At 40.6% G+C, this 144,179-nt stretch overlaps 2 protein-coding genes across 3 annotated transcripts; one reads left to right on the top strand and one right to left on the bottom strand.

The window, feature by feature from the left end:
- Positions 1–44,737: 44,737 nt before the first annotated feature.
- On the bottom strand, positions 44,738–82,220 carry LOC126162778 (26S proteasome non-ATPase regulatory subunit 14). 2 transcript variants are annotated; one of them, XM_049919488.1, is made up of 6 exons: positions 82,040–82,220; positions 81,319–81,581; positions 80,954–81,170; positions 73,077–73,189; positions 66,636–66,836; positions 44,738–45,154 (listed from the first exon to the last, which is right to left on the bottom strand). In XM_049919488.1, exons 2-6 carry the CDS (start codon positions 81,559–81,561, stop codon positions 44,993–44,995), a joined length of 936 nt encoding a protein of 311 aa, XP_049775445.1. In that variant the 5' UTR covers positions 81,562–81,581; positions 82,040–82,220; the 3' UTR covers positions 44,738–44,992. The 2 variants fall into 2 exon arrangements, with proteins under 2 accessions (XP_049775445.1, XP_049775444.1); XM_049919487.1 differs by lacking the exon at positions 82,040–82,220 and adding an exon at positions 81,699–81,835.
- Positions 81,779–112,298, top strand: LOC126162779 (COX assembly mitochondrial protein homolog). Its single transcript, XM_049919489.1, has 3 exons — positions 81,779–81,906; positions 111,616–111,720; positions 111,831–112,298. Exons 1-3 carry the CDS (start codon positions 81,843–81,845, stop codon positions 112,040–112,042), a joined length of 381 nt encoding a protein of 126 aa, XP_049775446.1. The 5' UTR covers positions 81,779–81,842; the 3' UTR covers positions 112,043–112,298.
- The last annotated feature ends 31,881 nt before the right edge of the window (positions 112,299–144,179 follow it).

Here is a 144,179-nt window from a genome sequence, read left to right as displayed (position 1 = left end):
TCCATAACCACTGATGAGAGTCACCAATTCAAATCCACCCTATTTGCCCAACTATGGGAGCTGTGCAATGTTGACAACTTCCACTCCACTCCCTACCACCCACAGAGCAATGGCCTCATGGAGTGCTGGCACTGCAACCTTAAGGCAGCATTCATGTGCCAAGGCTGTTTCTGTTTGGAGGCACTACCATGGATCCTCCTGGAAATACATGCCGCACGCAATGAGGACCTGCAAGCATTGCTTGCTGACATTCTCTATGGTGAACTGCTCGTCCTTCCTGCTGTGCTCATCAATCACTCTCATCTCCCAAACAATGATGAGCTCTCCACTCTGGTTGATTGGGTACATGAACATATTTCACACTTTGGTACTCTTCCAGCGAAACTACGTTCAGTACCGCAAGTCTTCATTCACAAAGCACTTTTTGTCTGTGATTATGTTAACTCTCCAGCCCCCAAGGACCCTCACTAGGACCTCGATCATGGACAGCACACATCAGGCATACTACTAAACAGCAAACACTCTCAGTGAATAGGGTAAATCCAGCTTGGTTGTTAGTCAATGACCTACATCCACCTGTTTCTGCAGATTCGTAGACCATGGACAATGACATATCTCCTTCTTAATAAAATTATAAACAGCTGACCAGTTGCAATGGATATAGAAATTCTTTACCTAGGTTTTGACAAATATAAATTTGTCTTCTTCAGAAATTAACCTAAGGGCAATGAACATCATAGCTTACATTAGAAAAGTATGAAACTTATAAGCCAAGAATAAATCTTAAGGCAAATTAGAGAACTCTTGCATTACAGAAGTATGATAACGATGACTGGTACTTACAATTTTACATTAGTAAGGACTAATGTATCATCGCCGTTTATACAATTGTCGGCATAGATCCATGTGTCAAAAATAAAATATAGCCCTAGAATTAGGGTTTGTCATGTTAATATAAAATAGCTCATGGATCTTGCAGAGCTCACAACCAACTGAGTGTAATCGGCGAGCGTAGTCACCCTGAAAACAGGGCAGGTGGCGCTCGTGCCGAGAAACATGTGCCAAATGGCGTAAAAAAGCAACGTGTAAATTATCAGTATTAATAACGTCCTTAGGTAGAGTAACAATAAAAAAGGAAGGAAATTATCACTCCCGTTGTAACAGTATGGGAACATTGGTACAAATATTACATGTAATGTATTAGTGAAGCCCACAAACGGTATACATGTCAGAACTTTAAAATTGACAATAATGGCTCTTGTCAAAAAAGAATTACAAACACTGTTACATGATCCTGTTAATACACATTCACAGGAAAAACAAAATTTTAGAGCCAGGCAAAATCACATAAGGGCCGATGTAGTATCAAACATACATCGTGACAAAACCACCATTACATAAGGGGTAGTGAGCTTAAAGCACTGAAGGTGCATCATAGCTTCCTTAGGAAATAAACCACTAAGGTTACCAACATTAATGTTATACCGTAAACAGTACAGGTTTAAAGCCTTCGAAAAATTGTCTACAAGCAAGGTTCAACTGGTCGTTCACTATATTACCATTCTTGAGCTCAAGATGTTTGAAAATTTGTAACTCTTCCCCTCAGATCTAATCTACGCCCTTTGTCTTCTCTGTGTAGGATAACAGTATCTTCTAAATGTTTTGGCGTATGACTGGCTATCAGGAGGTATTCAGCAAAAGTAGAATTGTGTATATTCGCTCCTTTTTTACCTAGTAGGTGTTCTTTATATCTTGTTTATTACGTGAAACCATTGCTGTTGTGCAGCTATGTTTAAAATATATCTCCTTCTGATGACATCAACAATGACTCTCTGTGAGATACAATGCATGAAGTGTGCTATGATTTTGCCCCTCCACATGGCACCCTTCTATCTATTCCTTCACCTCCACCCAATACAGTGTTTTCCGTCAACATCACAGATATTAACCCTGTTGACCTCTTGATTGAGATTCGAAACAGCACTTTCTTCATTTTTGTCATCTCTTTACCAACACAACGTGATGCCTCAACTACTCACATGCAGCTATCGAACGCCTTCAAGCTCCTTCCAGACACCAAAAAGGACCATCACATACAGTTGCCAAACTCCTTCAAGCTCCTTCCAGACACCAAAAAGGACCATATAGTGGTCACAGTCTCGAGCAAGGGCATCCTATCTTCTGCTGTCCCTCTCTGTCCGCAGCTCATGGACCTTATTCCAGTTGACCAACCTCCACGCTCCCACACAGGATGTCACCTTTGACCACCTAGATGGCTTCAAGATTTTGCTGTGGATAGCATCTCCCTTTCGATTCTCATCTATAAAGTACAAGGAGAAAGCACAATTTACACAACAAATGTAAAAATCTGACAACAGGTCAGAAGGGTGTGCAGTACACTGCTACAAAGTTTATAATGCTCTCCCTCCACATATTAAATGTAAGTTTGATAACAAGTCTTTGTTTAGGGAGCCTCAGAGATAATTTCTTCTGGAAAGGTCATTTTACAGTTTGGATAAGTTTCTTAGACACCTTGAAAAAAAAAAATCTTCTGGAACTGTAATGTATATCTATGATTTAATGTAACGTAAGACTGAACAATTATGTGTTTATTTTTTTTATTTTTAACTTTGCCTAATTTAAGTGTAATGCAGACATGACCAAGTATTACTACTGTCTTTTTGTAGAAATTAGTTTAAAGACATGTGGTTGTTTGTGAAGAAAACGTGTTCATGTATGTCTTGAAATTGCATGCATCTTTCTCGTACAGCCCCCCCCCACCCCCCACCCCCCACCCAAAAAAAAAAAAAAAAAAAAAAAGTGAGTAAATAAATAAATACATAAAATCGTTTTGGCAATAGCATTGGTACTTGAGAAATTTAAAGAAACAAGACAACCTGACGGGTGGAAATTGATATAAATACACTTACACATTGTTGTAAGAATAACCTAACATGTATCAACATTCGGGCCCGAGAAGCTGGAGGTGGCAGTCATGTGTGCAAGAGGTGTGCTTGCTTGTGAGTATGAATAGTGTGTGTTTCTCTTTTGCTGATGAAGGTTGTGGCCAAAAGCTCTACATAAGTGTCATTAAATTGTGCCTGCCTGCAGCTTAATGTGTATTCTTTATGGTACGTAGCAATCTATCTTTTCCTACATTGTCAATTTTAAGACATGAAACTTCTAATGTGTCAAAATAACGATCATTTCCCATAGGTCAGTGAGACAGAGTGTCTGCTTTTGCATGCTGTGCTGTAGAGCAATAAAAATTTCATCCTGATAACTGGAAAGAAGTAGTGAACAAGTTGCAGTTTCTGTGCTGTACAATCAGGTATATCTTTTGCCGAATGAAAAAATACAGTCAGCAGGTTATGCTCATTCACAATAAAAAGATTTCTACTATTTGAATATTGATGAAATTTTGTGATATCATAAATTATGGCTAAAGCTTCCTTTTCCAGCTGACTGTAGTTGACTTGAGCTTTGTTCAACATATTAGTCACAAATGCCACGGCCTGTGCCACATTGTCAATCTTGAGAGATAAATCTGCCCCAGTTCCATGTGTTGATGCATCAGCTGCAAGCACTACTGCCTTTTACAGATCAGAAGGCAAAAGATGTTGACAACTAAGCAAGGCAAATTTTAATTTCTGTGAAGGTTGTTCACATTCTCTAATCCACTTCAGAGGAACATTTTTATTCTGAACGTGATGCAAAGGAGCCACAATTTACACTGCATTCAGGATGAATTTGATGTAGTATGTCAGTTTGTGAAGAAGAAATTGGAGTTCTCATACATTTGTAGGAGATGGTAATCTCTTTAAGGCCCCTAAATGCTTACTGGAGGGATGAGCACCATGGACATCAGTGACATGTCTGAAATATTTGATTTCAGTAATTACATTTGAGTCCTGTGGTACTTAAAACTTGAAAAAGAGAATTTAAATGTTGGAGATGCTGTTTCTGTGTTTGGCAGCAGACAATGATGTCATATAAATAATTTGAACAGGGCAGAACTTTTAGTTTCTCTTTTTGGGAGAGTGTTGAAGTTACGCAACAGCAGAGGTTCCTCCAAAGGTAAGATGCTGGTATTGATACAAGCTGACAAGTTTGTTAACCACCACAAAGTTTTTTGTTCCTCATTCGGGGGAAGCTGAAAATAAGCAGTAGCTAAATAAATTTTTGAAAAGAATCATCCATCTGCTAGGCGATGCATGAGCTCATCAGTGCATGGGCATGGGAGGAATAAATCACTGTTTGAGCATAAACTGTAGCTTTAAAGTCAGCACAAAGCCTGATTTTCTCATTAATTTTTCTTGGGGAGATGCCCATTGACTTGCAGAAATGTAATTCAAAAACTCCGATTTGTTCTAATCTGTTGAATTTAAAGGCAACTTTATCATGAACGGTGTGGGGTACCAGATGAGCATGGTAAAACTTAGGTTTTGCATTTTATTTGAGCTTAATGTGTTCATGAAAATTCTTCTTATGTCCCAGTATGTTGTCAAACAAATGTCCTTATTTTTCACACAACTAATGAATACTGGCTTGGGAAAGTTGCGTATCAATACCATGCACATTTGAAATGTACAAGGGTTGGAACTTTAATAGTGGCAACTATTTATTTACAGCTCGTACACAACAGATACATGTTTCAATGTTTTGTTTAGCTGTACATCTATTGGAGGACAGCTGGTTAGAATGAGGCAAGTTTTGCACTGTTTGATTTGCTGTGTCTTTATCCACAGTTCCTTTGTTGATTGCCAGGAGGAGTGGGTACAAATTCAGAATTAGAGATAATATTTCTTTCCATTTCCTCAAGTTGAGATTTTTGTTGAAATGAGTTTACTTTGTGTTTCTTTTCCAAGCACACTTCCTGTGTGTTTCCTGATTTATGGCATTCTGTGTGGTGGGAAAAGCAGTTTTGCAGCCATGTGTTACATCATATATCACAAAAGACTTCGGGATATTTGAACTAACTGAGGAGGTGGCTGAGCACGTTGCGTGGTGTTTATGCTATTGCCTGTGGCAGCAATTGTTGTGCACCATGAGAAACTGAGGCTGCCATTAGCTATCTGCAGTCAGCATTGCATCAACAGGCACATTAAAGTCAAATTCAGTGTAGTTTTGAACTTCCCGAGCTTCAATTACTTGAAGCACATAATTGAAACCAGGGTTGTAATGCTTTAGAATCTCAGTTTGTATTCTGTTATTACCAAAGTTTTGGACAGTGGCATCACAAAGCATTTCCTGTTGAAATGAGGCTCCACAAGAGCATTTAAGTCTGAAGTTCCTGGCCATTCCCTCAAATTCAGAATTGTTACCAATGGATGTCTGATGTGATGGTTGCTGAGGTGGCCAATAAATGACAATCAGACCTCTACAAAGATGTATACGTTAATAAGTTTATTTACAATGTGTACACTTGATAACTGATGGCACTGATGTGGTCATATGTAACTTCGGTGTGTTGTAAGACTTTTGTGCTACTGTGTTATATACAATGAGAGTATTGTTCTTGATAGTAACAAACAGTCTTGAATTTTGATACTGTCTGATAGTACACTGATATACAATGACATGTAGTAATTGTTTAGAAACATCATGCTACATTGATGTATTTTCCTCACTGCAGTCTTCATTATTAATGTTGATAATTCTCCAATTTCACTGAATTTGTGGGCAAAGTGCTGAGAGCACTGCTTAAAAAGACATTCTGGCCAATCTGAATGGCAAACAGTGAGTTCACATGAAATCATGTAATTATGGAGTGTATTCATGGTGCCATCCATTGGAAAACAGCGAGCAATGGTGGAGTGACTCGCACAGTGGCCCGGCAGTGGGAAGTTGAAATACGCCATCCCTGAAGTAGCTGTGCATGGCATGTGCCACGCTAGGTGCAGTTGACAAAAACGCTGCCAATACCACAGTTGTTTGCTGAACATAGGTACTGGCTAGCATGTCTGTGTCATCATTAATGCAGTGGTATCTATTGTATTCTGACTGCTGTAAAGCAAACTACTGCCCACTGATGATACAAGACTATTAGAGTCAATGTACCCAACAAACCGCAGTGAGTGCTAAAACATTAACGTAGTGCATATGAAAGAGAAGTTCTTTTGGAATCAATTTCTCTAACAACTTGTAATGTAGCAGGCCAGGGAACAATATAATGAAGTTACCGATGCCAAGACTGATGCATATTCTGATTCATAGGTTGTGTGTAAAACACACATTTTGTAAATGACTGTTAACATTACCATACTGGATTTCACTTGAATGTAAGTTTACAAGTATAGAGGAGAACCAGTCTGATCCTGGACCTTGGCTCAGCACCTGGGCTGGCAAGAAGAGTTGATCTCGTAAATGCATGGGAGCCACCTCTTCACTGCTGAGAAGGAGAGGATCTCTTGGAGATGTAAGCATCTGAAAACAGCAACCCCCCCCCCCCAGCTCTCCATGTCCAAGGTTTGCATGACCACCTCTTGGGCTTCAACAGCTGTCACCTCTACTTCAACAGCTGTCACCTCTACCATTACCATTCCTGTGGCCACCTCTGCCAGCCAGTTGCGTTTTTCTGGCCCGCCCACACCAGCTGCAGCCTCCACAGGAGGAATGCTGTGTTCGGAAGATTCATTGATGCTGATGGAATATCAATAGACTGTTGCATGTCATAAGTAGAGCACTGCAAGTGGTACCACACATCTTGCTAGTAACCAATCACCTATATCTATGCTGTCTGTAATGAACCTTCCCAGACAAGGAATACAAGTGTGATAATCCAGCATGAGCAGACTAACTGCAGTGTATTTTTCCCAAATAGCATTAACCGTAAAGTTCAACATTAATTCACGTAAGTGTATTTTTGTTAAAACATAACACAGATGTTATACTTTATAATTATTACTGGAAGGACTAACAACAAATACTAAAAGACTTACTTATATTTTCTGCCTTGCTTCCAGCTAGTTTGCAAGCTCATTTACAGCTCATTCTCCATAGGGGTGAGTTTGTTATTGTAATGACTGAAACACTTTTCTCAGTTTTATTTTTTGACATTTATTTTCTTCCAAACCAATTTTCAAAGCATAACATTTTGCAAAACTGAGCATAAGTTGTTGACATAAGATAATACTTGAACAAAAGAATGACATCTGAATCTCTACATGTTTACATATTGAGAATGATTACATTTTGAACCTGCAGCTGATGTACTATGCTCATATTTAGAATCATGTTTGGTGTCAGTAGCTTCTTTTTTAATTAATTAATTTATTTATTTATTCATCTGTGGAACAATAAATAATGTATGGATGTTGTCAGTTTACAACACATGAGCACACATTTACATTTACAATGAAACAGGTTTCTCATATTTTGTGTAGTTTTTAACTAGTCATACACATATTTATAATTACATAATATTTTGGTGATAATGTCATATGTTGCTAATACTCTACATCTATGTTAAATATTCTTTTACAGTATAACAACTTTTACTTACTAAAAAGGTTTTAAGCTTTTGTCTGAAAGTGAGGGGCTCATTTATTTCTTTAATTTCTTGTGGTAATTTGTTATACAGATTTATCCCATTATAAAATATACTTTTTTGCGTCGTTGCCTTGTTCTTTCTATCTAGATGGAGGTGGTGACAAGCCCTTGTTTCATGGTCATGTATTAGGCTGTTTGTGTTGTACATGTTGAGATTTTTCTTAATGAACATTATGTTCTGAAAGATATACTCACAAGAAACAGTTAGAATGTCTAGATTTCTAAATAATTCTAGACAGTGGGCCCTGTTGTTGCTGTTTGTTATTATCCTTATGGCTCTTTTTTGTACTTTGAACACAGTTTGTATGTTACTGGCACTTGTTCCCCAAAACATGATCCCATAGCTGAGAACTGAGTGTAGATATCTGTAATATGTTATTTTAAGACAGGTATTATTGCATACCGGTGCAAGGATTCTAAGAGCATATAGCATGCTGTGGATAATTTCTTTGCCAAAATGTTGACATGGTTTGTCCATTTCAGTTGGCTGTCTACATTCATCCCTAAGAATTTGGTACTTATTACACATTTTGATTCATTATTATTAACTTTTATTCTAGTTGCATTGTGTTTTTTGTTCAATTGGAAGTTAATATAGTTAGTTTTCTTTACATTTAGGGTTACTTTATTTTTTAATGACCAGTTGTGGACATCACTGAGAGCCTCGTTTGCTCTTTCTGACAGTTGTGTTGGATTTTCACCTGTTATTACTATGTTGCTGTCATCAGCAAAAAGTATTTTTTCTCCATGTCTGATACTTTGTGGGAAGTCGTTAATGTATACAAGAAACAATATTGGGCCTAATACACTTCCCTGTGGGACGCCTATATTCACATTTTCTGGCTCAGACAGGTGTTTTATAAGGGAATTGTTTGAAACTTGTGATATCTCAACTCGTTGAACTCTGTTTTCCAAGTCTGATTTGAACCACTTCTTTGTCACACCTCTTATTCCTATTTGCCCTAATTTATGAAGTAAGATTTTGTGGTCAACTGTATCAAAGGCCTTGGACAAGTCTAAAAAGATACCATTTGCATTTTCACCTTTGTCCAGTGCTTCTAAAATTACTTTAGTGAACTGTGCTATAACAGATTGTGTGCCTTTTCCGGGCCTAAAACCAAATTGGTCATTGGAAAGAAGATTATATTTATTCAGGTAATTTAGCAGTCTCTTTTTGAAGAGTATTTCTATTATTTTAGAAATGATAGACAGTATAGAGATCGGCCTGTAGTTCTCTACATTTTCCACATCTCCGTTTTTAAGGATAGGTATAACTTTTGCTTGTTTTAGGTACTCCGGGAAGTATCCAGATTCGAAAGATTCATTAATTATGTCTGTTAATGGGCCCTCTATCGAGTCTATACAATCTTTAATTATGCAGACTGGGATTTCATCAAGTCCTACTGAAGTTTTATTTTTTAGTTGGTGTACTACTAGTGCCACTTCCCTTTCTGTAGTTGGCAAGAGCACCATTGAGTTTGTTGGCTGGTTCTGAGTAGGTAAATCATACGTATCTGGAAATTTCTGCTGTAATTTTTTTGCAATACTACTGAAAAATGAGTTTACAAAATCAGCAAATTTTTTAGAGTTACCTACTGGTACATCTTTGTTTTTAATATGTGAATTGAGGTCCTTTTTCGCAGAGTTAGATGTTTCCTGTTTGACGATGTTCCAGGCTGCTTTGCTCTTGTTTTCAGCTTCAAGTAATATTTTGTTGTTTGAAAGTTTTTTTTGTGGCTAGCAACACCTTTCTGTATATTTTCCTGTACTTTTTGTAGAATTGCAGAACTTCTGGGTTAGATTGATTATTTTTTATGGAGTTGAGATATCTAAGAGTTTCTGAGGATTTTTTGATACCTGTAGTCACCCATTGATTTCTCTTTGTAGTTTTAATTTGATAAAGAGTTTTGGGAAACATCTCTTCAAATCTGAGTTTAAAAATTGACATGAACTTGATAAATTTCTGATTTGCATTGGTTTCTGCATAGACTTCTTGCAAAATACATTTTTTTAGTTACTTTGATTTTCTAAGTAGAAGATGGAAAAAGTGTATATTTATGAAAACTACTCATTTTGTATTATAAAAATATATTATTTGCTATGTAAACTAGTTTCAAATTTACAACATAAGGTTCTAGAATTCAAAACTTTCTTTCTTTAACAACTTTTTAAACAAAATGTTTTTAAACAAAACTTATTATTCCTTCATAAGTTGAGAACAGAATGACACTATTGAGGAATATCAAAATTAATGTAAATAACTTTTGTCAACGCAAAATTTTTGTGTAATCCCTATTTTGTTTACACTTTAATTTTATGATTTCTCTTTGCATAACATGTTTTCAATGAAACCAACTATTTTGTTACATTCAGGATACTGATGACTATATACTGAATAATAAGTTTCAGTCCAAAACAGTTTAAATAAAAGTTTTACAATTTTACAAATTTGTATATCACTCATTGTATATTTAATAGTGTGTGCAATAAAAAGCTAGAGTGTTGAATAAATATGTAGTTCTTTGTTTTTGGTTCTAAGTCACTCCTTTGATCCAGAATAAACAATGAGATTATGAACCTTTAATCATATATGTTATAAATATATGTTACACACAACAATAATTCAAAAGAAATAGTTCTATTAGTTACAACATACTACATAAAATAATTACTTCTGTGTGATCACCTGTATTTTGTCATACTTATAAGGGGCAGTCAAATGAAAATAAGACATGAAACTCCCTGGCAGATTAAAACTGTGTGCCGGACTGGGACTTGAACTCGGTACTTTCGCCTTTTGTGGGCAAGTGCTCTACTGACTGAGCTACCCAAGCACAACTCTCGACCTGACCTCACAGCTTTACTTCCACCAGTACCCCATCTCCTACCTTCCATTCTGGAAAACAAGACAGATGGAAATAGTAAGTAAATTTGTTTATTATTGCAAAAGTAATCACAATAACTTAAATACATTTATTCCACTGTGAGACGAGATGGTCAGTGCCTTCATGGAAAAACTTTGCAGTTGCCTGTGGAACTATCATTGTATCCAGGACGCATGTCTTCATCTGAAGCAAATCAACAGCCACAGATATCTTTCTTCTCAGCTCCAAAAATATGGAAATCTTATGGGGACAGATTGGGACTGTCAAGAGGATATGTAAGGGGTTCTCAGTGAAACTTCTGCATGTTACTCAAAACTCAGACCCACATGCTGACAAGGTTGTTCTGACTACATTACAGAAGTTTCTCTGAGAACCCCTTACACATACTCTATACAGTCCCAATCTGTCCCCATGTGACTTCCATATTTTGGAACCCTGAAGAAAGACATTCAAGGCTGCCAGTTTGCTTCAGACGAAGAGGTGCATGACTGGGTACACTCATGGTTCCATAAGCAACCGCAAACATTCTTCCATGAAGATATTGACTATCTTGTTTAACAGTGGGATAAATGTATTAATATTTATGGTGCTTTTTTCTTTTTGTTGTACCTGTCTGCAACTCAGTATCTCTACGGTATGGTGAGTAGCAGTCTGTCTTTTTGTAATATTGTCATTATTCCATCCTGGATTTTCCATTGTTTAAACAGTTTACTTAGTTTTTTTCCATCTGACTCATTTTCTATTGGTTGCCTCTTATACAGGGTCTCCCAAAAACATTGAAAAACTTTAGGGACAAGCTCTTTATACGGAAATAAGTAAAAAAGTCTAGTAAAGAAGGACTGTAAAATATCTTGAGAGGGATGGGCACTTGTTCATCTTTGATACTATGAAACAGATCTCTTCTACTACGAGATCTTTGCTTTCTGTATTTTGAGAGGAGGAAGTATTGGCCAAATTAAGAAAAAAATGCCTAGTAAACGCAGCATCTAAGGCATACTTTAAGAGCTATGAACACTTATTCATCTGTGCTAGTGTGAAACACACCTCTTCTGCCAAACAAGTGCTCATAACTCTTAACATATGCATTTTAGATCCTTTGTTTACTAGACTTTTTTTTCTGTTTTGATTCATACTACCTCCTCCCATTTTTTTCTTTTCTTCTTTTCTTTTTTTTTTTTTTTTTGGGGGGGGGGGGAGGGAGGGAGACGACACCCTGTATATAAGTTTGTATCACAGTATATAGCAAAAATGGAAAGGAAATACAGTATTAACCTGACTATAGCAGATCTTGAAAGTGACTACCACTCACCTCTTGGCACTTTTGGGCCCTGATCGGCAAGTTGCTGAAGGCAGGTCGAAGCTGAACAGCTGGAATTGCCGCAGTCTCATGCAAAATGTTCTGCTGCAGTTCTTGAAGACTATGAAGGTGGTTGTGATACACCTTACACTTGAGGGCTCCCCATGCAAAATAAATGCACACTCACAGAGCAGGTGAGCTGGATGGCCAGCTAGGACATGAACAGACTGACCTCTGCTAACAACTCTGTTAGGCATGAAGATTATGTAAATGTGCTCCAAGATTTGGCAGTTGTATGAACAGTTGCTCAATTCTGTTGGAAGTAATTGTAGGTCTTTTCCTCCTACATTAACATTGCCACAAATGGTGTAAAAATTTTGGCAATGTAATGCACCAAAGCTAGCCAGCATCTGATGAAATAGGATGGGACCAACAGTGAGGCGCACAAACACTGCACACCAAACCCCTACATTCTGACCATTTAATGATGTTTCATGGAAGTTATGTGGATTCTCTGCTGCTCAGAACCCGTAATTCTGTGAGTTGTCACAACTGCTCAGGTGAAACAATCTTTCATCAGACATAAAGAGCAGATCCACGCCCAAGCCATTTATTGTTATCTCAGTGAACAGTCACTCATAAAGCTGGAGCAGAGGTGCATGTGGAGGTCCAGGTGGAGTAATCGTCTGCATGATCAGTGAAATATGATGGTCTCTTGCTACAGGCATTGTGTTGATTTGGTAGGACTCTGAAGCATTTTCTGGCAAACTTCAGTGACATTTTCTGGTGTGTGGGGATGTTTTGGAACGTTTTTTGACTTGTTCAAAACAGATCCTGTCTGATACCACTTTCAGACTAAGCTTTGCATGGCACACTTTGCTGGAACTTTGACACCAGTAAACGTCTCAGCAAATAACTGCCCGCACCATTTCTACAACTTAGTTGTCACATAACCTTCTGCAACAAACACTGGCTGCTCCACTGTACTTCAGATTACCGCTTCTGACATGTCCCACACCCAGGAGGATCCCCTCTTTTGTGGGTCTATGGAATGAATAATTAATCTAATATAATCTAATCTTTGGACTTGTTTTGCCAGACATTGATGGGCATGCTTATTACTGTCCATTCTTGACCATGTAGTGTAATTTTGGTCATTCCTCTAGTGGAACTAATTCAGTACTTGATTATTGTGCATTTACTGGGGTCAATGAATATGGTCTGTCAGTATAATACTTCAGCTTTATGCTCAGTTCTTTCTCTAATATAATGTCTGAAACAGGGTTGCCAAATGTGTGTTCAATACACCTGGAAGGATTGGGATGACTTTTGACTTTTTACCTCTGTTTCAATAAGCTGTTATGCTGCCTTACATCTGTGTGATGCATTAAAAATGTGTTGACAATTTGCATTGATTTTTGCTGCCATGATTTCTGGCATAGTGCTTTTTTATTGTTATGTACATTTCCTTGTAAACTTTACTGTGATGTGACCTATGATAGCACAAGGGCACCAGGATTTTTATATTATTTAGCTGTGGAGTGTATCATTTGTGTAGGCTTTGAGGTTTAGAAGGGGGTTTCTGCTTGCAATGATTGTTGTAATATGCAGGATAGATTTCATCTAAGGTTCCCACTGGCACCTTTAAGAATTTAGCTGTTGATTCATTAGCTTTCACATTCTACAGGATGTGTTTACTCCAGTGTATTATATGTAGCACATTAGAACAACCCTGGTAGCTAGCCAGTGTTAAGTCAATGACTGAATATTTGTGAACAATTTGATCTAAAAATTACCAACACATTTTTCAAACATAAGGACATTCATAAATATACTTGGCAACAGAACACCAAAGAACTTCGTTCTATAATAGATTATATTATCACTAGGCAAACAAGTAGTTTCAAGGCAGTAGACGTCAGATCTTATAGAGGAGCCCAGTGTGGATCAGACCACTATCTAGTTAAAATGAAGTCTTTCTGGCCATGGAAGAATGCAAGGAGTGATACAAGTAACATAAATAAAACAAACCAGACTGAGAAAGATGAAAATTTACCTTTTAATATTGACAGCCTACAAGACGAAAGTATCAGAACACTCTTTGCGGCCAGGATGGAAAGGGAACTGGTTGAATCATTTGAAGGAAGTACAGAGGAAATATATGACTATATAAAAGCTAATGTGAAAATCATAGCAACAGAGGTGTTGGGTAAAAAAGATAGCAACCACAACCGTGCACCAGAGTGGTGGTCAGAGGAACTAGAGGTCCTCGTTAGAGAAAAACGAAATGTGTTCCTTCAGTGGTTGAATGATAAATCAGAAGAAACAAGGTCAATATACAAGAAAAAGAAGAATGAAGTGATGAAAAAAATAAGGATGGCAAAAAATGAAGCATGGGAAACAACATGTGCCAAGGTGAATAGCAAATTAGGATTTGGGAGAGCAAAAGAAGCATGGTCAGTATTGAAAGGGCTTCGACAGGACACAAAAAGCAAAACTAATCTCCAACTGATAACACAAAAGGAATGGGAGGAGTATTTCCAAAAATTATTAAATGAGGACAGAGAAGAATATCTAGAAGGAACAGGGGAAGATAAAGGTCATGAAGATGATGAGATCTATATTTTAGAAAGTGAAGTACTTCAGGCGTTGAGAACAGGAAAGAATGGTAAATCACCGGGACCAGGCAATATCAATATGGAGTGTCTGAAATATGGTGGTGACAAAATTGTGAAACTGATAACACAGCTCTTCAACAAAATGATACATGGAGATTCAATACCCAACGAGATGAAGCTAGGTTACATTAATACAATATTTAAGAAAGGGGATCGCAAAATTTGTTCAAACTGTCAAGGAATTTGTGTTACAAACGCATTAATGAGAATTTTTGAGAAAGTAATTAAAAACAAACTGGAAAAAAAATTTTAGAACCCAAGAAGAACAATGTGGATTCACGGCTGGGAGATCACGTGTAGACCATATTTTCACATTACGACAGATTTTGGAGAATCATAGGGAAAAATCAAAAAGTATAGGATTAATTTTCATAGATCTAGAAAAAGTGTATGATACTGTTCCAAGAAAATTACTTTGGAGAGCACTAATATGGCAAACATAAATCCTTCCTTGATTAAAATAATACAACAGATGTATAAAGATAACATTTGCCAAGTGAAAGTTGGTAATAAACTTTCACAGAAATTTAGAACAAGCAAAGCCCTTTTACAGGGCTGTCCCATGTCACCATCATTATTTAAAATCTATATAGATATTAGCCTTAGAACATGGTCTCGTAAATGTAATAGTATGGGATTAGAAATAAGAGATGGAGTTTACCTACATCATTTATTATTTGCTGATGATCAAGTAGTCGTAGCACAAGATGGGGAGGATGCTAACAATATGTGCAATGCACTAGCAGTAGCATACAAAACTTGGGGTTTGAAGATTAATTACCAAAAAACAGAATACTTGACTAATGATTCAGATGAGCTATACATTGAAGGAAAGAAAATCAAAAAGATAAACACTTTCTGTTATTTGGGATCCATTTTAAAAATCGAGGGAAAATCAGAGTCAGAAATCAATACAAGAATTAGTAGCGGACGGAGGGTCATTGGGATGCTTAACTCAGTCTTATGGAGCAGGAATGTAATGAGCAGAACTAAAAAATTAATATACAAATCCATATTAGAGAGTGTGGTTCTGTATGGAACGGAAACCTAGACAATTAACATGAAGCACATTAAAAAATTACAAGCTCTAGAAATGGACTTTTGGAGAAGATTGGCAAGAATCTCCAGGAAAGAAAAGATAAGGAACACCGAAGTAATAAGGAGAATGGAAATAAAAGAAAGAATATATGACATAATGGATAGGAAGAAATTACAGTGGTACGGGCATGTACGACGAATGGGGGAAGCCAGAATACCAAAATTGATACTGGAATGGGAACGGGAGGGGAGAAGAAGAAGAGGACGACCTGTGACCACCTGGCTCCAAAATGTACAGCACACAATGAGGAGAATGGGTGCAGAGGAAGAGGACACGCAAGATTGAAACACCTGGAAAAATATTTTGAGAGTATAGTTTAAGAACGTTTATTGTTTGTATTGTAATTTCCAAGTAAATTATTATGTTGGAGATAAGCCTCTGTAATGAGGAAAAGCTCAAAATAATAATAAATAATATTATAGAATCATGGTAATCCCTACAGTCCCTTATGAAGCAGAATATTGGATCCTGACAGAAAAATGAAGAAGTCAGGCACCAGAAATGAAGCTTCTGCACTTGACTTTGGGAAACATAAGAGCTAATTGCAGCCAAAATGAAGATATAAGACTCAGGAGAGTTGACTGGGAGACACTGAAGGATAGGTTCAATTTCTATTGAGAAAGAGTTACCTTCCTCCACTGACAATGGACCTCTTGCTCACAATGTGTGAGAAATGTGTCTTAAGTTTATTTGTTGTGTGTTTGTGACTGTAATGAATGTGTGTATAATGTGGTGTCATTTCTGTTTTGTATAATGATGATAGAATTAATCGATTCATTCATGACACATCATGTCCTGCATCCCCTATGATGAAGGAAACATCTCAGGGATGCAGAACAAGTCAAGTTGTACATTAACAGGAAGTAGCAGCATCCACTGAAGGCTATTTCTTTAAAATAAGCTAACAACAAATTCTGACCAGTGCTAATCTACCATCATGGGTTACTTTGTATATGTGTATTACTATAAAAACAGCTACAACACTTTATACAAAGCCACTGCTCCTCTTGTTATACTACCCAGCTACTGTTTTTAATTAATACTTCTAACAAAGTATGTCTGTAACTTCTGACAGCTAATACTATCAGCTGCCTCTATACTGGCAAAGTCAATATCTGTTTAATACAAAAATTAGTTATTTGGGAATTACATCTCCAATTCATAAATATTGTAATAGTTTCTGAAGGATGGCTAATTTTGCTTTGTTTTTGAATTTCTAGGGATTTTTCTGTTCCATGTCTGATGTTAACTTGTTATAGACTTTTGCACCACAGTATACAAGCTCTTTTTGGAATCCTAAATAGGAATGCATAAGCTATATGGAAATTATTTTTAGTTTTAGTATTGCAGTTGTGAATTGCATACTTCATCCTAAATTCACTCTTGTTAGTAAATACAAATACCATTATGAAGTATATGTACAGGTAGTTAAGTGTAAGAATCCTGAGATTCCTAAAACTGCTTCTGCAATGCGTTTGGTTACCTTCCTGTATGCTTCTGTAGGATATATACCTTTTTTAGCCTTAATTTGAGTGTTTCAGAAGATTATGCCACAGAACAGTACTGAGTGAAAGAATGCAAAGGATGATAACAATTCTGTTTGTAGGTTGCCACGATGAGATCTCTCACCTACACCGAGACTTCCTATGTAAGAAATGGAAAATTGAATCCCAGTCAGTCAGTAAGTAGAAGCTTGTAGGGAATGAAGACACCTACCACTGTGTGACACTGCCTTTCAGCCAAGAAATACTTTTTACATCATATTTTATGTTGCAAATGTTATACACTGAGGTGACAAAAGTCATGGAATACCTCGTAATATCATGTCCAACTTTCCTTTGTGCAGTATAGCGCAGCAACTCGACATGGCATGGACTTATCAAGTCATTGGAAGCCCCTACAGAAATGGTGACCCACACTGCCTCTGTAGTGGTCCATAATTGTCGAAGTGTTGCCAATGCAGCATTTTGTGTTCAAACTGCCTTGTGAATTATGTACCATAAATATTCAATGAGTGTCATGCCAGGGAATCTGGGTGACCAAATCATTCACTTGAATGGCCCAGAATGCTCTTCAAACCAATCATGAACTACTGTGATCCGTGACATGGGGCATTGTTGTCCATAAAAATTCTATTGTTGTTTGAGAAAATGAGGTCCATAAAATGGTTTCCTGAGTATAACCATTTCCAGTCAGTGGTCAGTTCAGTTGGATGAGAGGACCCAGTACTTTCCATGTAAACACAGCCCACAGTGTTATGGAGCCATAATTTGCTTGCACAATGCCTTATTGAGAACTTGGGTCCATAGTTTCATGGGGTCTGCGCCACACCCAAACCCTGTCATCAGCTCTTACCAAATGAAAACAGTACTTATTTGGGCAGGCTATGGCTTTCCAGTCACCCAGAGTCCAACCAATATGGTTGTGAGCCCAGGAAAGGGTGCTGCAGGTGATGTCATGCTGTTAGCAAAGGCACTCACGTCAGTCATCTACTGCCACAGCCCGTTAAAGCCATATTTTGCTGCACTGTCCTAATGGATGTATTTGTTGTATGTTCCACATTGATTTCTGTGGTTATTTCACACAGTATTCCTTGTCTGTTAGCACTGACAACTCTATGAAAATGCCGCTGTTCTCAGTCATTAACTGACGGCCATCAGCCACTTCTTTTGTCTGTGGTGAGAGATAATGCCTGAAATTTGTTATTATCAGCACACAATTGACACTGGGGATCTTGTAATATTGATTTCCCTAATGATTTCTGTAATGGAATGTCCCACACATCTAGCTCCAACTACCATTCTGCATTCAAAGTCTGTTAATTCCCATTGTGCAACCATAATTGTATTGGAAGCTTTTTCACGTGAATCACCTGAGTACAAATGACAGCTCTGCCAATACATTGCCTTTTTACACCTTGTGTATGTGACACTAGCACCATTTGTATATGTGCATAATTGCAACCCCATGACTTTTGTCACCTCAGTGTGTGTCCATGTATGTCCAGATTGTAACTTAATCCTTTGAAATGTACAAGGGTTGAACTTAAATAGTGGCAACTATTTATTTACAGCTTGTGCACAATAGATACATGTTTCAAAGTTTTAATGATCCTCAAAGTAGTCACCAACATTGTGTATAACCCATTGCCAGCAATGTGGAAGTCGTAGGATACTCTTAGCAGTGCCAGTTGCGTTGACAGTTCGAGTGGTGTGGTCTATTGCCCAACGAATTTGTAGCAGTTCTGAAGTGAATGCCATGAAGTGTTTCCTTCAGTTTAGAAATCGAGTTGAACTCACGAGGGCTTAAGTCAGGGGAGTGCAGTAGGTGGTATAGCATTTAGCAGCCCCATCAGTCAAACAAATCAGTAACAATCACTGTATGGGCTTGAGCATTGTCCTGCAAGATGATGGTCAGGTGCTGCAGAAAGTGTCATCACTTCTGTCTCTAATCTGCTCATAGGTTGTGTTCCAAAAATGAACAGCATAGAGACAGAAGCGATGACACTTTCTGCAGGACCTGACCATCATTTAGCAGGACAATGCTCAAGCATATACAGTGCAAGCTGTTACATATTTGTTTGACTGATGGGGCTGCTAAGTGCTGTACCACATACTGCTCTCCACTGACTTATGCCCTCGTGAGTTCAACTTGATTCCTAAACTGAAGGAAACACTTCACGGCATTCGCTTCAGTACTGCTACAAATTCATCGGGCAATAGACTGCGCCGCTCGAACTGTCAACACAACTGGCACTGCTAAGAGTATCCTACAACTTCTACATCACTGGCAACAGGTTATACACAAAGCTGGTGACTACTTTGAAGGTCAATAAAACTTTGAAACATGTATCTATTATGTACGAGCTATAAATAAATAGTTGCCACTATTAAAGTTCCAACCCTCATAAAATGGGTGTCTGATTTTGACGATTGAAGCTGAAACCAGTTTTATGTTTTCATGCTGTTAGTGTGGTGGGTTTATCGTTTACACAGTAAAAACTCAAAGACCTTAGCATATTTACTTTGAATTCTAATGACTATATGGATATCATCAAATATTGCCACTGTGAAGTTTTTATTATCAAAGAGCAGTTTTATCAGTCTCTCAAGAGATCCTATAAATTCTATAATCACATCTTCATTGTTACAAGGGGGATGACATAGAGACACAGAAGTTATTTTTACCTTTAGGAACAGTAATGCTGCAACGTCAAAGTTTGCATCTATAATTTCATAATGAATTTTTAGCTTTTCTTACCAAAGACAGGTGTATCACCATGTTTTAAATTTGTTCTGCAGTAACTGTTGCCAGTTCATAACCATTTGGTACACTTCATGATTATTCAACAATGGATACCAGCGTTCATTAACCAGAAGCACTCTACAGTTAAGGTTTTGTAGTCTACAAATTCATTAAAAAAATTAGTCAAAAATTTTCAAAATAGCATTCTATGCATCAACACACTTCTGGAGGTGGGGTTTCCAGGCCTGGAAGGCGTCCTCTGTGATGTCCTTTAGAGCCATTGTAACATGAGTCTGGATATTTTTGATCATGTCCCTGTGTTTCCCTTTTGGGTCTCCTTTTAAGCAAGGAAACAGAAAACAGCCTGGGGAAGCCAGGTCAGGACTGTAGGGAAGATAGGGAAGCAATGGAGAATGGGTCATGGCCGGAATTCTTGTTGACCACGAAGGTCCTGTGGCTTGGCACACATGATGCAGTTCACAACTCTCCTTTCCAGTCTTTTGAATATTTACCAGCAGAATGCTGCATTCACAGTGGTCTCAGTAGTTACAAACTCATGGTGGACAGTGCCTCTGATGTCAAAGAAGATAATGAACATGGTTTTGATCCTGTACTTCCTTATGAAATCTTTCTTAGGATGGAGCAATGTTTGGTGTACCACTCTGAACTATGCCTTTATGTATCCAGATCATACTCAAAAATCCATGATGTATCACTTGTAGTAACTGAATTTAAGGCATTCAGATAATTTTCCACGTTTCCAGGAGTTCTTGCCATTGCAGCATTATATGTCCTTTTTTCCATTGGTCAACTCTACTGAGACCAGTTAAGCACACACCCCTGAGACCAGTTAAGTGCACACCATTTTTGTGTTCGAATCTTTGGTTACAATGTGATAAATGGTTGTTTTCATTATACTTAGATTTTCCATTATCAACTGAAGGCTCAACTGTCAGCCAAAATTCAAATAAACATGCGCACTTGTCACATTTCCATCGATTCAGTAGGTTGATGGATATGCACTGCAGGGTTCATCAGTGTCCACCTCTTGGCCCTGCTTAAATGACTTCTGCCAGCTGAGTACTTGTGATCTTGGCAAAAAATCACTTCCAAAGCCAGCTGAATTAATGGAAACATTCTGATGGTGGACTGCTCAAGGTTAACACAGGATTCGATAATGTAATGTTGTGCCACAGGACAATCCATCACACCGAATTACATAACCTCAAATGGGGTTCACAGAAATGCTCATCCTGATTGACTGGCAGCTCAGAGGTGAAAGAGACTGTGCAAATTCTGAAGCTAACGCCCTGTCCACCTGTCCCAACAGGTTAGTATGCACTCTGGTGGGCCATTGTTGCAGGAAAAAAATTGTCACATTAACTGTGAAACCCACCTCCTATTAAAAAACAGTGCAAAAGAATACCACATTAGCTACACCAGCCACAATTTTACTGACTATTGGGACTCACAGACAAAGATTGTATAGTTCCAAAGCTGACATGTAAGACATTATGACTTTTCAGTATGTAGACAGCTGATAATGTTGTGTGTAAAATCATGCAAAACTTTTGTTTTAATCATTAAGTAAGAACAGCAGCTGAATAGTAGAAGGGAAGGGGGCAGTGGTTTTTTCCTTGCAAATAAGTTTTTTACTTCTTAATATGCATGAAAATATATAAAGAAAAATCCAGCCGAGAGAACTAATAAATTATGCAGCAGAATTGCTGGGCAGTGTGGTACACCCTTTTGGAATTTGTAGTTTCTTCCTCAAGGAAAAGAAAGGAAAAGGCTGAGGAAGGTTAAAAAGCTGGGGCCGGTGAATGAAACACCAGGATGAGAGGGACCAATCAGTTGTAAGGATTGGACAATGAAGCAGTGGTGAAGGGGGGGGGGGGGGGTGATGTCAGATAGAGCAGAAGTGCAACTGCAGAGTCTTGCATGCACACTAGCAGCAGCAGCAGCAGCAGTTTCTGTTTCTTTAGTTTAGTCTTAGCTCTCATGTGCCTTTGGGAAGAAGTGAATGCTATGTATGTACAGCATGTCCAAGAATAAATGGTCAATATTCAGGGGTAGGTAGGAACAATCATTTGAAGCAGAAACTTCATAAGGACATATGCCCTGTTCTCAATAGTGTCTTAGATAGAACACATTTAATGTATATTTTTATTTATTTTCTGTATTATTCAAGACATCACCATGTTTACACATGTACAACAGTTAGTAAACATTACAACATGCATTTTACAAAGCAGAAATAAAAAAACATGTATTTTCAACACATTCACCTTTAAGCTTTATCATAAATGTCATATTACAGCTGTTGTACAGTTCACAATAAATGTTTAAATAGCCCACTGTCAGCTTCAGTGCATTTGTGCACTCTTGGAAAAACATGTTTTGTTGCTTGTCTGAGAGCCTCTCCACATTCTGCAATGAGGGGTAGCAGAGTCCATGATTCAACCACGAAGTTAATCATATGTATTCATCTTTTGTTTGTACACCTCACACTTCATCCAAGCCTACAAACAAAAGTCTAATGGTGCAAAGTATGGCAATCTTGGTGGCAAATTAACTGTACTGCAATGCCCGTCTAGCAATTAGAGTTAGTGTGGTTGAGACATCTTCCCACACGTCTGGTAAAATGCAGAGGGGGCAAATCATGTTGGAAGTACACTGCAGTCCACGTAGCTCAAAGAACATCCTCAAAGAGTTCAGCAAACAAATTTTCCAAAACATGCAAGTAATTCTGTTCCATCATTCCATCCTTGAAAATGACTGGACCTATCAACATGTAGATTCCATGTGTCCTTCCTTAGAAACCATTTGGAATAGAGCAAATTCCATATGAAGCATTTTACTTCCTGTCATATCCCTGAATACTGACCGTTCCTCCTGAGACACCATGTATTTAATTGTGCTGACTAGTGTTCATTAATGTATTACAAATGTCTGCATATTTTTAATACTTTTGCATTGTGAGAGCTGACTTTCTAATGTAGCTTCACACCATCTGGTTAACTCAGTCTGAAGTGTTTTCATATTTCTCAAGTAGTTTGTTGTGTGAGCTTACTTTTACCATAGTGGGAACCAGTAGTAGGGAAGCAGCAGTACTTAGATTGATTCTAGCTAATGATCTTCATCTGCATTGCCTTCTACCAATCATTCTATTCTTCTGTAAATAATTCATGTTAGTATTTCACAGAAATAACTTAGTAAACAGTTTGTTTGGTGACACTGAAACTTGAGAGTACCTCTGTAGTTTGATATTGCGGTTAGTACATTCTTTTTTAAGTCTGAGGGTTCATCGCCTGTCTCTTGCAGCCTGTACACCAGGTGTAATAGTTTTGTAATGGTCAGTTCTTCTAAAGAGCTTAATAAATCTGAAGGAATTTCATGTATTCCCTTCCACGTCCTTTTACTCTTGTAACCACAGGTTCATTTCTGCAAAAGTTGTAAATAAACTTTTGCTTCCTGTATTTTATTCCTTCTACCTTCACACAAAGAGTGTATTCCAGTCAATGTTGTCAGAAGCTTTCTCTAAGTTTGCAAGTGCTGCAAACATTAGTTTGCCTTTATTCTGTCTGTCTTCTATGGTGAATCACAGCAACTGTATCACCTTGTATGTTGCTAAATTTCTTTGCAACCAAACTGATCTTTCCCAACTTGGCTCTGTTAGTATTTTGTAAACATGGCTTATTAATCTTTTTTTTTTTTTTTTGTGGCGCACAACTTCAATGGTCATTAGCGCCCTGACTACTCTAAAAATGCACCGCGAGGCACAAGTTGACAACAACAACTAAAAGGGAAAACACAATAAAAGACAGACAGACAGGCAGAGGATTAAAAAACATCATCAAATGTCCTTAGCGAGGTTTGTCAAATTGATAAAACAAAGAACACAATCAGCTGCTCGTGGGTCATCCGCTAAAATGGCATCGAAAGTATTAGGCAGGTTAAGATCGAGGCGCAGTGTGGTAAGATCTGGACAGGACATTAAAATGTGCCTAACCATCAGCAAGTGCCCACATGGGCAGAACGGCGCCGGCGCAGCCCAATTCTTAACCTTGCTAAAACGACCTCCTCCCGCCGAGAAGGGCGTAGGCTTATTAATCTGATGGCTCTGTGATATTCATGCCTGTCAGCAGCTACCTTGAATCTGTTACAGTCTTCTTGAAGCCTGAAGTTATGTAATCTGTCTCATATCTTACATACTAACAAAGAAATAAAATACACAATTAGATCATTAAAATTTCCCGATATACATAATACAGTAAGCTGTCTATTAGCTAATTAAAAAGTCTTTAGATAACATGTTCGAAGTTAGAGCTGCAGCACTGAATGATTAATTATCTCAGACAGTTTTGCAGCTAGCACGAGTAAGAAAAGTACTACATGTGTAATTCAAAATTGCACACCATATTTTCCATTTTAAGTTATTTTCTAAGGTGAATCAGAACACTACCTACAGTAGATTAAAGATATTTTGAGTAAGTACAATTGTTGTTGTGGTCTACAGTCCTGAGACTGGTTTGATGCAGCTCTCCATGCTACTCTATCCTGTGCAAGCTTCTTCGTCTCCCAGTACCTACTGCAACCTACATCCTTCTGAATCTGTTTAGTGTATTCATCTCTTGGTCTCCCTCTATGACTTTTACCCTCCACGCTGCCCTCCAATACTAAATTGGTGATCCCTTTATGCCTCAGAATATGCCCTACCAACTGATCCCTTCTTCTAGTCAACTTGTGCCATGAAGTTCTCTTCTCACCAATTCTATCCAATACCTCCTCATTAGTTATGTTATCTACCCATCTAATCTTCAGCATTCTTTTGTAGCACCACATTTCAAAAGCTTCTATTCTCTTCTTGTCTAAACTATTTATCGTCCACATTTCAATTCCGTACATGGCTACACTTCATACAAATACTTTCAGAAACGACTTCCTGACACTTAATTCTATTCTCGATGTTAATAAATTTCTCTTCTTCAGAAACGCTTTCCTTGCCATTGCCAGTCTGCATTTTATATCCTCTCTTCTCGACCATCATCAGTTATTTTGCTCCCCAAATAGCAAAACTCCTTTACTACTTTAAGTGTCTCATTTCCTAATCTAATTCCCACAGCATCACCCAATTTAATTTGACTACATTCCATTATCCTTGTTTTGCTTTTGTTGATGTTCATCTTATATCCTCCTTTCAAGACACTGTCCATTCCATTCAACTGCTCTTCCAGGTCCTTTGCTGTCTCTGACAGAATTACAATGTCATCAGCGAACCTCAAAGTTTTTATTTCTTCTCCATGGATTTTAATACCTACTGGGAATTTTTCTTTTGTTTCCTTTACTGCTTGCTCAATATACAGATTGAATAACATCGGGGAGAGGCTACAACCCTGTCCCACACCCTTCCCACCCACTGCTTCCCTTTCATGTCCCTCGACTCGTATAACTGCCATCTGGTTTCTGTACAAATTGTAAATAGCCTTCCGCTCCCTGTATTTAACCCTGACATCTTCAGGATTTGGAAGAGAGTATTCCAGTCAACATTGTCAAAAGCTTTCTTCAGTCTACAAATGCTAGAAACGTAGGTTTGCCTTTTTTAAATCTATTTTCTAAGATAAGTCGTAGGGTCAGTATTGCCTCACGTGTTCCAACATTTCTACGGAATCCAAACTGATTTTTCCCGAGGTCGGCTTCTACCAGTTTTTCCATTTGTCTGTAAAGAATTCATGTTAGTATTTTGCAGCCGTGGCTTATTAAACTGATAGTTTGGGATTGGAATTCTTATATTCTTCTTGAAGTCTGAGGGTATTTTGCCTGTCTCATACACCTTGCTCACTAGATGGTAGAGTTTTGTTAGGCCTGGCTATCCCAAGGCTGTCAGTAGTTCTAATGGAATATTGTCTACTCCCGGGACCTTGTTTCAACTTAGGTCTTTCAGTGCTCTGTCAAACTCTTCATGCAGTATCATATCTCCTATTTCATCTTCATCTACATTCTCTTCAATTTCTATAATATTCTCCTCAAGAACATCGCTCTTGTACAGACCCTCTATATACTTCTTCCACCTTTCTGGTTTCCCTTCTTTGCTTAGAACTGGGTTTCCATATGAGCTCTTGATATTCATGCAAGTGGTTCTTTGTTCTCCAAAGGTCCCTTTAATTTTCCTGTAGACAGTATCTATCTTACCCCTAGTGATATGCACCTCTACACCCTTACATTTGTCCTCTATCCATCCCTGCTTAGCCATTTTGCTCTTTCTGTCGATCTCATTTTTGAGATGTACTGCATTTTTGTATTTTATCCTTTCATCAATTAAATTCAATATCTCTACTGTTACCCAAGGATTTCTATTAGCCCTCGTCTTTTTACCTACTTGATCATCTGCTACCTTCACTATTTCATCCCTCAAAGCTACCCATTCTTCTTCTACTGTATTTCTTTCCTCCATTCTTATCAATCGTTCCCTAATGCTCTCCCTGAAGCTCTCTACAGCCTCTGGTTCATTCAGTTTATCTAGGTCTCATCTCCAAAAATACCCACCTTTTTGCAGTTTCTTCGGTTTTGATCTACAGTTCATAACCAATAGATCGCGGTCAGAGCCCACATCTGTTGCTGGAAATGTCTTACAATTTAAAACCTGGTTCCTGAATCTCTGTCCTACCATTATATAATCTCTGATACCTTCTAGTATCTCCAGGCTTCTTCCATGTATACAACCTTCTTTCATGATTCTTGAACCAAGTGTTCGCTATGATTAAGTTATGCTCTGTGCAAAATTCTACCAGGCAGCTCCTTCTTTCATTTCTTACCCCCATTCTATATTCACCTACTGCGTTTCTTTCTCTTCCTTTTCCTACTATCGAATTCCAGTCACCCATGACTATTAAATTTCGTCTCCTTTCACTATCTGAATAATTTCTTTTATCTCATCATCATACATTTCATCAATCTCTTCATCTGCGGAGCTAGATGGCATATAAACTTGTACTACTGTGGTAGGCATGGGCTTCGTGTCTATCTTGACCACAATAATGCTTTCACTATGCTGTTTGTAGTAGCTTACACACATTCCTATTCTCCTATTCATTATTAAACCTACTTCTGCATTGCCCCTATTTGATTTTGTATTTATAACCCTGTATTCACCTGACCAGAAGTCCTAATCTTCCTGCCAGCGAACTTCACTAATTCCCACTATATCTAACTTTAACCTATCTATTTCCCTTTTTAAATTTTGTAACCTACCTGCCCGATTAAAGGATCTGACATTCCACGCTCCGATCTGTAGAACGCCAGTTTTCTTTCTCATGATAACAACGTCCTCCTGAGTAGTCCCCACCCGGATATCTGAATGGGGGACTATTTTACCTCCGGAATATTTCAGCCAAGAGGATGCCATCATCATGTAACCACACAGTAAAGCTGCATGCCCTCGGGAAAAATTACGGCTGTAGTTTCCCCTTGCTTTCAGCTGTTCACAGTACCAGCACAGCAAGGCGGTTTTGGTTAATGTTACAAGGCCAGATCAGTCAATCATCCAGACTGTTGAACCCTGCAACTACTGAAAAGGCTGCTGCCCCTCTTCAGGAACCACACGTTTGTCTGGCCTCTCAACAGATACCCCTCTGTTGTGGTTGCACCTACGGTATGGCTATCTGTATCACTGAGGTACGCAAGACTCCCCACCAATGGCAAGGTCCATGGTTCAAGAGGGGGGGTGGGGGGGAATACAATTAATATTTGAAAATTAGAATGTTATTGTGACAGACAAGTTAACATCTATACTTGCAGCACAGTTAACTGATGAAACAATAACTTTCTTGGAGAACAGAGAGCATAATTTAGGATATGAAGATGCTGACTTTGGAATAGGAAAACAATGTTCTTAATAAAGTGATAATATTAAAACCAAAGTGCATTGTGCTCATTTCTTATTAATACTGGGTCAGTCAAACTTACTGAGTGAGATATATGAAGGCCATAACCTCAAGCAACCCACCAACTGCAACGTAAACAACGATTGGAGAACAGAGACCACTTGGGAAGAATGAGCTCAAAATCCAACTTGGACATAAGTCTTTCAAAAAATTGCAATTCTCAAGCTGAGACCACAAATATTATCACTCAATAACGGTTTCAAACAATAAAACACAGTTAGAACCGTGTAGTAAAAAATGTTTGGGTAGCACTATTTCAAGCAATAGTCTTCCAAAAAATTACATTTCCCAAGCTGAGACCACAAATATTATCTACTTCAAACATTAAAAAACAGTCAGAACTGTATAGTGAAAAATGTTTGGGTACCGGCACAACAAGCAACAGACAACAGACAACAAAATTTTGTTGTTAACGATGTCAACCAGCCGATACTGTGGAAAAAAGATTGAAAGGTCCTCATCTTCACTGACAGTCATGGTCATTAAATTGCACAAAAAGTGTCAGGACTATTAGCAAACTTCATTGTCATGGGCTTCATGAACCAAGGAGCTCGTATTTCTGAAGTGACAAACTCAGCTGTGAAGTCATGTAAAAATCTTCGGACCAAAAGACTGCGCCATAATTTTTGGAGCTGCAAATTATGTTGGAAGGGATCAAGCCATAAAAATAAAAGTATCTCTTGAATGTGTATTGTAGCAGACAGTCCACATGAATGTGTTAGTTACAAACCAGCTGCACAGGGATGACCTATGTTCTTGGTCATGTGTGAATATATTAGTAATTAAAACAAACACTGACATTAATGATGTCTGTAGAAAATTTAAGCATGCAAATGTAATAGATGTAAGCACCATCAACAGATCTATGGACATCAGCCATGGTCTCCATCTGAATTATACTGGCAAACAATTTCTAGCTGAGAAAATATATAATTTAGTAAACAATAGAACTAGAAAACTCACCAGTATCAAGGATAGCTGGCTTGTCAAGGGTAATATAAGCTCACCCAATGAGGCAGAACATATTGTAGGGGTCCAAATTGTCTCACAAAGAAGCATGAGATTCAAGGGAATTACCAGTAACACAAAAAAAGTCCAACACACATGGATAAATGGCTGGGAAAAAGCACACAACAGGGGACAGATAGACTTTTTTTAGAGTAGCAGACTGTGTCACAGGAAAATGTGACACCATATGAACTTTTGCATGTGCTTTAAAAGTCATTCACCAGAATGCACAGTTTCTAACAAAGAAACATGATGAAATAAATGTCCTTAGCAGTGAGTGGAAGGAGGTATCAGTTTTATGTTTTTGTAAGTGCTAGCTAAGGAAAGATTATTTACAGTATTTAAACATTCCTGGTTTCACTCTGACAAACTACTTTAGCAGATCAGTATCAAAGCTCGGAGGAAGCTGCATTTATGTAAACAAAAACATATAATATAAGACATTACACCATGTTAGCCAGTTAGGTAGTGAAAAATACTTTGAAGCCTCAGTATTGAAATACCATCAGAAAAAATTGTAAATATGTGTTTACAGATCCCCTGATAGTAATTTAAGCATCTTCTTTAAAAAAACTTGACCTTGCTCTACTAAAACTTAAAAATACTTGCAAAACTGTAGTTCTCCGTCATGATATTAATATTGATCTCTTAACTCAAAGTCGTCAAAGAGAAAAATTCCTTGATATTATTAAAGAGTATAACTTATGTACTGCAATAAACTCACTTACACACATAACAAGAATTAGTGCTACACTTATTGACCAGATATTTGTAAACACAGGTGCACACATCTCAGAAAACTTAACTATTAGCTATAGTGATAACAGTCCACAGTTACTGACTGTATGTGGAAGTGATGTCTTGCTTATAGATGGAAGTGTTTTCTACAAAAGGAAATACAGCAAGCAAAATATTGAACACTAGATGCAGTTAGGAGGTTAGATGGAAGGTAGGGAGAGGTGGAGGCTGTAGGGTTGCAGAAAAGGAGAGAAGTAAAAAGAATGGGTGTGTTGGTGGACTAGGGGGCTGTGTAGTGCTCAAATGAGAACAGGGAGGGGGCTGGATAGGTGAGAACAATGATTAACAAAGATTGAGGCCAGGAAGCTTACAGGAACGTAGGATATATTGCAGGGAGAGCTCCCACCTGCACAATTCAGAAAAGCTGGTGTTAGGGGGAAGGATCCATATGGCACAGTGTGTGAAGCGCTCATTGAAATAAAGAATGTAATGTTGGGCAGCATGCTCAGCAACAGGGTGGTTCAGTTGTTTCTTGGCCAAAGTTTGTCAGTGGTCATTCATGCGGACCGACAGCTTGTTGGTTGTCATGCCCACATTGAATGCAGCACAGTGGTTGCAGTTTAGCTTGTAGATCACAACTGGTTTCACAGGTAGCCCTGCCTTTGATGAGATAGGTGATGTTTGAGACCAGACTAGAGTAGGTTGTGGTGGGAGGATGTATGAGACAAGTTTTGTATCTAGATCTATTACAGGGGTATGAGCCTCCTGTGGTCATCAGATCTGTAGTGATGTGTGTTCCCTCTCAAAATATGCTGAGGGTCTCACTTTGGCCTTCACAGACCATAATTATCCTCTCAACCATGTACAAAAACAAATCTCTTGTGCCTTATCTTTCCAGTCTCTCACAACCTCCCAAAGTCTAACTGTCCAGCCACAGAGGAGCATTCCCCCCATAACTCAGTACCACCCAGGACTGGAGAACTGAATTACATTCTCCGCCAGAGTTTTGACTACCTCTCCATCCCACTATCTTTCCCACCCCTCTTGCAGTGGTATTCTGCCATCCACCAAACCTACTCAATATATGCATCCATCACTACACAAACCCTGCTCCCAATCCCTTACCTCATGGCTCATATCACCGTAATAGACCTAGATGCAAAATCCCCCCACCACCACTTACTCCAATCCGGTCACAAACATCGCCTATCTCATCAAAGGCAGGGCTACCTGTGAAACCAGTCATGAGGTCTACAAGCTAAGCTGCAAGCACTGTGCTGCATTCTATGTGGGTGTGACAACCAACAAGCTGTCTGTCCACATGAATGGCCACTGACAAACTTTGCCCAAGAAACAACTGGACCACCCTGTGCTGAGCATGACGTTCTTCATTTCAATGACTGCTTCACAGACTGTGCCATATGGATCCTTCCCACCAACACCAGCTTTTCTGAATTGTGCAGGTGGGAACTCTCTTTGCAATATATCCTATGTTCCCATAACCCTCCAGGCCTCAACCTTTGTTAGTCACTGTCCTCACCCATCTAGCCCCTTTCCTGTTCCCATTTGAGCACTACACAGCTTTCCACCAATGCACCCAGTCTTTTTACTTCTCTCCTTTTCCGTTACACCTCCCCCCCCCCCCCCCCCCCACCTCTCCCTGTCCTTGTCTAACCTCCCAACTGCACCTAACTGCCCTACCCTCCCTCCACCTCATTCCTGCACACTCCCAAGCAGCACTTTACCATCCCCCCCCCTTTCCCTGCCCCAGCCACCGCCTTACCTCCACCCATTTGGACTCTCCCATCATGCACTACTGCTGCTGCTTCATCGTGTGTGTGTGTGTGTGTGTGTGTGTGTGTGTGATGGTGAGTAGCAACTACCCTTTTCATAATAGTGTATCATTATATACAGGTTAGTTAGAAACAGTCTGATAAGCATGTAAGGGTACTGCATGGTAGACTGTGCTGAGAAATAATTGTTAAGAAAAAAATTCAATACGTTGGACAATTTCTGAGTCAATTAGCATTAAAGTTAGCTGGTCAGGCCACTGCATGTGCAGATTCAAGTGGCCCACCAGATGCAATTATTGTCAGTTGTTCCCAAAGCATAGATGATAGAAAATGAGATTGTTTAGCCATTGGTTTGGGTTCAGTCCTAACTATTGTTCCATGTCGAATTTTTGTATCACTCTCATGTTTGTTTTCAGGAAACCAAATTAAGTACACATTTAGCAACACTGTCTCTGGCGGGCCATTTGAATTTGTGCTTGCAAGGGCCTAATTGACTAACTTTAGTGCTAATTAATTTGGAAACAGCACAACATATCAAAGTTTTTTCTTAACAATTAATCCTCAGCACAACCTACTCTGCAAGGCGATTACAAGTTTTTAGGCTGTTTCTGACCACTCTGTGTTTATATATATATACTCCTGGAAATTGAAATAAGAACACCGTGAATTCATTGTCCCAGGAAGGGGAAACTTTATTGACACATTCCTGGGGTCAGATACATCACATGATCACACTGACAGAACCACAGGCACATAGACACAGGCAACAGAGCATGCACAATGTCGGCACTAGTACAGTGTATATCCACCTTTCGCAGCAATGCAGGCTGCTATTCTCCCATGGAGACGATCGTAGAGATGCTGGATGTAGTCCTGTGGAACGGCTTGCCATGCCATTTCCACCTGGCACCTCAGTTGGACCAGCGTTCGTGCTGGACGTGCAGACCGCGTGAGACGATGCTTCATCCAGTCCCAAACATGCTCAATGGGGGACAGATCCGGAGATCTTCCTGGCCAGGGTAGTTGACTTACACCTTCTAGAGCACGTTGGGTGGCACGGGATACATGCCGACGTGCATTGTCCTGTTGGAACAGCAAGTTCCCTTGCCGGTCTAGGAATGGTAGAACGATGGGTTCGATGACGGTTTGGATGTACCGTGCACAAATGCTGCGCAGCTAGCGCCATTCGACGGCCAACACCGCGGTTCCTGGTGTGTCTGCTGTGCCGTGCGTGTGATCATTGCTTGTACAGCCCTCTCGCAGTGTCCGGAGCAAGTATGGTGGGTCTGACACACCGGTGTCAATGTGTTCTTTTTTCCATTTCCAGGAATATATATACACACACACACACACACACACACACACACACACACACACACACACACACACACAGGGTGAGTCACCTAACATTACTGCTGGATATATTTTGTAAACCACATCAAATACTGACGAATTGATTCCACAGACCGAACGTGAGGAGAGGGGCTAGTGTAATTGGTTAATACAAACTATGCAAAAATGCATGGAAGTATGTTTTTTAACACTAAACCTACGTTTTTTTAAATGGAACCCCATTAGTTTTGTTAGCACATCTGAACATATAAACAAATGCGTAATCAGTGTCGTTTGTTGCATTGTAAAATGTTAATTACATCCAGAGATATTGTAACCTGAAGTTGATGCTCGAGTACCCCTCCTCTGCTGTTCCATCGTGTGTATCGGTGAGCACCGAATTACGTAGGGATCCAAAGGGAACTGTGGTGTCACCGCCAGACACCACACTTGCTAGGTGGTAGCCTTTAAATCGGCCGCGATCTGTTAGTATACGTCGGACCCGCATGTCGCCACTGTCAGTGATGGCAGACCGAGTGAAACGTCCTAGCACTCGTCCCAGTTGTACAGCCGACTTTGCTAGCGATGCTACACTAACAACTACGCTCTCATTTGCCGAGACGATAGTTAGCATAGCCTTCAGCTACGTCCTTTGCTACGACCTAGCAAGACGCCATTACCAGTTAATATCGAGATTATAAAACGTGTAACGTTAAAAGCGATGTACACCAACTATGGATTAAAGTTAAGTATTCCAGCAACAACGTACCTTATTGGCTATATTAATTACATTGTACTGTTCCAGACCTCACGCCAGTTTGCGTGAGCTTAAACACGTGCATTTCGGCCTCCTCTAGCTACACGGTGTTGGCTCTTCAGCCAACACATCAGGAACGGTGATGGACCTTAGGTACAGAAGAGACTGGAACAGCACATTACGTCCACATGCTAACACCTTTTTATTGGTCTTTTTCACTGACGCAAATGTACATTACCATGAGGGGTGAGGTACACGTACACACGTGGTTTCCGTTTTCAATTACGGAGTGGAATAGAGTGTGACCCGACATGTCAGGCCAATAGATGTTCAATGTGGTGGCCATCATTTGCTGCACACAATTGCAATCTCTGGCGTAATGAATGTCGTACACGCCGCAGTACATCTGGTGTAATGTCGCCGCAGGCTGCCACAATACGTTGTTTCATATCCTCTGGGGTTGTAGGCACATCGCGGTACACATTCCCCTTTAACGTACCCCACAGAAAGAAGTCCAGAGGTGTGGGATCAGGAGAACGGGCTGGCCAATTTATGCGTCCTCCACGTCCTATGAAACGCCCATCGAACATCCTGTCAAGGGTCAGCCTACTGTTAATTGCGGAATGTGCAGGTGCACCATCATGCTGATACCACATACGTCGACGCGTTTCCAGTGGGACATTTTCGAGCAACGTTGGCAGATCATTCTGTAGAAATGCGATGTATGTTGCAGCTGTTTGGTCCCCTGCAATGAAGTGAGGACCAATGAGGTGGTCGCCAATGATTCCGCACCATACATTTACAGTCCACGGTCGCTGTCGTTCTACCTGTCTGAGCCAGCGAGGATTGTCCACGGACCAGTAATGCATGTTCCGTACATTCACTGCCACGTGGTTTGTGAAACCCGCTTGATCGGTAAACAGGTAGAACTGCAACGCATTCTCTGTTAATGCCCATTGACAGAATTGCACTCAATGATTAAAGTCATCACCATGTAATTGCTGATGTAGCGACACATGAAACGGGTGAAAGCTGTGGCGATGCAGTATGCGCATGACACTTTGACTCAGTCCACCGGCTCTCGCAATGTCCCGTGTACTCATGTGTGGGTTCATGGCAACAGCAACTAACACACCAACTGCACCCGCTTCTCCTGTGACGGACCTCTTACGGACCCGTTTGCGTGCTACGACCACACCTGTTGCATACAGTTGGCGGTAGATGTTTTGCAATGTGCGGCACGTTGGATGCTCTTAGTCCGGGTACCATTCTGCATACACCCTGCAGGCTTCAGCTGCATTTCGTCGACACTCGCCATAGATAAGTATCATCTCCACCTTTTCAGAGTTCGAATACACCATGGCCACAGTTCCTACAACACTACACTATCACAGACATCTGGTAACACGGTGTACTACAGTTGGTCTGCGTGCGGAGACGAATGCATAATAACAATAGCAGCAAGCGCTACATGCGGACACTGCGACAGCTAGACCAAACCACAACAGTGCACTACAGCCACACTCGTAAACACGGTCGTCATCATAAACATGTCCCCTGCAGATGCTGCTCGCCGACTGTGGCCCGTGTTGTTACAACACGCAACTGAACGTCGGTGGTTTCAAGCGTCAACTGTAAGTTACAATATCTCCAGATGTAATTAACATTTTACAATGCAACAAACGGCACTGATTACGTATTTGTTTATATGTTCAGATGTGCTAACAAAACTAACGTGGTTCCATTTTAAAAAAAACGTAGGTTTGTGTTAAAAAACATACTTATGTGCATTTTTGTATGGTTTGTATTAAACAATTACACTAGCCCCTCTCCTCATGTTCGGTCTGTGGAATCGGTTCGTCAGTATTTGATGTGGTTTATGAAATATATATATGAATATAATAGAGGGAAACATTCCACGTGGGAAAAATATATCTAAAAACAAAGATGATGTGACTTACCAAACGAAAGCGCTGGCACGTCGATAGACACACAAACAAACACAAACATACACACAAAATTCTAGCTTTTGCAACCAACGGTTGCTTTGTCAGGAAAGAGGGAAAGGAGAGGGAAAGACGAAAGGATGTGGGTTTTAAGGGAGAGGGTAAGGAGTCATTCTAATCCCAGGAACCCTAAGTAAGTCTTTCCACTCCCGGGATTGGAATGACTCCTTACCTCTCCCTTAAAACCCACATCCTTTCGTCTTTCCCTCTCCTTCCCTCTTTCCTGACGAAGCAACCGTTTGTTGTGAAAGCTTGAATTTTGTGTGGCACTAATGAAAAATACACCACTTTTAATAATAAAGTCCTAATATTATTTGAATGCTGTTTTCACTCAACCCTGATTAGACCAAAGTTGACAAAGAAGCCATGGATTACTCAAGAATAAAAGTAAATTGTGAACTGTACCTGTCAGCCAGAAATAGCTCTGATATTGATGCTACAACTCATTACAGAAGACATACTGCAAAGTGTTAAAGACAGTAATACAGAAATAAGAGATGCATTTTGAGAAAAAGATAATTCATCAGGCAACAAAAGCAGGCAATGTGAAGGAATGAGACTGGATGGAGGGACTGGTAGAACAGACAAGAAGAGTGAACAGACTGCATTAAGAGCAAATGATACGTTAGGGTAACAGATGTGCACAGTGTTGCAAAATTTTTTAACAAGCATTTCATAGCTGTTACTGAAAAAGATGGGATTTGTCAGCGTTCAGTATATGCTGCCATGAAATAAGACCAGTCATTATAAATAACTTCAGTAATTTGAAAATGACCTTCACTACACCAGTAGAAGTTATGTCCACCATGAAATCTTTAAAGTCAAAAAATTCTATCGTGGTTATGATAAAATATCAACAAAGTCAATTAAAGAGTGTTTTTCTGAGTTTAGTAAACTATATAGTTATTGTGTGAACCAATCATTCAGCAGTGAAACATTTCCTGCGTGGTTGGAATATGCCTGGGTAAACCTTTGTTTCATAAAGAACACAAAGAAATACCATCAAATTTCTGTCCCAGCTTTCTTGAAAATTTTAGAAAAGGTAATATACAATTATTTTCTTTACCATCTAACAAAAAATAATATAAAATAATTTAATAGTAACGGAGACCACTCACTGAATAGCAGAAGTATTGAGCCGTCAACAGGTACACACAAAAGAGAAAGAAAACTTGCTAGTTTTCAGTATAAATCCTTGTCAGGAGGAAGGGAGGTAGCAGGTGTTTACTGGATCAGAATGCAGGAGAGGGGGATGGCAGAGGTGCCTGGGCTAGGCATGTGATACAAGGGTATTGAACTCCTATCATGTGCTCAGCCCACCATACAGTGAGACAACATCCAGTTGAGCACATCATCCTCGATTTCGATGGCTGCCTTCACAAACTGGTTCATCTGGATCTTTCCCTCTAGTACTAGAAGTTTTCTGAACTATGGCTGGTGTATAGTAGTTACCCTTGTAACACATCCTTTGCTCCCATAAACCTTCTGGACCCAGACTTCACTGACCCATTACCACACCCTCTACCAAATAGTTTCCCTTTCCTCCACATCACCTTCATTGCGCATGGCACCTTGTTGGGTCCCAGTACCACGTATGTCACATGGCAAGCCCCTGTACCTGCTACCCCTTCCACTGCATTCTGAGCCAGGAAATCTGCTACCTTCCTCCAAGCCACTAGCTTGCAACACTCTGTATTGTATGTCCAGTTGGCACAATGTGAAGGGGTGTGTGCGTGTACACACACGCACACAGGGGGAGAGGGGGGGGGAGAGAGGGGGGGGGAGAGGGGGGGGGATAGAGATAGATAGAGAGAGAGAGAGAGAGAGAGAGAGAGAGAGAGAGAGAGAGAGAGAGGGGGGGGGGGGGGGAAGATGGTGGTGGTGGTTTTCTGTGACCGAAGCCACTACTATTCAGTCAAGTAGCCCCTCAATTGGCATCATGAGGCCTGAGTGCACCCCAAAAAATGGCAACAGCACATGGCGGCCCAGATGGCCACCCAACCAAGTGCCGGCCACACCCGACAGCGCTTACCTTCGATGATCTGACAGGAACCTGTGTCCTCCACTGTGGCAAGGCCGTTGCCCCTAAATCGCAATATGCTTTTACATAAATCAGAACATTGTGGTGTAACAGGAAAGGTGACAAAATGGTTCAGAATCTGTATTTCTTGACAGGAAACAAAGGGAGTTGACAGCAAATAGATGTTTACTAAGCTGTCAGACATCATCCACCTGGGAACCTAATTACATTTGGAGAGCGACCAGGTTCCATCATATGGCCTTTACTTCTCCTTTGTATATCAATGAAGTTCCATCTGTGACAGTACCAGATGCTAAGATTGTTTTGCTTGTAGATGATAGAAACGTTCCAGTAATCAGCAAATCAAGTATAGTTTTACAAAGATCAGTTAATGAAAATGTCATGGACCTTAATAAATAATTCCTAGCCACTTCTTCATCACTAAATTTCGAAAATACGTACAACATGCAGTTTAGAACTTTTTAAGATGTTCCCCACCATCATTTATGGCCTAAAATATGACATGCAGATAGAAGGAACTGACAGTGTTAGATTCTTGAGATTACAGCTTGACAATAAATTTGATTGGAAGGAGCATACCACAGAACTGCTCTTATTTTCAATGCAGATGTTGTCAGATGTAGGTGACATGCAAATAAAAAAGTTAGCATACCATGCTTACTTTCACCCCAGAGTGTCATATGGGATTATTTTATGGGGTAACTCATCAAAAAGTTTTCCGAGTTCAAAAATGTGTAACAAGAATTATTTGTGGTATGAACTCCTGCAGAGACTTGTTTAGAGTACTAGGGATACTACCTACCACTCCCCAACATATTTATCCATTAATGAAATTTGTTGCTAAAAATATAGCTCTTTTTACCACATTTTTATTACGCCACTACTTTCTTGTCTGTCTGTCTGGTACAAATTTTGCAAAACAAACTTCCTGATGGGCTAGAGATCTGAAATTTTAAACATAGCTCAGAACTTGTTTACAACGCAATAACAACCCACTTTCTAGTTGGTCTAATCAGAAGGGACAGGGGTGAAAAAAGCTCATAATACCGAACACCTGGACTGCTCTGCACACCAGCATTTTGTGTGGGTAGTATCGGAAAGCATTACAGGGGGGGTATCATGTGAACAGGCACAGCTGAGTGGAGAGAGAGGAAAGAGTAGGAAATAGATAGTGAAAGGGGAGGGGGAGAGAATGAGATGGGGAGAAATTGGGTGGAGGCAGAGGTTGGAGGAGTAAAGCGACAGAGAGTGGATAGAGGAGCAGATGGACACAGTGAAGGAGTAAGAAGAAATGGGCGAAGATAAGGGAGAGGAGATGTGCGCAATATACATGAAATACACATACAAGGGTAAAGGTGTTGTTATAAAACAAATACTGAAATAAAAACCTTATTAAAAATCATATCAAATTAGTTTTCCTTGCTTACTTATTTTCCTTTAAAGAATAACATGCAAACAGATAAGTAAGTAGATGTAACACTACTCTGTTTCAGATATTATCAGCTGAAAAGAGATTGAAATACACCTGAGATCCATTGTGTCTCTCTTATAATTTCATCAATAAACTTAAAACCAATGAAAAATTTTACACACACAAGGCTAAAAAGCAGAAAATAATTATTTGAATAAATATAAATTTTTAATGGATCACATTTTTATACTGGACTAAAAAATATAAAATAATTTCTCTTAGCTCCATACAGATTACGAACCTTATACAGGTAGTCCTGAAAATTTGTGATTGTGAATTTTTAACAGCTATAAAAATACTTTTAAGATTTAAAATGAAAGACATAGGTCATACATAATTGATTCAGAAATAGTTTACCTCATTACTATTATCTACTGCATGTGTTCCACATTTTTCATTTTAAATCTTAAAAGTATTATCATAGCTATTAAAAATTCACAATCATAAATTCTCAGGAACATCAGTATGGGGTTACAAAACTATCTGAGGTAAGGAGAAATTATTTTACATTTTTTAGTATAATCTTCATGAAGATTTAAAGTCACTTACTTTAATCCAGAAATATGTCCAGTGTTCAAGAATACACATTTCCAATAACACACCAGCAGCCATAAAAAGTTAACTACTAATAAATTTCAGTTTCAGAAGAGCCTAAAGGACATATTGGTGACTGACTTCTACTCCACTGATGAATTTCTTAGTAGAACTAGTTGAAGTGTGTATGTTACTAATAATATCAAATAATATGAGTATTAACGTCCAATTTGACTCCTGTACAAATTCAGTGCAGTAATGCAGCCACTGTAAGTTGTTGTAAAATTATTTTTCTATTTGATGATGCATGCTGCATTAGCCTAAGAATTATCATACGCACCTTAGTGTATTGAAAATTTACATGTTTTGTGACAAGTTTGCTATTACATTCTGAGTGAAAATATATTTAAGATTTTTTTGACTTATTACATATCCATGAGGATCATTTCACCTGGGATCTGTGAAAGATAAATTAGCATATTTGTTTCCCTTTGTAAATATTTATTGTGCACTCTGACATGCTCTACATCCTGGAGGATCTCCTCACTATGGATCTATGGAACAAAAGTGTATGTAATCTAATCTAAGATGGTTTGTAGGTGATACACCCATTAAACACAAAGCTTATGACAGATCGCAGGTTCGGCACAAAATTGCCATTAATGAAAAAGTTCAATATTTCAATGAAATTCATTTGAATTTAAGTACCTCAAAGACTGCAATAATGATATTCAAAACCAACAAATAAACAGAATAAGATACAAAATTATGCACAAGAAAGGACCCTGTTATAAAAGAAAACTGGGTACAACTGTGGGTATAACAATCCAAAACAATCTAGGGTGGAGTATGTATGATTCAATGGCTTGCAAAGATGTCTAAAAAGATATGCTCTGGGTTTTGTGGAATGTTGAGAGGGAGACACCATCAACAGTACCTCCATTTTGATAGCAGCCATCCCTTCCACATTAAAAATTCTCTCCTATCCAGTCTGGCCACCCACGGACAATGCTTCTGCAGTGATGTGTGATCTCTTCCCACATGCTGAAGGTCTTCATAAGGCCTTCACAGCCAGAACAATAAAAACACCACAATTGCCATATCCACGTAAGTTCTTATCCACTAGAAACTCTCACTCCACACTGCATCAGGTTAGTAGCAGCTTGTCAGTTTGTAGCATTAGGTCCCGATGGAAGACAACATCTTGAATTCTACAGAGCTTTTTATGAGGAGACTGGTATCTCTCCAATCTTGACACAGGCCTGAAGTGCCCATGATTGGTTGGTGTATGATGTTTTGATCAGGAAATATCCATTTCTCATCATCTCTATTGCAGCAATCTCCCCAAACCACTCTGCAATATTTTCAGCACCATTTCTCCTTACCTGGCTCTCGCACCGAGGCATGGTCAAAAACAGAAATGCCATACGATTGTGAACATCTGCATTGAAGTCCCTGTTCCTGACTGTTGAGATGGCAATGTTGGCACGGCACTGTTAAGTTTCATCTACATCTACTAGATACACGGCAAGCCACCATACAGTGCACAGTGGAGGGTGTTCTGTATCATTACTAGTCATCTCTTTTTCCTGTTCCACTCACAAATAGAGCAAGGGAAAATTGACTGACTGTATGCCTCCTTATGAGCTCTAATATCTCGTATCTTCCCCTTATACGCACTGTATGTTGGCAATAGAAACTTTGGGCAGTCAGCTTCAAATGCCGGTTCTCTAAATTTTCTTGAAAAGAACCCTGCTTTCCCTCCAGGGATTCCCATTTCAGTTTCGGAAGCATTTCCATAACACTTATGTGTTGTTCGAATCTACCAGGAACAAATCTGGCACCCCGTCTCTGAACTGCTTTGATGTCTTCCTTCAAGCTGACTGGGTATGGATCCCAAACACTTGAGCAGTACTCAAGAATAGGTCACACCAATGTCCTATATGCGGTCTCTTGTACAGGTCAACCACTCTTCCTAAAATTCTCCAAATAAACCAAAGTCAACCATTCGCCTTACCTACCATAAATCTCACATGCTCAATCCACATTTCATACCACTTTTCACTTTTCAATGTTACCCACAGATATTTACAAACAACGTGACTTTGTCAAGCAGGACACTAGCAATACTGTATCCGAACGTTATGTGTTTGTTCTTCCTACTCATCCACATTAACTTACATTTTTCCACATTTAGAGTTAGCTGTCATTCATCACACCAATTAGAAATTTTGTCCATGTCATCTTCTATCTTTCTACAATAACTCAATTTAGACCCCTTACTGTACACCGCAGCATCATCAGCAAACGACCAGAGTGCTTCCCACCCTGTCTGGCAAATCACTTATGCACATAGAGAACAGTGGTGGTCCTATCACTTCTCTGGGGCACTACTGACGATACCCTATCTGATGAACATTCGCCATTTCATTTCATTGGGACCTGATGATTTATTTGCTCTCGAATCTTTCAGTTGTTTCTCTATGCCAGGGATGCTTATTATTAAGTTTGCACAATTCTCTTGAGATAATGTTTTCTTGAATGTAAAATTTAAAACTTCGGCTTTTGTTATGCTATTTTCAACTGCCACACTAAACTGGTCTACAAGGGACTGAATGCAAGACAGACCATATTAGCAATTTGACAAAGGACCAGAATTTTCTTGGGTTCTCTGCTAGATCTTTTGCTAAGGTGCGACTGTGATGGTGACTGTATGCTTCACGCATAGATCTTTTCAGAAACGTCCAAGTTGCTAGTAACCTTTCCTTTTCGTCATTTGTGTGTTCTCTTTTGAACCAAAGGTGCAACAGCCTCTCCTTTCTCGGCATCTTCTGAATTTCATTACTAAACCATGGTGGATCTTTGCCATCCTTTATCCATTTATTAGGCACATAATTCTCCAGACCACGATTTACAATCTGCTTCACAGTTATCCCTAATTTCAACTTCGACATAGAAAATATTTTTGTTGACTGCTATGAACATTCCTTCTCCAATGGTGTCTTAATGTCTTTTTGAAATATGTTCCATGCATCACTAAATATTTAGGAGTTTTCCAATTCAGGTTTCAGCCAGTTCTGTTTCAAGAATAATTTGAGTGAGAGAACTTTTCTGGAGGGTGATAAGTTCAGGAACTTTGTTATGAATGCTTTGACAATTTACTGTTAAATTTTGACAGCCTAAATGCCTTTACTTTACACAGTCTGTGTACTGACTGACTAGCATTCATCAGAGGACCTCAAATTACTGCCTTACCTAAAAGTCCCCATGTGCACTCCCCAAGTACCCTTCTACACTAGTAGCTGCTTCCTTTGTTTAGTGCATCCCTGATCTGTCAAGGGAAGTCCTACAATTCTCCACCGCAGTCCAGAAATCTGCAGCCAATCCTGTCACAGAATTGACGGAGCCTTTGGTTGAGGCCCTCCATTTGGCTCCAAAGCGAAGGATCCCTTTCAACTCTGTGTAAAATGCTGCAAATTGTGGGCTCTACTTGCACCCCACAAGTGAGGCCAGCAATCTTCACCGCTTCCATCAGTTGCCTCTATGAACCGAGAAAGGCCACAGAACCCAAGCAATAGATGTCATCAGTGCTGACATGAGCCACAACTTGCAGACGACTGCACCCTCGAAATTGCAGGCAGGGCCGCCTCCACATCTCGTATAAGATCCTACCTTGGAATGTTTTCAGAGCTTTTCTGGACGAATAAATGCATTATTGTTCATGATTGGGAATCAGTTTATCCAGAATCCAGTGACAAAGTTTTCTCACATCTAACTGTTAATAAAAGGAGGAAGGAAGATTGTTTAAGTCCTGCCAACAATGAGGTCATTAAAGATAAAGTAGCAGCTCAGATTAGGGAAGATGGGGAAGGAAATCGATCCTGCCATTTCAAGGGAGCCATCCACACATCTGCCTTAAGTGATTTAGGAAAGTAACAGAAAACCTAAATCTGGATAGCTGGATAGTGATTTGAACAGAATTCCTCCAGAATGCAAGTTCAGAGTGCCAACCACTGTACCACTTCATTCTGTCTCTAAAAATTAATGTAAAATGTTTTGGATTGGACTTATACTAATGCACAATACCCCCTGAATAAATTCATAAAATGTTCAAAATCTTCTGCAAGCATTGCTCTAACAGTGGAAATATTCTCATTAGCACTAGCAATTCTCGAGTGCCCTTCATGAAATTAAAAAAAAAAGTCTGATCTTTTAATCTCTCTGTACCATAATAAATTTTTGTCTTAGGTGGGATTCCTTCATCAAATTTATTTCTAAGCCAATGTTCACACTGCTCTGACATTAATTTACAAACATCATGGACCAGATATGTTGTCTCCTTGAATTCATTTTTTGGTGCACACAAAATCTTTAGATGATGATGACTACAAACTATTACAGCAAATCAAACAAATCTCACTGCAGTCAACTTACAAAACTTGCAAAAACATCTGTCAAATATAAACAAATTTCATTTGCTTTAGAACCATGGCACTCTAAAAAATTTTTTAGTCTCCCTGTAGTGTTTAGGATACTGTTTAGGGCTGAGAGGACATACAAAAAGATCCAAAGAAAAAGAGTGTATTTTGTCTCTGGTCCATTCAGTAAGCACAGGGACATGCATATATAGCTTCAGCAACATATGTTATGAGAGGAGCTTTGTACATCACAGGGGGTTGTCTCAAAGTACATGTTCGACGAAGAGTTGAGCAACATTCTCCTTCATCAGTATCATACAGAGGCTAACCACTAACCATTCTTCCCGCACACAATTTCCAAACGGATCAAGAAAATGGGGAAAATGCAGTGAAGTACACTCCACCACAAGCTGGCTTGCAGAGTGTAGGTTTTTGTGTTTCTAGAATCGTTTCCACAGTCACTGGAGTTCTTGCAAAGGAATTACAGATATGTAACACTTAAGTTTACCACTGGTGGTAAACACACACACACACTGAGGTCGAAAGAAATGCTTTCAACCAACTGCACATATCTTATCTGGCACACAGTTCATTATCAATCATGTAACTTGCATGGATAAATTTGTAACAAAAATATCAATAAATCAGTCTGTGTCAAGACATTCAGATGAGAATGTCTTAATTCTACAAAACTTTATTTTTTAAGTGTCACTGTAATATTAATGATTTAAAAAATAGAAGTTGCATCCTTTAAGCTGGCAACTTCATTTAGAGAAATCAGTACATTACTTTCTTCACCAGACACAGTGAAAATCATTCTGGCTCCATTTGTATTGTAATATGACGAAATATACATCTATGTATAATTACAGATGATAATCCATCGATACAATCCTCTCCAACAATGTATCTCACACAAAGGATTAGGAATAATCAATACATTATTAAAAACAACACGCTTTCGTTTATTATCTGCCATTGCTGGACACGTGTTACACAATTTCTTTTAACTATGCAAATTAGAACATTTGCATAAGGTGAAAGCAGAGCCATCAGTTTGTAAGTCCACTGTTTTCCATAGTGCATTATCAAAGGACAAAACTCTTTAATCACATATTAATAAATTATATTCACTTATTTGTTCATCATCTTATACTGCAATCTGATGGTGGAATTGCAGTTTAGAATAGCACTGTTCACTTAAACACAACAGTATCAAGCATGGCTCCTAGACATTGCACAATATTAGTTGTCATTAAAATGTCCACTTTTTCTTCCAAATGTCGTTTTGGATCTTGCTTTCCCACATTCTTAATTGCCAACTGTTCAGGCGTCATTTTCTCTTCATCTTCTAATGCCTGAAAATAATTAAAAAATAAATTAACAACTTCAATGGAAAACTTACTGTTAGTTATTGAACAGTAATTTACACAGGCCAGGCATATTCCCTAAGGGTGACACCAAGAATCACTATGCTATCACATATGACACTAATTGTGTGATCCACGGCTGAGAAATACAGTAAAAACATTGGAACAAAACTGCTTATATTTTCTGAAATTTGCCAACTGAGAGAATAATTTTAAAGAGTAAAATGAGATACTTTTCAAGTGTGTACTTTATTGGATCATTTGCTACACATTTCTAGGTTCAGATTTAGTGCAATGTTGGTACATCCTGTTTCCATTCTTTGCAGTAGCTCACACTGCAAATCCTTAGCCACTACTCTCCTATCTCAACTGTGGTTTCAAGTATACTGATCTCCTAATGTTAGTTACTCTTATTACATAGCTGCCACTCTTTACAGTCATACTCATATTTGAACTTATCCATTTCTTCACCCCATCTCATTTATTTTGTCTCATTTCTTATGAAAGAATCATCAGTAACCTGGTATCTTGCTACATATCCCTCATTCAAAACAAGAAATGCAAACAGCCATAGTAAGAGTGCAACTCCCTGGCAAGTGAGGGTCACTGTCTGCAATACCTTTGAATTCTTTAGCTACTTTGGCTGCTTGGAGGTGGCACTTTTAAAATTTTCATCCACAAACTACATTTCTATAAAACTAATATCCTGGGAAACCTTTAAAATGAATTATAGATAATGTTTACTTATATCTTCAAGAGAATCATTACACCCTTGATCTTACTTCTTATTTAATCAGGTTATCTCATCTTTTCCTTCTGCTTTTAACATTAACATTATATGCACTTTCTTCAGTACTGCAAACTACTTAAATTCTTGTTTTTTTTGTTTTTTATCAGCAATGATAGAATAGATTACAAATCAACACAGATTATCCATTATGGCTCAAAATGCTTGTAACCAAAAAACAAATTTAACTAGGTGGTTGGTACATGTGATCCTGCCACCCAACAAATTACTGCTAACACATTCAATTTTTTTCCTTGTTTACTTAAGTCAAATATTACATACAATAAAATGCAAAAGGTTTTCTTGTGGAATCTGCCCTCAGGATTACTAACAACAACATGACATTTACATCTGTTATGCCAATGATACAGAATTTAAACACACTCAATGAAAAACTGACTTGTGGAGACATCAACTGGACAGAGAAAAATTGAAAAAATATTCTTCAGAATTATATACTCATTTTGAGATTAATGACCTGCCAAAGGAAATTCTATCAATGCGTACAAGAATTTTAAATGTTAAAACTGCACTGGGATGAATTCCTGTACTCTAAAGAGAAATCTGCTGTGGTGATTGTACGTGACAACTTAAGTGCAAGGCATTCTTGAGTGGCATAATTGGTTGCACACTATCAATGAAAGGAAGGGAGATCTGGGTTCCTTCTGTATGTGGTTTATGAGTTTTATTCCTTAATAAAACACTATGGAAAATAATGGACTTGCAAACTGATAGCTCTGCTTTTGCTTTATGCAAATGTTTTAACAGACATGTCCTTTAATGGCAGATAGTAAATTTGTGTTTATTTTAATACTGTACTGATTATTCTCAATTCACAGGGTGAACTAAATTGTTGGTGAGATGTATATTTTGTCACATTACAACACAAAAGGAACCCTGGTCACCTTTTGCCTTTCACTGGCAATGTGCAAACAATTACATCATCCAAACATTCCTTGCATGTAACTTGTCACACACAATCACCACAATAAATATTTGACTTAGAGCACGAAGTGGTGGGAAAGCCTGTTACCTCTTAAAATCACATATGCTGTAAGAATTTTGTTTGTTTTTAATTTTTTAAATAATTAAATAGCATATGTTTGCATCCCAAGAGGTAGTAACATATCAAGAAACAAGAATAAATGTAAACTGAGCATGAAATGAAACAAGTTAACTGCATCTTACCAAGGAGTGCGTGTGCCTCAATCCCCCCCACCACACTATCTCTTAGATTAAAGGATTCGTTTTGGAAAGCTATCAAATATTTCATTCTTTTTTGAGAAGTTGTAGACAAGTCAAAGCTTCTGCTATTTGGTGAGTGATCTCCTTCACTCATAAATTGTTTACATTCTGCTGGGACTTTTGTTGCCACATTTTAACACAGTATTTCATACACAAGAAGCATATACATGCACTTCCAAGTGTAAAGATGATTGGCACACTATTTGAGGTTTTGTTCTGCTGTATAGTCATTAGGACATCTGTTGCTTTCCTTTTAACACAATTTTGCAAGCAGTCTAATGATTCTGACATTCTTAAACTTAACTCTATTCCAACACACAGTTTATTCAATCTAATTACTTCATATTCAAAAGACATCTATGTTGAAGATTCTGCGGTTTGTGGCTCTGACACTGGTCCTAATGTAGTGGCAATTGGGAAATCTAACTTCTGACATTTTGTTATCGTCCCTGTGTGACGTTTTTCTCTACAGCTACCGTTGTGGAGAGGTATTTGGTACGTACTATTTTTCACATTCATAAATGCATTTGTCTCAATGTGTAGTGAACAAAATTCCATGTTAGTTAGTTACTTACATGTTCCATAGATCATTTTGAGTGCTGGATCATAATGGTAATTCCTACCCATTATCTTTTACACATTACAGTAATGGAAATTCTTCTACAAAATAGGAGTTGTCAATGAGAAACTTCCTCAGTTGGTTATCAAATTTTATTTTGCTATCTGTCAGACATTTTATGTCACTGGGTAAGTGATCAAAAATTTTTGCTGCAGCGTTATGAACCCCTTCTTGTGCTAAAGACAATTCTATTTTGGAGTAACGAATGTCAATTTTCCTTCTGGTGTTGTAATTATGTACGTATTTGATCCTTTTGAACTGTAGTGGATTATTTACAATAAACTTCATGAGGGAATAAATATACTATGAAGCAGTAATCAGAATGCCAAACACCTTAAACAAATGTCTACCAGAGGATCATGTTTTTGCACAATGAAGACTTTCCTTCTTAAGGATGAGTTACCTCATAACATTATTCCATATGACATAACTGTACAAGTGTACATTTTTCTGCAAAAGGTCTTTTCTACTATTTACTAACCATTACTGACTCCCACAAAGGAACATTAATCTTTCCCAATTGTCTGTAGAATACAACAGAATGTAAAATACACTGTCCTGTAATGCGGTCAATCTTAGCCCTCACTGTCCTTAGGAAATCTACAGGAAGACAAGTGATGTGTATTGATTTTGTTGTTGTTAAGAATATTGCCCCTACTCTTTTAAGGCAATTACGGAAATTCCAGCACAGAAATAATAAACAGAAATGAGGAAAGACAACCATCTGTCTATAGCTGATTTGAGCATACAGAAATACCTAACAGTACTAATTGCTGAAAAGTATTTTTATCATTCCATAAAATTTCGGGTGTGCAGACACATAAATTCAGTTTCTTCTTCTACTATTTCAGCTGAATACCATCCAGCCATCTTCAGAGTGAGCCAAGGTGAATAACACTCTGGCACTTGATCTGTCCTTTTAACTCGAGGACCGAACCACTGCGTCTGCAACCAAAGATACACAAGGCGCCAGAGACGTTTATAGGCGGCAAAGAGGTGTAACATATGCATGGAAATTAAATCTATGGCTGCGCAGTTGATCCACACTGTGATATCTATGTGTCAAAGAGAGGTGTACCGTTGCAACGTCTTTACGATTTATTCACATAAATTGACAGGTTCCATGATTTGTCCAAGCTGAAGCTGCTATCTCTTAATTAAATTCATCTTCAACCGAATTTCAGTTCCTTCTTTCACTACTGAGTCTCAGAAAAATGAAGTCGAGGATAAAATTCCAACATTATCGCACACCATAGAGTGCCCAGTGTCAATACAGTGCTCTGCCACCAAAGATTTATTAGGTGGTAAGAGATGGGTGTACCTGCAGTGTTCTGTGCATCTCTCCTGGACTGTACATGTCGTCTGTTCAATGTACGAACGGCCGCGCTCACAGGGGATCTTATAAACCCCAGGATTCCAAAGCACCAAATCATCTTTTACGGAACCCAGGAATGCTGTGGTCTTTGGTGGAGGGCGAGAAATCACTTTCACTTTGTGTTTCCAGAAGATCCATCCTATTTTTGACAAAAGGCTTCCCACGTATGGCAGGAAAGTAAAGGATTTAAAACTTTCCGCGTCTTCTTCAGCTTTTCTTTTGCTCACTGTCGATTTCATTTGTAGTGCATTATGTATCTACTGCGGAGAGTAATCATTAGCTTCAAAAACTCTTCTCAGGTGTAGAAGCTCGTCCTCCAGACTGCTCATCAGCAATGACGTGTGCTCTGTGTACTAGAGTTCCAAGTACACTCATCGTCTGCAAAGGATGGTGCATGTAAATATAAATCCGTATGGGTCAGTTTTAGATACACTGCATGTCCCAAGGTGCCATCATCTTTGCGCCATACCAACACATCAGCACACATCCATCTTTTCTGATCATGAACTGAATTTGTCTGTAGATAGAATTCAGATGATTTAAAAATTCTTTTAGCTTGTCTTCACTATGGGGCCACACTACAAACATGTCTACATCTAACATCTAAATCCATACTCCGCAAGCCACCTGACGGTGTGTGGCGGAGGGTACCTTCAGTACCTCTATCGGTTCTCCCTTCTATTCCAGTCTCGTATTGTTCGTGGAAAGAAGGATTGTCGGTATGCCTCTGTGTGGGCTCTAATCTCTCTGATTTTATCCTCATGGTCTCTTCGCGAGATATACGTAGGAGGGAGCAATATACTGCTTGACTCTTCGGTGAAGGTATGTTCTCGAAACTTTGACAAAAGCCCGTACCGAGCTACTGAGCGTCTCTCCTGCAGAGTCTTCCACTGGAGTTTATCTATCATCTCCGTAACGCTTTCGCGATTACTAAATGATCCTGTAACGAAGCGCGCTGCTCTCCGTTGGATCTTCTCTCTGTCTCGTATCAACCCTATCTGGTACGGATCCCACACTGCTGAGCAGTATTCAAGCAGTGGGCGAACAAGCGTACTGTAACCTACTTCCTTTGTTTTCGGATTGCATTTCCTTAGGATTCTTCCAATGAATCTCAGTCTGGCATCTGCTTTACCGACAATCAACATTATATGATCATTCCATTTTAAATCACTCCTAATGCATACTCCCAGATAATTTATGGTATTAACTGCTTCCAGTTGCTGACCTGCTATTTTGTAGCTAAATGATAAAGGATCTATCTTTCTGTGTATTCGCAGCACATTACACTTGTCTACATTGAGATTCAGTTGCCATTCCCTGCACCATGCGTCAATTCGCTGCAGATCCTCCTGCATTTCAGTACAATTTTCCATTGTTACAACCTCTCGATACACCACAGCATCATCTGCAAAAAGCCTCAGTGAACTTCCGATGTCATCCACCAGGTCATTTATGTATATTGTGAATAGCAACGGTCCTATGACACTCCCCTGCGGCACACCTGAAATTACTCTTACTTCGGAAGACTTCTCTCCATTGAGAATAACATGCTGCGGCCTGTTATCTAGGAACTCCTCAATCCAATCACACAATTGGTCTGATAGTCCATATGCTCTTACTTTGTTCAATAATATGTTTGTTCAATAATAATGTCATCAACATACTTCCAAAACACTGTGGGCTTCAAGCTAGCAGATTCCAGCGCTTTCTCCTTGTAAGTCCTCCACAAAAAGTTGGCCACCAAGGGTGACAAAAGGACTACCCATCGCAACACCGTCCGTCTGTTCATTAAATTCATTACTTAATAAAAACCTAAAAAACAAAGATGATGTGACTTACCAAATGAAAGTGCTGGCAGGTCGACAGACACACAAACGAACACAAACATACACACAAAATTCAAGCTTTCGCAACAAACTGTTGCCTCATCAGGAAAGAGGGAAGGAGAGGGAAAGACGAAAGGATGTGGGTTTTAAGGGAGAGGGTAAGGAGTCATTCCAGTCCCGGGAGCGGAAAGACTTACCTTATGGGGAAAAAAGGACGGGTATACACTCGCACACACACACACATATCCATCCACACATATACAGACACAAGCAGACATGCTTGTGTCTGTATATGTGTGGATGGATATGTGTGTGTGTGTGCGAGTGTATACCCGTCCTTTTTTCCCCATAAGGTAAGTCTTTCCGCTCCCGGGACTGGAATGACTCCTTACCCTCTCCCTTAAAACCCACATCCTTTCGTCTTTCCCTCTCCTTCCCTCTTTCCTGATGAGGCAACAGTTTGTTGCGAAAGCTTGAATTTTGTGTGTATGTTTGTGTTCGTTTGTGTGTCTGTCGACCTGCCAGCACTTTCATTTGGTAAGTCACATCATCTTTGTTTTTTAGGTATATATTTCCTTCATGGAATGTTTCCTTCTATTATAACCTTACTTAATAAAAAATATGTTAAGGTCAAAACATGTTCAAATAAAGCTGAAATCTTTTTATCTTAAGTCTTTCCAATGAGAGACAATGATTCCGAAAGAGGATCCTTTGTGAACAACGACACTACATCGAGACTCACTAACATATGAGAATTATTCAGGTTGAGTGATTTCAGTTTGTCAATGAAGTCCACAGAGTTACATATTTGATGAGAGCATTTTCCCACCAGAGGCCTTAATAAAGAACATTAAGTGTTTGACACAATCATAGGTCAGAGAACCGATGTTGCTCACTATCAGACATAGAGGAACACCATTCTTGTGGATCTTTGTAAGTCCATAAAGCCTTGGAGGAATGGTACCACATGGTTTCATTCTTTGCACAACTTCTGGTAGAATGGGGGAGGCGATCAGAAGTGAAGCAGTCCTCCTTACCATCTGGTTGGTGGGGTCTTTATTGATCTTCCGGTATGTGCTGTCACTCAGTAAACTGTTCATTTATTCATGATAGTCATCACGAGACATTAAGACAGTGGCATTACCTTTATCAGCTGGAAGAACCACTGTCTCAGAATCCTGGTGAAGCTTATGTAGTGCAGCCCTCTCTGCCACAGGTATGTTACTCCTTCGTGGACAAGCCTTCATAATTGCTCGACAAGTTTTGTGTCTTACCTCTTCTGCTGATTCTGCAGAAAGAGGACGAACAGCTTCTTCAATGGCACTGATGAAAGCCAGTATTGTAAAATCTTTGGAGTTGGTGCAACTCTGTGGACTTCATTGACAAACTGAAATCACTCAACCTGAAAAATTCTGATATGTTAGTCAGTTTTGATGTAGTGTTCGTCGTTCACAAAGGTTCCTCTTACGGAATCATCGTCTCTCATTGGGAAGACTTTTGATAAAAAGATTTAGCTTTATTTGAACATGTTTTGACCTCTACATATTTTTTATTCAATAACGAATTTTATGAACAGGCAGTGTTGCCATAAGTAGTCCTTTGTCACCCTTGGTGGCCAACATTTTTATGGAGGACTTCGAGGAGAAAGTGCTGGAATCTGCTGGCTTGAAACCCAGTGTTTTGGAGGTATTCTGATGACACGTTTGTAATGTGGCCCCATGGTGAAGACAAGATAAACGAATTTTTAAATCATCTGAATTGTATCCACAGACAAATCAGTTCACGATGGAAATTGAAAAAGATGGATGCCTTCCATTTTTGGATGTGCTGGTACGGCGCAAAGGTGACGGCACTTTCGGACATGCAGTGTATCTAAAACCATCATTGCTGACGAGAGCAGTCTGGAGAATGTGCTTCTACACCTGAAAGGAGTTTTTGAAGCCAACGGGTACTCTCCACAGCAGATACGTAACGCACTACAAATGAAATCAGCTGTGAGCACAAGAAAAGCTGAAGAAGACACGGAAAGTTTTAAATCCATGGCTATCCTGCCATGCATGGGAAGCCTTTTGTCAAAAATAGGATGGATCCTCAGGAAACACAAAGTGAAAGTGATTTCTCGCCCTCCACCAAAAACTGCAGCATTCCTGGGTTCCGTTAAAGATGATTTGGTGCTTCGGAAGCCTGGGGTTTATAAGATCCCATGTGAGTGTGGCCGTTCATACATCAGACAGATGACATGTACAGTCCAGGAGAGATGCACAGAGCACTGCAGGTACACCTGTCTCTTACAACCTAATATATCTGCGGTGGCAGAGCACTGTATTGACACTGCACACACTATGGTTTGCGATAATGTCAAAATTTTATCCTTGACTTCATCTTTCTGGGACTCAGTAGTGAAAGAAGCAATTGAAATTCAGTTGGTGACAAATTTAATTAATAGAGATAGTGGCTTCAGCTTGGACAAATCATGGAATCTGTCAATTTCTGTAAATAAATCACGAAGATGTTGCAACGGTACAGCTCTCTGTGACACATCGATATCACTGTGTTGATCGACTGTGCAGGATATGTTACACCTCTTTGCCGCCTATCAACATCTCTGGTGCCTTGTATATCTTTGGCCACATACGCATTGGTTCGGTCCTCGAGTTAAAAGGACGGAGAAAGTGCTGGAGCATTAGTCACCTCGGCTCACTCTGAAGATGGCAGAATGGTATTCAGCCGAAATATTAGAAGAAACTAATTTATGTGGCTGCATGCCCTACACAGGGATATTTAGTGTATTCTTAGATTCCTTACTTAATACCAGTCCTTAAAACATTTTCAGTAGGTTTTCATGTAATAACTGGAACCCATGTTCAGGCTTCTGCCAGCTCAGGTTTCTCAGCATTTCCACACACTGCAATGCTCATGATATCAATAGACTCCACAGGCACCAACTTTACTGAATGATGCAAACGGAAACTATTTCCTCATGCATAGCTTCCATTTTCGCCATTCCTTGGACAAATTTCTTTTAGTCCCATCCCCACTCCCTAACCTGAGGGTGTGTTTAGGCTGCCACCTTGCTGCTTGCCAGCATGACACAGCAAAGATGAATCAACTTACTGAGCCTTTCCAGCCTATTTAATCAGTGCCGTCACTGCTTGCTATCATCCTCACTAAGCAATGGTATCAAGCTGGTTTGTGTTTCCCATGTGACCATTGCCACAGATCCTGAAACTTAAGCTGTGATTTCTGTTTCAAGGTCACTCCAGCAGTGCTATGTTTGACTTTGCTAGCACTTGACTTACTATGTTAACAGATGTAGTTTAACTACTTCCTACGAGCAGTGAGGCTGTAGCTTAAATGTATAAAGTCTCACAGCAAGATGGTATGTGCCACCAACGAGGTATCAGCAGCAAGGCTGCAGCACAAACATACTCTAACTGTTTCTCTCGTATCACTTTCCACTCTGCTACTCCCAGTACAAATCTTTTTCTTACCTACCCCTATCCCCCTCCCATTTCCATATTCTGTCACACCTCTCCACTTCTTTCTCTCGGTTTTTAATCACCTTTCACTCCTCATTTCACTATTTCCACTGATAGCCACCTGCTCCTCCCTTGCTATCATACCCCCAATCACCTCATCACACTCTCCTTGTCTATGTATCTAACATCTCCCAATTACCATAAGCCTCTCCTTTCTGACCGACCCTGTCAGCCTGAGCAATCATTCTAACAGTTAGTACCAAAGCAGCTGCAGATGGGTGCAGTTGTATCGTTAAAATGTGCACTTCCACTGGAAAAGTAATACAAGTTTAAAAGCTAGTAACTTCTTTGGGCTGTTACTCATTTCTATGGACCATGTGCCACTCATCCACACATGAGTATTCATCTTTCCTCATTTTTGTTTATTACTTTCTTATGTGTGTATCAATGCATCACAAGAGAAACAGAAGAGAACATATAACAGGGATGACCAAGAATTCTGCATGAATTCAGTGCTCTCACTCGCATGCAGAGTTCTGTTGCCTGGCTGCACACTCCCTCACTACCACACCATGCTGTCTGAAGGGGAAGAGGAACAAACTGTGAAAATTACACATTTAAATTTAGATGGCAATGCAACTGTGCAAGGAACACTGAACATCTTGAATCTAGCTTGGTTTACAGTCGCGGACAATTTTGCAGATTTTTGTCACTCAGTTTGCCAATGTAATCATGACTCAGTTTCATAATCAAAAATGCCTTTTGTGCACCTACATTAATAAAAACACTTCACATTTGCAGCCGTATTATGTAGATGTGGAAACTCTTTCCAAGGAAAACAATGTAGAAGTCCTGGACAGTTTTATTGTAAAAGAATTATTTTAAATGGGAACTGTATTGCAGATCGATCGGTTCCATCTGCACATGTACAGAAGGACTTTCAACTGAAACTGCAAACAGTCCCCAGAAAAGACTCAAAAACATATGTAAGATTGCCAGTGTTCTCAAAACATTTAATCATCATAACGATTTCTTCAGAATTTGTGCTTTGTTCACTATCAGTGAGCTCTGGGACATGGACAAGATTTTGTCAGAAGTAGCTCCTTCCACAACACAATTTTCTTTTTAATGCATCACCACCAAATCAGAAGTAAGTTTTTTCTCATCTTGCTTCATCTTACTGCAGTTAGTGCGCAGTCCAATCCATATAAATTGAAGTCAACAATCTGATCTGGATATTTTACGTCCCTGCCTTCCTTTATCCTTCAGAAACTCTACAATAGTGGGCCATAAATCAAAAAATCGTTCCAGGCATATACCTTGACTTTAACAATTTATTTAATTTATTTATTTCATTCGTGTTCTGTAGACCCATTAGCGATAAATCGCTTGGGTGTAGAACGTGTCATTTACATAGATTCGAGACATTTGTTTATATTAATACGTTGTACAATGAATAATATATTACATAGAAAAAATGTTTACAAGACTTGTTTTTTGTAAAAACTTACAATAGATCAAAATCAATTCACGTATTCTCATACATAAATTCGTCCAGTGAGTAAATGATTTTACTTAGAAGATACTGTTTAAGTTGATCTTTAAAAGTAGGTGGATCAATAACTGACATTTTCATTGCCTGAGGGAGAGCATTAAATATTTTTACGCAAGAGTAGTGTACTCCTTTTTGCACCATACTTAGATTCTTTTGCTCAAGATGTAGATCATTTTTTACCCTAGCATCATAGTTATGATACAGGCTGTTCATTTCAAAAAGGGAATGGTTTTTACACAAGAAACACATGAGAGAGAAAATGTACTGAGATACTGTTGTGAGTATTCTCAGTTCTTGGAAGAGTTTCCTGCAGGAATCCCTGTAATTGACACCACACAGAATCCTAATGACTCTTTTCTGGGCTATGAGGATTTTGTCTGCCTTTGGCTGGTTTCCTCAAAATATAATTCCATAGGCCATCAGGGCATGAAAATAACCAAAATAGGCAGCTTTCACAGTATTTAAGTCACTGAAGGAAGCAATCGCACGAATAGTGTAAATTGCTGAGCTTAGTTTTTTTATATAAGCAAGGAATGTGTAAGGACCAGTTTAGATTGCTATTAACAAGTAGGCCCAGGAACTTTGTTGACTCCACTATTGCTAAATTCCCATCATTGTATATAACATTAATCTCGCCTTCGATATTTTGACTTGTATGGAACTGAATCAATTGAGTTTTTTCAAAATTTAGTGATAACCCATTAGAGGTAAACCAGTTAAAGGTCTCCTGAAAAATTGCATTTAAAGTGATTTCAAGATTAGTATTTGTTGAATTGTCATCGTGTCATCAGCAAATAAAGTAAATTTTATCTTAGCCCTTGTACACATTGGAAGGTCATTTATGAAAATAAGGAAAAGCAGAGGACCCAGAATAGAGCCCTGTGGGACTCCACAGTTTATTGTGCCCAAGAAGAGGACACTGGCTCCCCATTAGTGTCATTTACCATGACTTTCTGTTTCCAGTCCTTTAAATAGGAGGCAAGCCACATCCCTGCTTCTCCAGTTAACCCATAAAATTCTGCCTTTCTCAGAAAAATCTCATGGTTCACACAATTGAACGCCATAGAAAGGTCACAAAAAATTCCAGTTGGAGACATTTTATTATTGATTGATTCAAGAATTGCATTCGTGAAAGAATATATTGCATCTTCTGTTGAGATGTTTTTCTGGAAACCGAATTGTCTTTTATTGAGAATATTGTATTTACTAAGATGTTCAAGAATCCTTCTGTGTACAAGTTTCCCGAGAATCTTGGAGAAACAAGTTAAGAGTGAAATAGGATTATAATTGGTTACTTCGTTTCTGTCACCCTTCTTGTACAATGGTTTCACCACTGCATATTTAAGTCTATCAGCGACAATTACTAGTCTCAGTGATTCATTAAAGATGTGGCACAGGACTTCACAAATGAAAATGCGTGTGTGTTTGAACACTTTGACGGAAATACCATCAATAACAGTTGAGTTTTTGTTTTTCATGGTCCTTATTAACAGTGACAGGAGGCATGCTAATCTGGGGTGTTGCACTAAGTCCACTTCTTTGTAAAAGATTCAGAGCCTCATTTATAGAACCATTACACCCTATTTTATCCACTGCAGTCAAAAAATGATTGTTGAAAATTTTTGCAACATTTTCACCTTTATCAATGATATTCCCATTATGTCTAACTTCAATATTTTCTGCATCATTTGAGTAACTACCAGTTTCTCTTTTAATAATACCTCAGATGGTTTTTATTTTGTTGCCAGAATTATCTATTTCTGATTTGATGAACATACTTTTTGCCTTTATCAGAACTTCATTTAAGATCTTGCAGTACCTTTTATAATGAGCTCTTATTTCAGGAACATTTGTATTTCTGAGAGAAACATAAAGCAGTCTTTTAGTCCTACATGATGTTTTTATTCCTTTTGTGAGCCACTGTTTGCTGGTATGGCTCTGGTACTTGTTCTTTGCAGTTCTTAGAGGGAAGACAGTTTCAAAGTGGCACATAAATTCATTTATAAATAGGTTAAATTTGTCATTGACTTTCAGTGCTCTATAAATTGGACTCCAGCCAATGAGTTGAAGATAACTGTTGAAGATCATGAGATTTTCCATTATTAATTACCCTAAATGACCTTTTACAGACTTTGTCCTTCTTGTGTGGGCATATATCATTGACAGCAATTGACCATCACGGTCTGAAAGACCATTTAGGACTTTATTTACTGTTGCATTGGTGTTTCTATTCTCATCAATGAAAATATTATCTATAAGACTTGAACAGTAGTTCGTAACCCTCGTGGGGGAAGTCTACCATGGGTGTTAGGTTGTATGTGTTTATATGTAGCAGGTCAGCTCTACTACTATCATAATCTAGAAAGTTAATGTTAAAGTCTCCTAAGACTACAGTATTTTTATTTTTTGAAAATATGTGGGATAGAAGAGATTCGAGTTGCTTACAGAACATACATTTCTTCTCTGATGGGGCCCTACACACTGTTACTACAATGAGTGACAGGGTCTTTGTGCTAATTTCTATACCACAAGCTTCAAAATGCTGATCAAAACAGTAGTTTGTGAGCTTGAGAGATCTATACATTATATTCTTTTTTACATATATAATTACAACACCCTTCTGCACACTGTTTCTGCAAAAGTGAGAGGCAATATGATAGCCATCTAGATTCAGCAGTAAAACAAAGGATATTGGCTTTATCAATAGTATTACTGTCACTAATATTCATTGTCAACAGTTCTGGTTTACTTCTTAGCTCCCTTATATTTTGACGGAAAATACACAGTATGTCACATTTAGTACTGGCTTTTTTGAGGAAGCGAGTAGCTAGGTTTCAAGATGGGTGAGTTTTTGCATGCGCTCGTTAGATAATTGATCTTTTGCTGAGTGTCATTTCTGACTGACTTATGTAAGTCATGGTTTTCCCCCTTTTTGTTGTGAAACCATAAAAAAAAATCTTGATTTAGTAGAGCAGGTTTCCTAGGCCTCAAGCTCCTCTTTTGATTGTAGACTGCTGCAGGCCTTGGTGACACTACAGTAGCTTTGATGGAGCACTGGGATCTAGTTGTTGATCCTGCTGCAGTTAATGTTAATGTTTCCGGTGCTGTAGTTGCTGTAGCTGGAGTTAATGACACTTCCACTGATGACGGAACAGTTGATGTAGTAGAAACTGAACTTGACAAATCATCTATGTCGATTTCTTTACTTTAATTGTTTCTCAATTTATCCGAAGTCACTGCAGTTGTACTACTCTGTGATCCTAGATTAGGCTCCACCATACATATTGCTATTGATGGATACTGTGATTCATTGAATTGATTTAGGTTTTCTAGTATTAAGTCACACAATCTAGATTTGCCACTGCTGCTCCTGTGCATACCATGTGTTGTGAAGTCTTCTCTTAGATTGGCAGCTTTAAGAAAGCTCACACTGCAGAACAGTTTGCACATTTTCTCAATTTTACGATTTGTAATTTCAATTTCTTTATTTACACAAGATGTTTTTGTTAGGTCATGTCGCTCAGGAATACTAACAATAGTTATTTTGAGTGCTGGAACACACTCTAGCATTTTCTTCAGATCTCTTATTGCATGTTTCGCTTCGTTTTCATATACATCATTTGCTCCAGCTATTATTATAAATGAGTTATTTGAACCCGAGTCTTTTTATTTATAGATATCTTTTGTAACAACATGCAGAGGTGCACCTGGTTTCACTAGACTTTCCATTTCTTCTTTCAGTATTTCAGCTAGCCCTCTTCCATGACTGTCTGAGAATAAGTAAATATTTTCTTGATTTACTTTCCTATTTTTAGCCATTATTTTTCCCCAGCAATAAAGTGTTCGCCTTATCACATTTGTTTCTAATATATAATCTAGTAGTACTTTTTTTGCTGCCAGAACGAGTTAAATGTTTCTCATCGAGACCTTTTGCCGTAAGGTATTCACGAGAATTCGCAATGACTGTCTCTTTTTGCACTACAGTACTGTCTGATAATACCTGATATCTATTACTTAATTTGATATGAAAATTATCTAGAAACTTTCACCTGATGAGCCTTTTTAGGTGTGTAGGACATGTTACAAAGCCGGTCAAAGTGAGTGTCCGCTGCTCTTACGTTCGCCGACTTGGTTTTTTCTACTGAGAAGGCATTTTTTAGTTTGTTTACTTCAGCTTTTAGCCAGCACACATCATACATTAATGTTGCAACAACACATTGTTCAATGCCTGCATCATATGCCATGAAAAGCTCGTTAATGGTGTTGCACTGATCACTACACAAACACGTTTCATTGATTGCAGTGTAATTTAAACTGAGTGCGACAATACAATTTGAATGAACCTACCGTTGAGCTGCTTCACACATACGGAGTCCCTGCGTTACATTTTCTCCACATACATAACACTTAACACCATTATTTTTGTAATTTGAACTGTAGTGATTTACCACTACACCAATATGTGACGCCATCTTGTTCTACCCACAAGTGTACTTTATATTCTTTGCACTAATACATCTCCATACTCTGTTTCATTCCATCAAAAACTGTCAAAACTGACAATATAATAATGCGTGCAACTTCAGAAAATATACTATCTGTGCCAGCAATGCTCCATGCCCACTAATTTACAAGAAAGTGCAATGAATCTCATAAAATTCTATAGCAACTTTGTGATACCTATCAATTATGACACTGTGTACTAGATATTGTGCATTCTCATCCTTTCCTTCTGTGATTCCCATTTATTTTTGAAGGCTGAGACAGTAAATCGGTAGAATGCCTAGTTGTGTGCAAACGTCTCACTTGGTCTATAAACTTCCCTTATACCATGAATAAATAATGAATGGTAAACAGCACTAGCCATGTTTCTGTGAAACTAAAGAAAGCCGTACAGACCCCAAAATGTCACACTAAATGCTGGAAGTGCCGTATCGCACCGAGCTACTAAATGGACTGTGGCACTGTACTGAGCAAAGTTGAGACATGCCAAGCCTCTAACTGCAGGCATGGAGCATGTTGTGCAAGTGTGAAGATTTGCACACAATGGCTGACCATGTCACATAGAACAGCAATGGGGAACCACCCCACCTGTTGTAATTACTCTCTTGTTAATAATTATTTCCTCCACCTATTTTTTAAGTTTCATCTAGTTGCTTGCATAGTGCACATACAATAGCTGCCCGAATCTTTTAAAACATTAATCAGACAGATTCATGTAGGTTTATTATTCAGGCTATAGTTTTCAATATGCAGATCCCAACAGTGCATTTAGTTTTGCTGGAAATTATGTTAAGTAATTGATAACAGAAATCATCATTACAGCATATAATAGTGATGAGCTAATATGTTATCTTGGACATGCTGACACTACTCATTAGAAAGACCAGCATCAAGACTTAACAGAAAAACATTTCAGGTTTACTGAAACTTAGTAGCTTACTACGTAATTAATATTAAATTTCATACACACCCAAAATTTCTATTGCAGATTTAGCCACTATTCTCACTGAATTCCAGCTTTGACCTCTATACTTCCATTGCTCTAATTTTCCTGGGCTTAATGACAGCCTTCACTAATTAAGAATTTTCATTAATTAACATGAATGATGTTAAGTCTAAATATGGCTATTGTACTTTTAATTAGGGAATTCACAGCACAGACATGCTAAATAGTTCCATCAACTTTTTTTTACTTTGTTAAATGATCATCTACTACATAAACATAATTAGTGCCCAAGTATGTAACTCAGTTCAACTAGACAAATCTAACCTAGCAGTTTTTCAAATGAACATGTATTTCCCAAAATAATATTTTCATGCACAAGTCTTTATATTGCCCACCCCATCTCAAAAACCACAGCCTGCAACCTATAAGCACGTATAAGATCCAGGTAAGGAGTGTGCTGAAATCCATGGTTAGTGATCAAAATGTTAACCCTTCCACAGAAGTTTGTGGCTACCCATTACTGTGTTAAAGCCTACATAGCAAGTTTGAGTTCGTTCAGTGCACTGTTAACATTTTGGTGAAAGACTGCCTTCTATATTACTATTATCTATCTATGCGTGTGACTCATGTAGTGTATTAATGCCATACATGAATAATACTATCTGCAATGAACCTTTGGTGTCAACATGTGAGTAACTTTGATTCCAGATTAATATTTCAACATTATGGCTGACTAGTACAATAATGATATAATGTAGAAAAAAGTGAGAATTACATCAAAATGTTGAAAGTTGCTGCAATCGAGCTACAGCAGCCTATTACCAATGTAAGCTGCTTAAAAATGTTATCAGGAAGGCAAAGACTATGTGGTACACAAATAGAATAGCCAATTCACAGGTTAGAATTAAAACCATATTGTCAGTCATGAAGGAAGTGTCTGGTCAGCAACACAAGGTTGAAAACACAAAGTCAGCATGTAATAAAAATTTTTCTTTTACTGGTAAGTCAGATATATGTCACTTTCTGAATGTAGATGGTGAATTAAATAAAATCTTAGTTTCCACAGGGAATCATAACACACTTGGAAAATGCTTTACTCCTTTGTGATACTGACATAAAAAGCATAAAAAGCTTAACAACCAATGAAATTCAGTTTAAGAGAAGCCTAAAGGACTTATTGGTGGCCAACTCCTCCTACTCCATTGATGAATCTCTTAGTAAAACCAACTGATTTGTATATAAGTACAACATAACTTCTGCACAATTTCAGTGCAGTAATGTGTTCATTGAAAATAAGTATTACAGTAGTTGTATTACATGTTTATTACCTTATAAATAAATAAAACACTTTTTTATTTTAAATTCAGTCCATTAGTATTTGTAAAATGACTCTTAGTGTTCATTAAAAAATGACGATCATTCCACTTGGGACCTGTGGTATGGTACATTAGCTTATTTGTTTTAGTTGTAAATATTTGTCATGTATTGTTGTTTTTCTGACATGTTCCACATCCTGGAGGACCTCCTCACTACGGATCAATTGGAATGAAAGTAAATCTAATCTAATCATGGGGGAGATTGAGTCAACAATTAAATCACTGAAGACCAAGGATTCTCATGGCTGTGATGGTGTATCTAACACAATACAGAAGTACTGTCTTGCATATGTTAGCCTTGTGCTTAGACATTTTTAATTTTTCCTTTAGCAACGGTCAGTTTCCTGAATGATTATAGTACTCAGTAGTAAAAGCCGGTTTATGAACAGAGAGAAAGGGATAATAGAGAGAATTTTAGATTTATTTCTATGCCGTCAGTATTTGCTGAAGTTGCAGGAAAGGCTGTGTGTGTAAGGATAATTGATCATATTGTTTTATTTCACTTCATCTCACATAATTTGCTGTCCGATGTACAGTTTGGGTTTAGAAGTAGTTTAACAAATGAAAACGCATTATTTTCTTCTCTCTGTGAAGTACTGGATGGATGAAACAAATGGTTTAGAACACTAGGCATCTTTTTATTTAACTAAGGCATTTGACTATGTTATCGTAAAATATTGCTGCAGAAGTTGGACCATTGTGGAATAAGGGGAGTAGCTCACAATTTGTGCACCTCTTACTTTAAGAATAGCCAGAAGAAGGTCATTCTCTACAGTAATCAAAATGGCTATGTTGCGGGATCCACATGGGGCATGCCCCAGGGATCAGTGCTGAGCCACTCCTGTTGCTTATTTATATTAATGATATACCTTCTAGTATTACAGTTGATTTTAAAATATTTCTGTTTGCTGATGACAGTAGTTTGGTGGTAAAGCATGTGTGTAACACGGGCACTGTTTCAAATAGCGCAGTTCAAGACAGATTCATGGCTTGTAGAAATTAAGTAACGCAAATTCACAGTAAGACTCAGTTTTTACAGTTTATAACACACAACTGAACAAAACCTAACGTCTTAATTATACAGAATGGGAGTATTATTAGTGAGACTGAACAGCTCAAATTTCTAGGTACTCAGGGGAAAAAAAAAACAGTAAACTTTTGTGGAAAGCCCATGTTCAGGATCTTGTTCACTAAAAGTAGAATACTTTGCATATTTTCATTCGCTTATGACATATGGTATTACATTTTGGGGTAGCACTTTCCAGTCTCAAAAGGAATTTTTGGCGCAGAATCAGACAGTTCGGGCAATGAGGGTTGTACCACTTTGCAAACCTCTTGTCGACCCCCATTCATTAACCTAGGTATTCAGCCACATCCCCCCCCCCCCCCAAAAAAAAAACCTTGACAGTAATCCACACACTTTCAAATCTAGCCTTAAGAGTTACCTTATGGGTCACTGTTCGTTATTCTATCCAGGAGTTCCTTGAAAAATTGAACTGATTCCTGTGTTACATAGTTGACTGCGTTTACATAAACTTACAGCTTGACATCTTTTCCGGATTCATAAACATTTTATTTTATCTGTTATTACATTTCTGTTGTAATTTCATGTAGTGACACATTCAATGACCATGGAGATTTGCTCCTCAATTTCGTCCTACAGAACTAGATATGTAAAATAATAAATAAATAAAAGTTAGCTTACTTGTGACATTTATCAAGAGTTTTAGTGAACTGATTGCTTACATAAACTGAAGCCACACTGTGAATAGTCTGCCACTGCCATACTCATGGGTAGTAAGATGGTGTCTGCAAGTATAACCCATAACTGGAACTGGTCATCAGACAGTTTGCAGTGACAATAAATGTAGGAAAAGCCTCATTGATTAAAAGTTGGCTGGTGTACATTATTAGAATATTTCCTGTTACACCAGTTCCGCAGCAATTCAACAAACTTTGGGCGAGAGACAGAGCAGAACAGGGGTTTGCAGGTACACAAACACCAGATAATTTTAAAATACACAATTTCTTAGTTTCTTCCAAAACTTTTCATGAATGTCAGCAGATTTTCACAGCTGCTCACTACAACTGAGGGAAAAACTGTAAAGCAGAACATGGCCAACAATGTCAGCTGCTTCGTGCTACAGTTCTTAGCTGCTAGATACAGCTACAATGATTTTAAGTAGTAGTTTCAAATTTCTTTGATTTCCAAACTTATGTCCTCTTTACTTCCTTCCTGAAGGAAGCAAGTACTGAAACTACTATGTTCCTCACTTCAACATTTATAATGTTGAGCACTTCAGCATTTACTTTCCAGGAATCACTTTTTTGTTTTGCGTTTGTTGATCCTTAAAAGCATCTGTATTTTTCTTTTAGCAACATTACATTCTCTTCTGAATACAATCAATGTCAGGTACACAACTGACTTTCAGTAATAACGTCTGTCCATTCACTAAAAACAAGACCACTGAAGTTAATACTTACAGTGCTGTTCACTTCTGAGGCCAGTGTCAAGTTTTGTACATACAAAGAACTAAATGGATACTAAATTCTCTACTACATTTGTCAATTAACTGTCTTGACATTGAGAACCCACTCCTGAGTCCCTGTATTATGTACGAACCCAAACTGCTCTGTTGGTATTATCTTATCAAAGTAGGGTCTATGTAATTATGTATGACATTTAGAAGAATCTTATTGGTACGTGAAATAATTCTGTATTTTTTCACAACACTGCATCCAGTGTGTGTGTGTGTGTGTGTGTGTGTGTGTGTGTGTGTGTGTGTGTGTGTGTGTGTGTGTGTGTGTAGGGGGGGGGGGCGTTCTTTCCCATGAAGAAGGCCTTCTGACAGAAAGCTTACGTGTTTAGCAGTCTCCTTGTTGTGCCTGCCTGCAACTCAATATTTTCATTACATGGTGAGTAGCAAACTACCCTTTTCGTAATACCATCATTATCAAGGCAGTTGGAAAGAGGCTCATAAAACTCATCCAGCTCTTCATCAACTGCTAAAGTTGGTGCATTTAACTTGACAGGGCTGTAGTCTGTTCAAAATTACTTTAGGATTGACACCTACAACTGAACTAGTAGGAGGTAGCCCATGCAGGAGGCACGGACCGCATTCCACCAATTTCACGATATCTATAGCCGCAACAAGCACTCTAAGTTGCCAAACCTTTGCCCCACCACCACAGCACTTCCCACTTGCATTGTGTCCTAGATTCAGGTAGTTTACTATCCTGTGTGACCGATGCATCCTGTGATTTTGTTTGTTTTCATTTTTACTGTTGGAATACTTATTTTATTTATTGTAACAGTAGTTTGTTGTGTGGTACTGAACAGCCAGCAGTAGTTCACTGAAAGTTGTGACTGGAAAAGTTCCATGTCGTTTTCTGACCAGGGGATTGTCATACGAGCTCACTCTAAAGTAATGGTTGTGTTTTACATGCCTCCTTTAAGAAAAAAAACTTAATGGTGGCCCACTGCTCTCCATTACAAATTTAATCCACAGTACTGCCGCAGCCCTGAACATAAGCAAGAGCTCGCATAGGCCGTGTTGCTAAATGACAAATATGACTACCCAGCTCCAGGATTTTAAAGCACTCCCTATCTGCTATGAAACCCAGTCCAGCACACAGTTTCAATCTACCGGGAACTCAGAAATTTGATGTATAATAGTGCAAACTGCCGCTAAAATTAAATTCCATTATAAATCAACACTGCAGTTATTACAATACTACCTGTGCAAAATGCAACTAACCTTGTTGTAGTTACGTGCCAAGTCCAACATATCCTGCACTGTTGATTCATTGAGCTTGCAGTGCTCAGAGTAGTCAGCTAGCATAAGGCCATCCATCCAAGATTTTTTATGCAGGTTCAAAAGCATCTTTTGCTCCAATTCATTCTTGCGATAATTAATGCTGATAGAGTAATAGTGCCTATTCAGTCCATGTATGAGAGCCTGCAAATGACAAATACACACATAAACACAATATCTAAAACATTTAACTTCTGGCTGGATTACAAGGTGCCAAACCTCAGAAAGGTGGAGGCGGGCGGGCGAGGGGGACGGGGGGGGGGGGTGAGGGTGAAGGGTGAAGGGAGAGGGGGATGGGGGGGTGAGGGTGAATGGAGAGGGGGACGGGGGGTGTGAGGGTGAATGGAGGGGGACGGGGGGTGTGTGGGTGAATGGGGAGGGGGACGGGGGGGGTGTGGGTGAAGGGGGAGGGGGACGGGGGGTGAAGGGGGAGGGGGACGGGGGTGTGTGGGTAAAGGGGGAGGGGGACGGGGGTGTGTGGGTAAAGGGGGAGGGGGACGGGGGTGTGTGGGTAAAGGGGGAGGGGGACGGGGGTGTGTGGGTAAAGGGGGAGGGGGACGGGGGTGTGTGGGTAAAGGGGGAGGGGGACGGGGGTGTGTGGGTAAAGGGGGAGGGGGACGGGGGGGGGGGGGGGTGTGGGTAAAGGGGGAGGGGGACGGGGGGGGGGGGGTGTGGGTAAAGGGGGAGGGGGACGGGGGGGTGTGGGTAAAGGGGGAGGGGGACGGGGGGGGGGTGTGGGAAAAGGGGGAGGGGGACGGGGGGGGGGGTGTGGGAAAAGGGGGAGGGGGACGGGGGGGGTGGGTAAAGGTGGAGGGGGACGGGGGGGGGTGGGTGGGTAAAGGGGGAGGGGGACGGGGGGGGTGGGTGGGTAAAGGGGGAGGGGGGGGTAAAGGGGAAGGGGGACGGGGGTGTGTGGGTGAAGGGGGACGGGGGTGTGTGGGTGAAGGGAGAGGGGGACGGGGTGTGTGGGTGAAGGGAGAGGGGGACGGGGTGTGTGGGTGAAGGGAGAGGGGGACGGGGTGTGTGGGTGAAGGGAGAGGGGGACGGGGGGTGTGGGGGGGGGGGGGGGGGGGTGAAGGGGGAGGGGGACGGGGGGTGTGTGTGAAGGGGGAGGGGGACGGGGGGTGTGTGTGAAGGGGGAGGGGGACGGGGGGTGTGGGTGAAGGGGGAGGGGGACGGGGGGTGTGGGTGAAGGGGGAGGGGGACGGGGGGTGTGTGGGTGAAGGGGGAGGGGGACGGGGGGTGTGTGGGTGAAGGGGGAGGGGGACGGGGGGTGTGTGGGTGAAGGGGGAGGGGGACGGGGGGTGTGTGGGTGAAGGGGGAGGGGGACGGGGGGTGTGTGGGTGAAGGGAGAGGGGGCCCGGGGGGTGTGTGGGTGAAGGGAGAGGGGGACGGGGGGTGGTGGTGAAGGGAGAGGGGGACGGGGGGGGGGGTGAAGGGAGAGGGGGACGGGGGGGGTGGGTGAAGGGAGAGGGGGACGGGGGGGGGTGGGTGAAGGGAGAGGGGTACGGGGGGGGTGGGTGAAGGGAGAGGGGGACGGGGTGGCTGGGTGACGGGAGAGGGGGACGGGGTGGCTGGGTGACGGGAGAGGGGGACGGGGTGGCTGGGTGACGGGAGAGGGGGACGGGGTGGCTGGGTGACGGGAGAGGGGGACGGGGTGGCTGGGTGACGGGAGAGGGGGACGGGGTGGCTGGGTGACGGGAGAGGGGGACGGGGTGGCTGGGTGACGGGAGAGGGGGACGGGGTGGCTGGGTGACGGGAGAGGGGGACGGGGTGGCTGGGTGACGGGAGAGGGGGACGGGGTGGCTGGGTGACGGGAGAGGGGGACGGGGTGGCTGGGTGACGGGAGAGGGGGACGGGGTGGCTGGGTGACGGGAGAGGGGGACGGGGTGGCTGGGTGACGGGAGAGGGGGACGGGGTGGCTGGGTGACGGGAGAGGGGGACGGGGTGGCTGGGTGACGGGAGAGGGGGACGGGGTGGCTGGGTGACGGGAGAGGGGGACGGGGTGGCTGGGTGACGGGAGAGGGGGACGGGGTGGCTGGGTGACGGGAGAGGGGGACGGGGTGGCTGGGTGACGGGAGAGGGGGACGGGGTGGCTGGGTGACGGGAGAGGGGGACGGGGTGGCTGGGTGACGGGAGAGGGGGACGGGGTGGCTGGGTGACGGGAGAGGGGGACGGGGTGGCTGGGTGACGGGAGAGGGGGACGGGGTGGCTGGGTGACGGGAGAGGGGGACGGGGTGGCTGGGTGACGGGAGAGGGGGACGGGGTGGCTGGGTGACGGGAGAGGGGGACGGGGTGGCTGGGTGACGGGAGAGGGGGACGGGGTGGCTGGGTGACGGGAGAGGGGGACGGGGTGGCTGGGTGACGGGAGAGGGGGACGGGGTGGCTGGGTGACGGGAGAGGGGGACGGGGTGGCTGGGTGACGGGAGAGGGGGACGGGGTGGCTGGGTGACGGGAGAGGGGGACGGGGTGGCTGGGTGACGGGAGAGGGGGACGGGGTGGCTGGGTGACGGGAGGGGGGGACGGGGTGGCTGGGTGACGGGAGGGGGGGACGGGGTGGCTGGGTGACGGGAGGGGGGGACGGGGTGGCTGGGTGACGGGAGGGGGGGACGGGGTGGCTGGGTGACGGGAGGGGGGGACGGGGTGGCTGGGTGACGGGAGGGGGGGACGGGGTGGCTGGGTGACGGGAGAGGGGGGACGGGGTGGCTGGGTGACGGGAGAGGGGGACGGGGTGGCTGGGTGACGGGAGAGGGGGACGGGGTGGCTGGGTGACGGGAGAGGGGGACGGGGTGGCTGGGTGACGGGAGAGGGGGACGGGGTGGCTGGGTGACGGGAGAGGGGGACGGGGTGGCTGGGTGACGGGAGAGGGGGACGGGGTGGCTGGGTGACGGGAGAGGGGGACGGGGTGGCTGGGTGACGGGAGAGGGGGACGGGGTGGCTGGGTGAAGGGAGAGGGGGACGGGGTGGCTGGGTGAAGGGAGAGGGGGACGGGGTGGCTGGGTGAAGGGAGAGGGGGACGGGGTGGCTGGGTGAAGGGAGAGGGGGACGGGGTGGCTGGGTGAAGGGAGAGGGGGACGTGGTGGCTGGGTGAAGGGAGAGTGGGACGTGGTGGCTGGGTGAAGGGAGAGGGGGACGGGGTGGCTGGGTGAAGGGAGAGGGGGACGGGGTGGCTGGGTGAAGGGAGAGGGGGACGGGGTGGCTGGGTGAAGGGAGAGGGGGACGGGGTGGCTGGGTGAAGGAGAGGGGGACGGGGTGGCTGGGTGAAGGGAGAGGGGGACGGGGTGGCTGGGTGAAGGGAGAGGGGGACGGGGTGGCTGGGTGAAGGGAGAGGGGGACGGGGTGGCTGGGTGAAGGGAGAGGGGGACGGGGTGGCTGGGTGAAGGGAGAGGGGGACGGGGTGGCTGGGTGAAGGGAGAGGGGGACGGGGTGGCTGGGTGAAGGGAGAGGGGGACGGGGTGGCTGGGTGAAGGGAGAGGGGGACGGGGTGGCTGGGTGAAGGGAGAGGGGGACGGGGTGGCTGGGTGAAGGGAGAGGGGGACGGGGTGGCTGGGTGAAGGGAGAGGGGGACGGGGTGGCTGGGTGAAGGGAGAGGGGGACGGGGTGGCTGGGTGAAGGGAGAGGGGGACGGGGTGGCTGGGTGAAGGGAGAGGGGGACGGGGTGGCTGGGTGAAGGGAGAGGGGGACGGGGCGGCTGGGTGAAGGGAGAGGGGGACGGGGCGGCTGGGTGAAGGGAGAGGGGGACGGGGCGGCTGGGTGAAGGGAGAGGGGGACGGGGCGGCTGGGTGAAGGGAGAGGGGGACGGGGCGGCTGGGTGAAGGGAGAGGGGGACGGGGCGGCTGGGTGAAGGGAGAGGGGGACGGGGCGGCTGGGTGAAGGGAGAGGGGGACGGGGCGGCTGGGTGAAGGGAGAGGGGGACGGGGCGGCTGGGTGAAGGGAGAGGGGGACGGGGCGGCTGGGTGAAGGGAGAGGGGGACGGGGCGGCTGGGTGAAGGGAGAGGGGGACGGGGCGGCTGGGTGAAGGGAGAGGGGGACGGGGCGGCTGGGTGAAGGGAGAGGGGGACGGGGCGGCTGGGTGAAGGGAGAGGGGGACGGGGCGGCTGGGTGAAGGGAGAGGGGGACGGGGCGGCTGGGTGAAGGGAGAGGGGGACGGGGCGGCTGGGTGAAGGGAGAGGGGGACGGGGCGGCTGGGTGAAGGGAGAGGGGGACGGGGCGGCTGGGTGAAGGGAGAGGGGGACGGGGCGGCTGGGTGAAGGGAGAGGGGGACGGGGCGGCTGGGTGAAGGGAGAGGGGGACGGGGCGGCTGGGTGAAGGGAGAGGGGGACGGGGCGGCTGGGTGAAGGGAGAGGGGGACGGGGCGGCTGGGTGAAGGGAGAGGGGGACGGGGCGGCTGGGTGAAGGGAGAGGGGGACGGGGCGGCTGGGTGAAGGGAGAGGGGGACGGGGCGGCTGGGTGAAGGGAGAGGGGGACGGGGCGGCTGGGTGAAGGGAGAGGGGGACGGGGCGGCTGGGTGAAGGGAGAGGGGGACGGGGCGGCTGGGTGAAGGGAGAGGGGGACGGGGCGGCTGGGTGAAGGGAGAGGGGGACGGGGCGGCTGGGTGAAGGGAGAGGGGGACGGGGCGGCTGGGTGAAGGGAGAGGGGGACGGGGCGGCTGGGTGAAGGGAGAGGGGGACGGGGCGGCTGGGTGAAGGGAGAGGGGGACGGGGCGGCTGGGTGAAGGGAGAGGGGGACGGGGCGGCTGGGTGAAGGGAGAGGGGGACGGGGCGGCTGGGTGAAGGGAGAGGGGGACGGGGCGGCTGGGTGAAGGGAGAGGGGGACGGGGCGGCTGGGTGAAGGGAGAGGGGGACGGGGCGGCTGGGTGAAGGGAGAGGGGGACGGGGCGGCTGGGTGAAGGGAGAGGGGGACGGGGCGGCTGGGTGAAGGGAGAGGGGGACGGGGTGGCTGGGTGAAGGGAGAGGGGGGCGGCGCGGCTGGGTGCAGGGAGAGGGGGACGGGGCGGCTGGGTGAAGGGAGAGGGGGACGGGGCGGCTGGGTGAAGGGAGAGGGGGACGGGGTGGCTGGGTGAAGGGAGAGGGGGACGGGGTGGCTGGGTGAAGGGAGAGGGGGACGGGGGGAGGTGAGGGAGGGAGAGAGGAACAGGGGGTTGGTTGGTTTTGGGGTTTGATGGGGGCTAAACATCAAGGTCATCAGTTCCCTGTTCCAAACAGACATACTTGTAAAAGGCCTATGCAGTAAAAGCGGAACCTCTGCACCGAGACGGACAGAGGGGTGAGGGAGGGAGGGACAGAGAGGGAAGAACAGGGAGGGGAATGGTGCAGCACTGTAACTCTCATTTTAAACACTAAAAAATAACAAAATCTAGTTTTATACACAGGGTAGTCTGAATGAGTCAGAAAAGCTTGTGACTGCTGAGTCTTTGACTCGGGGTCTATCCTCACTACCATGTCATGTCAAACTGTTGTCTCACTCGTGTTCATTTACAGGAAAGCAAACTAGAAATATTTGGCAACACCACCTCAGGTGAGACGATTGAATTTGTGTGCACAATGGTTCAATAGGCTATCTTCAATGCTAATTAGCTTTGAACAGCACAATGCCCAGAATTTTTCTTAAAAATTATTTTTGCATAATCTACACTGTAATACCCTTTCTAGTTTTTAGACAAGGCGAGCATGGAAGAAAATTGATACCACTCTTATTTACACACAAATAGACATTTTTATCTTTTACCGTGATGGTCTAGCAGGTAGAGCACTGGTCTCTAGAGCCCCTGGGTTCAATTCCAGATAGAAGTGGTGATTCTTCCTCTTTCCAGCCCTTCCAGGATGGCTGATCAGCCTGCCATCTAATGAGTACCTGGGATCTTGAGGTGAGGCTCCCTTACTAAAGGGGTTGCACTATGGACTATCCTTATATCTTTTAAATTTGAATGTGTACCAGTCAAAAAGACACTAAACTTTTACTGCACTGTGAGGGTACACTTTGGTGGTGGCAACTTCATAACGAATTTTGTAATAAACCAGTTTGGGCATGCTGTATCTTAGATCATCCAGTTGAGAATTACCTCACTCCCCTAATTTTCCTTTACAGTACATCAAGACAAGTTATTTCCAATCACTGCTGGCCTTAATTTTTCAGACTTAATGTGACTCAACTTTCAAATTTGTTCCCTCCTGTTACTAAAATTACCACCCCAGGTACTGAACATTATTCCATTATTATTCTAAAAAGTTTTTTTTATATCCTTTTGGCAGCATTTGATCTTCAGTATATATAAAGTATATTTATTTCAGAATAATTTTCATATTTTTTGTGGAAGTTTCTTTACTTTAACTAGTTCCAGACCTACTGTTTACCATAGCTGTGTTAAGTCTAAAACAGTCTCACCTGTACCGAAGGCTTCTGGAGATGACCAAGATTTGATGTTGTCTGGCGAGGTTCTTGTCCCAGGACCATCATATTAGGATTGATAAGTCGAAATGCATCAATCACAACTTTACCTGTAGCAAACAATTTTATTCTATGTATTACAAACAATTCTGCAAATTCTATTGTTGCATTCCATCCGGATTTTCCATTGTTTGATTCTGCAAATTCATTTTGGCTTCTTTATCAGCCATCTGCCTGCACCGATTCTGACCATGTGCACTCAATGACATGAAACTCGACTAAACAAGTTCTGAAACATATGCCAAATGCCTGCACTTTTGCACCCTATTTCACTTTATCTAGATTATGAGCTAATAATGAGCCTTTACTGCAGACTGATATTTTGATAGGGTCTTACTAGATAGTACTACCATTTGCAAAAGATAAAACTTGATCATATTTAACTGCAGCAACTGCGAAAATTGAGATTGCAACTAATACTATCCACACACACACACACACACACACACACACACACACAAAAGGATTTAACTATTACATGCTTTTGGAGACAGTGGCTCCTTCTTCTGGCAGACAAGTTGAAGCGGATGGAAGATATAGGGGTGAAGGAAAAGGACTGGAGAGGTTTAGGAAAAGGGGTACATTTCAGCAAAGTCACTCCAGAACCCCGGGTCACGGAACACCTACCGGATGGGATGAGAAGGAAAGTCTTTCCTTCTCATCCCATCCAGTAAGTCTCCCCTGACCTAGGGTTCTGGATGACTTCTGAACTGTACCCTTTACTCTACACCTCCCCAGTCCTTCTCCTTCACACCTCCCCTCTTCCTTCCCCTTCAACTCCTCTGCCAGAAAAAGCAGCCACTAGCTTGAAATAGTTAAATCCTTCTGTGTGTGTTCCCCTGCTGCCACTTGGTGAATAGATTTTTTATCTATCCATTTATATTTTGTTATCAATATTTATTATCTTCGTTATTACACACATTTAGTCATTAATATCTAAAATAGTGGTCTCCTGTATACTTGTCCCATGTACACCAGATACACTATTGGTACACATACAGCATTTGTGCCTGTTAACAAATATTCAATCCAGTCACAAATCTAATTACAAGTATCATATGAACCTAAGTACATTACAGTCATCAATGTGTTACTGAATCTTAAACTTTACAGAACTCCAGTAACACCAAATGAACCTTGTTACCTCACACCTGTGTGTGAAAAGTGTGAGTTTATGATCCATGTTTTAGGAAACCATGTCGATTTCCACTTTGAACTCAATATATTAAAATATACTGTTTTAATTACATATTTAAGATAGATGACATCAACTCTGTTTGATTAATACACTTCCTTTTTTTTGTAGACAGGGAGAGTGACCTATACCCTTATTACTGCTAGAAACCTATCCCTTAGCAAGAGATTTATGAAAAATTTTGGTCAGATCTCTAGATATCTTGGCATGGTTTCAAAGGAGCTCTGGAGGTTTGCTGCTTGCTACTTACTTAAGCTGATTCTCACAACCATTACAATAAATTTCATTATAAAAGACAGCCCTGTTCTGCATCTTCATTTCTACTAAAAACCAAAAGGCACTGATATCTGATCTTACTCTGGATGTCTTGCTAAGAAAAGTATTGAATAGTTATAACACCTCTCCTCCAGACAGTGACATGCCCATACTTCAGAGGCACCTGTGACAACACTTAGTATTGCTCAATGGCCAGGAAGGTGTCTGGCCCCTTGCTGCCACCACAGGCAAGCAAACTTTATCCTTCAAAACATACACTACAATATGAAAGAATATTTAAAGGCACAATTTGACCTCAAGAGTTTCTGTTTCAGTGTCCAGACAATTATTTCTGTGAACACTGACAGCATTATCATATGATAGTAGTTTCTTGAAAATAACACATTTTTTCCAAATAATTGCATGCTATAAGACAATATGTATTGCAATATCAATTTAAGATTACTTTACTTTGGCTCACAATAAAAATTAATAATGATTCTATTCAAATTTTACCCCATGTACGCAGGAAACAGGATTAATTTTAGGCAGAATTTAGACATTCTGGTACAAGGCAGATGTTGATGTTTCTTAACTGAAAAGACAGTATAACCTATTACTGGTTTTTAAAAATGGAGACAGTTTTAACTGGATGGCAAAATTAACTGCTGTTCTTGAGATGTACAAATAACTTTTTTGTATATAGTATCCAGTAAGCATCATTCTATAAAAAAACTTTCTGCTAGTCCACAGTTTTACATACTACAGAGTCAGTCCATTACAAAGTAACAAATTTTGATTGTTTTTTTGGATACTGATATCAGAGATTTCCCTGGCTTTTTAAAATTTGATAGTGCACATGCAGTCAACAAATACTGGAAATTCGAATAGCTTTTGACCCTGCCAGTTTTTCTTTTTCTGGGCTTCAATCTTAACCTTTAAAATGTGAGTCAATTCATTTCAATACTTACTGGTGGCATTAGATTATTCATCACTGCAGTCTGGTGGCATGAGATAAACAATGTATCACTGGTTCTGTGGAACATTCAAAGCTGGAGTGCACCTTTCCTGTCAGGAGGCAGCATCCTGCCACTTCTTTCAACAATAGTCCAACATTATTGCTCGCACAGCTTGTGCGAGGGCATTTACTGTCCAGGTTTTGCATGGAATAGTTCTATGCAGTCAACTTACACCAAAATATATGGACAGCTTACAGAGGTTAATAAGTTGGTCGGTTGGGGTCTAAGGGACTAAATATGTCATTTGCACCTCAGTCAAGAGGTATTTCATATGGCATTATTGACATTAGTCAGAAATTTGATACTGAAAGACTGTAGGAGTGGTAGAACAGAGGCATTAAAAGCAAAACTGATGCCAGGGTTGGGAAATAATTTAAGGAAAAATACATGTATGTAGGCGAGAGCAAATCTCCCAGATGGCTCATCTAAGCCGTGAGTAACCCAACCAGCATCTGAGCCCCCACCAGGGGCACATACAGTTACATGTAGAATGCCTTCTAGCAGAAGATCTGTAATGGTAAAAGTGAGAAACCTAAAAACACAATGTGTGTCTGTTGGGCTGCCAATAATAAAAAATTAAATGTGCCTGTATGCATCTTAATGTGTCATCTTTACCGTAAGTAGCAATCTATCTTTTCCTTACACTAAACAATCGAAAATCCAAGATGGAATAATGATAATACTACAAAAGGATAGACTGCTACTCACCATACAGTCTCTGGCTGCCGAAGCCTGACTCTTCTCATCGGAGTGCTACCCCTAAAACAGGTAATAGGGTGTGGCAGAAAAGAGGGGCTAACCAGACCCATGCAGCTAGTAAAGGAGGAGCAGTTGCGGTCCCTTCCCTCCCCCCCTCCCCTCCCCAGATACAGCATGTTGCGAGAGACATCCCAACCACCCCATCCTATCCTTAATGTTTAAAATGTTATATATGATAATAAAAACCACTTTAATGGAGAACCAGTTCAACTGTCAATGAGTTGTCTGAAATATTAAAAGCAAAGAGTCTGGATGACCGTGCTCGGTATGGAGAGCTAGAAGTTAAGGGCATTCCAACGGGATGTCAGCTACTGCCCATTAGGCTTCACAACCACAACATGGGGGCGGTTCATTACTTAAACAATAGGTTAATCTGGATGACCAATACAGAGGTGACATACAATGGGGAACCCCTTTCAGGAGGAACAGGAGGAGCGTCATGCAGCAATAATCTCCTCGGTAACGGAAAAAAGAGGAGCCAGTACACCACCAGATGAAGTTGTGATGAGAGATATTTGCATAAGCAAACCTGCGCCTGGAATTGTCAAAATGAATGTCGGGCTAATAATAAATTCTCCAGCCCAATGGTCAGCCATTTCATTCCCTGGGATGCAGAGAAAGACAACTGAGAGGCCGTGGGACTAAGGTCAAAGATGTCGTGAACAGCAAGAGATTTCACAGAGCAACAAGAGTAACATCGATCAATAACCTGGAGTCTGCTCACTGAGTCACTACAAATTAGAATGCAGCTGAGGGAGGTATGTTTAATAACACATAGCACATAGTGAATGTCACATGCAACACAAAATCACTACATGTTCTTATCAACAAATGATGTTCCTGAATGGCAGGAAATGCAAGAATGTATCCTGTCCTATCCATAGTTTTACTGCTATCAGTGTAAATGATGGTAGGAGCCCAATACTCCAGAAGAACTGAAAGGAAGAGATGTCAGAAGACCATGAGGGGTGACAAACTTTACGACCTTGAAGCGCTAATTCATGGTCTCGGTACTAACCAGCAGGAGAGGGCGAGGGGTGGGGAGAGGGGGCAAAATAAGATTGGAAGCACATTCTAAGGAGGTTAGGTGGAGGTCTTGGAAGAAGGTCTCTTAAATTCCAGTTGGTAGTCCCATCCGTGGGTGTATGTCAGGTGTTTGATGCCCCAAGTGTGCGAATAGAATTTGACAAGTTGTGATTTAGTTAATTGTCAGATGATGACTGCATAAGTGAGCACGACTTGGTGCCGTCAAAACTGAAGAGGGAAGATCCTTGCTTCAGTCAAAAGACTGCCTATACGACCAGTCCGGAAGGCACCACTGGCCAGCCTTAGTCCACAGCAATGGACTGGGTCCAACAATATCAAAGCTGAATGTGCCTTTGAGTGGTAACTCTGGCAACCACAATTCAATTAGGACAAGACCAAGGCCTTATAAATATGGAGGAGAGTAATGTGATCTGCACCCCCTGAAGTGTGAACAAGAAAGTTGAGAGTCTTAAGCTTTCACATGCAGACAGTCTCTAGTTGACAAATATGAGGCAGCGTGTCACATTTTTATAAAAATGGTGCCAAACACTGGGACTGTGTAACAATGGCTGAGAGCTGGGTATCCTAGTAGAAATTTGGTTCTGGATGGACCGAGGTAGAACAACAGAAATGCGTGACTCACATCCTTGTAGGCTGGAAGCCATGGCAATTAATATAGGACAATCATGAGGAAATAAAATAAGTTTTCATTTAGAAAAAATAATACAGATTTTTATATTCATAAAATAAATTTGATATTCACGGACATACCTTATAATAAAAACATTTTCAGAGGATCGATGAAAAACAAGATTTCACTGATAGCTGTTGATTTGTATCATAATATGCCCTCTTGTATGGCATTGGTCTGTAGCACAATATGAAATATAAGAGACATTGTTTTTTGCTTTTCCCTGGATGATGGTTGACAACCGTAACCAGTCATAATAAAGGTGTAAAATTCAATACAGCAAAGTTAACATGTATTTGCTAAAATACACTCGTGCTGTAGATGAAGGTTGTAATGACAGACAGGTTTAGGTTAGGCTGGAAAGTGACAGTTTGATAATGATTTGGCAAAGCCAACAAATGTTTAATGATAATTTCTCTTTAAGCTTTTACCAGCATATACAATACTTGAATAATGGAAACTGCTGGTTGGAATGTCAACAATACATGGAAAAGTTAGATAGAGTGCTGTTTACCATAGAGATGACACATTAAGATGCAGACATCTACAATTAATTAATTAATTAATTAATTAATTAAAGTGCCTGGAACTTAACATGTCATCTTTACTGTAAGTAGAAGCAGAAGTAGTAGTATCTTTTCCTTAAATTGTTAGTATTTGAATAACTTGGAGGAATGCGGCAGGATAAATATCATATAATCTGGTAAAACCTTAAATTTCATATTACTTACTTCAGAAGGAAGAAAAGCTTTCACTAACCACTTCTAGTGGATAAAATAAAATAAAGAAAGGGAAGAAATGTATAAGGAGTTCATCCACCCACATTCCTGAGTTACTCCAAAATCAATTCTTTTTTTCAGTTCTTATGAATTTCGTAGTTACATTTATGCTCCACATGAAAACTATTTTCCCAACAGTGATCTAATAATTTTAATGTGTTTGAAGGCATTCCTGTCAAAAACCTCAACATTGTCCTTGGACTTTGACATTTAAAATTTGTAAGATTGCATAATGTCATAGTCACGATACTTTATTCGCAATATTGACAAATAGATGTGGTGTCAATGACACTTAGTCAAAGCTGACAGGCTGTACCTTATTCTTCAAAACAATATTTTCACGGAATCACAATGTTTCAAAGGCTTAGCCATTGGGACTTATTTTGGCATCTGGTGTTTGTAACTGATCAGATTATATGAGCCCTTTAGTCTGTCTTACTTGCTTCTTCATTTTATCTTGAGGGAGTTCAGAGAAGGGAAATAAATAATTGTTCTGGTGGCTGGTAAGGGGATTTATTTTTAGGTTTTTGTATCACCTTCAGTTTCAATTTATCCACTGCATTAGTGATGTTAGGACAGGTTCCTGTCCAATAAATAAAGTCATCACACAGGTCCTGGGTCCAGCCCATTTAGCTTGTTCACTGCCAGTGATTCCTAGGTGACCAGAGACCTACAGAAAATTTATCCCGTTGCTTTCCCCTCATCCCACAAGGGCTTTGGGGCATTCTGCAATGACCTTCGAACTTGTTTCAGTGGTGGATAGAGATTTCAGTGCTGTTTGGCCATCTTAATAAAAGTAGGTGCTACAATCTTTGTAGAATCTACACAAATTCTCCACTGCACACACTCTGACAGCACATATTTCCATCTGCAATACTGTGGCACACTTCCCTAGAGAGACTGCTCCCTCTAGTCAACTCTACTCTGTATACCCCAACCACAGTGACTTCATCTGTTCTCTACCCATTGGTAAACCAGACTGTGTCCTGCACGGTGTCATGGTTTATTCTTCCACTGCTCCCTACTTCTATTTGCAATATTGAAATATTTATTTATATACCATCATAATTCACAAGGGTCTTGTATGAACTTCATGCATGCCTTTTTCTAAGCCTATCATGTTAATATATGGAAAAGCTATAACCACATTAACAATAAGACTTAAGACTGCGGTGAGCATGACCTTGTGAATTTTTACATTTCACGAGTGCAAGTGTTGAGTCCTAAGTAAATAACTAATGTATACAACATAGTTACAGTTATCTTAATGGAAGTCTTAATATATGCTTTCGTCAGAAGAGACGCTGGGTACAAGACGGTGGTGGTGGTAGTAGTAGTAGTAGTAAAAATCAACCTAAACTTTGTGGCCTCAGCGGCAGGATTTCAATTTTAGTCCACCTGAATGCAAGCCAATTCACCTACTGAGGCACAGCTTTGCTCAGTACTTCAATATTCTTCCTCATTTTATTTAACTGTCATACCGAAAGCTGTAATACTACACAATGCATTTGTAGTATACATAAAATAGATACTTCCCCATTGCAGATATTATTACTGTCACATAGCTAACAGCATTTCAGCAATGATAGATAAAAATCAGGCACCCAACACAAGAAAATTTAGAAATCACTGTTCTAAGAAAAATGAACATACAAAGCATGGGATGTGACAAGAAGAAAACTACTGTGATCACTTACAACTCAAGCAAGCTGGTAAATAACGGGCCTTTCTGAGAAAGGTCATGAAATGTAAGTACACCAGTTAGGCAGTATACTTGTGCGAAACAGTTTATGCATGATGTAGATATAGGGCCTATTTAACAATGGAGCTAATTAGTAGTCATCCAGGGAAGAGGGCAGCTTTGTAACTTTGCCAACACGGTAATTCAACACTTCTCTGAGGAGAAAAAATGCTCAACAAAATCTGACAAAAGTGAAAGAAGATAACAATTCAGCCTGATTTCAGTATTCTCGTAGCCTCCAGGCTGACATTTGGTTTTGCATCAATTAAAGTGCACTGAAAACGGACATTATACTACAAAGGACTTAATGAACTACTACATACATTCCAACAAGCTCTTCACTACCAACCTTTAACACTCTGAATAGGGTCCACCACAACCGCCACTGCACGCTCTGAAAGTGCCTCAAAACTCTGTTGTGTATTTATGTCTACACCAGATAACCAGCAACCAAAACCTGGGTGAGAATGGTACCAGCCAACAACCATTTCTGGTCGTCCAGTTTGCTTTAGCATATCAAGCATCTTAGCCTGAAATACAGGATCCACGGCCTCGACACTTACACCCTGCAGACAAAAAAGAAAAACAGTTCCATTTATTACAACACGCAGCCCCGATTTCAAAACTGTTAATGTGAAGGACCTATTTTCGGATTTAATTTATACAACTGAAACAGCTGAGGACTGATTAGGAAAGAACAGTAAAGTGACTCACCGTTCCCGTTTGTGGCATTGCAAACACATCAATCACACGAACTGTATAGTCATCAACAAATTCTCCAAGCATTAGACCCATGACTTCCATCGGCACTCCAGCGCGACCGTGTTTCAACATTTTTAATAACGCCAATGAAGAAATGTAAACTTGTTCTGCTGTGTCAACTACAGGTGCGTCTGAAGGCGGAGGTGCCTGGCTCAGACCTGGCATACCCCCACCTAACCGTAATAAACGATCCATAGCACTGGCACAAGTAAAACCTGAAAAATTTATATCAAAATTTATTTAGATACTTCAGTGCACGCTATTTACAGGACTGCTATATATCCAGCATCCCTGTCATTTCACATATATTAAACCTCTAAACAAATGCATACTTTTACTACCAAAGACGTTGTTCTGTTCCTGCCTTCTGCACACCAATGTTTATTACGTACGTCAAAATTTTCAAACTAAGCTTGACTACACACTAAGTCACGAACTCAAATCTGCTATCTCACGAAGCATTGTGGGAAACCAAAATGGACACCGGTCAGGAAGAGTTGCGTCGTCAGCCAAAGTTACGAAGTGGTCCACTTGGGTTAGGTAACAGAGGCTAACGTTTGCATAGTTGAAAATGTTTGATATGGGCGTACTTTAATTTTAAATTAGTTGTGACAATTTTGCATACCGAGATACTTAACCTGAGGCACATTACTTAATAACCTTTCCGACAAACCTTATGGAATCCAGTAAAATGATATGTTTTTCCCGAAAAGTTTACATTGCAGGCGTGCTTTCCAGATGGAATGAAAACGACATTAACAAATATTCATTATTATTGCCTCCACTTTATAATTAAGTTTCTTTAAGATCTCTGGCAAAAAAACAGAATATGGACAAAAGATGTACATCGCATTGCTGCCAATACACGGCCTCCAATCCCTACATGAAGTCCGTAATGGGTTTTTGTTCTCTCATTACAGTTGAACGAGCGCCTGTTTTTCTTATCCTACACGCTGTCAGTAACCGAAGGTTACAAAATTGCAAGAGTCTCACTTTCTTGCATTTTCGAACTCATTTGTTGCTGTTACAGACATTTACATTCTGTTGTAAAATTTTGGTTCTAGTATTTCGATCTCTCAGAAGTTTTCTCATTAACAGTAACTTATTTAGGGTAATGTGAAATATTATAACATGTTTATTATGCTTAGTGAAATGGTTACATTTCTCCAGAAACTCAAATGTTTATGACGTTGCCAATTTGTGGCATATTACGTATTTGCTACATCAGTTATGACGTGTTGTAATTTAAGATATCGGAAAAAAATGAATACAATGTAAAATAGCATGTATTATGTTAGTAGTTAATAATGTATAGTTTGTTTACACTACAATCAAGTTATATCAGATAACGGACTGTATGTTGTAATTAACAGTCACAATGAAACACTGCATAGTTAAGTTCACACAGTACACATTATTAATATTAGCTCAGCGCGGCCCCTCCCGCTGGAGGTTCTTTTATTTTATTTTTTTTATTTATTTATTTCTTGTTCCGGTGATCCATGTTGTGACACCATCACAGGATATGGAACGTGTCAATGTTACAAGCTTTTGGCCAGAATTTATGGTAATACATAAAACAAAACAAAAACAGTAACTTAGGTTCCACTACAAAAAAATACATTTTAGATATAGATAGAGATTACAAAACAAAAAACAGTGAACAGTAACTTAGGTCCCACTATAAAAATACATTTTAGAGAGAGATAAAGACTACAAAATAAGTAGTGTTACTGAGAAATAAATATTGCAAAATATATGTTTACAATAAAAATATTCGGTATTACAAATACAAATTTGGGCATACATTTGCAATTTACAATACAAGAGATGTTAAACACTGTAGTTCAGGAACTCTTCTAATGTATAAAATGATCCTTGCAATAGGAACTGCCTTAAGGTTTTTTTAAACAAGAGATCATCATCTACCAAACACTTAATTCTTGAAGGGAGGGCATTAAAAATCTTACAGACACTGAAATGGACTCCTTTCTGCACCAAACTTAGATTTGGCTGTTCATAGTGGATATCATGTTTCCTTCTAGTATTGTGACTGTGATATGCACTATTCAGCGTAAAGATGGATTTTTCTTTCCTTATGAAGCACATCAACGAGAATATATATTGCGCAGTGGATGTAAGTATTTCAAGCTTCTGAAAAAGATTCCTGCTTGTGGCTCTAGGATGGACTCAACACATGATCCTTATGGCTCTTTTTTGTACACACAGTACTTTTTTAGCCAGTGGCTGATTTCCCCAAAATATAATTCCAATTCATGGTGTGGGTTCCTGTAGCCATGTCCTAGTTCATGAACCACGGGCAACGTATGAGTGGCCAAGTAAGTGGTCCCGACTGTCGGGATACCAGTTACTTTGGAATAAGGCTGGGCATCTCGGACATATTCTGAGCCGTGGTCACCTTTGTGCTCAGACGGCAAAGACTACCAAATCCACCGGTTAGTCCCTCAGCCGTTAGGGGTAAAACCCAATGGGACTCGGGGCAAGTAAGGCTAGCAACCTGCTTCCCTGGTACTTTAAATATGATGCTGGCAATAATCAGAGCAAAATGCCTCGGACCTTTGGAGGTGACGGAGTCCCACCTCTAACTGACAAACCAGGGACTCCTAAGATACGACTTTGCAAACAAATGGTAATTAGATGGGGAGCTATTAATATCAATGGGGGCTACTCTGGGAAGAAGGTAGAGCTGGCAGAGGCTGCAAGTAAGATGGGGCTGGACGTTTTAGCTGTTAGTGACATTCGGGTAAGGGGGTGAGAAAGAAGAGGAAGTGGGAGAATACAAGGTCTACCTGTCAGGAGTCAAAGCAGGAATAGCACAATGGGGTGTAGGGCTTTACATCAGGAAAGAAATGGAACCCAGCGTAGTTGCAATAAGGTATGTAAACGAACGACTGATGTGGATAGATTTGACAGTGTCTAGCAAGAAAATTAGGATTGTGTCAGTATATTCGCATTGTGAAGGGACAGATCAAGATAAGATGGATAGTTTTTATGAGGCACTCAGTGATGTAGTTGTTAGAGTAAAGGACAAGGATAGTGTTCTGCTCATGGGTGATTTTAACGCCAGGATTGGAAATCGAACAGAAGGGTATGAAAAGGTTATGGGTAAATTTGGAGAAGATATGGAGGCCAACAGGAACGGGAAACAACTCTTGGATTTCTGTGCCAGTATGGGCTTAGTAATCACAAACTCCTTTTTTAAACATAAGAACATTCACCGGTATACGTGGGAAGGCAGGGGAACCAGATCTGTCATTGACTATATAATAACAGATCAGGAATTCAGGAAGGCTGTGAGGGAGACACGTGTATTCAGAGGATTCTTTGATGACACTGATAATTATTTAATCTGCAGTGAAATTGGGATTGTGAAGCCGAAAGTGCAGGAGGTCAGGTCCATATGTAGGAGGATAAGAGTGGAGAAACTTCAGGATAAGGAAATCAGGCACAAGTACATAACAGCGATCTCAGAAAGGTACCAGTTAGTTGAATGTAGTCAATTACAGTCATTGGAAAAGGAATGGGCAAGGTACAGGGACACAGTACTAGAAGTGGCTAAAGAATGTCTTGGAACAGTAGTGTGTAAAAGTAGGATGAAGCAAACAGCTTGGTGGAATGATACAGTCAAGGCAGCCTGTAAAAGGAAAAAGAAGGCGTATCAAAAATGGCTACATACCAGAACCCAGGTAGACAGAGAAAGTTATGTCGAAGAAAGAAACAAAGCCAAACAGATCATTGCAGCATCGAAGAAGAAATCGTGGGAAGACTTTGGAAACAGGTTGGAGACTATGGGTCAAGCTGCTGGAAAACCATTCTGGAGTGTAATTAGCAGTCTTCGAAAGGGAGGTAAGAAGGAAATGACAAGTATTTTGGACAGGTCAGGAAAACTGCTGGTGAATCCTGTGGATGCCTTGGGCAGATGGAGGGAATATTTTGAAGAGTTGCTCAATGTAGGTGAAAATGCGATCAGTAATGTTTCAGATTTTGAGGTAGAATGGGATAGGAATGATGATGGAAATAGCATCACATTTGAGGAAGTGGAAAAAATGGTCAATAGATTGCAGTGCAATAAAGCGGCTGGGGTGGATGAAATTAAGTCGGAACTTATCAAATACAGTGGAATGTCAGGTCTTAAATGGCTACACAGGATAATTGAAATGGCCTGGGAGTCGGGACAGGTTCCATCAGAGTGGACAAAAGCAGTAATCACACCAATCTTTAAACATGGAAACAGAAAAGATTGTAACAACTACAGAGGTATCTCTTTAATCAGCGTTGTGGGTAAAATCTTCTCAGGTATTGTTGAAAGGAAAGTGCGAGTATTAGTTGAGGACCAATTGGATGAAAATCAGTGTGGGTTTAGGCCTCTTAGAGGTTGTCAGGACCAGATCTTTAGCTTACGGCAAATAATGGAGAAGTGTTATGAGTGGAACAAGGAATTGTATCTATGCTTTATAGATCTAGAAAAGGCATATGACCGGGTTCCTAGGAGGAAGTTATTGTCTGTTCTACAAGATTATGGAATAGGAGGCAAACTTTTGCAAGCAATTAAAGGTCTTTACATGGATAGTCAGGCAGCAGTTAGAGTTGACGGTAAATTGAGTTCATGGTTCAGAGTAGTTTCAGGGGTAAGACAAGGCTGCAACCTGTCTCCATTGTTGTTCATATTATTTATGGATCATATGTTGAAAACAATAGACTGGCTGGGTGAGATTAAGATATGTGAACACAAAATAAGCAGTCTTGCATATGCGGATGACTTAGTTGTGATGGCAGATTCGATTGAAAGTTTGCAAAGTAATATTTCAGAGCTAGATCAGAAATGTAAGGACTATGGTATGAAGATTAGCATCTCCAAAACGAAAGTAATGTCAGTGGGAAAGAAATATAAACGGATTGAGTGCCAAATAGGAGGAACAAAGTTAGAACAGGTGGATGGTTTCAAGTACTTAGGATGCATATTCTCACAGGATGGCAACATAGTGAAAGAACTGGAAGCGAGGTGTAGCAAAGGTAATGCAGTGAGCGCTCAGCTATGATCTACTCTCTTCTGCAAGAAGGAAGTCAGTACCAAGACTAAGTTATCTGTGCACCGTTCAATCTTTCGACCAACTTTGTTGTATGGGAGCGAAAGCTGGGTGGATTCAGGTTACCTTATCAACAAGGTTGAGGTTACGGATATGAAAGTAGCTAGGATGATTGCAGGTACTAGTAGATGGGAACAATGGCAGGAGGGTGTCCACAATGGGGAAATCAAAGAAAAACTGGGAATGAACTCTATAGATGTAGCAGTCAGGGCGAACAGGCTTAGATGGTGGGGTCATGTTATACGCATGGGAGAAGCAAGGTTACCCAAGAGACTCATGGATTCAGCAGCAGAGGGTAGGAGGAGTCGGGGCAGACCGAGGAGAAGGTACCTGGATTCGGTTAAGAATGATTTTGAAGTAATAGGTATAACATCAGAAGAGGCACCAATGTTAGCACTGAATAGGGGATCATGGAGGAACTGTATAAGGGGGGCTATGCTCCAGACTGAACGCTGAAAGGCATAATCAATCTTAAATGATGATGATGATGATGATGATGATGATGATAATTCCAAATGCCATAATTGCATGAACGTAACCATAATACGCTGATTTCATGGTTTCCATATTTCTATAAGAAGAAACAATGCTTATGTTGCTGAACTTCGTCTTTTGCACAGATCCACGAGGTGGTTTGACCAATTCAGTTTGCTATCAATATGCAAGCCTAGGTATTTTGAGGAATCTACCCTGGTTATTGTCTGCTCATCTACCTTTACAAATATTTCCTCATCTTTGGATGTTTTGTGGAACTGAATGTAGTTTGTTGTACAGTAATTTAAAATAAGACCATTAATGTTGAACCAGTTCACCGTTTCATTTAAAACCTTATTTGCCGTTACCTCAAGCTTATCTACTGAATTATCAATAAGTAGTGTAGTGTCATCCGCGAAAATGGTGAATCTACAATATTCCGTAGAGAGAGGAAGATCATTTATAAATATAATAAAAAGTAGGGGCCCCAGAACTGAGCCCTGCGGCACTCCACATGTGATGGTACCCCATCCTGAAGATACTGGGACATCATCTTGACTATCTACTACAACTTTTTGTTTCCTGCTTGACAGATATGAGTCGAGCCATTTCCCTGCTGTACCACTTATACCGAGATGTGCAACTTTTTGTAAAAGAAATTGGTGATTTACACAGTCAAATGCTTTTGTTAGGTCACAAAATATGCTAATCACTTTCAGTTTTTTGTTGATAGATTCCAAGAGTTTGCCAGTAAATGCAAATATTGCATCTTCTGTTGACAAATCTTTCTGAAATCCAAACTGACTTTTGCTGAAGCTATTGTGTTCACTGAGATGCGTAACTATCCTGGCATGCATTAGTTTCTCTAAAACCTTTGAAAAGCTTGTCAGTAGTGATATTGGCCTATAGTTAGCAGTATTCGTCTTATCCCCCTTCTTATACAGCGGTTTTACAACCGCATACTTAAGCCTCTCAGGAACTATTCCTTGCTTAAGTGACACATCAAAAATGTGGCAAAGGACTTTACTTACATGGCTGGAGCAGTATTTTAATAATTTGTTAGAAATGTTGTCAATTCCAGAAGAGTTTTTACTTTTCAGGGATTTAATAACTCTTTCAATTTCTTGAACAGTGACTGTTTTTACCTTCATGTGTTGTACTGAACCAGGTACTCTAGCTTTCAAAAGATTGATGGCTTGCTTGATGGACCCATGTAAACCTATTTTTTCTGTTACTGTTAAAAAATTGTTGTTGAATGTGTCTGCAACTGTTTTTGGATTGCTAACAAGATTACCCTCACTTTTGATTTGGATATTTTCACCACAAACTGCATTTTCCCCGTTTCCTTCTTTACAAATTTCCAGATAGTTTTTACTTTATTGCTCGAGTTGTCAATTTATGCCTTCAAGCACATGTTCTTTGCTGCCTGAATTGTCTTATTCAGAACTTTATTGTAGATTTTATAGTGTGTAATCCTACTGTTATCATTTGAACTCCTGGCTGCAGCATATAGTTCTCTTCTTGTTTTACAAGAGATTTTGATGCCTTTAGTAATCCAAGGCTTGTTTCCAGATTTGAACAGGTTTTCTCTCACTGATTTTTTAGGAAATGCTTCTTCAAAAAGGCTTGTAACTTCATTGATAAATATATTAAATTTTGAATTAACATCAACTGTAGCATATACAGGAGACCAGGCCACAAGCCGTAATTGTTGATTAAAGGTTTCAGTGGTGTGTCTGTTTATAATCCTAAATGTTTTCCAAATAAAATTTTCTTTTCTTTGTACATTCATTTGGTTTAGAGTGAGCAATTGCTCTTCATGATCAGAGAGACCATTTATAATATTTTTCTTGGTTAAATTATTGCAAATATCCTTATCTACAAGTACATTATCTATTAAAGTGCTAGAGCTGGCAGTTACTCTAGTTGGAGTGTCCACCACTGGTACTAAATTGTAACAGTACATTAAATGTTCAAAATCTGTCTTGTTTCTATTTTCAGTTAAAAGGTCCACATTGAAGTCACCCATAACAATGATAGATTTAGTTTTCCTACATAGGTGGGCCAGAAGTGATTCAGTTTGTCTTAGAAATACATTTAGATTTCCAGCAGGTGCCCTGTAAACAGCCAGAACAATAACAGTTGCACTGTCTGCTGTTAACTCAATGCGACACACCTCAAAATGTTGTTCATCACAGTATTTGCTTAAATCTAGGGATTTATACACTATATTATTTTTTATAAATATTGCAACACCACCTTTTTCCATAACAGAGCTAGAGTAATGAGTAGCTAAACTAAAGTTCTCAATCTGTATCATGTGGATCCCACTCATAACGTGATGTTCTGAGAAACACAGTATATCAGGCTCACTTTCACACTCGTCTTTTAAATTTATTAGCAACTGGTCTATTTTATTCTTGAGGCTACATATATTTTGGTGGAATAAAGACAAAGTTTTTCTCACCTCTGCATTTGCGTGATGTTTGCTAGGAGTGGCTTTTTTCAGTACATTAGTTGATAGTATTGCTTGGGGTGTGGAAAACTCATATTGAACACACGAGAGAGATGCTTCACGCAACTTTGAATCTTCATCTCTCGTGTTACTCACCATAAAAAACGCTGAGTTTGTTTTCTGTTGCGTGTAGGACGGCCAATAGTTACCGCTGAATATGATGTTTTAGCTGTTGGTTCCGCCACTGACGATTCTGCTGCTTTTGAGGATGCTTCTTTTTCTTTTGCTGAGACTGGTCCCATACCAGTACATGGAATTTATCTGTTCGCTCTCTCTCTGTTTGCAATGATTTCATTTATCATTTTACATACAAAGTTTTTTCCTTCATAATTTAGATGCATTCCGTGTTTGGTATGCTGGAATCTGTCCAATTTGCCTATATCAAGGACGCTACATTTTCCAAACAAAGGACACATCTGCTTTATTTTAATGTTAGTTTTACAAATTTCTTTATTTACACACGAGTGATACATTAGATCATATCTGTGTGGTAATGTTGCAACTATCGTATTTTTTTGTTTACTGCGTTCCAGGAATTTCTTTAGTTCAGTGAGACAGTTATTTGCTTCGTTTTTCGCAACATCATTTGCACCCGCTATACACACGACATAGTCATTTTTTCCCGACATTTTGTCTTGTAAATCAACACCGATAATGTTTTTTGCTGTTGCTCCTGGCTTCACAAAACCTGTTGCGTCGTATTTCGTGTTTTCTTTGAATAGTCTCGTCATTTTTCTGCCGTGACTGTCCGTTAAAAATAATACATTACTTTCGAGCCCTCGGGCGTGTGAGTGTGTTGTTCTTGGCATAAGTTAGTTTACGTAGTGTGTAAGTCTAGGTACCGATGACTAAGCAGTTTGGCCCCTTAGAAATTCACACACATTTGAATACTAGCCCTTTTTTTTGTAGAGATAAGCTCATTTATTGTGTTATGTTGAGGACATAAAATTTTGGGGGGTTTTTGAATGAGGAAATCATGAACAAAGAAGAAACAACTACCTGTATTGGAAACTAATTCTAGATAATACTCCAGTAATAGTTAACCATCACAAAACAGCTATATACTGCTTATGCTTACAAAATTAAGACAATCATTAACAGGAACACATCTGCTTCTGGAAGAAATACAGCTCGTGGACTTGATATGCATGAGTACATTGACATCTATTGATGACAATGATGATGATGATGATGATGATGATAATGATGATGATTGGTTTGTGGGCCGCTCAACTGCGTGGTTATCAGCACCCGTACAAATTCCCAACCTCGGCTGAGTCCAATCTCGCCACTTTCGTGAATGATAATGAAATGATGAGGACAACGCAAACGACCAGTCATCTCGAAGCAGGTGAAAATCCCTGACCCCACCGGGAATCGAACCCGAGACCTGAGCTCAGGAAGCAAGAACACTACCGCGAGACCACAAGCTGCGGAGGACAACTATTTAAGAAGAGAAGTTGTCTAACGCACAGTGCTTTAACAAAGTGTGTTGAGAGATTGTGTCAAAAATGTGCACATGAGGAGTCATATGAAGGACGTAGCCAGAACATACTATTCTCTCTAACAACAGTATTTTATGATGATCCTGGTATCATATCCTGGTCACATAGATTGAGTTGTGGGGAAATGTAATCAATCTACAAAAGGGATTGCTTACAAATCACTTGTGCGACCCATTCTAGAATATTGCTTACAAATCACTTGTGCGACCCATTCTAGAATATTGCTCAAATGTGTGGAACCCGTCCCAGATAAGACTAACCGGGGATATTGAATGTATACAGAGCAAGGCAGGTTTGTTTAATCCATGGAAGAGTGTCATAGAGATACTGAAGGAACTGAACTGGAAGACTCTTGAAGATAGACGTATTGCCCCGAGAAAGTCTGTTAACAAAGTTTCAAGAACCAGCTTTAAATAATTACTCTGGAATATAGTACAACCCCCTAAGTATTGCCCGCATAGGAATTGTGAGGATAAGATTAGAATAATTACTGCAGGCACAGAGGCATTCAAACAGCCATTCTTCCCGCATTCCATTCATAAATGGAACAGTAAGGAACTCATAACTTGTACAATGGGACATGGCAAGCACCTCATGGTGGTTTCCAGAGTGTAGATATCACCATAAGTAGCAGTCCTCTTACATCTGCTGCTGGATAAAGCCCTTCTCAACACTTCTCCATTCATCATGGCATTCTGCTACATGCATTCATGTCCCCTTTGGGAAATTTCCTCCCCCCCCCCCCCCTTCCCCTGCCCCAGGAGTAAAGATATACAGATAGCTATACCGCAACAGAGGGGTATCTGTTGAGACGCCAGACAAATATGTGATTCCTGAAGAGGGGCAGCATCCTTTTCAATAGTTGTAGGGACAACAGTCTGGACAATTGACTGATCTGGCCTTGTTACATTGTTTTTATCAAGGGTGTGCAGCTCTGCTGTATTGTTAAGTGGTGATGGCATCCTCTTGGGTAAAATACTCTGGAGGTAAAATGGTCCCCATTTTGGATCTCCAGTCAGGGCCACTCGGGAGGATTTCATCGTCAGGAGAAACAAAAGTGGTTTTCTACGGATCAGAGTATGGAATTTTAGATCCCTTAATCTGGGGAAAAAGGAAAGAAATTAGATATTGTGGGAATTAGTGAAGTTAGGTTGCAGGAGGAACAGGAAATCTGGTCAGGAAAATACAGGATTGTAAATACATCATCAGATAGGGGTAATGCATGAGTAGATTTAATAATTAATAAGAAAATAGAATTGTGAGTAAGTTACTATGAACAGCATAGTGAGCGCACATTATTGTAGCCAAGATAGACACAAAGCCACCACCCACCACAGAAGTACAAGTTTATATGCCAACTAGCTCCACATATGAAGAAGAGACTGAAGAAATGTATCGTGAGATAAGAGAAATTATTCAAATACAAGGTGTACAACATTGATTCTGCCATTTTTTCACCAACATTTGAGGCTTTAATGAAACAAATTGGTTACTACATATGTATCATTCAAAATATATTCCATTGCTGGCCACTACTTTCTCCCATCTTTTGGGCAGTGTACGAATCCTACATCGAAAAAATTGTTCACCGTTTGAGTCGATCCAATTTTTGACTTCTTCAAGAGATTGGAAGTGTTGGTCAGCCAGGCCATGCACCGTTGATCTAAACAGGTGATAGTCAGAGGGAGCAATGTCTGGAGAATACGGCGGGTGGGGTAGAATTTCCCATTTTAATGTTTCCAAGTACATTTTGACCTCTTTTGCAATGTGGGGTTTTAATGCTCTGCTCAAATGCATTAATTGCATTCAATAATGAGCACCTGTGAATGTTTCACTTGGTTTAACACCTCATAGTACACGACGCTGAGCTGGTCCCACCAAATGCAGAGCATGATCTTGGAGCCATGAATATTCAGTTTGACATGGAAGCATGGCTGGGATATCCCCACGATTTTTTGCGTTTAGGGTTATCATAATGAACCCATTTTTCGTTCCCGGTCACAATGTGATGCAGAAATCCCTTCCATTTTTGCCTCTGAAGCAACTGTTTTCAAACACACGAACGCCATTCAACCTCTCTTGGTTTCAGCTCACACAGAACCCAAGTTCCTTCTTTCTTAATCAAACCCATAGCCTTGAGGCATTTTGAAGTGGCTCACAGCATCACTCCCACTAGTCATGCCAATTCTTCTTGAGTTTGACACAGGTCTTCACTCAGGAATGTCTCCCATTCTGCATCTTTGCAAACATTCTCTCTTCCACCACTATGCTAGTCTACAATGTTAAAATCACCATTCTTGAAGCTTTGAAACCACTTCTTTCACTAATGGCGTCCTTACCATACGTACGTGAGAGTATTCGATGAGACTCGGCTGCTGTTTTCTTCATATTGAAATAAAACAGTAACACCTCCCAGAAATGACAAGAATTAGGCTCGTAAACTGACATTTTCAATCAAGAACAACTTTATGATGCAGACACAAATTGACTAATGTTTGAATGAGGTTATGTTGACTGAGGTCCAAGCTAACTGCCTGACGTCTGCGATTTGTTTCTTTCGACTGCTACTTACTGTTGTTGCCACCTGTCGGCAAATGGCGGAAGCAAAGTTGTACACCTTGTAGTTAAGGGAGACAAAAATGTAGTTGTGACAGAGGACTGGAATTTGATAGTAGGAGGAGAGAGAGAATGAAAAATAGTAAGTGAATATTGCCTAGGAGAAAGGAATGAAAGAGAAAGTCACTGGGTAGAATTTTGCATGGAGCATAAGTCAGTCACTACTAACACTTGGTCTAAGAATCATGAAAGAAGGCTGTATACCTGGAAGAGATCTGGAGACATTGGAAGGTTTCAGACAGGTTATATAATGGTAAGACAGAGATTTAGGAACAAGATTTTAAATTGTAAAACACATCCAGGGGCAGAGGTGGACAATTTATTGGTTATGAATGATAGATTAAAACGTAATTGCAAAAAGGTTTCAGACTGGTTATATAATGGTAAGACAGAGATTTAGGAACAAGATTTTAAATTGTAAAACACATCCAGGGGCAGAGGTGGACAATTTATTGGTTATGAATGATAGATTAAAACGTAATTGCAAAATAGGTGATGGGACTTGGACAAGTTGAAAGACCAGAGGTTCAGAGGAAGCATTAGGTAACAATTGTCTAGAAGAGAGGAACTAGAAGACAAAGGGGTACTTTGAGAAATGAAATAGTAAGAGCAACAGAGTATCAAATAGATAAAAAGATGAGAGCTGTTACAAATCCTTCAATAACACAGCAAAGGAGGAAAGAAGGAGGAAGAAGGAAAGGAGGAACGGGAAAGAAATACTGTAAATGAAGTGGGTGAAAAGGAATGTTGTTGTTGTTGTTGCTGTGGTCTTCAGTCCTAAGACTGGTTTGATGCAGCTCTCCATGCTACTCTATCTTGTTCAAGCTTCATCATCTCCCAGTACCTACTGCAACCTACATCCTTCTGAATCTGCCTAGTGTATTCATCTCTTGGTCTCCCTCTACAATTTTTACCCTCCACGCTGCCCTCCAATACTAAATTGCTAGTAGAAATCCTTGGATAACAGAAGAGATACTAAATTTAATTGATGAAAGGAGAAAATATAAAAATGCAGTAAATGAAGCCCCGGGAGTAGGCAACATTCCATTAGAACTACTGACAGCCTTGGGAGAGCCAGTCTTGACAAAACTCTACCATCTAGTGAGCAAGATGTACGAGACAGGCCCTCAGACTTCAAGAAGAATATAATAATTTCAATCCCAAAGAAATCAGGTGTTGACAGATGTGAAAATTACCGAACTATCAGTTTTGTCACAGCTGCAAAATACTAACGCAAATTCTTTACAGACGAATGGAAAAACTGGTAGAAGCCGACCTCGGGGAAGATCTGTTCGGATTCCGTAGAAATGTTGGAACACGTGAGGCAATACAGAAGAAACATTAAGGAAAGGCAAACCTACGTTTCTAGCAGCATTTGTAGACTTAGAGAAAGCTTTTGACAATGTTGACTGGAAAACTCTCTTTCAAATTCCAAAGGTGACAGGGGTAAAATACAGGGAGCGAAAGGCTATTTACAATTTGTACAGAAACCAGATGGCAGTTATAAGAGTCGAGGGGCATGAAACGGAAGCAGCAGTTGGGAAGGGAGTGAGACAGGGTTGTAGCCACTCCCTGATGTTATACAATCTGTATATTGAGCAAGCAGTAAAGGAAACAAAAGAAAAATTCAGAGTAGGTATTAATATCCATGGAGAAAAAAATAAAAACTTTGAGGTTCGCCGATGACATTGTAATTCTGTCAGAGACAGCAAAGGACCTGGAAGAGCAGTTGAATGGAATGGACAGTGTCTTGAAAGGTGGATATAAGATGAACATCAACAAAAGCAAAATGAGGATAATGGAATGTAGTCGAATTAACTCGGGTGATGCTGAGGGAATTAGATTAGGAAGTGAGACACTTAAAGTAGTAAAGGAGTTTTGCTATTTGGGGAGCACAATAACTGATGATGGTCGAAGTAGAGAGGATATAAAATGTAGACTGGCAAGGAAAGCGCTTCTGAAGAAGAGAGATTTATTAACATCGAGTATAGATTCAAGTGTCAGGAAGCCGTTTCTGAAAGTATTTGTATGGAGTGTAGTTATGTATGGAAGTGAAACATGGATGATAAATAGTTTGGACAAGAAGAGAATAGTAGCTTTCGAAATGTGGTGCTACAGAAGAATGCTGAAGATTAGATGGGTAGATCACACAACTAATGAGGAGGTATTGAATAGAATTGGGGAGAAGAGGAGTTTGTGGCACAACTTGATAAGAAGAAGGGACCGGTTGGTAGGACGTGTTCTGAGGCATCAAGGGATCACAAATTTAGCATTGGAGTGCAGCGTGGAGGGTAAAAATCGTAGAGGGAGACCAAGAGATGAATACACTAAGCAGATTCAAAAGGATGTAGGTTGCAGTAAGTACTGGGAGATGAAGAAGCTTGCACAAGATAGAGTAGCATGGAGAGCTACATCAAACCAGTCTCAGGACTGAAGACCACAACAACAACAACAAAAACAACAACAATGAACTTGTAAGTCATTTTTGGGAAGGTGTCCAGATACTTTTGATCACATAGTGTAGACACCACCTACAGGCAAATCAAAGGCGTGTTTGGAGAAAAGAGAAGCAGTTGTATGAATATCAAGAGCTCAGATGGAAAACCAGCCCTAAGCAAAGAAGGGAAAGCAGAAAGGTGTAAGGATTATATACAAGGTCTGTACAAGGGAGGTGAACTTGAAGGCACTATTAAAGAGATGGAAGAGGGTATCAATGAAGATGAGATGGGACATATGGTACTGCAAGAATAATTTGACAGCACTGAAAGATCTAAGGTGAAATAAGCCCCAGGGATAGATGACATTCTGTCAAAACTACTAGTAGACTTGGGAGAGCCAGCCATGACAAAACTCTTCCATCTGGTATGAAATATGTATAAGACAGACAAAAGACCCTCAGACTTCAAGATGAGTGTAATAACTAAGTTGCAGATAGACACAACAAAATGAGTGTCACACAATGAGCTTTCAGCTGACAAGGTCTTTGTCAAAAATGGACAAAACACACACACACACACACACACACACACACACACACACACACGACCACAGTCTCTGGTTTCACCAGCCTTATTGGCCAAAAGCTTATTGTGTGACAGTCTTTCTGTTGTGCCTAGCTGCGACTCAGTATCTCCGCTATTTGGTGAGTAGCAACTATTCTTTTCATAATATTGTTACATTCTGTCCCAGATTTTCCATTATTTTTAATGTAATAATTCCAATTCCAAAGAAAGCAGGTGCTGACAGGTATGACTATTAAGGGGCTATCAGTTTAGCATGCCGTGGCTGCTAAATACTGTCACAAATTTGTTACAGAAGAATGGAAAAACTGGTAGAAGCAGACCTCATGGAAGATGTGTTTGGATTCTGGAGAAAAGTAGGAAGACATGAGGCAGTACTGACCATACAACTTATGCTAGAAGATAGATTAAGGAAAGGCAAACCTACATTTATAGCAAAAGACCATTTACGACTTACATAGAAACCAGACAACAGTTATAAGGCTGAGGGACGAGGACGAGAGATTAGTGTTCAACGTCTCGTCAAAGGGCTGAGGGACTTGAAAGTAAAACAGTGGTTGAGAAGGGAGAGAGAGGTTCATAGCCTATCCCCAATGTTGTTCAATCTATATACTGAGCAAGCAGTAAAAGAAAAACATGGAATAGGAATTAAAGTTCGGGAAGAAGAAATAAAAGTTTTGAGATTTGCCATTGCCGTTGTAATTCTATCAGAGACAACAAAAGACTTGGAAGAGCAGCTGAACAGAATGGACAGTGTCTTGAAAGGAGGATATAAGATGAGCAGCAACAAAAGCAAAACAAGGATATTAAAATGTAGTTGAATTAAATCAGGTTCAGGTTATGCTAAGGGAATTAGATTAGGAAATGAGACACTTATAAGTGGTAGATGAGTTTAACTGTTTGGGCAGCAAAATTGCTGATGATGGCCGAAGCAGAGAGTATATAAAATGTAGACTGGCAATGGCAAGAAAAGCATTTCTGAAAAAGAGAAATTTGTTAACAATGATTATAGATTTGTCAGGAATCTTTCCTGAAAATATTTGTATGGAGTGTAGCTATGTATGGAAATGAAACATGGACATAAACAGTGTAGACAAGAAGAGAATAGAAGCTTTTGAAATGTGGTGCTACAGAAGAATGCTGAAGATTAGATGAGTAGATCATGTAACTAATGAGGAGATACTGAATAGCATTGGTGAGGAAAGAAATTTGTGGCAGGACCTGACTAGAAGAAGGGATCAGGGGGTAGAACACATTCTGAGACATCGAGGGATTACCAATTTAGTATAAGAGAACTACCAATACTTACACTTTATCAGTGCACTGCACCATTTTGTTTTGGTTCCCTGAGCGGTGTGCTACGATACTGAGGCACAGGGATTTCAGTGTTTGCCAGGACTGCAGACATATAGCTACAAACAAATGAAAAAAGGGATTACTGACTTCATTTTTTCGAGGTGAGAAAACTTTATGAATACTTCGTGTATAATTTCAGTTGCAAGTGATCAGTATGATGTATCCATTTTCAAGGCCAGCTTGTTAATTTGCTTGATTAATATCCATATTTTTCTATGCAGTTAGTAGTAATTTTAGTGAATGTCTTGCACAGTATGGAGGGGAGACTGAAAGGTGAATAGTCTCTTGAAGTGGCTTGTCTTGTCTGCTGCCTTTGTTGTGAAGTAGAATAATTACAGCATTGTTCCAGTTTTCATTGTCTTTCTTTGCACATATCTGTAAAACAGTTTGCAAGTTGCTTTTTTATTACTTTGCCTCAAGATCTAAACTTGTGTGTTAAAATACTGAGTACACTTTCTGCATGTCAGTATCCATTACACATTTTGTGTATGAGCAAAAATGTCATAATTGAAACTCTGCCTTCTGGCCAGAAAGGGCATTATTCAAATTCCACAATAAATAATAGGTCCCCATACAACTGGCAGGGTGAGCAGGTCCTCAGTCAAAGAGAGGCAACTGGTTTCTTGCTTGTTCATGATATACAAGCCAATCTTTGGGTCACTGATCACTTTACTTCATTGATTTTTGTGTTACACCTTTAAGGAAGCTTAATTTGATTTGTTATTCTTGAGTTTTTGTTGGTGCATACTGTGAGCAGTAGTATGAATCATCACAGCAGATATGCAAAATTCTTCAACAACAAGCATGCTGGTCTTGTGTTAAAGCAGTGAACAGGTCAAAGCCATCTGTCTACACACTCAGTGATCATAATCACACTGACTGGAAGATGACAGAGAAATGGCAAAAATGTTAAATTCCTTTTTCCAAAATTGTTTCACACAGGAAGATTATACTGTGATTTATCCTTTCAATCATTCTGTCATCGTCGTCATCATCATCATCATCATCATCATCATCATCATCATCATCGCTTTTCCAGATCCAGTTTCCCAGGTGTGGTATACAAGCGCTCATCATGTCATTCTATCTTCATACATGCTCTGTTCCAGACAACTTCCCATTTTTATCTTTCTCCACCACATCTGATCTTCTGGTCTCTATCCAGCGTTTTCTTGGTCTTCCCTGTGGTCTTCTTCCTACTAGGTATAGGTTCAAATACTTTTTGACAGGTCTTTTGCTGTTTATTCTCATTATGTGCACATACCACTGAAGCCTTAGTTTCTTTATGAACATCAACACTAACTACTTTTCTATTCACCTCATTCCTGATTTTGTCCTTTCTTGTTGTTTGAGTTGTAGGTCTAATGAACCTCATTTCTGTTACCTGGATTCTGTTTAGGTCTTTGTTTAATAGGATTCATGTTTCTAAACCATACATAAGAATTCATACAGAATAGATGTGGTACATGGTCACTTTTGGTGTCCATGGCATTTTATCGCCCCAGAGAAGATTTCTGATATGAGTGTAAAAATTTAATGCTAACTGCATACTGCTGAGTATGTCATGCTTAATGGTGTTGTCTTTTGAGATCATGCTTCCTGTGTACTTGAAATGGGCAACACATTCAACTTTGACTCCTCCTCGAGATATATTTGAGGTTGTTCTTTGCCTGTGGATGGTCGTTATTACTGTCTCTCATTTACTTGTTTTTAGTCCAAAATTTTTGAATGTATTGTTCCAATCATTAAGTTTCTTCTATGCTTCAGCTTGTGGCTCTCCCCATACTATCAAATCATCATCAAAAACCAGAACATTTGGTTCTCCATCTATTTTCTTGGTAAATTTTATGATCTTGTCCACTTCTGTTACAAACAGGAATGGTGATACGGCACTTGTTGCCTATCTGGACACACCTACAACACTTTTGGTATAGTATCTTGACTTAATCAATTAAGTACTTTGGAACATTTAGGTCTTTCAGACATTACCATATCTTGTTTTGAGGAACACTGTCATACGCTTTTTCAATGTGTGCAAATACAGTCACAAGGTTTCTTTGATATTCCCAGTACTTTTCTGCATTCTTACTGCAAAAATAAGATCCATAGTAGGTCAGTATTTACTGAATCCATGTTGTTCTTCCTCAAGCAAAAGTTCTACTATCTTTCTGCTCTCATTTCTATGATCTTTTGTAACAGCTTCAGGGTGTGTGACAGCAGAGTGATGCCTCTACAATTTCCACATTTTTGCCGATTGTCCTTTTTGACCAGAGGGATGATGACTCCTTTACTCCAATCTTCTGTGATTTTGCTTTCTTCCCAAATCACGGATAAAACTGTATACAGCCAGTTTAAGCCAGATATTCCAACTGCTTTCATCATGTCTGAGCTGGGACCATCAAAGCCTCCCGATTTTCCATTCCACATGCTCTTCAGTGTTGTTTCTAACTCTCGCCATGTTAATGGATGTCTGTTGATTTGGACTTCATTAATTACTCTACAGTCGTTGATGGTTGTGCTGTCCCCATCTGCATTTAGCAGCATGTTGGTGTACTTTTTCATTTCATCCCTAGTCCCTTCCTCTGTCTGTGTTAAGTTACCTTCATCTGTTTACAGTGCAAGGATATTTACAAGTTCATTTTGCATACTCTTAAGTCTTTGTATAGTAATTTCCTACTTCCCTGACAGTCTTCCTCTATCCTTGTAATAAAGTGCTCCCAGCACTTTTCCTTTTCTTCCTGGATCAGCCATTTTACGGCTAGTGTCTTGCTCTGTATTCCTGTGCTAGGTGTTCAATTGCTAATTCATTTCACCTAACATGTATTTTCTGTTTTTCATGGTGTAATTTTCTTTTCAGTATGTTCTTATCTGTTTTCTCCCCTTTTACTGCTGTCTTCACCCGATCATTCCATCAGGGTGTTTCCTTCTCTTTTGTTGTGGCATCCGTTTTTCCGCAGATGTCCGTGGCTTTTGTAACAAGGGTTTCTTCTACTCCCCCTTTCTCAGTTTTGGGTAATTTAGTAGTTATTCACACTCCGTAGTTTCTTTTCTTTTCCATGGCCTTCAATAATCTTTGGCATTCTCTTTTGTTTAAATTTTGGGACTTTTAGGTTAGCAATTAATAGCCAGTGGTCACCATCTAGGCACTCATTGGGTATGACTTTAACATCTGTAACATATTGACCAGCTTTTCTATCAGTGATGATGAAGTCTATCGTAGTCTTGAGCTTGCCACACCAAGTGTATCTTGTTATTTTATGACTGTCCGTCTTCTGATACCACGTGTCTTACATGCTTAAGTTGTTTCACATACAGAAATAAATTAGGTTCTCTCCTTCCAGGTTTCTGTTCCCATAACCGTGAGGACTGATGATGCTTTCACATCCTAGTCTTTATTTACCAATTTGAGCATTCAGATTGCCCATATTGATGGTGTTCTCCTCTGTTATTTGTTCTTAAAGTTCATTAAGGAAACGCTCTTTCTCCTCATGCTGCATCCTGACTGTGGTGCATATATTTGCAGAACAGGATGCTGTGTATTACCAGCCCTTAGTCTCATCTGAATGATCCTGTCACACATACATTTGATGTCTGTCTGTATGTCTATATCTTTATGGAAGACTTTGTCTCTCCCAACTCCAATATCCTAAGCTTATGACTGTCCATAAGATCTACCCATTCTTCACATTTGTTGCTGGGAGTGAGGATATTGAGTGAACCAGTTTTCAGCCATTCATTTTGGGGAGGGTTTTGTGTCTTCCGGTATCTTTGATGAGCATCAGGTATTTGCCTGTTGTTACTTTGAGCAGTACTAGAAAATCTGTCATTATCTTGTGTTTCATTCATGCTTCCACCCAAGGCTTGTCTTAGGTTTGAAAGTAGTATGTATTTGCTCATCTGCTGACTTGCTAGGTCTAACACAGGTGAGGATTTTCTTTCAGGGTTTACTATCTTAGCCTTCAAAGATCCCTCTTCTCCACAATCATTCCACAAACATAAAAATGACAGATACCAAAATAGGCGACTGCAAGATAGAAAATCTGTGAAAACCATGGAGCAGAGGAAAGATGATTGGATTTCATGGCATACCCATAAGATTTCACTTAAGAGTATATAAAAGAACTTGCTCCTCTTCTAGCAGCAGTGTAACACTGAATAGACACACCTAACTACAAGCCTACACAGGGTGTACATAAAGTCCAGGAATACTTTTAATTATTTATTGCACAAGAACCAAACATTGTACGGATATCATACATAAGTAATTTTGGAGAGAAACCCTGAAAGTTTTTTTCATGTATACGGCCACAGTGTAGTTTGGTAATTTGCTGATACTCACAAGGGAACCTCCCCATCGCACCCCCCTCAGATTTAGTTATAAGTTGGCACAGTGGATAGGCCTTGAAAAACTGAACACAGATCAATCGAGAAAACAGGAAGAAGTTGTGTGGAACTTTGAAAAAAATAAGTAAAATATGCAAACTGAGTAGTCCATATCAAAGATATCCAACATGAAGGATGATATAAGTTCAGGAGCGCCGTGGTCTCGTGGTTAGCGTTAGCAGCTGTGGAACGAGAGGTCCGTGGTTCAAGTCTTCCCTCCAGTGAAAGTTTTAATTTTTTATTTTCGCAAAGTTATGATCTGTCCGTTCGTTCATTGACGTCCCTGTTCACTGTAATAAGTTTAGTGTCTATGTTTTGCGACCGCACCGCAAAACCGTGCGATTAGTAGACAAAAGTACCGTATGTGCTTCTCCAATGGGAACCGAAAACATTTGATCGCAAGGTCATAGGTCAACCGATTCCTCCACTGGAAAACACGTCTGATATATTCTATACGACATATGACAGGAATATGTTGTCGACCCACCTAACTTGTAAACTTGGCGAATGGGTAAAAAGATTCTTCTACCTTGACCGATTTAGGTTTTCTTGTGGATGTGATAATCACTCCCAAAAAATTGATGAAATCACAAGAGTTTGTCTCATAAACTGCAACAAATGAATGCAACAGTTTCACAGTCGCACAGTTTTCCCTGTGCTCTGTCAAAACATATGTTTTTAACGTTTTCAAATTTTTCCGTGTGTACACCGTCAAATCCTGCATATGTCCAAGCAAATCTGAACATGTCCTGGAACTTTGGAGAGCGAAGTTGATCGTGTGTGTGTGCCTGAACTTTGATAATTGTCTGAAAATAAAAAATTAAAATTTTCACTTGAGGGAAGACTTGAACCAAGGACCTCTCGTTCCATAGCTGCTCACACTAACTACAGGACCACAGCGCTACTGAGATGGCGGTGTCCTTAATGTTGCCTATCTTAAGCATGGACTACTCAGTTAGTATATTTTGCTTTTTTTTTAATTGTTCCACACAACTTCTTCCTGTTTTCTCGATTGATCTGTGTTCAGTTTCTCAAGGCCTATCCACTGTGCCAACTTATAACTAAATCTGAGGGGGGTGCGATGGGGAGGTTCCCTTGTCAGCGTTAGTCGCAAACACGGCGAGTTCAGGTGCGGAGTGAGCTTTCTGTGTGTTGGAGTTCAACAAAAACAAGTGTGCTACAGCTGTTCAGCGGATGTTTAGAACCAACTATGGTAAGAAGCCACCAACAGGCAAGGCCATTTACCACTGCACAACAAATTCGTTATGATGGGTTGCTTGTGCCCAGCAAAGAGAAGTGGATGTCCCAGTGTGAGTGAAGTGAATGTGGAGTGCGTACGAGAGACATTCATAAGGAGTTCAAAGAAATCGGTGCGTCGTGCACCCTGTGAAGCATTTTGAGTTTTGTTTGCAGTTGCAATAATTGAATGAGGATGGGGATGGCATTGTTGATCACTTAATTTTTAGTGGTGAAGCCACTTTTCCCCCTAATGGGAAAATGAACTGGCATAATTGTCGAATCTGGCGTTCAGGAATTGTGATTCCCCAAAGGTGAATTCTTTTTGTGCCTTGTCACATCGTAAACTGTACAGGCCATTCTTCTTCACTGAGATATTCCTAATTGGACATGTTGCAGCAATAGCTGATGCCTCAAATGCAGTCAGACTCTCCGTTCATCTTTCAGCAGCATGGGGCTCCACCTCATTTTCATCGTGAAGTTCATGGATACCTGAACACGGTGCTGCCGCATCGATGGATCGACCGTGCTACAGAAAGGGACAGCTGTTTCATGAAATGGCCTCCCCGGTCACTAGATCTCACTCCGTGTGACTTTTTTTCTGTGGGGACACATTAAAGACCTGGTGTGTGTACCGCCTCTATCACATGATGTAGCAGAGCTCCAGGAGAGAATACGGAAAGCGACTGCTACAGTTGACAACGCCATGCTGTGACGGGTTTGGCAAGAATTCGATTACTTTATTGACATCTGCTGGGTCACGCATGTTTCACAAATTGAATGTTTGTAAAAAAAAAAATTCTGAGTTTCTCTTCAAAATGCAATATGTATAACATCTTTACAATGTTTAGTTCTTGTGCAATAAATAATTGAAAGTGTTTCTGAACTTTATGTATGTCCTGTATTGCTGATATGAGTCTGCTGTAGACTTTTGGAACACTTTTGAACTCATATGTTATTACATTTCTGGTGAATCTTATCTGTAGGAATCAACATGGATTTTGCAAACAACAATCATTTTGTTTGTGTATGAGACTCAAAGGGCATTACATACTGGCACCTGTGTCAATGGTGTGTTTCTTAACTTCCAGAAGGCATCTGATAAGTTGTGCGTTGACACCTAATAAATAAAATACATCTGTATGGAATATCAGATCAACTTTGTGACTGGATTTAAAGACTTACTAGGAAATAAAACAGCATGTTATTCTTAATGGAGAGAAATCTTGCGATGTAAAAAAACTCTGGGCATAAACCAAGGGAGTGTTACAGGACCATTACATCTGCTTCTACAGCTGCACTCTGCAAGCCACTGTGCACTGTGTGGTGGACACCTTGTGTACCACTGCCATTTCCCTTCTTTCTTGTTCCAGTCATGAATAGTTTGCAGGAAGAACAATTGCAGGTAAGACTCACTGCAGGTTTGAATTGGTCTTTCTGTGAGATATATGTAGGAGAAAGCATTATATTTGTTGACTCTCCTAGGAACGTACACTCTTGGAACTTTTAACAGTTAACCACAGTTTGACGCAGAATGCCCCTCTTGCAGCATCTGCTACTGTAGTTGGTATCTCTGTGAAATTTTGTGCTTACCAAATAAACCTGTAATGAGACATGTTGCTGTTCTTTGGAGCTTCTCTATTTCCTCTATCAATCCTATCTGGTGTGGATTCTACACTGACTAGCAATACTGAAGTATTTGTCAAATGAGGATTTTGTAAGCTACCTCCTTTGTTGATGGACTATATTTCCTGAAGATTCTTCCAGTGAATCTCTCAGTCTGGCATCAGCCTTTCCTGTGATTAGTTTTACGTAGTCTTGAAATCACCTCTTACGCATATTCCTGGATATTTTATGGAAGTAACTGCTTCTAGCAGTTGTTCTGCAATTGTGTAATTGTACCACAACGGGTCTTTCTGTCTTTGTACAGGCAATATGTTACATTTGTTTGTTGAGGGTCAGTTGCCACTCCCTGCACTAAATGTCAATCCGCTACAATTTTCCAGTGTTGCGACTTCTCTGTATACAACAGCGACATCCATGAAAAGTCTCATGGAACTTCCAATGTTGTCTGCTATGTCATTTATATACAGGGTACAACAATGTAACTTCCTTATTTCAAAACACAATAAAACCCATTTTATGAATTAGATTTTTTAATTTATTTTTTAATAATGTAAGTACATATCTAAAGTTTTGTTTTACACACTTTTAAAAATCACATAGGGTAGGTGGCACCTCCCATGCCCAGTTACAACAATATAACTTCCTTGATCGACATGCGCACCATTCCGAATGGGATGGTTGCAGAAGGGTGGGAATGGTTTCACTCAACAGCTCTAAAGCATTGTTGTATTCCAGGTTAGTCACCATCATGCTTTAGAACCGTGTGGAGCATGTGTTTGCTGTCAAAGCCTACTTTTCAAACAGATGCTCTGTCATTGCAACCCAGTGCACTTTCAATATAGCCCCACTGTGCCGTGTCCCATACCAGAAATCAATTGTTACAAGGCTCACTACAGTTGGACAAATTACGAGTATGATGAGCCGAAGAACTGGAGTCCCTCGGTCTATCAAATCCCATGAGAACATTGAACTTCAGCCGTGCAACCCTCACAGCATTCTGCATGCAGACATGCATGTGCCTTTGGTCTTTCTGACCTTTCAGTCAGTCGAATTCTTCACGATGACCTTCGTTACCACCCATACAAATTTGAAATTGTGCAGGTACTCTCCAAAAGCAGCTTCAGTTCGTGCAGGAAGATACTTGAAGCTCATTTCAAAAATATTTCTGAGGATATAATTGTTTCTTCAATGATGAAGCCTATTTCCATTTGACTGCATACGTCAACAAATGAACATGCGCTGCTGAGCTGGCACCAGTCCCTGAAAATGGCATCCAAGGCCTCTGCATTTATCTAAAGCCACACTATGGTGTGCAATCTCCTCAGCTGGAATTGTTGGCCCCTCATGTTTTTGAAGAAGATGGGGTCACAGTGACCATCAATTCACACCGGTATGTGAACATGTTGGAGAAACTTGTTTCTCCATGACTTGATGAAATGGACTTGGGGGACATTTGGTTCTAACAGGACGGAACAATGGCTCACATTTCAAGGGCATCAATGGCTGCTTTGAGGGAATACTTTCGAGAGTGGCTCACCGCAATAAGGAGAGTTTGGAGTGGCCAGCCTGCTCCCCTGATTTGGCCTCTTGCGTTTTAAGGCCAAAATACAGGCAGAAATTGCCAAAACTACTGCTACGCTGATAAGGATCAGAAATTGCATTATTCAGGGTATGGGCAACATGGAGTATCACATTCCTGATATGATTTTCAAAACTGTGGAAACAAAACTTGAGGTATGTATCTACATTATAGTCTGACTCATAAAATGAACACACCCAACAGTCGGAATGGCTATAGCAACAACATGGGCCTCCAGTGCTCTGTCATTGCAAACCAAACACATCAGTCTGGACGACAATAGCAGCAACAGACTGTTGTCATAAGAAACTATGGCAGCCACTGCTGCAACCAGGAGTGCCTGTGTCACCAACAGGCAGCATTTTCATCACAAGTAGGAGGCACAACAATCACAGCACTACTTGCATCTGCCAGGTCATGTGCTGTGCTGTATTCCTATGCAACTGCAGAATTGACACTGACATTCAACTACAACCAGACAGTTTGATCCCAGCCACCAAACATGTCGCACTTAGCAGTCAAACCAAGATGCAGTTAAGTCGCCAATCCAGGACCACTTGAGCTGCACCATCCTCCAGGGCAGTCAATAAGTTTACTAAGAGCCTTTGTCTCATTAAGCATTGGCCTCTGTGGACTTCGTCATTGGACTTCGTATCAAAGTGTCATAGCCTTTATTCTAGTGAATGTCAGATAGCAGTCCAACTTGTGGCATGCCTGCGCATAGACATTAGACTAGAACTCGCAGTGATTGTGCTTCATAGCGGACATCTAATTAAGAAGTGTCTACATTTAACAAATGGTCAGACAGTAGCAGTGCATACTACATTCAGAAGTTACTTTCGTATTTTAAATTACTGATTTGGTGGCACATGTTTATTGCAGTGTCTTCATTTATGCTATTCCTAATGAAATGTATAATGTTTTTATCTAGTTGGGAACTTGTTATTTTTTGTGCTCTATGTCTCAGTCTTAAGTATTGGCTATCATTAGTGGCAAGCTAGGTGATGCTCCTCAGACATTTTCTGATATACCTGATATGACAATGTGTAATTATCATTTCAGTATGACCACAGACATGAAAAGCCAAGTGCTATTATCATTGCAATCCATGCAACAAACACAAAAACTCACCATGAAGAAGCTCCCTGGCATTGCTGCATCACCAGACTTACCCAACCACCTACTGTGATGCACCACCAGACTTACCCAACCACCTATTGTGATGCACCACCAGACTTACCCAACTGCCTACTGTAATGCACCACCAGACTCACTGGACTTCAGGCAGCACTGCCACAGTTTCCCACTTGCGACAAGCTAGCTGAACACTTGGATCAGCACTTCCACGCACATGAATTCTTAGGTGACACCTATCATCAGACCTTCTCATCATGGTGCTTCCACACACATAATGAAGCGACTTTGCTGCCACTAACAGCCTTTACATATGACCAGAATTTCTTTGGGTTTTTCAAAAGACCATTTGACAATTTTTTGCTGTGGTAGTCATTGAAAGTTTCATACATTGCTCCCTTGACAGCCAAATGTGTTTCATGTGGCATCTCTCTATCTGTAGTCCTATGCTAGTTGTACACCTATTATGCAGCAATCTGTGCTTCTTTAAAAGTTTCTTTACAGTGACTGTATACCATGGAGGGTCCCTTCAATCATGAACTGTTCTGCTAGGTACATAATTATGCAGTGCATGGTCAACTACTCTTTTAAATTTGAGTCATAGTCTACATGCTCCTGTACTGTGCTGAAACTTTCAATTTCCTCATTGAGATCTGACCCTACTGGTTTTTATATATCTAGTTTACTGAACATCTACATCTTTCTACTAATATAGGCATCCTTTGTACTTGGGTAATCATTCTTGCTAAACTGCCTTACAGTCACTGATACCTGTTTCAATGTGGACATGCTCAAAGAGGTCAGGTCTTGTTGTTACCATTAGATCTAAAACATTTCCATCACCAACGGAGTTCCAAACCATCTGCTCTTAGTAGCTTTCGGAGAAGGCATTTAGTAATGTTTCACAGGATGTCTTATCATGCCCACCAGTAACAAGACAAATTTTCCCAGTTGTTTGTTGGATGGTTGCTGTATAATTGGGAAACTTACATAAAGTAAACTGTGGTTTTTCTCTAATGTTTTTGATTACATCTGGAGGTGAGTCTGGTGGTCGATCGAAGGACTCAATTAAAATTTTATGCCCACTCCTGACACTCAAACCAATCTCTCATGCAGTTTCAGTTTCTGTCTCAGTGGATTTAGTATATTGCCTGTTGTGACAAATACACAATTTTCCACTAGCCTATCCTTTTGATATACACTTAAATTTTCACCAAAAATTTCACAGCCATGAACATCGCATTTTAACCAGCTTGCTGGTGTGTGGTGTGGGCTTCATTGCTTTTCAGGAGCACTTCAACCTCAGACACTTTGTTGCGAATGTGTTGGCAATTTACAACTAGGACTTCTTACTCTCACGCGGGGGCGGGGGCTTTCCTTTGGATATTATACTAATACTTCTAGGTCTCCTACAGCTGTCATTATCTAGACTAGATGGTGATCGCCTAATCTATATATTTAAAAAAAAAAAAAAAAAAAAAGGAAGAACCTTGTGTGCACCCCACATGCAGACAACTACCTGGGTAGAGATGAAGCTTGGTCAACCGGCAAAGGAACTAGCTTACAAAACCCTTGTTTGATGATACTTTTCAGCTTGCCAGTCTAGAGCCCTTACCAGATTGGATTGTTAGGTGAAATAGTGAAGATCCAAAGAAGGTTAGCACGTTTCATCCAGTTATGTTTAATAATTGTGAAAATATCACAGACATGATCGTCTACCTCTAGTGGCAGACACTACAGATCGGCATTGTGGATCGCAGAGAGGTTTATTGTTAAAATTTTGAGAGAATATGTTCTTAGAAGAGATGATCAGTATATTGCTTCCTCCATCATGTATCTTGCATAAGAACCATGAAGATAAAATTAGATAGATTTGAGCTCAAATTGATGCTTACCAACAATTTTTCTTCCCATCCATCATTCATGAATTGAACAGATAAATGTGGGAAGTGATGGTGATACAGAAAAGTACCAGCCATTCAAACCATAAGGCGATGTGCGGAGAATAGATGTAGGTATAAACTGGTGCCTATGCAGGGTGTAGCAGAAAGAATGGCGCAGACTTACACATCTCAAAGTACATGATAATAGAAGCACAAATGTCAAGTAAACATGCATACTTAAGAGCTATGTGAGATTCTTGATTTTCAGTATTGTGAAACAAATCTCTTCTACTGCAAGCTCTTTGCTTTCCTTATTTTGGGAAGTGGTAGTATGGTGGTGGTATGTCCAGTAAACATGTGCTCTAAAATGCATACCTTAACAGCTACGAGCACCTGTTCATCTTCAGTACTTTATAACACAACCCTTCTAACGAACAAGTGCTCTTAACTTTAAGGTGTGCATTTTAGAGCATATGTTTACTGGGCATTTGTGCCTCTATTATCATATACTTTCAGCCGTGTAAGTTTTCGCCATCCATTTTGATACACCCTGTATGTAGAAGGAGTCTCTCTTTTTGCCTGTTCTGGATGCCTCTCAGCGTTTCAGGCATTCTGTTGTAATGTTGCACCCTGGCACCACATGACTGCGCTGGACAGAGCGACAGGAGGAAAACACAGCACCAGAGTGCAAACCAAGACCACTAAGTTTCCTGGATTGAGTTTATCGGAATGACAGTGGGAACTTGAGATTTCCTAATTGCAATTGAAGGTTGTTGTTGTTGTTGTTGTGTGCAGGGACTGGCTCGATTGGTCTGAAATTGCTCTCCACACTAGTTTATCTTGTTTTCATTACTATAGTTAAGCCTTCGTGTCCTCTACAATGTACCCCCTGCCCCCCCTCCCCTCTACACACACACACACACACACACACACACACACACACACACACACACAAGATGATGTATAAGTGTCTCCACAAAAGTTAATTTCCTGTTATGTACATGTGCCTTCACAAGAGTTAATTTTCTGTCTACCCTCAGTCTCATGACAGCAACATTCCCTGCTTTTCATGAACTGATAAGTGAATACTTGTATTGCTTTTCTTACACTGTCCTCACTATGTCCTGTATTATTTTCAGTTTATTCTGTGACTAAGTTTCCTACTTGGAAGGCTCCTAGGCTTAACCTGCATTTTAAAATTTATTAAGATGTAACATTATGTTATCTACACAGAGAGTATGTATTGATACTAGATGACACATCAAAAACAACTCTCAATAGATGTAATAAGTCCACATGAATTCACTGTTTTATCGTCCACCATTTGTACACTGCCAGTAAGGTTGCTAAAGAGTTGAGTGTGTGATTATACTGCCAAGTGGTTCAGTGACAAAGTGTCTCGTATATTTTTGAACTTCTCATGTCTTTTGGTACATTTGTTAAGACACTGGTCTCAGATTCCGAAGGATGGAAGGTCATGCTGTGTCTGGCCATCTTAGTTTAGGTTTTCTGTAATTTTCCTAGATGTCTTCACGCACATGCTGAGGTGGTTCTTTCAACAATGCTACAATGCTCCTCCTTAAACACATTTGTGCATATTCGTTTGTTTGCATATCTTTGTTAAGTTTTTGGTTTTATTAAGCTGACAAATCGCTTACCATATTAAAATGTTCTGTAGATGAATAATATTAATACTTTCCAACATTGCGACCAGAGCCCCATGAACTGTGATGTATAATTTGTTGATTCTTAATTGAACTGTTTATCTCAGGTGCTTATGAATTCATTTATTAATTTTTTTCACAAAATTTTAGGTGACCCCAATGACAAGTCATTGAGAAAAGTGGAGGTAGAGGTACTCATACCAAAAAAAATGAGAGAGAAGGCCAAGACTGACAAGTGTGCAAAAGAGGTTGAAGGTATTTATTATTATTATTATTATTATTATTACTACTACTACTACTACTGTTCATTTCTTAAAATAAAGATTTTTAATGCTTGATTATTCATCCCAGTTATTTTCTTGTAGACTTCAACAAATGTTGCAAGGAGTCCAGCTTATCAATGGTCATCAAGTGTCGCAAGGAGAATGATGCCCTGAGGGACTGTCTGACGAGGTGGTATCAAGATGAAGATTTCAAAAGAGAATGCCAGGAGGAATATTTGTCAGAGAGAAGTGAATTTCGAAGGACAGGCATTAGCCCAAAATACAGAAAACAAGTGGAACAGCATTCAGTGTAGTGATTTCCTATGATACGGTTAACAAATCAATTGTGACTGCCCTAGTATATATTAATAAATTCCAAAATTTCTTTGATGTAATGATATGGAGGGAGAGATGTACAAGCTGATGAAGTGCAAAATCATGAACAACAGCTGGAGACAAGATGAGAATTTTGGATCTCATTCTTTCATAGTAGTGTGAAAGTATTAAACTTTGCGAGGAAGAATAATGTTATCAGAAAAAGACTAATAAAAAATATTTCTTTTTTTCATATTACTTTTAAATTATTTAGTTCTTTGTGCCATTACACAATATGTGAAATTCAACTGTATGGTGTTAGTGCCTTGTGAGGAATACTCATTTTCACTTATTTAAAGAAGAAGGTAATCGGTGGAGAAGGCATTGTGTTATCCAGCTGACGCAGGCACACAACCTGTCAAGTGAGGTGATTAGAGCCCATTTATGTCTAACCCTTCATCACATATTTATCAGATAAATTCTACATTTATGTCACCAGACATTATACTTAGAATACAGGGTGCAAGATGTTCAAAATTCTGAGAAAAATAAGAGGTAAGCTATAGGGAGAGACGGGTAATATATAATATGTACAAGAACCAAGAGGAAACAATGAGAGTGGGAGACTAAGAACACAGTGCTCAGATTAAAAACGGTGTAAGGCAGGGATGTTGTAGTCTTTCACACCTACTGTTCAATCTATACCTCAAAGAAGCAATGAGGGAAGTGAAAGAAAGGTTCAAGAGTGGGATTAAAATTCAGGTGAAAGGATATCAATGACAAGATTTGCTGATGACATTGATATCCTGCGTGAAAATGAAGAAGAATTACATGATCTGCTGCATGGCATGTGAACAGTCTCATGAGTACAGGATATGGACTAAGAGTGAATCAAAGAAAGATGAAAGTAATGAGAAGTAGCTGAAATGAGAACAGCAAGGAACTTAACATCAGGATTATTGTCACAAAGTAGGTGAAGTTAAGGAATTCTGCTTCCTAGGCAGCAAAATAGCCTACATGGATGAGCAAGGAGGACATAAAAAGCAGACTAGCACTGGCAAAAAGAGTACTCTAGGGCAAGAGAAGTCTGCTAATATCAAACATAGGTCTTAATTTGAGGAAGAAATTTCTGCGAGATTATGTTTGAAGCACAGCATTGTATGGTAGTGAGACGTGGACTGTGGGAAAACTGGAACAGAAGAGAACCGAAACCTTTGAGATGCGATGCTATAGAAGAATGTTTAAAATTAGGTGGATTGATAAGGTAAGAAATGGAGGAGATTCTCTGCAGAAACGGAGAGGAAAGGATTATATATAAGACACTGATAAGAAAAAGTCACAGGATGATAGGATATCTGGTGGTGAGACATCGGGGAATAATTTTCATGGTACTAGAGGGAGCTATAGAGGATAAAAACTGAGTAGGAAGACAAAGATTGGAATACATCCAGCAAATAATTGAGGACATAGGTGGCATCTTGAGATGAAAAGGTTGACACGGGAGAGGAATTTGTGTGTGTGTGTGTGTGGGGGGGGGGGGCATCAAACTAGTCAGAAGACTGATGGCTCAAAAAACAACAACAGGGTTCAACACATGAAATTATATACTTGTATGTTTCAAAGAAGACACAAAGCAACATGCACATTTTATGACTCATGCAACCCCCATAAATGTACATGTTTTCCTCTGTAATGGTTTGTTGAGCAGTTTGACTGTAACATATATTATTGATGAGAGGATTTACTGTAACTGGTCACTGTTAAGATTTTGAAAAACACTTCATGTTCTTCCCTATATTATGAGTGTTTCACATCCATCTTACTTGGGTGCGCAGTGTCACATAGGTAATGTACATTCACGGAATTGAATGAGTAAAAACTGCATTTACTTATGCAATTATCTACAGTGTTAACAATAAATAAATGTGTATCTTTCAAATATGGTTGTAAAACATCTGAAACTGGCTGTCAGCACAATTAGAGACCCATCACTCACATGAGCACAACGCTGTAGCACTGTTATAAGTATGGCATTGGCAAATTCCACCTCCTGCCACTGCCCCCCCCCCACCTCCCCACCCATTCCTTCCTGCTTATAAAATCTAAAATGCCTCCAGTCACAGTGCTGTTCTCAGTACAGGCAATGGCATACCAAAAGACAAACAATTGTCTTTCTTAAAAATTCTCTTCATCATTCTGAAGCACAGTGATGCCCATGTACACATGAGAAACTAGAGACATGAACAATATCATGCCATGAGCACCACCCTGGATGAAATACTGGTGAAATGGGCTAAGATATTACAGATATTATGATTGAACTCAACAGCCACAAAAAGGAAGGAGCATTAGGCTTTAATGTCCTGTTCATGATGAAGTCATTAGAGACAGAGCAGAAGCTCATAATGGCGAAGGAAATCAGCAAAGTCATGCTAAAAGAGACATCTCAGGATTTGCCTCACATGATCTAAGGAAAACACAAATCTGGATTGTTAGATGGGGATTTGAACCTCCCAGCTTCCTAAAAACCATTGTGAGGTATATGCCAGAGAGTGCTTTCCAATGTACCACTTATCAGGGCCTCTTCCCCTTTCCATTCGTGTATGAAGCAAGGAGGAAAGACTTAATTAATGCCTCTGTTTGCACTGTTATTAGTGTTATCTTGTTTTCGTGAACCCTACAGGAGCGATATGTGGGGGTTGTAGTATATTCCTAGACTGCTCACTTAAAACTGGTTTTTCAAACTTTATCAGCAGACTTTCATGGGAAAGTTTACATCTGTCTTTGAAGGGTGTGCCAATTTGGATTATTCAGCAACTCCGTGGTGCTCTCCCTGGTGTTGAAAAAATAAATGACTATTCCATCATTTTTTGGGAGTGCATCCGGCATATTATCAAGTCTTGTACCAATACTTCAACTGCCATAATCCATGGAATGGCTTGTGGAAATACAGTGTACAGTCCCTGCAAATTTGTTGGGTGTAGTAAGTAAGTGTATCACTGGTGTTCAATGCAACATTATTTTATATTGTGTATTGAGGGACGCCTTTAATAACTTCCATAACAAAACTCTGTCTCAGAATCCGGCAGAAAACCCAGAGAGATTCTGGTCTTATACGTAGCACACCAGTGGCAAGACGCAATCAATACCTTCACTGCACGATGACAATAGTGTGAAGTCACTGATGACAGTGCCACTAGGGCCGAGTTATTAAACGTGGTTTTCCGAAACTCCTTCACCAAAGAAGACGAAATAAATATTCCTAAATTCCAATCAAAAACAACTGCGAAGATGAGAAAAATAGAAGTAAATATCCTCAGTGTAGCAAAGCAATAAAGGTATGGCCTCCAGATTGTATACCAGTTAGGTTCCTTTCAGGGTATGCTGATGCAATAGCTCCAAATTTAGCAATTATATACAACCACTCGCTCATAGAAAGTTCTGTACCTAAAGACTGGAAAATTGCTCGAGTAATCTGCTGAATTACTGGCCCATATCACTAACTTTGATTTGCAGTAGGGTTTTTTAACTTATACTGTGATTGAACATTATGAATTACCTTGAAGAAAACAATATATTGACACATAGACAGCACATATTCAGGAAACATCGTTCTTGTGAAACACAACTAGCTCTTTGTACTCATGAAGTAATGAGTGCTATTGACAGGGGATGTCAAATTGATTCCATATTTTTAGATTTCCAGAAGGCTTTCGACACTGTTCCTCACAAGTGTCTTCTAACCAAACTGTGTGCCTGTGGAATATCGCCTCAGTTGTGCGACTGGATTCATGATTTCCTGTCAGAAAGGTCACAGTTCGTAGTAATAGATGGAAAGTCATCAAGTAAAACAGAAGTAATATCCAGTGTTCCCAAAGGAAGTATTATAGGCCCTCTATTGTTCCTGATCTATATTAACGGCATAGGAGACAATCTGAGTAGCCCTCTTAGATTATTTTCAGATGATGCTGTCGTTTGCTGTCTTGCAAAATGATTTAGATAGGATATCTGTGTGGTGCAAAAAGTGGCAATTGACCCTGACTAGAGAAAAGTGTGATGTTATTCACATGAGTACTAAAAGAAATCCACTAATTTTCATTCATGTGATATGTCACACAAATCTTAAGGCTGTAAATTCAACTAATACTTAGGGATTACAATTACAAATAACCTAAATTGGAACGATCACATAGATAATGTTGTGGTTAGAGCAAATCAAAGGCTGCAATACATTGGCAGAACACTTAGAAGGTGCAACAGATCTCTTAAAGAGACTGCTTACACTACACTTGTCCACCCTGTTCTGGAGTATTGCTGTGCAGTGTGGGAGCCGCATCAGGTAGGACTGACAGATGACATCAAAAAAGTTCAAAGAAGGCGGGGGGCTCATTTTTTACTACCATGAAATAGAGGAGATAGTGCCACAGATGTGATATGCGAGTTGCAGTGGCAATAATTAAAAGAAAGGCATTTTTCGTTGCGACGGGATCTTCTCATTAAATTTCATCCATCAGTTTTCTCCTCCGACTGCGAAAACATTGTTTTGGCACCCACCTACATAGGGAGTAATGATCATCACAATAAAATAAGAGAAATCAGGGCTCACACAGAAAAATTTAAGTGCTTGGTTTTCCTTTGCACCGTTTGATAGTGGAACGATAGAGAGACAGCTTGAAAGTGGTTCATTGAACCCTCTGCCAGGCACTTAATTGTGAATAGCACAGTAATCACATAGATGTAGATGTAAATGTAGATTGTTTGCCCTACATATGTATTAAAACACTTGACCTGAAGGGAAAAAATCTGTGACTATTTTTGCTGCCCTTCTTTGTATACATTCAATACCCTCACCCCTCGGGTTAGTCCTATTTTGTAAGGGTCCCACACACTTGGGGAGCCATATTTTAGGGTGAGACACACAATTGTCATGCAAGCAATCTCGTTTGTAGACTGATCATGTTTTCTCAGTATCCTACCAATAAACCAATGTCTGCCACTTGCTTTGGCTACAAATGAGCCTATGTGATCACATCATTTCGTGTCTGTACCAATTGCTACATCCAGATATTTGTATGAGCTGGCTGATTCCAATTGTGATTCACTGATTTTGTAGTCACAGGATATTATGTTTTTATGAAATGAACGACTTTACTTTTCTGAATATTTAGACCAAGTTTTCAGTCTTTGTACCACTTTGATTTGGCTCAATATTTTTTCAGCTTTTTTGGGGCATACTTGGTTATAGATAACTGCATCATCTACAAAAAGTTGAGGTTACTATTAATATAGTCAGCCAGGCTGTTAATATACATCATCAGTAGCAAGGGTTCCAACGCTCTTCCCTGGAACAAGCCAGACATTAATTCTACACCTGTCAATGGTTTTCCATTCAAAGTAACATCTTGCATCCTCCATTCTAAGAACTCCTCAATGCTGTCCAAGTTTCACTTGATACTGCATGCAGTCCTACTTTCTATAATAATTTTAGGTGTGGTACTGAGTTAACAGCTTTTTGGAAGTGATGAAATACTGCATATTCCTGATTGCTTTGAACCATGGATTTCAGGATGTCATGTGAGAAGTCATTTTGTTTGAGATACCTCATCACATTTGAGCTCAGAATGATGTCAGAGATATTTAATGATAGTTTTGTGGTTCAGCTCTGCTGCCCTTCTTGTAGAGAGATGTAACCTGCACATTCTTTTAACTGCTAAGAATAGTTTTCTGTTCAGGGAATCTTCTGTATATTGTGGTTAAGAGAGGCACTAACTCAGCTGCAAATTCTTTGTAGAACCTGATAAGGATTCCATTAAGTTATGGAGCTTTGATGTTTTTGTGAATTCAATTGTTTCACAATGCCTCTGACACTAATATCTATATTATGTATGTTTTCTGTGGTGCGAGAATTAAATTAGGGTAATACTCTTGGATTTTCCATTGTAAAGTTAAGAATTTCTTGCTTTGCTCCCCTCAATTTCTTGCTTGGCTACCCTCAATTTCTTTACATGTGATTAGAATTTGTTTTGGGTTTTGTGAAAGGTCTTTCAATAAGATACTGCTGCTGCATTCATTGTAGGCTTCATGCATAAGCCTTTTGAAACCTAATCATGTTACATGCAGCACTGCTGTTTATAATCCTATTCTGTGCTTTACACATATTGGGCAGTAGTTTCTTCTAGGTACTGGATGGTTACAATTAAATTGATGGTGTTCTGAGTGGTATAGTGAGGGTTGTATACACTGCATGATGCTGAAATAGCATAGTTCATTAATCGGTAAGCTCGGGGAATATGCTGAAAAGAATAATAGTTCCATTTCTTGCCACCAGGTGAAAATATGACACTGTAAACAGTCAGAATGTGGTTTGGAGGCAGGAAAAGGTTGGTTGGTTGGTTGTTTTTGGGGAAGGAGACCAGATAGTGAGGTCATCGGTCTCATCGGATTAGGGAAGGACGGGGAAGGAAGTCGGCCGTGCCCTTTGAAAGGAACCGTCCCGGCATTTGCCTGGAGCGATTTAGGGAAATCACGGAAAACCTAAATCAGGATGGCCAGACGCTGGATTGAACCGTCGTCCTACCGAATACGAGTCCAGTGTCTAACAGGAAAAGGGGAGGTATGATCAAACACATGATAACAATGGTTCTGGCTTGTTTATTAGGATATGGCCACAAGTTACAACATGTGTTAAGCATGGTCTCCCGACTCTGCAACATGCTGCATTCGTAATATGGCATGGTCGACAGTTGCTCGCAACATATCTAGTGTAATCAGAGTGATATGCCATTGTATGCTGTCCATCAGATCAGAAGTGTACAGATACATCTCTGATAGAAATGATCTTTCATATATCCCCACAACCCGAAGTCACATGGATTTAGGTTGGGGGGATCTGGAAGGCCACACGTCTTGGAATTGCCTAGAGATGATGTAATTACCAAAGGTTTTTTTTAAATCAAATCTTTCAACTGGCCAGCAACTTGCATGGAGATAGTGGAGTGAACACAGTTGCATTCTTGCAGAGCTGGAGTCCCATGTTGCACAAGGAGGTCCTTATGACATGCAGATGTCACTGTACACCTAACAGGCCTGTGAGGGGTCATCTCCTTGAAGAACAGAGAATGAAGGAGCTTGTGAAATCACACCACGCAGCCACAGAAGCTGAGTGCAGTGGATGTTACTGCACATGTGGCAGAGTAGAACCCAATCTGCGTTAGTTCTGTGCATTCATGACAACATGCAGAGTAAAATGTGCCTCGTCCATCCAAAGAATATTCCCTGTCATTCACTTCCAAGTGTGCCAAAAAATGAAGGGCAAAGTCACAGTATTGTATCCTATCTTCTGGCTACATTTGGTGCACGTTCTGAATCTTATAGGGATACCAGTGTAAAATATGCCACAAAATATTTAGAACTGTTGACCAGGGAAGAGAGAATTCCTGTGACACAGCTCAAGCACTGGCTGCAGAATTTGAGGCATGTGCTGCATGATCGGCTATAGATACAGCAACTTCATTGACAACTGCCATGGGAATGGATGTCTCCCTCTCCTTGCTATACCAAATAATTCATCTGTTTCTTCAGTTTTCTTTATCACATGCTTTAACCCATTTATTGACATGGGTTCCCTTCGCAGCTGTTTCTGTCGGTGATATTCCCATAATGCAGAGCTGCTGTTCTCATAAAGCAACTTTACCAGGTGTCTTTCTTCTCAATAGTTATTGTGTTACATACAGAAAACATCAAACTTCTTACTGCTTACACCAACAGCCACTTCACAAAAGAAATCAACACGTCACCAAGTGACAAACAGCATACTGATGTCAAAACGGGAAACATTTCACATTCTGACTGCTTACAGCATCATGTTTCCAGCTGGCAGCAGACAGTAGAACTATTTTTTTTTCAGCATACTCCACAAGCAAGCTGATTAATGAACATACCTATGATGTTTCAGCGTCTTGCAATGTACACAGCCTGCACTGCAGCACCCAGACCACCATCAGTTTATTTCTCATCACTCGGTACATATGTGTGTGAGAAAAGTAAGGAGACTATTTTTTTGTCTACCAAAGTTTTTATTTTTTTTCAAACAACAATATTGTCCCCTTCAAAGTAGTTCTCCTCAGCGGCTATACACTGGTAGAATCATTGTTCCCAGTCCTGGGTTGCAACACTGAAAGGCTTCAACTGTTAGGGCTTTTAACGTGTCGGTCACATTCTTTTGAATATTCTTCAGAGTCCCAAAATGACGTCCTTTTAAGACATTTTTCAATTTTAGGAAAATAATAAAGTCACAAGGACTCAGATCAGGTGACTAGGGGGTGCTGTGGAATAACAGGAATGCCTTTTGAGGTCAAAAATTCCGTGATGGAAGTGGCTGTGTAACGTGGGGCATTGTCATGATGCAGCACCCACTTGTCTGCAATGTCCAATCTCACTCGAGTCACATTTTTCCTGAGTCTTTCAAGGACACCTTTACAACAATTGGTTGACAGTGTGTCCTGGGGGAACAGTGTCACAAGAGCACGCACACATTCAACATCTTTGTTGATTCCAAAAATGATTTGTGCCATTGAACAACTTGTGATCTTGATGAGGAATGTTCCCTACAGGCTAGTTTCAACTTTTCAGTGGGCGTAAACTCGTACTCATGGATTTACCAAGTTTAATACATAAACTTGATGGGACAATTTTGCTCTAAATTCCACTGTTCCATTTTCGTATCACACAACAAAAACACAATTTCACTAATGGCACTCTCAGAAAATCGTGATGGTTGTACAGAGCTGAAACTCGGACTGAGCACTTGAAGAGGATGAACACACTGGTCTACACAGGTAAAACAACACAACATTGCCAGATCGCTCACAGTATTGTCAGATTAATTAATTTCCTCACACATCTCCTGCTTGGTCAACTATTCTTTCAAACTTCAGCCACAGTACATATGCATGCTCTGCATGCTCCTGTCCAAAGCTAAAAATTACTCACTGATATTGTCACAGAAGAAGCCAAGTACTGCAGTCACCTTAGGGTAGTGGTTATGATACAAGATTGTTGCATGGAGGGTCGCTGAAACATTTTGATTTCTATATTATGTTCGAGTACATTCTAGAAGTATCCACAAATGTCAAGGATCATTTTACTGGAATGTTCTGTAGCTGTATATATCTGTATGTGTTCTAGCCAGAGGCAGTTTGCTCTGTGCTCTTGTATCTGCATGTGCTGAATAAACCTTCATTAAGTGAAGTTAGTGTTCATCATTCAACTAATTACACCTTCCTCTATGTGACATTATTCTGGTGGAGACACTGGGTATTGGAACCTGTGATACCGCACATTATCGACGATAAAGTGGCTCCCATCAGGCCATGACAGAGCCGCCGTTTACATGGCAAGAAACCCCGAGTTTGAGCAATATTCAACAGATCGCAATCTATCAGAGACAGGAGAAGAAGAGGACGTCACGATGACAGCAACTGTGTACCACCACATGAGACATCCTTCCGAGTTCTCTGGTGATGATGGCCAAGATCCAAACAAGTGGCTGAAGGTATATGAGCGTATAGCCAAATTTAGCAAATGGGATGACACCGTGTGTTTGGCTAACGTATTTTTCTACTTGGAGGGCACTGCCAAGCAATGGTATGAGAACAACAAGGAGAAGTTCACAAACTGGGAAGTATTCAAGACGGAACTGCACAAGTATTTTGGCTACACACAATGGCAGAAGTGCAAGGCTGAAGACAAATTAAAGTGCAGGGCACAGCGTCCAAGAGAAATGACAGCATCCTACATTCAAGACGTCTTGGAGCCGTGTAAAATAGTGGATCCTCGAATGAAGGAGGAAGATATGGTTGCACATCTCATGAAGGGTGTTGCTGAGGACATGTATCAAGCCTTACTCCTGAAGGATGTTTTGACAGCAGGCGACTTCATTAAATGGTGCCAGTATATAGAGACAATGCATCAAAAAAAGAATTACATGCAAGAAGTTCGAACGGCTTCCAAGCATCGTATCAATGTCTGTGATGGAGGAAGCAACTGATTTCACACGTGTTCATCAGATAGTGAGAGAGGAAGTTCTGAAGGCACTTGGATTGCATGGTGAGCAAAAAACTGAGACACTTCAGGAGGTCATAAGGGAGGAAGTGGAACAGACATTGAACCCAATCTCTCATCATTCATTTCCCTTTAAAATGGTAAAAAAATCGAGACCCAGGTGAAGTTACGTTCCTGCAATGGCGCATGAGGAACCTGTTTGGGCATCAAGGAAGACTGATGTCTGGAGGATCCAGGATAACCAGCTGGTATGTTTCCACTGCAGACAACCAGGACATGTGGTGCGCTATTGTCAAGAAAGGCGATGGATATTTGATGACACCCATGCCAGAAGACAGCAGACTGATCTTAGCCGACGCCAACTCCAGGACAACGAAAATGAACAAGATGATGTGGGTGAAGGATGACATAGGTTACCAAATCATCGCCACAAGCTAGCCGCTGGAGAAGACACTCCCCAACACACCGATCAAGGTCTCCTCCATCGCCGTTTAGAACCTCCAGCCGATCACCTAGCTGCCACAACCTGGAAAACTAAAGGGTGTGACCTTCCTTGGAGGTGAGGCCGCCAAAGAGAAAAGTCCTCTGCTGTCAATCACTGCAAAAATGATAGGAAACTACATTGATATCCTCATGCATGGCTGACCAGCCCAAGCTCTTGTGGACTCTGGAGCATAATATTAAGTAATTTCAGAGCAGTACCATCGCCAGTTGCAGAAAACCGTATTTGTTGACATGTACTCGGTATACTGGCAAATCGAAGTAGATGAGGCTGATCGTGAGAAAACTGCATTCATCACCCCTGAGGGCCTGTATTAGCTTAAGGTAATGATGTTTGGTTTGTGTAATGCACCAGCAACTTTTGAACGAATGGTGGATAATCTTCTAAGGCACCTGAAGTGGACGATGTGTGTTTGTTATTTAGATGACATTATAATGTTCCCAGAGACATTTGATGAACACATAAAAAGACTGAGGGCCATTCTCAAGTGTCTCCAACTAGCCGGACTGAAACTCAATCCAAGAAAGTGTCTCTTTGGAGCAAAAGAAATCAAAATACTTGGACACCTTGTGCCAAATGAAGGTGTGCAGCCAGACCCAGAAAAGGTGAGAGCTATAACGAAATTTCCTATTCCTAAAAGTATTAGAGATGTGAGAAGCTTCCTTGGATTGTGTTGTTATTACCGTTGTTTTATCAAAGCCGTTTGTATCAAAGCCAGACCACTCCAAGAGTTGTTAAAAGCCGATGCTAAATTTATCTGGGGTGGTGCTCAACAAGATTCTTTTGATGTGCTGCGAAGAGCTCTGATGACTGACCCTGTACTTGGTCTGTATGATGAGAGAGTACCTACAGAACTACACACAGATGCCAGTGGATATGAGATCAGTGCTGTTCTGGTGCAGATTTCGGATGGAAAATAGAAGGTTATAGCCTATACTTGTAGGACACTTACAAAAGCCTAGAGAAACTCTTCAACTGCAGAAAGAGAATGTCTTGCTGTGATCTGGGCCATGTGCAAATTTCGACAGTATCTCTATGGAAGGACATTCACAGTTGTTACAGACAATCATTCACTTTGTTGGTTGATAGGTCCTAAGGGCCCAACAGGATGACTCACCAGGTGGGCACTACATCTTCAAGAGTGTGACATTACCATAGTGTACAAAAGTGGAAGAAAAATGCCGACTGTCTCTCAAGAAACCCTGTGCAAGACCATCAAGACTTTGATGAAGATAGTGACTGTCTCACTGCACCCCAGGATCTCTCTGCTGAGCAGAAGAAGGACGTCAAGATATCTCAAATTATGCTGCCTTAAATCGGTCAGAGTATGTGAAAAGACAATTTAAGGTAGTTAATGGATTACTTTGCAAGAAAAACTTTGATCCATTTGGAAAGAGGTGGATTCTAGTGATTCCTAAACACATGCACTTAGATTGTCTACAGAAATTCCATGACACACCTGAGGCCAGACATTTGGGATTTATTAAAACATACGACAGGATCCGCAAGAGATTTTTCTGGCCAGTTTTATTTAGGAGTGTTCATCACTATGTGTCGCACTGTCGAGAGTGGCAGAGGAGAAAGGCGGTTCCTCAGAAACCACCGGGCCGATTCATACCAATTCCACCAGCCTCGGACGATTTCCAACATCTGCTAGTGGCAATAGATGGATTATTGTTTGCACTAATTATCTGACGTGCTATGTCATTACAAAAGCCGTGAAAACAGCTGAAGCGTTCAAGGTAGCCAAATGCGTCATAGAAGACATTGTATTAAAACACGGTACTCCAAGGTTGTTAATTACGGATTTAGGGAAAGTTTTTCAATCAAATCTTGTGACAGAGATAAACCGTCGGTGCAACATTACTCGTCACATGATAACTGCCTACCATCTGCAAACTAATGGGCTTACTGAACACCGTAATAAGACCTTGGCCTACATGTTATCATTGTTCGTCAGTGTTGAGCAGAATAACTGGGATGAGGTGCTACCTTTCGTGACGTTTGCCTACGACACTGCCAAATGAGACACCACAGGATTTACACCATTTTTCCTGGTGCATGGGCATGAGGCGATGACAATGATGGACACTGTGTTTCCATTACATCCTGATGACATGGACGATGACTGCATTGGCCAGATGTTAACCAGAGCTGAGGAAGCTTGGCAGTTATCTCGACTCTGCATGCTGCAGGCTCATGGAAATGATCGCCGAAGGTATGACGCGAGCCACTGCCCTGTTGTCTACCAGCCTGGTGACCTCATCTGGATCTTCACTCCTGTTAGGAAAGTTGGTCTCTCTGAGAAGATCCTCAGGTGTTACTTTGGACCTTATAAGGTTGTAAGACAGTTGTCTGATGTTACTTATGAAGTTGAAGATTTCGACCCCGACACAAGATGACGAAAGATCAGAGATACGGCCCACATCCTTTGAATGAAACTCTATAAGCATCCAGCAACCCAGGGTAAATTTGAAGCTCCAGCAACAGGCGACAAGTGGAAAGGTACCAAAGAATGTAGTGGCAAGAGAAGTTCTAAGAAGATCACCGCCAGGGTGAACATCAGTCATCAGGAGTCGGAGTATGCAGGACCGATGACTCGTTCCCGGACTAAGAGGCCGTAACACTGAGATGCTGTTCTCTTAAGGAGGGAGCAGTGTTGCAGAAGAAGCCGAGTGCTGCAGTCACTGTAGTGTAGTGGTTCTGATTGTTGCATGGCAGGTCGTGAGTTCAAAACTCATCTGAACTGAAACATTTTAATTTCTATATTCGGTTCGAGTACATTCTAGATGTATCCACAAATGGCAAGAATCATTGTACTGGAATGTTACGTAGCTGTATATATACTTTATATCTTCTGGCTGGAGGCAGTTCGCTCTGTCCTCTTGTATGTGCAAGTGCTGAATAAACCTTCATTAAGTGAAGTTATTGTTTGTCATTCATCTACTTACACCTTCCTCTATGTGACAATATGACATTACTGTCTTTTTCTTTAGTCTGTTGAACTCAAAAATCTTTCTGATTGTTTAGTTGCCCTTCGTACTTCAGTAATCATTGTTGCAAGAACTGCCTCGTGGTCACTGACACCAATTTCAAAGTGGACATCTTAAAACATGTCAGTTTTATTTATTGTATAAAATATTCCCGGTTTACTTGTCACATCACATTTGTGTAAAATCTTGAGCTTCTTACAAAATCTTCATCAGGAACAGCTGAATATTATGAGAGCTGTTGTGGAGACCATTTATAGCCCATAGATGTGTTGTGATTGATCTGTATACATATGTCATCATTACTTCATGCTGCTGGAGATTGTGTCTGTGACAGTAAATTGTTTTAGATGAAGGCAGTGGGGGACTTTGTTGAAAGCTCAAGATTTTACACAGATTTGACATGATAAGTAAACTGAGAATGTTTTCATACAACAACATAATCTTGAGAAACATTGATCTCATTTCAGATCAATGGGATGTTAAACTCTAATTTTCCTTCCTTCTTCATTTCGAGTTTATTTGTTGAGGTTAAATCCATTGTATTTCCATCATGAGTGTCCATCCAAACTATCTGTTCTAGATAGTTTTCAGAGAAATCATATGGTGGTGTTTTGCATAATGTCTTTTCGTGCCCATTACTTGCAAAACTGTAATTACCTCAATTGACTGTTGGATGATTAAAGTCTCCTCCAGTGATGACAGTGTGACTGGGGATCTTATATAATGGGGAACTTAGTTTTTTTATAAAATTATTGATTACATCTGCAAGTGAGTTTTGTGGCTGACAGAAAGACCCAGCAGTATGTTTATGCCCATACTTGATACCGATCCTTGCCTGTACAGACTCATGCGCAGTTTCAGTTTCTCTCTCTGTGGATTTGAGTTTCTACTTCTTGAAGTTGTTGTATTCCAACAACACAATACTCATCCACATGTTGCACCTCCTCTTTGTATGGCAGGTGCCACTAATTCTCTGGACCATACCTCAGTGTTTCTCCCACTGAGCATGCCTGCAATTTCATTGATCAACAACTCATCTTTACAGTAGTTAATCAAGTATGCATTGGTCTCAGATACAAGGAAGACTGCATGCAAATCACTTGTACGATCCATCCTAGAATATTGCTCAAGTGTGTGAGACCCATGCCAAATAGTACTGATGGGGGATACTAAACATATACATATAAGGGCAGCATAAATGGTCACATGTTTGTTTGACCCATGGGAGAGTGTCACAGAGATGTTGAAGAAACAGAATTGACAGACACTTGAATATAGACACAAACTATCCCGAGAAAACTTATTTACAAAGTTTCGAGAACAGGCTGCAAATGATGACTCTAGGAATATACTACAGCCCCCTTCTGTCAGCCCCTTAAGGATCATGAGGACAAGGTTGGATTAACTGTGGGACACCCAGAGGCATTTAACATTCATTCTTCACTCCACACATGAATTGTGTGGGAAGAGGCCCTAACATTTGGTAAAGTTGTAAGTATCCTAGTATCCTCCACAGTGGTTCACAGATTATGGATGTAGATTCTCCTCGTCTTTTCTGTACATGGATACAGATGAAGTCAGTTTGTGATGAGAATGATATGACGTGATTTCAGATGACATCACAGGTATGATTGCACAGACTTGTGTAATAATTCTTGGTACATCTACATCTACATCTTTATGGATACTTTGAAAATCACATTTAAGTGCCTGGTTGAGGGTTCATCAAACCACCTTCACAATAATTTGCTATTATTCCAATCTTGAACAGCGTGCGGATAAAATGAATACATCTGTATCTTACCCTGCAAGCTCTGATTTCTCTTATTTTATTAAGATGAGTGTTTCTCCCTATGTAGGTTGGTATCAAAAAAATATTTTCACATTTGGAGGAGAAAGTTAGTGATTGAAATTTTGTGAGAAGATTCCACTGCAATAAAAAACACATTTGTTTTAATGATGTCCACCCCAAGTTCTGTAATATTTCAGTGACACTTTCTCTCCTATTTCGTGATAATACAAAATGGACTGACCTTCTTTGAACTTTCTTGATGTACTCTGTCAATCCTATATGGTAAGGATCCCACACTGCTCTGCAGTATTCTAAAAGAAGACGGACAAGCAAAGTGTAGGCAGTCTCTTCAGTAGATCTGTTACATTTACTAAGTGCCCTGCAAATAAAATGCAGTCTTTGGTTTGCTTTCCCCACAACATTTTGCACGTGTGCTTTCCAATTTAAATTGTTCATAATTCTAATTCCTAGGCATATAGTTGAATTTATGGCCTTTAGATTTGACGGATTTCTTGTGTACCCAAAGTTTAATGGATTCCTTTTAGCACTCATATGGATGACCTTACACTTTTCGTTATTTAGGGTCAATTGCCATTTTTTGCACCATACAGATATCTTTTTCTAAATAGTTTTGCAATTTGTTTTGATCTTCTGATGACTTTACTAATCAATAAACGAGAGCATCATCTGCAAAAAACCTAAGACGGCTGCTCAGATTCTTGCTCAAAATGACAAGCCTTTCCTGGGCTTGACTGTGAGTAGGTTAAGCACCTAGTGCACTATTCCTACCTTTCTTCTTTGGTTTGGGGTAGTTGTGCCTCAGTTCTTGGATATTATTCTTTTGAGGATGGCTGCTAGGCCTTCCTCAGGCTGGTGTGATAGATTTCTATTCCCTCGGCAGGTCAGGCCAGCACGTGATTGGCCTACAGTGGATCTGCTGGCCAAGGCCTTTGATGAGCCGGTTTTCAGAGTTTTCCATCTCTGCATAGATCTGGTGTGCTGTCTGCTTGTACTTCTCTCGCAGTAGTGGGATGCCAGTATCTTCGTGTAGCATTTGCGTGCTATATCTGCTCGGAAGGAGCAGAGCGAGCTTCAGAGCCTGGTTATGCACCCTCTGCAGTGTCCCGATGTTGGTGTCGGCTGTGTTTCCCCACACCACCACCCCATATTCTAACAATGGCCTGATTAGCATTAGGTATAGTGTGACAACTGTGGTGTGGAGGCAATGAGGACAACGGGTTGAGCAGAGGGTATAGTGTGCAAAGTCGCCCTAATGCTTTGCTCTTGATGTCTCTGATTTGGGGCAGCCATGTCAGTCTTTGGTCCAGAGCGACTCCAAGGTAGTGGCCGGTCTTGCTCCATGGGATGGGTCCTCCCCCGATGGTAACTGGCAGCAAGTCAGGTGGCAGCAAATTTGTTGAGAACACCACTGTCTGGCTCTGGCAACATGGAATTTCAGCCGCCATTTGTTTGATCACATTCCGAGCGCATGACAGCTAAGTTGCTGCAGTCATTTCTGCCGCGTTCATAATCCACACGAGTAGCGCCATATACGGCTAATGTCACGCGTGCTACGCGCCGGGCATTGATGGTGTAGGGGGAGTATAACAGGGGCCCAAGCACTGATCCCTGCAGCACTCCCACTCAAATAGGCCACTGCATCGATCTTCAGTGCAGATGTGGAATGTTGTACACGAGGCCATTGTGCCATATGGAGTCAAAGGCCCTGGAAACATCGAGTAGCACTGCCCCAAGGTACTCTTGCATCTCCAGGAAGTGTATGGCTTCTTCCACCAGCCTCAGCAGCTGGTGGTTGGTGGAATCTCTGCTCCTGAACCTGAACTGCCCGTCAGGGATGACGGACTCTTTTTCGACGTGATGCAGCAGCCTCTTGATATAGAGTCTCTCGAATACCTTTGAGAGGGATGAAAGCAGACTAATGGGACAGTAGCTGGTGACCATATGAGCATCCTTGTTTGTCTTTGGCACTAGCACGACTTCTCATTCTTCCATACAGAAGGGAAGACTCCAGTCCAAAGGATACTGTTAAAGATGGTCGTCAGGGTCCAATGGGCTCCCGCCAACAGATTTCGTAAGAGAAGGTTGTCAATTCCATCAGCTCCTTCCGCCTTTCTGACGTTTTGTGACCAGAGATGCTCTGCTACTTCCTCTTCCTCGATGGGGGTGATATAGGCAAGGAACAGCAAAGGGCCTATAAACTACCTTGGGGAATGCCAGAAATCACTTCTGCTTTACTCAGTGGCATTCCATCAATTGCTATGAACCGTGACCTCTGTGACAGGAAATCACAAATCCAGTCACATAACTCAGACAATATTCCATAAACACACAATTTCACTGCAACTGCATGTGTGGCACAGTGTCAAAAGCCTTTTGGAAATCTACAAATACGGAATCAACTTGAAATCCCTTGAGAATAGCACTCAACACTTTTTGTGTGTAAGGAGGTAGCTGTGTTTTACAAGAACAATGTTTTCAAAACCTTGTTAATTTATTTGGTATAAATTTCTCAGTTGCTATGGATACTATTTCTTTGAATTCAAGCTACATCTGATCTAACTTACACTGCTCATTTGGAAGGAGTGGAGATTGTCTCTCAGGAAGGGGTCATGTGGATTTTTATCTTCTTTTTTGAATAGGTATATTTTTCATTTATTTTTGGGGGATTTGGGGGTTACAATACTCAGTCCTGTGACGACAACCCTGTTTTACTATTCCCTGTATCCATTTTGATGCTTGTCATTAGCTCAGGATTATTTGTTGCTAAGAGGTCAAGTGTTTGTTCACAACCATTTACTATTCGTGTGGGCTCATGAACTAACTGCTCGAAATAATTTTCAGAGAATGTGTTTAGCACGATTTTGGGTGGTGTTTTATGTGCATCCCCGAATTTAAACATGATATTTTAGCCAACATATTGAGGGGAAATTAAAGTCACCACCAGCTATAATTGTATGAGTTGGGTAAGTGTTTGAAAGTTTTCTTTGAACCTTTTAGCAGCTGTGTCATCTGAGTAGGGACGTCGGTAAAAGGACCAATTATTATTTGGTTTTGGTTGCCAAGAATAACCTCTGCCCATACTAACTCACAGCAATTATCTACTTCAATTTTGCGTGAAGATAAACTACTTCTAACAGCAACAAACACGCCACTGCCAACTGTTATTTAGCCTATCCTTTCGGAACACCATTTGGTTCTTCACAAAAATTTTGACTGAACTTATCTCTGGCTTTAGCCAGTTTTCAGTGCCCAAAACGATTTAAGCATCAGCACTTTCTATTAGCACTTGGAGCTCTGGTACTTTCCCAACACAGCTACGACAGTTTACAAGTGTTATACTGATGGTTCTTGTATCTGTGTTCTTCCTGTGTCTATCTCACACCCTTTGAGACTGAAGCTCTTTTTGTTTTTTCCCCAAGACCTTCTGACCTAAAAAACTGTCCAGTCCATGCCACACAGCCCCTGCTAACCATCTAGCTGCCTCCTGCCTGCAGTGGACTCCTAACAGTTCAGTGGAACGTGAAACCCAACCACCCTCTGGTGCAAGTCACATAATTTGCAGCCTACATGGTCGCAGAACTGTCTGAACCTCTGATTCAGAGCTTCTGCTTGTCTCTGTACCAGAGGTCCACAATCAGTTCTGTCAACTATGTTGCAAATGGTGAGCTCTGCTTTCATCTCACAAGCAAGATTGGCGCAGCCTTTACCACTTGTGTTAGCCACTTGAAACCCTGTGCTCTTGATGCATGAAGGACCCGTTCCATGTCGGGAATGACTCCACCCAGTATGCACACAGAGTGCACATTGGCTTTCTTCCCCTCCTTCGCAGCCATATCCCTAAAGGGCCTCATAATGCACCTGACATTGGAGCTTCCAGCTACCAGTAATCCTACCCTCTGTGATTGCCTGGATCTTGCAGACTGAGAGGTTTCCTCTGAAACAGGACAGGCAACTGCATCTGGCTGAATGACAGTGTCAGCCACAAATGATGACTTGAAACACGTATGGAAGACTAACCGGAGAAGTCTTTCATCACCTGCCACACCCTGAGGCAACCTCCCACTCCACCAAGGGTGAGGGGTTAACCTGAGGGTGAGCAGTAACTGGGCTGGACACTAGTGAGGGCCGATTGGAGGACTCAGACATGCTGGATGTCCGTTGGATCCCTGTGGCCACCCCACAACAGTGATGCCCATCCACTGTAGCTTCAAGCTGTGTAACCAAAGCCATCACAGCCTGAAGCTGAAAATGAAGTGTCTGCAACTCGGGCTTGCATCCACACACAACACTCACAGTCCCTACCCAAACTAAGGACCATGGAAAACTGCACTACTCAGACAAATGGACTATCGACATGTGCTGCAGAACTGAACTGTAGACCCTGACAAAAATGCAAAAACTGTGTGTAATAAATTAGATTAATATGCAGACATTCAAAAGCCGAACTACCAAAGCACTCAGGTGAGACTAAATAATTTGCTCCTGATTTGGAACTTGTAATATGTCACAAAATCGGTTTACTTTCCAACGCAAATAAAAATGTGAGAACTGTGTCTATTAGATATTAAATTAACATGAAGAAACTCAAGAAACTATGCTATCAAAACACACAGATGAAATTACACAATTTGTTCCTGGTTAGGAACTGGTAAAGGTCACAAAATCTGTTACTTCCCTGTTGCTGCTTCTGTCTCAGCCGGATGCTGGTGCTGCCTGCCTGCCTGCCTCCTCAAGCTTTTTACCGGATCCTAAAATCAACATAACTTGATATTTTGGCAAACCACCTGCCCACTGTTTCAGACAAATGCTACTGCTGTGCATCCTACTGAAAACTGCTGCCAAGGCTGCAAATCATTGTCCTACATAGGCCTCTTGTCAGTGGTGGTGGCGGCAAATGTTCTGTGCTCAGTGGGCCTACATAGGTGATGATCTGCTACCTAAGCATCATTTTTCAGTGGGACTCAGCAGCAGCATCATTCTGAAGATGGCAGACAGGTGGTGGTTCACCAAAATGTCGAATAATTGATTTTAGGACCTGGCAGAAAACTCGAGATGCTACCAAGTAAAGCCTACACAGAAACATGTCATATCATTCTCATCACAATCTGAGTTCCCCAAATCTCATTGATCCATGCACAGAAAAGATTAAGAGGATCTACATCCATAATATGTGAACCACTGTAGATTGCATGGAAGAGGGTACTTATCATTGTACCAAATATTAGGGCTTCTTCCCACACCTTACACTTGTGAAGTCAAGAATGACTGTTCAAATGCCTCTGTGTGTGCTGTAATTAATCTACTCCTGTCCTCATGGTCCTTAAGGAGTATTATAAGGGAGTTATAGTATATTTGTACAGCCCATTCTTGAAATTTTGTAAGTAGGCTTTCTTGGGATAGCTTGCATCTATATTCAAGTGTCTGCTAGCCGAGGCTGCAAACAGTCATCCTGTATAGGCCTCCGTCACTGTGGTGGCACTGCATGTGCTGTGCACATTAAGGAGGCATATGCAGGATGACGATTTGCAGCCTTGTCATCAGTTGTCAGCAAAACTTAGCAGAAGAAGCAGCAGCAGCATTCTCCTGAAGAGAAAGGTGGGTTGCTGAAATATCAAGTTCAAGAAGACTACCAAGATATTATTGGTGAAACTTCCTGGCAGATTAAAACTGTGTGTCGGACCCGAGACTCGAGCTCGGGACCTTTACCTTTCATGGGCAAGTGCTCTACCATCTGAGCTACCCAAGCACGACTCACGCCCCGTCCTCACAGCTTTACTTCTGCCAGTACCTCATCTCCTACCTTCCAAACTTTACAGAAGCTCTCCTGCGAACCTTGCAGAACTAGCACTCCTGAAAGAAAGGATATTGTGGAGATATGGCTTAGCCACAGCCTGGGGGATGTTTCCAGAATGAGATTTTCACTCTGCAGTGGAGTGTGTGCTGATGTGAAACTTCCTGGCAGATTAAAACTGTGTGCCGGACCGATTTAAAACTCGCTATTGTTAAATTTATGAAGGAAAAAGGATTGCAGGAACAAAAATTAGAACATCCAGAATGGGTTGCAGACTTTGCACTTTAAGTTGACTTGGCTGCACATTATACACAGTAAGACATTGCAAGGTAACTTCTTTCTGGATTGATGTGGATGCATTTAAAAAGGAAGTAGTGTTGTACAAGGTACGCATTCTGACAAAGACAGTTCAGTTCCCTATCCTCACTAGCATTAAAGAAAACATGAGGTTTGAGAATTCATTATGGCCTTGACAGAATTACAAGGTTAGTTTTATAAAGGTTTTGAGGACACTGTCAATCTTTCATCTGTTTTCAGGCTGCTTTCGAGACTGTTTGCCATTTTGGTTGATAGCACCCCTGTGTATGTGCTGATGTAACTGATCGACCTGCAAGGTAATTCCAATTTTAATTACAAACCTTTTTACATTAAAACTGTCCAGGATGACTATATTGTTTTCCTGAGGTAGAATTTCCAAGTCTCCATAATGTGGCTGCAAAAGTTCTACAATATGTCGATCAACACATTTGTCTGAAAAACCTTTTCTCGATTATGAAACTAAGTAAGTCATGATTACATGGCAACTTGAGTGCGAAACTCTGTTAAATTGTCTGCATCTGTCTGTATACCGGCAGTCTACACTAGGTAAAAAGTGTATTATGTCATCAGTGCTCCCTATAAACTAAATAATACTGAAAATTTGTTTTGTCTGTAACCTATGTTGTTGAGAAATTTGAAGTAAAAGCCAAGTAGTATGCAATGAGAAACTGCCATTTAAATGCAGCGCGTTCACACTTTTCCACTCTTCCTCCTCATCATTCTAAGAAAGCGTGGCGTGGCAGTGGGGCAAATGTGAAGGCGAGGCTGAGCGCTTTGGCACCTATACCTGGGGATGCCCCGTGAGCCAAAATCTTGCCACCCCTGCAGTATATAGTTCTTAATTTTTTCCTTGACAAAATTATTTAATTGGATTGTTGAGAAATATGAAATAAAAGCCAAGTAGTATGCAGTGAGAAACTGCCATTTAAATGCAGCGCATTCACACTTTTCCATTCTTCCTCCTCATCATGCTAAGAAAGCGTGGCGTGGCAGTGGGGGAAATGTGAAGCGAGGCTGAGCACTTTGGCATCTATGCCTGGGGATGGCCCGTGAGCCAATATCTTGCCACCCCTGCAGTATATAGTTCTTATTTTTTTCCTTGACAAAATTATTTAATTGGATCCATTAAATAATTTTGTCAATAATTGATTGTTTTCGTTGTTATTTCTCTCCTTCAATTAAATACACAGCTGGTCTGCATCACACAGCCCTCTGAGCCTGAGTGTGAAGTTTAGCTATTATTATTATTATTATTATTATTATTATTATTATTTGTATGCACAGCTTCAGTTTTGCACATTAGTTGAGTTTCAGTACCTGTAATTTTCTTAATGAATGATGTAACTCAGAGAAAATGTAAAAAGTGAAGAGGAAGAATTTTATGATTCTTAAAATAGTGACTTGCATGAAAATTCGCAGAGTTTGAATTTTCTGTAATCTTTAGATTTTTTGAGAATAAATCATCTTTCAATGATGACAGGTTAGTTTCCCCAAAAAAATGATACCGTATTTCAAAAGTTATGCATCCTGTACACAATATAAATGTTTTTCTTATGTACTATGTCAAGAAATCAGTAGGAATTTTCATACAATAGGTTCTGGTGCATTTTTTGTTTATGAATCTTGTAAAATTGTCCCATTTAAATTTCCCTCTATCCATAGTTCAAGAAATTTAGTGGCTTAAGCATTTGCCAACTGTTTACCAGGTATGAGTATGGGCAGGGTTAAACGGTGCCTCTTTTGTGCACTGCCATTGACAATGCGAACATGGCTAATGGTGGGACAGCTCAACATGTAACCTGGGGAGGTCTCATAGAAAATTGCTCACACTGGGGACCTGTGTATCTTATTTTGACTTCAGGATAAGGTTATAACCTTGCTTGTACTGTCAAGTAAGTAAAATGCATTATTAAAAGTGGAGTAATATTTATCAAACAATGAAAATCCAGCATGGAATTATGACAATATGAAAAGGATAGATTGCTACTCAACATATAGTGGAAATATTGACAGACACAACATAAGACTGTCAAACAAGTGTGTGTGTGTGTGTGTGTTAGTCTAATTTGGAAGAAGTCCGTTTTGGCCAAAAGCTTACTTGCTTGACAGTCTTTTTGTTGTGCCTATCTGCAGCTCGACATCTCCACTGTTTATTTTGTTATTTTGTGTGTTCTGTGTCCAGAATGAAATTATTACATAACTGGTAGAGCATTAATAACCTACAGAGATGACCATGGAGATTTGCTCCTCAATTTTGCCCTAAAGAACTAGATATTTAAAATTAAAATAAGAAATATTAATTACATACAAAATATCCATTTCAGAGAAAACTCAAGAAAGTAAACACAGAGAGTAGTAATAATAATAAAACAAAAAGATTTACATGTTCAACAAAAATTTATGGAATGCAGACAGGAAAGTAAAGAAAAACAAACAAACAGCAAAATAATTTTCTTCATATTTTGTGAAGAACCCAATATTCAGCATTTTGACTGCTGTTTTGTTAGCTGCAGCAACATGACCAGCAGTACATTTATCTGGCAGGTTCCTACAGACTAGCCAATGTTGTTGGTCCTGCAGGTTACCACCTTGGAAAATTTCATCAGCTCTCCTGAAGCCCCATTTCCTGAGGCTGACTGCACCGTGACACCCCAGTTCTCAGCCTGCTCAGTGTCCAGTGCCTTCCATGTTGTGTAAGGCAGATGTGAGCCTCTGGCTGGTTCCTCTCTCACTTTCATTGGGTTGCCTTGTAGTGTTGCAAAAAGAACCATGAAGCCCTGTGTGGCTATTTCTGTTGTGTGATATCAGTTATGTTTTTAATGTTAGCTGTAGTTGTCATTATTTCCATTTTATTGTACTAAAAAAAGGCATATTTGTTTTCTTTTGTTTCATGATAAAGCCGCAGGGCAGCAAAGTATCCCAGAGGTGTGCTGCTGTCGTGACCATGTCTAGTGCTGGCTAATGTTACAGTTCAGCTGATGGGAAGGTGCCTTTGAAGATTTTTGCCAATCCTGTTATCACATTGTTAAAATTTTGAAATAACTGATGAAATATAAAGTTGTAATACCTTCTGTAGAGATGATCCTACTGTGAACTTCAAACTGTGTGTTTCATTCATTCTGTGTCGACCTATATAGCTAGTAAAGATAAATCAGTTCGAGAGATTTCAGAAGGTTATTCAGAAGTTATCAGAATCTAAGCTAGAAAGTTCAATAATTTGAGACTGAGGTTAATTCTTACAATTGACTGAAAGTTAATTCAACATAGGAAGAGACTTAGAGGTTCAGGAAAGGAGAAGAATATTTCATTAACATAAAAAAGGGAAAAATAGTTGTTACTCAACAGTAATATCTCTAACAGTAAATAGTTTATTAGAAAGTGAAGGTGAGGAGTTTTTTATTGTAATTTGGATTTATGGGCTGTATGTGAATTGTGAATTCTATGGCACAACAATTAAGAAGATCGAAATAACTGACGACATTGAACATTCAAGAGACAGTCTGTAGTGGGCATGTATTGAAATTACATTACCAGTTGGTACTTCTGGGTAGTAATAGTTGAGAATATTTGTAATGGATTTCACAGATAGTTCTGTGATTTCAAAAGAGCTTTCAGTAACCATAGGATACATTATAAGAAGTTAAATGTGTTTCTTAAGCCAATTTAGAAAAGAAACAAATATTGAAATAAACGATATCGGAATTGAAAAACAACTGCTATCACTTAGTAGCGGAAAAGCATCCGGACCAGACGAGATACCCTTAAGATTCTACAGTGATTATGCTAAAGAACTTGCCCCCTTTCTATCAGCAATTTATCGTAGATCGCTGGAAGAACGTAAAGTACCTAGCGACTGGAAGAAAGCGCAGGTCGTTCCCATTTTCAAGAAGGGTCATAAATCAGATGCGAATAATTATAGGCCTATTTCGCTTACGTCAATCTGTTGTAGAATAATGGAACATGTTTTGTGTTCTCGTATTATGACGTTCTTAGATAATACAAATCTCCTTCATCATAACCAACATGGATTCCGCAAACAGAAATCATGTGAAACTCAGCTCGCCCTATTTGCCCAAGAAATTCACAGTGCCGTAGACACTGGCGAGCAGATTGATGCCGTATTCCTGGACTTCAGGAAGGCATTTGATACGGTTCCGCACTTACGTTTAATGAAAAAAATACGAGCTTACGGAATATCGGACCAGGTTTGTGATTGGATTCAGGATTTCCTAGAAGAAAGAACACAACATGTCATTCTTAACGGTTCAAAATCTGCAGATGTAGAGGTAATTTCGGGAGTACCGCAAGGAAGCGTGATAGGACCTTTATTGTTTACAATATACATAAATGACTTAGTTGACAACATCGGTAGCTCCGTGAGGCTATTTGCAGATGACACGGTTGTCTACAAGAAAGTAGCAACATCAGAAGACTCGTACGTACTCCAGGAAGACCTGCAGAGGATTAATGCATGGTGCGACAGCTGGCAGCTTTCCCTAAACGTAGATAAATGTAATATAATGCGCATACATAGGGGCAGAAATCCATTCCAGTACGATTATGCCATAGGTGGTAAATCATTGGAAGCGGTAACGACCGTAAAATACTTAGGAGTTACTATCCGGAGCGATCTGAAGTGGAATGATCACATAAAACAAATAGTGGGAAAAGCAGGCGCCAGGTTGAGATTCATAGGAAGAATTCTAAGAAAATGTGACTCATCGACGAAAGAAGTAGCTTACAAAACGCTTGTTCGTCCGATTCTTGAGTATTGCTCATCAGTATGGGACCCTTACCAGGTTGGATTAATAGAAGAGATAGACATGATCCAGCGAAAAGCAGCGCGATTCGTCATGGGGACATTTAGTCAGCGCGAGAGCGTTACGGAGATGCTGAACAAGCTCCAGTGGCGGACACTTCAAGAAAGGCGTTACGCAATACGGAGAGGTTTATTATCGAAATTACGAGAGAGCACATTCCGGGAAGAGATGGGCAACATATTACTACCGCCCACATATATCTCGCGTAATGATCACAACGAAAAGATCCGAGAAATTAGAGCAAATACGGAGACTTACAAGCAGTCGTTCTTCCCACGCACAATTCGTGAATGGAACAGGGAAGGGGAGATCAGATAGTGGTACAATAAGTACCCTCCGCCACACACCGTAAGGTGGCTCGCGGAGTATAGATGTAGATGTAGATGTAGATGTGTGTAGATACTGAAATTCTACGACTATTAATATCTTTGACTACAATTCATAATTAAGGAAAGTTGTGATTGCAGATACAATGAAGTGAATTAAGGGAACACCTATGTTCATCTAAGATATTTATTTAAAATTCAGAAGATGAATTATATAGTTACGATAATCCAGAGTTGTGGAGAAAGTGAACTAAACAGTTATTGATACCAGAGAGAACATCTAAAGGTTGATATAATAGCAGTGGTATTTAGTTTCATGAAAACTGCAGCTTTTTGGACAATGCTGATTTTACGTGATTGAATTGAATCCATTATTTGAGGAAGTTAAATCATTGTGAAAAGTAATTTTTATATGTCAGCCCTATTCTTAAGTTGTGGAGCACATATACGTCTATGGCTGATAGCACATGGTCTGATGAAGAAGTAACAGATGTAAAAAAGTCCTTATTCATTTTAAACATTGTTGCCATAAAACATTTTATGGTCACCTTTTTGTAATGAAGAAATGAGTACTGAGTAGTAGGTCTGAAAACTCGTGTCTATGAATGGCACAATATGTGTTGTTCGGGCACAGTACTTCGCTGTAGGCGTGTGTCTGATACAAAGTACCAAAATGTCTAGTGAACCATGTGTTACTGCAGCCTCAGGTAAAGAATCTTGCCAGCTTTTCCTTGGCATGTTTCGGGAGATGTAGGAATTGCTGTAGATGTCTGCATGAAACTCTTTCTTGATTTGATATGAGTCTTGGTTGTTGGGACTAGTGTCCAAATGGGAGTTGTCTTGCATCACTAATGAAAATTCAATTCAGGTTTATATTTATTTAGCAATGTCCACTTAAATTTCCACTTTGAACGACAGAAGATACAAAAAGCTTGAAATCTGTTATCTTCATCTACATATACATATATATTCTACAGGGTGTTTCAAAAATGACCGGTATATTTGAAACGGCAATAAAAACTAAACGAGCAGTGATAGAAATACACCGTTTGTTGCAATATGCTTGGGACAACAGTACATTTTCAGGCGGACAAACTTTCGAAATTACAGTAGTTACAATTTTCAACAACAGATGGCGCTGCAAGCGATGTGAACGATATAGAAGACAACGCAGTCTGTGGGTGCGCCATTCTGTACGTCGTCTTTCTGCTGTAAGCGTGTGCTGTTCACAACGTGCACGTGTGCTGTAGACAACATGGTTTATTCCTTAGAACAGAGGATTTTTCTGGTGTTGGAATTCCACCGCCTAGAACACAGTGTTGTTGCAACAAGACGAAGTTTTCAACGGAGGTTTAATGTAACCAAAGGACCGAAAAGCGATACAATAAAGGATCTGTTTGAAAAATTTCAACGGACTGGGAACGTGACGGATGAACGTGCTGGAAAGGTAGGGCGACCGCGTACGGCAACTACAGAGGGCAACGCGCAGCTAGTGCAGCAGGTGATCCAACAGCGGCCTCGGGTTTCTGTTCGCCGTGTTGCAGCTGCGGTCCAAATGACGCCAACATCCACGTATCGTCTCATGCGCCAGAGTTTACACCTCTATCCATACAAAATTCAAACGCGGCAACCCCTCAGCGCCGCTACCATTGCTGCACGAGAGACATTCGCTAACGATATAGTGCACAGGATTGATGATGGCGATATGCATGTGGGCAGCATTTGGTTTACTGACAAAGCTTATTTCTACCTGGACGGCTTCGTCAATAAACAGAACTGGCGCATATGGGGAACCGAAAAGCCCCATGTTGCAGTCCCATCGTCCTTGCATCCTCAAAAAGTACTGGTCTGGGCCGCCATTTCTTCCAAAGGAATCATTGGCCCATTTTTCAGATCCAAAACGATTACTGCATCATGCTATCTGGACATTCTTCGTGAATTTGTGGCGGTACAAACTGCCTTAGGCGACACTGCGAACACCTCGTGGTTTATGCAAAATGGTGCCCGGCCACATCGCACGGCCGACGTCTTTAATTTCCTGAATGAATATTTCGATGATCGTGTGATTGCTTTGGGCTATCCGAAACATACAGGAGGCGGCGTGGATTGGCCTCCCTATTCGCCAGACATGAACCCCTGTGACTTCTTTCTGTGGGGACACTTGAAAGACCAGGTGTACCACCAGAATCCAGAAACAATTGAACAGCTGAAGCAGTACATCTCATCTGCATGTGAAGCCATTCCGCCAGACACGTTGTCAAAGGTTTCGGGTAATTTCATTCAGAGACTACGCCATATTATTGCTACGCATGGTGGATATGTGGAAAATATCGTACTATAGAGTTTCCCAGACCGCAGAGCCATCTGTTGTTGAAAATTGTAACTACTGTAATTTCGAAAGTTTGTCTGCCTGAAAATGTACTGTTGTCCCAAGCATATTGCAACAAACGATGTATTTCTATCGCTCCTCGTTTAGTTTTTATTGCCGTTTCAAATATACCGGTCATTTTTGAAACACCCTGTACAAGCCACTGCATGGTGGAGGGTACCTCGTACCACTATTAGACATGTGTTTTCCTCTTAAACTCGCAAATGGAGTGAGGAAGAATGATTGTCTAAATGCCTCCGTACCAGGCCTAGTTTTTCGTATCTTGTCTTCAAGGTTCTTATGATAAATGTATGTTGGTGGCAGTAGAATCTTTGTACAGTCAGCTGCAAATGTCTGTGGTCAAAATTTTATAAATAGTGATTTGCAAAAAGTACATCGTCTAACCTCTGGGGATTCCCATTTGAGTTCATGAAGCATCTCCGTAATACTCGCATGTTGATAAAACCTACTGGTGACAAATCTAGCAGCTCACCTCTCAATTGCTTTCAGGTCTTCCTTTAATCAAGTCTGGTGGAGATCCCAAACACTGAAGCAGTACTCAAGAATGTGCTGCACAAGTGTTCTATAAGCAGTCTCATTTATGAGCTACATCTTCCTAAAATTCTCCCAGTTAACCGAAGTCAATTATTCATCTTCCCTACTATTATCCCTATATGCTCATTCCATTTCACATCACTCTGCAATTTTATTCCTAGATTTTTAATCAACATGGTTATGCCAACCAGCATACCACTATTACTGTATTTGAACATTACAGGGACTGATTTCCCACTCATCTGCATTAACTTATTTCTTCTACATTTAGTCCAAGCTGCCATTCACCACACCAAATAGAAATTCTGTCTAAGCTCTTCTGTATCCTTATCATCAACACTATCCAATATACTATAGCATCATTAGAAAACATTTGCAGATTGCTCCTCACTCTATGCGACACACCATTTATGATAAAGCAGACAAAATTGCAAAGGGCACTATTGGAGACAAAGAAAAATGTACTGAAAGAAAATGATTACAAATGTGAATCATTGTACTGAGGCAAAATATTGAAGAAACAAGAAGATAAACTTTAAACAACTGTCGCCAATGCAACAATCAATGTGGCAACTTAACTGGCGTTGATAATAACATAAAAGATGTGAGCACTTCAGGCAAAAAACTGAGACGGGTAAATTTCTAGCATAAAAATGAAGTCTATGGAAGACAGAATTTTGTATGTAAAGGGCTTTGGCATTTGAATTGTGAAGGAAAAAATATGCATTAATATAATTCACAAATAAAGGTAGTTTAACTACTTCAAACAGTAAAGAAATGGAAATTTTGCAGACTTACAACAATGAACACTTAAAATATTGGAAATTATGAGGAGGACTTGAAAAAGTACATGAAGGAAAGCAACTTGTTCTTGTTTGTTTGTTGTGGTCTTCAGTCCTTAGACTGGTTTGATGCAGCTCTCCATGCTACTCTATCCTGTGCAAACTTCTTCATCTCCCAGTACTTACTGCAACCTACATCCTTCTGAATCTGCTTAGTGTATTCATCTCTTGATCTTCCTCTACGATTTTTACCCTCCACGCTGCCCTCCAATGCTAAATTTGTGATCCCTTGATGCCTCAGAACATGTCCTATCAACTGGTCCCTTCTTCTTGTCAAGTTGTGCCACAAACTCCTCTTCTCCCCAATTCTATTCAATACCTCCTCATTAGTTATGTGATCTACCCATCTAATCTTCAGCATTCTTCTGTAGCACCACATTTCAAAAGCTTCTCATTCTCTTCTTGTCCAAACTATTTATTGTCCATGTTTCACTTCCATACATGGCTACACTCCATACAATTACTTTCAGAAACGACTTCCTGACACTTAAATCTATACTCAATGTTAACAAATTTCTCTTCTTCAGAAACACTTTCCTTGCCATTGCCAATCTACATTTTATATCCTCTCTACTTCGACCATCATCAGTTATTTTGCTCCCCAAATAGCAAAACTCCTTTACTACTTTAAGCGTCTCATTTCCTAATCTAATTCCCTCAGCATCACCAGCTTTAATTTGACTACATTCCATTATCCTCATTTTGCTTTTGTTGATGTTCATCTTATATCCTCCTTTCAAGACACTATCCACTCCATCCAAACTGATCTTCCCCGAGGTCGGCTTCTACCAGTTTTTCCATTCGTCTGTAAAGAATTTGTGTTATTATTTTGCAGCTGTGACTTATTAAACTGATAGTTCAGTAATTTTCACATCTGTCAACACCTGCTTTCTTTGGGATTGGAATTATTATATTCTTCTTGAAGTCTGAGGGAATTTCGCCTGTCTCATACATCTTGACGCCAGACGCAGTATCATATCTCCCATTTCATCTTCATCTACCTCCTCTTCCATTTCCATGATATTGTCCTCAAGTACATTGCCTCTGTATAGACCCTCTATATACTCCTTCCACCTTTCTGCTTTCCCTTCTTTGCTTAGAACTGGGTTTCCATCTGAGCTCTTGATATTCATACAAGTGGTTCTCTTTTCTCCAAAGGTCTCTTTTAATTTGCCTGTAGGCAGTACCTATCTTACCCCTAGTGAGATATGCATCTACATCCTTACATTTGTCCTCTAATCATCCCTGCTTAGCCATTTTGCACTTCATGTCGATCTCATTTTTGAGATGTTTGTATTTCTTTTTGCCTGCTTCATTTACTGCATTTTTATATTTTCTCCTTTCATCAATTAAATTCAATATTTCTTCTGTCACCCAAGGATTTCTACTAGCCCTCGTCTTTTTACCTACTCGATTCTATGCTGCCTTCACTATTTCATCTCTCAGAGCTACCCATTCTTCTTCTACTGTATTTCTTTCCCCCATTCTTGTCAATCGTTCCCTAATGCTCTCCTTGAAACTCTCTACAACCTCTGGTTCTTTCAGTTTATCCAGGTCCCATCTCCTCAAATTGCCACCTTTTTTGCAGTTTCTTCAGTTTTAATCTACAGTTCATAACCAATAGATTGTGGTCAGAGTCCACATCTGCCCCTGGAAATGTCTTACAATTTAAAACCTGGTTCATAAATCTCTGTCTTACCATTATATAATCTATCTGATACCTTCTAGTATCTCCAGGATTCTTCC

This window comes from Schistocerca cancellata, chromosome 2, assembly GCF_023864275.1.
Source record: "Schistocerca cancellata isolate TAMUIC-IGC-003103 chromosome 2, iqSchCanc2.1, whole genome shotgun sequence".
Lineage (NCBI taxonomy): Eukaryota > Metazoa > Arthropoda > Insecta > Orthoptera > Acrididae > Schistocerca > Schistocerca cancellata.
The sequence above is the reverse complement of the archived record's forward strand: the minus strand, read 5'-3'. Positions and strand labels throughout refer to the sequence as shown.

Coding starts and splice junctions, on each gene's coding strand:
- LOC126162778 (XM_049919488.1), bottom strand. CDS start 81,561: ATGGATCGTTTATTACGGTTAGGTGGGGGTATGCCAGGTCTGAGCCAG. Junction 81,171..81,318: donor CAATGCCACAAACGGGAACG/GTGAGTCACTTT, acceptor TTTTGTCTGCAG/GGTGTAAGTGTCGAGGCCGT. Junction 45,155..66,635: donor TGGCACGTAACTACAACAAG/GTTAGTTGCATT, acceptor AATTATTTTCAG/GCATTAGAAGATGAAGAGAA.
- LOC126162779 (XM_049919489.1), top strand. CDS start 81,843: ATGGACACCGGTCAGGAAGAGTTGCGTCGTCAGCCAAAGTTACGAAGT. Junction 81,907..111,615: donor AAGTGGTCCACTTGGGTTAG/GTAACAGAGGCT, acceptor ACAAAATTTTAG/GTGACCCCAATGACAAGTCA. Junction 111,721..111,830: donor GTGTGCAAAAGAGGTTGAAG/GTATTTATTATT, acceptor ATTTTCTTGTAG/ACTTCAACAAATGTTGCAAG.